The sequence below is a fragment of the Uranotaenia lowii genome, chromosome 2 (genome assembly GCF_029784155.1).
Source record: "Uranotaenia lowii strain MFRU-FL chromosome 2, ASM2978415v1, whole genome shotgun sequence".
Lineage (NCBI taxonomy): Eukaryota > Metazoa > Arthropoda > Insecta > Diptera > Culicidae > Uranotaenia > Uranotaenia lowii.
In genome coordinates this window covers 77,255,640-77,378,847 of record NC_073692.1, presented here as the reverse complement: position 1 = coordinate 77,378,847, position 123,208 = coordinate 77,255,640, and the positions used below count along the sequence as shown (strand labels likewise).

The 123,208-nt window shown below is 37.1% G+C and overlaps 2 protein-coding genes across 2 annotated transcripts; one reads left to right on the top strand and one right to left on the bottom strand.

Annotated features, from left to right (window-relative positions):
- Window positions 1–3,411: 3,411 nt before the first annotated feature.
- On the top strand, window positions 3,412–60,575 carry LOC129747798 (uncharacterized). Its single transcript, XM_055742145.1, has 4 exons — window positions 3,412–4,616; window positions 25,215–25,606; window positions 59,727–59,857; window positions 60,029–60,575. The coding sequence occupies exons 1-4, from the start codon at window positions 4,222–4,224 to the stop codon at window positions 60,296–60,298; spliced, it is 1,188 nt and encodes a 395-aa protein (XP_055598120.1). The 5' UTR covers window positions 3,412–4,221; the 3' UTR covers window positions 60,299–60,575.
- Window positions 60,576–111,978: 51,403 nt separating this feature from the next.
- LOC129741579 (uncharacterized) lies at window positions 111,979–117,267 on the bottom strand. The gene has a single exon (XM_055733316.1). It carries the CDS (start codon window positions 117,265–117,267, stop codon window positions 111,979–111,981), a length of 5,289 nt encoding a protein of 1,762 aa, XP_055589291.1.
- Between the last annotated feature and the right edge of the window lie 5,941 nt (window positions 117,268–123,208).

The window sequence follows — 123,208 nt, the reverse complement described above, 5'->3', positions numbered from 1 at the left end:
ACATATCTGTCAGATTGCGTAATAATAAATAGTAATAAAAGTGCAATTTCAAATTTGTTCTGGCATAATTACTCGTATATAAATCTTTCAACAGTGCAAGTTAAAGATTTCAGATGTTTTATTTTTGTTACTTTCGTGATTCTATTATAACAAAAAAAATTTCAAGAAGGTAGAGGAGATACGGGCATAACAAGCACTTGAGGCGAACAGGAACAACCCTCTTTTCACGAGGAATAGTTTTGTAGTTCCGATAGTATTATTTTTCAACGAAAAAAAAAATTGATCATTTTCAAAGAAATATTAAATGGTAAATGTAAAAAATTTCCTCGACCGGGAATCGAAATCGAGTTTTCTGATTACTTCCTCGACACCTCACCAATAGGCTAAATTGTCAGATTTAAACTAGTCAAGCTGTAGCTGTATAAATCAGCTGACTTCATATAGTTGAATTCGCTGCTAGATTTCGCAGTAGAAAATGCTCATCGTGCCCCGATCAATGGTGCTCTGTCTTCCCCGAGTTAACAAGTGAAAGTTAAAACGCGTTTTAAAATTGATTATAAGGAAAAATCAAAAATTTAATAATGGTGAAAATTGAGGAACAATGTGCCCATTATGTTGCAGTCATACATAAAGAGGCTATTCTCCGGTACTCAAAAATTATAACGTTTTAGTTACTTGAGAACCTATTTTTTAATATTTCTGTAAAGATCATGAGGAGATTTAATACTACAGGAACTGTTCCTCGTGAAAATTAATTTGAGAAAATACGCATTTCCTTAGAAAAGAACACGAAGAACACTCCTTATAAAATGACATTTTTTCATCAGTATCTTCAATATTAAAATAATTAGCTTATCTACTTTGCTAAATGCCATCACATACAACATTAAAGGTTCAGCTATTTTGAGTTATGTTGGGTAAAAATTTCTTCCGTGAGTTTGGAGGAATTTTATGCGAAAACTGCACAATATTCCCCTGCTGTTCTCGGAGAAAGTGGTTTCTTTTCTCGCCGATCAATTGGCAAACGATGTGTTAAACAGTTGATTCATGTTTTGAACTCAAGTATTCATAAACAAACATCTTATCTGACGTTGCTCCTAAAATGCAAGCCTGGTATGCGTCGTCGTCTAGTTCATAGCTGTTAATTGTGTTAATTGAAATAACTCACTCGAAGAAGGACCATTTCGCCAATTGACGGTACAGTTCATGTTTGCTCATTGCTCCAACAATCGATGACGGTGTGCCGTTTTAAGATATTTTTTGGGAAATTTTCTCTTACGTCTTTGAACAATGTTTTTACTAACATTTGGTTTACGGTTAATAAAAATTATGAAAAATCAACTAATAAATAAAATTAAATTGTACTCACCGAGGAATCGAATAAAGGCTATTGGAGCCACCTCACGCTTTGGAAAATGGAGTTATGGCTTAACTTTTTGAAAAATGTAGGGGAATTGAGGGTAAAAACAGCCATAACTCCATCTTCCGAAGCGTACGGTTTCTCAAATATCCTTCATTTGATTCCTCGGAATAAATCCCTTGAGATAGTCTTATTTGGTTTAAAATTTCAAAGTCCGAACATGTTTTTTTAAAATTAATTGATAAATGTAAGAGATTTGAGGGTGAAAACAGACATAGCCTTTATTCGATCCCTTAAAAAAATCACACAAGAGGGGTCATGTTTGGTTTCAAATTTTCAAGTCGGAACATGCTTTTTCTGAACAATTGATAAAGTATAGGGGAATTCAAGGTATAACAGCAATAACTCCATTTTGCGAAGCGTGTGGTGGCTCAAGCAGCTGTGATATTTCAGACAAAAATTACACTAGATAAGTCTCAATTGGTTTAAAATTTAAAAGTCTGGACATGTTTTTTTCTGAACTAATAGAAAAATATAGGGGAATTGAGGTTCAAACGGCCATAACATCATTTTACGAAGCGTGCGGTGGCTCAAAAAGCCTTCATTCGATTTTTTGGGAATAAAATCACACTATGTAGGCTCATTTTTCACAATTTTCTAGTCCAAAGTAGTTTTTGTAGTAGTATTGTTTACAAAATATAGGGGAATTAGGGGTTAAAATGCAAATATATCTCCGTTCGTTAGCTTGTGCGGCATCTTATACTATGTTGAATCGGTTTTCCGGACATTTTCACTATAGGAAAGTATATTTTCATAGATTTGGTTGGTGAAGGAGGGCAAATATTGAGTTTCTTCGCGGTTTATACAGTTTTTTTCGGCATTGTGCATTGGAAGTTATTTTGAATTAGTTATGTAAAGGTTAACAAAATACGCCTTCTGTAGCATGTTATGACCTGGGAGAGCTAAATTTGACCGAATTTCCACGAAAAGAGTTCAAACTTCAGAAAACAAAACTTTTATTTTCTACACAACCCACCCATTGACAACTCAGTATGGATTGATTACTCAGAAATAACGCTTAAAGTCGAAAGCGCTAAGATGCATAAAGTTTTATTCTTTGGATGGCGACTGTCACAATTTGTTCCGTGAGTATCAAAGCGGTCAGTTTATGGGTCTTCGCTCTAAAATGCCTTAAATACTTTAATCTTTGACAAATCAGTTTTTTGATTCGTGGATAAATGGGTACTTTATTTTAAAGTGTTTTTTTTTACATATAATTAATTCTCTTCATGAAGCGTTTGAAAACCATCAGTCAAAATTCAAACTAGTGTCATGCCCTCACTTAGCAGCTCACATTGCTTTTAGAATAACGGTAAAAGGTAATCAGATAAGTTAAATTCATCGCAAAACACAGCTGTTCTTCGAAGGTACAGTTCATGTGTCAAATTATTGAATGTTTTTACAGGTTTTCATAAACTTCTTTTCCAAATGGTAGAGAAACTATTCTGCAAGTCATATGACGTATGTAATTCGTCAAATTTCGCAACGACATTTTAACTTTTTTGAGTTCTTCAGCCAAGAAACATTAGCTCAAATGTGTTTTGAGAAGCAATTGAAACTCATTAGAACAGACATTTCTCGACTAACGTACTTGCAGAAGTCAGGAGCTAGAGATGAAAATTGACTAGTCACATCACGTGACTCACAGAATAAGGCACATTGCTGCGTAAATTTGTGCCCTGACTTCAAAAGCCCACAATTTGGGTAAGTTTATAATTAAACCTTTTTTTTTTGAATGAATTTTAATTGTTTTCTAATAAAAGTTTCACTATTCCCTCGTCGTTGTTCATCCCTCTAAAAGAAAAAAAAATCTCAAAGACCTAACTCGCACCTCTCCCCATCCCCAAGAAGTCGGTTCCGTGTATTTTTCCGCAATCCTTCAAGCCACTAGAAGGCCACGTAGCGACCCCGAATCGTGGCTACCGTCTGATCTGGAGCATTTAGGTGTGAGCAAACGAAAGCTCATGACTTCTTCTCCAGTTTTGAGCCGTTCTGTTTGCTTCCCGCGTCAACGTTCCATAATCTTTCGGCTAGCTAGCTCACTGGCTCTAGAAACGTGCGCCGATAGATCATTTCGCGTGGAATCGTTCTCGAGCCAAGGGGTTAAACCGCTGGATGGAGTGTCTTTTTTACCGGCCCACTAATCTAATCCATTTCAATCATTTGCGGACCGTGATAAAAGATAGACATTTATCAGATTATCCTTGGGGCGTTTTGTTTTTGTTGGCCCATTTTCGTGCGGTCCCGTGAAATCGGAGGGTGTTGAACGTGTTTTGTGTATTTTTTTTTCGGTTAGAGAAAATTTCGTTTGCGTTGTTGGTTTTCCCGGCCCAACTCGATGCTGAACGTTGTTTGCGTTCTTGACGGATTTTTTGGTCCTTGGTTTCAATCAAGTTAGGCGGTTCATCTTTGGTGCAATTTGTTGAACTGAACCGAGCACAGTTTTCGCCGAGCTGTGGGATTTTCGCATTGAACGTGATTTTCTGACGGGAAAAAGGATCGTGGATTCCGGTTGTGGCTACGACGTGGAATTCGAGTGAGGCAAGAAGCAAAATTGAATGTAAAAATGAAATTATGGTAGCACAGTTGCTGCTGTAGAATCAGAAAACTGTTTGGTACGAACTTTTTTGTTGCAAGAATTTCGATTGTTTTTTTCGGTGTAATCAGACATCGGCAAACTTGTTGCTGACTGTTTTCAAAGTTTAAAGAGTGAACTAAAGCTCGCTGAAGCTTTTTTGTTACCCAAGGACAAGACACTTCTGTTTGTGATTAGTTATCGAGCGTTCGACACGAAACAAAAAATGACAAGTTCCAGTAAAAGAAGTTCCAGCTCTGTGCCACTTCTGTCGGTTGCCCTGCTACTCATTATCCTTGTTCAGCTGGTATCGAGCCAGGCGCAGTCCTCGAGCCCTGAAGTCCGAGCCCGGAGCCACAAAGCCATGAGGATTAAAAATGAAGTGATAAGCAGCAACAGCACAGCCACCAGTAGTAGTGACCTCATTAAGGAGGGCGCTAAAGATACTACTATCCATTATTCGGATAATGATGGCGATACCAACTATGCGAGTAATGATGAACCGGCAACTGCAAATGACAACGATGGCCAAACGCCCCCGGAAATAACGAGCCCAAACTACTATGTGCACTTTGTGGCCACCACACCGAAGATAGAAAAGTCCAACGAAACGCTCAGCAGGTACGTGTTTCAAATTTGATACAGTTTTGACCGGAGGCCAAATTTTCATCCTATTATTAGTTTAATAGAACTTTTGCACATTTTTTTAACAATTGAATCCATCCTTTCAAAATAAAATTTATTCATTGAACAATACATTTGATGGTGTATTTATTCGTAAAAAAATTATATTCAAGTTTTAAATATATTCAAAATTTAAATACATTCAAATTTAAATATTTCTGAATATATGAAATGGGTATATGTACGTAGGTTTAACATAAGGTCACATGCATAATAGACTGGCCCATAACAAAAAAAATCCTTATATTTCACGCGGCACCCCTTAGATTGGTGCATTTAGGTGAAAAAATGACTTTCTGAAAGTTTCAGGTCATTTGGCAGAAGCACGAGCTGGCGCAAAGGACTTAAAATTTGTATGGAGATTTTCGGCAAAATGTATGAAAAATTGGCATACTTTCACTCTTTGTGTTCTAAAATATGTTTCCAGTATGCTAGAAAGCTCAGAATTTCAGGAATTGTAGACCAAACAATGACAAACAAGTTTGTAGAAAATTGTGACGCGATACGAGTTGACTGAGATGAGTTATCCGCAATTGAATGTGTGATATTTTTTTTCGCATTTCTTTGATATATCGTGAACGGTGTAACCGTTTGTTACAAAATTCTTGTTGTTTTTAAATTGGTACATTGTAAAGTTTGAGTGAATGTTCATTTGTTTTATTTCCTGTTAGGTTTAAATAAAATATTGTTAGACGTAGGTTAAGTTAGGAACAGAATTTGTTAACACACTAGACAACACAACATGAAGTGGGTTGAATGCAACCGGAAAATTCTCCCAATTGCAAATGGAAGGAGATTGCATGCAACTTCGTTGGCAGAAGAAAATGGTTGCAGCGTTAACGCCTTCATACTGGCGCGATTTTGCCAAGGCACAAAGGAGGTGATTTCAATTCAATTTGATCGCCAACGGTCATTAGTTAAACAGGCGTGAGTGTGATCAAACCGATATAGTGGAGCAAAGAAAGTGGTGAAAAAGTGTCACGGTGGCCATTTCGGACTACTTACAGGACACGAGCCTTATTCAGGACCCTTTTTTCCTTACCATCAAAACCCTTTCTCGCTACTCAAGCGGCAAGCCGTTTGACAAGCACCCGATCACACTCCTCGGCCTAGTGGGCCCAGTAGCCCACTACGTCTAACCCGTAAAAGATCTTCGAGATCCTCTGGTCTGCGGGCCATTAACGTAAAGGAGGATTTTCCCTCGGATCGGGGAAGACCCGATTCTAATTTCCAAGGAGGGCCCTTCTCGATTCTACCAATCAGGTCAGCCTGGGTAGGTCGATTGAGTCAAAGAAGGAAGCGCCTGTGATATCCCCCCCACTCCACGTTAGAGTCAGTACAGTCTCAGGAAAGACTGACTCTAGTAAGCCACCATTTTGTTCGGCGGTTGGACCCACGCGTCACCGCTGATCGCCAACATCGTAGCTACCACCCAGTTCAGCATCCAGCAAGCAGCAGCAGAGAACCAGCAGCGAGCGCTCGCCAGTCGACAACAGCAGCAGCAGCGAGATAAGTCAAAGTTGCATTCTCCCACCCATTACACTACACAAAAATACACACTTTTAATTGAAATAGACCGGTTTTATTTTCCTTCAGTAGACTTCATTTTCTTTCAATAAATAATTTATTCCGTTACAAAACAGTTTTATATATTTTGGTGAAACAAGACAAACGAGCCTTTGCTGTACCGTTGAACGCGTAGCCCCTCCAATTACCCTGTGGTTCGCCGACTCTGAGACTAAGTCAAAGAGTCTCGTGCCACTGAGTTAGCACAAGTAATTCCGATAGTTTCATAAACAGTTTCAACGGTGTATGGGCTAATAATCGCACTCACTTGATCGCATCGTCACACAATGCAGCAGCTCATAGTTTATCAAACCTTTCTTTGAACTTTTTGCAAAGATATTTGTTATAAAATAAGCTACAATTTTGCCGAGGACACAAACTTTCTATCTGATATTTTTATTGTGTGACAATGCGATCAAGTTAGTACTATACACCGTTCACGATATATCGATGAAATGTGAAAAAGATCACACATTCAATTGCGGATAACTCATTATAGTCAACTCGTATTGCGTCACAATCTTCTACAAACTTGTTTGTCATTGTTTGAACTACAATCCCTGAAATTCTGAGCTTTCTAGCATACTGGAAACGCATTTTAGAATACAAAGAGTGAAAGTATGTCGATTTTTCATACATTTTGCCGAAAATTTTCATACAAATTTTAAGTCCTTTGCGCCAGCTCGTGCTTCGGCCAAATAACCTGAAACTTTCAGAAAGTCATTTTTTCACCTAAAGGCACCAATATAGGGGGTGCCGCGTTGAAAAAAATGTTGTAAAAATCATCCCATACAAATTTGGGCCAGTCTAATGCATAATTTCAGCCAGATAGCACCCCAATGGATGAATGAATGGAATTCGAAGTATTTTGTTAGGGAAGCACGTGGAACTAACTCAACCAATTCATTTACTAATTTCTGTATTACTCGATTTCATTTGAATAATTTCTTTTTCAAAGGTAATAAGGAGATTAGGACATAACGAGCATCCGAAGCAAAGTAAGCACTCCTCCTTTTTTTTTTTAAGGAAATACGTATTTTATCAAATAAATTTTCATGAGGAACAGTTTTGAAGTTCCTGTCGAATAAATTCCTCAGCAAAAAAGAAATCTCCTTATCGTCTTTACAAAAGAGTATATACAAAATTTACTAGGTTCTAAAGTGATCTAAACATAATAATTTTTGAGCACTGGAAAATAAGCTCTTATGATCGTTAAATGATCATCATGATCTATAATGTACACATTGCGACATGATGTACACATTGTTTCTCAATCTTAAATTATCGATTTTTCACTATAATCAATTTTAAAACGTGTTTTACTTTAACTTATTGACTCGGGGCGAACAGAGCACTATTGATCGGGGCGCGATGAGCATTCTCTGCCGTAGAATCTAGCAGCGAATTCAACTCGATGAAGTGAACTGAAAATTATAAAACAACAGCTTGTCTAGTTTACATCTGACGATTTAGCCTATTGTTTACATGTTGGAAAGGCTATCAGAAGACTCGAATCCGATTTTTTTTCATTTATCATTAGTGAAATTTATGACGTTTCAAATTGGCTAAAGTTTAAATATCAAGGCGTCATAATAGTCAGAAGACTTGATTTCTGGATTGACTTGATTGATCAGCCATACCGCGTAACAGGAATATTTTACGAAGGTCAAACGTATATTCAACAATATTTACATTTTAAATGATAATTTAAAACTTTAATTCAAATTGCAAAAAACGGATATGAATCAAAATATTTAAAGTTCCAACTCTAACTTGAGTGTGTTTTATTCATAGAAGTCTCATCTTGTTCCTCCATTTAATTTCGCTCTATAACTTATATGAAACATAAGATAAATTAAAAAAATCACAAGTGATTTCTCAATTTCTTACGTTCATTTTTCACAATTGAAATTGATGTTTATGAGTTTTTCTTCCCGAGATCTGACTAGAATAATAAATGGATATGAAAATAATAACTAGAAAAAGGTTTTCAAGAAATTGTGAACCTTAAAATAAAAACTAAGGACTTTATTTGAAAAAATGCATAATTTTTGAACGAATATCTTAAAGTTGATGAAATTTTGATTGACCAAGTAATGTAATGTTTACATGAGCTAAGTTTATTTTGGAAATCTGTTGAGTTGTTTTTGAGATTGAGTCTTATGAATAAATTAATGGATCGAATTATTTGGCAGTGAAAAATCTTAGAAAGCCCCATTGAGAGACCCCAAAACAGCTGGAAATCTCCTACGCGACCAAAATTCATGAGAAAAATCGTTCTAGAAGTTTTAGTATGAATGATAAGTTCCATGAAGGTATGGAAAATGAGGGGTTTAAGAAAGCGCCGTCTGAACCTTTCATTTGAGAAGGTGGTAAAGCAGGTTAATCTTCTTGTCTGATTTGCCCAACAAACAAAAAAAAAAAAAAACAGACCGGAAATTGTCCACCGAGAAAATAAATAAAATACGGTGGTTAAATTGTTCACAAAATGGTAGACCCTGGTTAAAATTTTTAAAAATTTCGTGAAGGAAATCGATACGCACTTTCTGGCGGGCACCTAGTGGAGCTCCTGTCAGAAATTTTTCATTGAAAAGCCCCGCTTGAATGTTCTTGAGAAGAGCGAGAAAAAAAACTATACAGAAAATCTATATAAATTTGGCTGACGATCTGTAGAAGATGAAAATCGATAAGTGGTATATAAAGATTGTCACAATCAACGGTCAAATGTACCAAAAACTGCGTACAAAAGAACCCATTCACAGCTTTTTCAAAGTTAATACTCTCTTTTTGTTGATTCTAGAAAACTGAAAACTGTAATGGAGTGATAAAATGGTAAGAATGATGTTTTCTTCTAGAATGTGGAAAGCCTGTTAAACTTGTTATAACTTCGTTAAAATTAAAAAAATTGAGTCAACAAATTATCCTAGATTTTCAAAAAAACGGTAGCTCATAAAGTGCAATATAGATGGCGCATATCTTGCCCTAACATTTTAGTCAATAAACTTATTCATTAAACTATATTTCAAAAATTACTTAAAAGATCGCCAGAAAATATCATACCTTTAAACATATCGTTATAAGTAAGTATCACTCAAAATTTCATCAATTTTTATCTATTTGCTAGAATGTTATTCACAAATGACTGTGTTGCATTTTTTTTGTTACATTTGCATTCCTTAATCGGATAACGTAGTATATTTATAAATACATATTTTCCAATATTTTTCTTTAATTATTCTTTCAGTTACGACAGTTTAAGTCAGGGAAATAAAAAACAAGTTGGGCACGTTCAAAAATTTGACACGTGAACGTTCTGGTAAAATTCTTTAGATTAGTTCCATGTGCATCTCTACCGATTTCTATAAAATAGATTTTTAGTAAAGCCTTCTTTTCGCATAACATACAGTGGTTAGCGAAAAAAAGCAGCGCCACTATATTCTATTCAAAATGATTTTTAAACATGCAAATTTGAATCAATAGCAAAAATTTATAGCAGCGCAGAATGAAAACTCAAAAAGAGCCGAAAATGATAAAAAATTTTGATATCAACGTTGGAAAGAGTGCGAAAATGGTTGAAAATCTTTGCACTGGTATACGAGGTTTTTTTTTTATTATCTGACAATTTGCGCCGGGGGTCTTCAGATTTTTCCAAAATTGAAAATTTGGTTCGTTTTTCCGAATGAAAAACACATATATTTTTACAGATTTCTAACATTTTTATTTTTCGAGTTAGATGTATTTTTTGTAAAAAAAAATAAAACCTTACTTCAAAGCTTTATAACTTTGTTATTTTTCAGCGGAAATCTTAAAAAAGCATTGGAAATTTATCAGCTTTCAAAGTAAAACACTCTACAAAGCACGAAAAATTTGTGTTTTTACCTGCTTCGCTAAGAACTTTTGTTCCCGAGTTGTAAGAAGCGCGCGCTTCTTGCATATGTGGATGCAATTCTTCGACCATTTTTGCAGAATATTCGACGATCCAGACGTTTTAGACACCATTTGAAGCTGATGTACAATTTTTGGTCATTAGTAAAAATTTTATAAATATTTTATTTGATAAATGCAAATCGTTTAGATGTCCTATTCTATAATTTCCGTTGAAACATAACAGAGTTATAAAGCTTTGAAATACGGATTTTTATTTTTACAAAAAATCTAACCACATCTTGCTCGAATGATAAAAATGATAGAAATCTGAAAAAAACATGTGTTTTTGAGTCGTAAAAATGAATCAAATTTTCAATTTTGGGAAAAATCTGAAGACCCCCGGCGCAAACCCGTCAGATAATAATATATTTTACTGCCCTTCTATTATTTCGAACTCAGGTAAAAATATCATTTTCCTAAAACTGTTTACAAATGCAAATCCGTTCCAAAAACAATTCCAAAATATTCATAATTTTTTATTGCACACACCCATTTTCAATATTTTGCTAATCAAGCAAATTTACATGGGTAAACGTCTCATATTTTTAGGTTTTAAGGGGCGAAACTCGTTTTGTTTGTTTACAATTGTTTTCTTTAATCTAGTTCATCATTTTTTTTTATTAGAATAGAAGAGAAAATAAACTGGGTAATATGAAAATGAAAAGAATCATATTAGATAAATACATCAAATTGAAGTCCAGTTAACGCGTTAAAAGAATAATTCGATTCCAACGCTGGTGATTCTCGCCGTTATTCCTTAAACAATTTCCGATAGGAATGCTACATCAAGTGCTAGTTTTAACACCTCATATAAGGAAATTATGCAAGGATACAATTAGGACGATGTGCCACCTTGGTTAAGTTATTGAACGCCTTCACGCTGTTTTTCTTCGCTTCCTCTCGTACCGGAAATTAGAGGTGACGTGTAAAGTTCCATTTCCGATTTGGGGAAAGAGTGAATGAATCAATGCACGCACGTTCTTGCTCGTTGATTTATGGGATTTGCAAATGCAAATAAAAAAAAACACATCAAAGCTCTTTAGCAGTTTGATAATTTATCATCGAGAACTTCAACCTGTTTTCATTATCCTTAATTCTGTATTCGAAAAATAAGCATTAGCTTCTCTTGTATACAGTTCAACTAAATATTCTCGCGAATATTTGAATATAAATTTTTTTTTCCTTTTTTCTCAGGGATTTTTTTATATAAATTTTTTCATCTTCACCGTTTCCTCTTGACCAACTTCTCCTGAGATTTTTGTTATTTAAAACTCTTTTGTGCAAGGGTGCACTTGGCGTTATCAAATATTCATCTACCATCTGCCTACCGTTTATGAGATTATTTCATATGACATTTATCAAGAGTTCAATGGTCAAATAAGGTGACGACATCCATAATTGGTCACCTTCAATATTAATTTTCAACAGAGTTGTTTTTCAGTTAAAAATAATATAAGAAAAACACACAAAACTTCAAACAATTTTTTCAATCAGTAAGTTCACATGAAATTTATTCCAAATTGTGTATTTTCTACCCATAAAAGTGACACAATTCCTAGAGCAGCCAGACCATGTGAGAAATAAAAACTGTGGAATGCAAATGTTCGTTGTCTGTGTGCTATAAATATTTCAGTTACACTTTTTCACGTATCCTGCTGGGTGTGAGACTCAGATGGCATTTTGTGTTCACTTTTTATCACTGTTCGAATCCCGCGCAGTTGTTTCCGGTTCATGTCGACAGCAAATATGAAGTTATGAAAACTGAATGAGTGAGTAAAACATTCCGATAACCGAAATGGATGACATGGACCGAAATGGGTTGCATATCTAAAGGGGTAATGAGTGGAGCTTTTTCTTCTTATTTTGGAAGTTTTAACTTAAAGCTGACTAAGTTGGAATAGACATTATTGAAAACAGACCTTTTTTCCATCAATACCAAAACTTAAACATCGATTCTCGCAATCAAAACTTGATTTATGAAGCAGTTTCGATTCGACATTTCATGTTCTGATGATAAAGGAAAAAATAAATATCAATTTAAAATATGAATCGCAGTGCATTGAACCGGCTGAGCCCAAGCGTAGGAAAACGAATCAATTGAACATGTCATCGATAAATTGCGTACACTCAAGGCAATTGAGAAGAACATTTTCCGATAATGTCCTCCATTCCTGGCACACCGGGCCGAAACCCTCGGCTTATCGAAAGCTGTCCCTCGTCGCTGTCCGGAATTGTCATCCTTCCGTTCTGGTTTTGCTATATTAAACCGGAAGCAATCAGCCGTGCAGCTGCGATATTTTAATGCTTTTTTGCCCCATGTAATGTTTGCTTGGCTACCGGAAACCCCACACATGAATATATCGTTCTGTCACATAAAGCCCACCCAAAAAAAAGAGTGACCTCTGTGTGTGAAGTGCATGCAACACACACCCCGCGGCTTAGTATCTCGCAATGGATGTGAACCAGAAAACGAAAAACAAGGACGAAATATATAAACCAAACAAACGGAATGATCATTTTAAATTCGGTGTCGTTCAGGATTTTTAATTAATGAAGCTGCAGTTCCTTTTTGATATCACTGCACCTTCATCTCCGGGCAGCCAAAATCGAAAATATCGTTCGGTCGGCTTCATTCGATACAGTTGTAGCGGGCTTTCGACTTCCCACTCATTCATCGATAACTGTCTCGCAATGTCCTTATTAATATTGTGCACCTCCCACGTAGAAAAGTGGTGTTGGTTGATTTCAGCGAGACGGTTGAGGCAGAAGTCCGGATAATGTTTGATCTCAAGTCATTTGGAATAAATGATTGATCTGGATGTTTCCATCACTGAAATATATGTAGATTTGAGTGGATGACATGGGTTTGTTACAAATGGAAAATTTGGAACGAATTTTGCAGAGCCTTCAATTGATTCATTTCAGCAGCTCTCACTTGGAAGATTCAACTGGTAACCGGTTAAATCTTAAATTTTATAATTTTTTTTAAATTGGTTGAAGAGCAGAGACGGTCTGCCACGAATTCACTGAATATATTACAGACTCCTGTAGCAAAGTCGGTAATAAAATGTTGGCTTAGAAAGCTAGATATTGCGGGTTAAAATCCATCCAGTGCTGTCAGCAATTTTCAATATTTTTTAAATAAAAGGTTTTTTTTTCATTTTTTTAACTTTGCTGGCAATCTAACCTTTTCTGATGGATTCATTTCCAATAAAAGAAATATTACGTCACCTGACTCGCCTCCTTGGATCTAGTTCCTCATTTGGAAACCGGGATCAGGATTAAAGACTCAGGATCGGGAACTTGATAAAAGATCCAAAATCTGACATTTAATCAGGATCCAAGGTAAGCATGAGGTTCCGGGATCAGAGTCTTCATAAAACCAGGATTCGCGATAATGGTTCTGAATTAAGATTTAGGATCAGGATCAGAATCAATTGATCAGGCATCAGGATTCAAAATTCAGGAAAATAATCCAGGACCAAGATACAAGAACCAGATCTTGATCTGTGATTCTGGATCAGTAAATAGATCAGCAAGTAGAATAAAGAATGTGGGATCTGGACTCAAGGCCATGTATCAAAATCAGGATCAGAATCCAGAATCAGGATTCGTGAACATTCATAAGGAACAGAATCTCGACAGGATATTTTAGAGTCATGGTGTTAGCGAGGGCCTCAGAAGCTTGGGTTGTTCAAATCAGATTTTTATTTTCAATTCTTGTAAATCCAATTTATGTAAAACATTCAGATTTTAGTTTGAATCTTTGTTTTTCGAAGTATCTACCATATAAATAATGTTATTCAACAAACCAATAAAATATATGTATTTCCAGCCGAATTTACTGAACCTGAAAATTGAGTTATGTTTTCAACAATAAACTATCATTAATAATTTATTTCTTTTTTAAAATCCTCTAAATAATTTCAATAGAAATTTGGAATTTTCTACAAACACAGTTTTGATAATCGGTAAAAAAAATAAGTTGAAATGTTATTTTATAATAGTGGTTTTCACTTGTTTTGTTTTAAATTCTGATTCTGAATCTCAGTTAGTGTTCGGACTTCGAGCGGAGTAGTCGTTTTTTATTTTTACTGCAACGTTTCATCTAGCCTCGAGTAGCTTAGCTACTGATAAAGTGTGCTATTGTTCAACACATTAGTATATATCCAGTCGGGAAGTGCTGTGCCAATGGGATCCAAAATGGAGGATGCGCGAACTAACTCACTTAGAATCTATTTTGGACTTGGGAAATCGGAACCATCAGACTTTGAAATTTTTCAGTTTATGAAACTGAAAATGAATTTAGTGTGCGAGAAACTTTTAGCCATGTATAAAGAACCAAAAGAACACAGTGTTTATCTTAAATTTAAAACTAAAGAACTTTTAAAAGAAACGTTGTCACGGTTGCCGTCGTCGATGGAGTTCTTCTACAATGATAAAAGTTCTACTACAGTGACCTTTTCTGAAGCTTCTAGCATATTTAAGTACGTTAGAATTTTTAACTTGCCACCGGAAATATTGGATAAGGAGATATCGGATGTATTTTCTAAATTTGGTGTAATACAACGTATGGTCAGAGAAAAATACGGTAGCGAAACTGGTTTCCCGATATGGACAGGTGTGCGAGGCATCCACATGGAAGTTAAAAGTGAGATTCCTGCGACGGTCCACGTTCGGAATTTTCAAGCCCGAGTATTTTATGAGGGTCTTGTGAACAAGTGTTTTACTTGTGGCAGCACAGAACACATAAAAGCGAATTGTCCGAATCGTACTTCGGTGAACAAAAGGTTAACTCAACAAGCTCTAAGGTATAGCGACGTTGCAGCCGGACCAAGTCGATTGCCTACAGCCGAAGATAGTACTCTCGCGGTTGAAGCGAGTGTGCGTGATCGAAACGATGATAAGAAATCGGAAAAAAGTTCACCAGCTCAGGTTATTCGGGATGATGGAATCGGATTGAACAGTGGCAAAACACATAGCGAAGAGCAAGCGGCGGTTTCGACGGTTCAAAATGATCACGAGCACCACAGTAGTGATTCTGCGACAGAAGACATGGAGATTGCATCTACGGCGAAAATTCCCGAGCGGACGAAACGTGGTCGGATGGAAATAAGACCGAACAACAGAAATGGATCCGAAACTTTTACCGAATCAGATTCTGGAATGATCATAGTTAAATCATCACCGAATTTCTTGGAGGCACAAAGTGCACTTACCCGCGCCAGGTCAAAATCGAAGCAACAGAAAAAGTGCTAATAGCCTTTCTCTTATTGCTCATTTGATTAGAGCATTGTGAAGAAGATTAGCTTAGTAACACACTACTTGTTTCAAGGACCAGGTTTAAAAGTTTATATAGGGGCATACCTGAATATATGGGAGGAAATAACGGTTAAAAAACGATTCTTAAAATAGACTTAGTTTGTATATCCAGGAAAAGAACACAACTGTAGATTATAATAATTGTTGAAATAAGTAAATAATTATTGAAAAAAAAAAATCAAAATTTTGCATTTTGAATCTTATATAACTTTAAATTTCTCATTTGAAATCGATTTCTGAATCAAAATTCTAAACATAAGTTCCCAACAATTATGAACAGAACAGACAGAATGCTTAACCAGTAATCTCTTTTTTGAATATTTTATCTTTCATTTTGTATATGAATTATTTCTTCAATTATTTATTCGTAATACAACTAATGAATCTGAATGAAAATTCCGAATGATGAAACTCTGATATTTCAATACTGAATCTTCATTGAAGATGTATCGAATAGGGGTATTCGCAAACTGTCGAATACCAAATACTAACTTTTTCAACTATTCTGCAAAACGAATATACGGCCGAATACTCGGTCGAATATTCTATTGAGCTTTTGATGGAAAATTTATTCCACATTATTCCCCTCACGTTTTTGAGTCGATTATTTCCAACCAGATGATATTATCAGATGATGTATTACAATATTTTTTTCAAGTAAGGATTTTTCTGGTTTCCAAAATGTCAGCAAGAACTGACATGACAGGACATCAGATGACTTGCCGCTTCTAGGAAGTTTATCACCAAACAGATTGTGTTCCTATGAAATTTGGATCAAATGATGTCCAAAGATATCTTCAAAATAGTTGTTAAAACACAAGATCATCATTAACCTTAAGCATACCATACTGTTAACCACACATATAGACACGGTCAGACATCCAGGACGATTTTTGAAAAACAATTTAAAAAAGGGCAAAATTTATGCTCTCCAACGAATTGAAGAGCCGCAAATTCGACATCGTAGAGCTGCAGGAGGTATGCTGGAAGGGCTCCACGGTACGAACGTACCCAGATGGTCATGCCATCTACCAGAGCTGCGGCAACACACACGAGCTTGGAACAGCTTTTATAGTGATGGGAAAGATGCAAAGGCGCGTGATTGGGTGGTGGCCGATCAACTCACGAATGTGCCGGTTGAGAATCAAGGGCCGGTTCTTCAATATCAGCATCATCAACGTGCACAGCCCTCACCTCGGAAGTACCGGTGACCGCAAAGACGAATTTTACGCGCAGCTGGAGCGTGAATACGACCGTTGCCCAAAACATGATATCAAGATCGTCATCGGGGATTTCAATGCTCAAGTCGGCCAGGAGGAGGAATTCAAACCGACAATTGGAAGGTTCAGTGCGCACCAGCTGACCAACGAAAACGGCCTCAGACTTATTGATTTCGCCGCCTCCAAACGAATGGCCGTACGTAGTACCTTTTTTCAGCACCAGTACACCTGGAGATCACCGTACCAAACTCAATCACAGATCGACCACGTTTTGATCGACAGCCGGCACTTCTCGGACATCATCGACGTCAGATCCTGTCGGGGCGCCAACATCGAGTCGGACCATTATCTGGTGATGGTGAAGATGCGCCCAAAACTCTCCGTGAACAACACACGAAACCGGAGCCCGCCTCGGTTAAATATCGCGCGACTGAAGCAACCTGAGGTCGCGGCAGACTACGCGCAATCGGTCGAAGCAGCGCTGCCGGCAGAGGGCGAGCTTGACGAAGCCCCTCTCGAGGACTGTTGGGATACCATCAAGACAGCCATCAACAGTGCTGCGGAGAACGTCATCGGTTGTGTGGAGCGAACTTGACGGAACGACTGGTTCGACGAGGAGTGTAGGAGGGTGATGGACGAAGAGAATGCCGCGCGGGTGGCAGTAGTGCAAAGAGGCACCCGTCAAAATGTGGAAAATCACCGACAGCGGAAGAGGCAGCGAGTCCGAATTTTCCAGGAAAAAAAGCGCCGCTAGGAGGAGGAGGAGCTCGATGAGCTGGAGCAGCTGCATCGTTCCCAAGAAACACGAAAGTTCTATCAGAGACTCAACGCATCCCGCAAAGGCTTCGTGCCGCAAGCCGAAATGTGCCGGGATAAGGACGGGGGTATCCTGACGGACAACCGTGAGGTGATCAAAAGGTGGAAGCAGCATTTCGATGAACACCTGAACATCGCACATGCAGGAGATCAAGACGGTGGGGGAAGATACATCGCCGGCGTAGCCAACGACGCGACGTAGAGGAGCCACTCCCAACGATGAGTAAAGTTAAGGAAGCCATTCGCCAGCTGAACAGAAAAAAGTCGGCTGGGAAGGATGGCATCGCAGCTGAACTCTTAAAAATGGGCCCGGACAAGTTGGCCGATTGCCTACATCGGTTGATAGTCCGGATCTGGAACATAGAACAGCTACCGGAGTAGTGGAAGGAGGGGGTAATATGCCCCATATACAAGAAGGGCGATAAATTGGACTGTGAAAACTACCGAGCGATCACTGTCCTCAATGCCGCCTACAAAGTGTTGTCCCGAATCCTACTCCGCCGCCTAACGCCACAAGCAAACAGATTCGTGGGAAGTCATCAGGTCGGCTTCATGGAGGGACGGTCAACGACTGACCAGATATTCACATTACGGCAAATCCTCCAAAAATGCCGGGAACACCAAGTCCCTACGCACCATCTATTCATCGACTTCAAAGCTGCATACGACACGATCGACCGTAACGAGCTATGGAAAATTATGGATGAGAACGGCTTTTGCGGGAAGTTGATCAGACTTATCAAGGCGACGATGGATGGAACGCAGTTCTGTGTGCGGATTTCGGGTGAATTGTCGAGTTCATTCGAATCGCGCAGGGGGCTTCGACAAGGTGATGGTCGATCCTGCATGATGTTCAACGTGGCGCTAGAAGGTGCTATTCGACGAGCGGTGGGCGAAATGCGGGGCACGATTTTCAACAGATCCAGTCAACTTATCTGCTTTGCCGATGACATTGATATAGCCGGCAGATCATCTGCGGCGGTGGAGGAGATCTACCGCAAACTGGAACGCGAAGCAGGAAGGATTGGGTTGATGATTAATACGTCCAAGACGAAGTACATGCTGGCCTGCGGATCCGAGACCGACCGAACCCGCTTGTCCAGTAATAACAAGGTCACGATCGACGGCGACGAGCTGGAGATAGTCGAAGACTTTGTCTATCTCGGCTCACTGGTGACCGCAGACAATGACACCAGCCGTGAGTTCCGGAGGCGAATTATCAGCGGAAGTCGTGCCTACTATGGACTCCACAAGCAACTGCAGTCGAGAAGACTTAGCCCTCGCACGAACCTGTATATGACGCTCATTAGACCGGTTGTTCTCTACGGGCACGAAACATGGATATTGCTCGAGGAGGACCTGCGTACACTCGGAGTATTCGAGCGACGAGTGTTAAGAACCATCTTTGGCGGCGTACAGGAGAACGGAGTGTGGAGGCGAAGGATGAACCACGAGCTCGCGCGACTCTACGGCGAATCCAGTATCCAGAAAGTGGTTAAAGCTGGCCGGATACGCTGGGTGGGACATGTTGTGAGAATGCCGGACGACTGTCCTGCATTTGAAACGTGAATTTTCGATTAGGAAAAAAAACCATTTTTGTGTGAATTTAATCAAAATAGATAGATGATGATTGAATTTAATTTGATAAAAAAAAATAATTTAATTTCATTTCAAAAGTGCTAGGGATCAAAGTCAAAATGCAATAAATTTCTTTATTTTTTTCAAATTCATCCAGTTATAAAAATAAACGGCTACAAAACATCATGATTGATTGAAGTTTACAATAGGAGTTTTGATCATTTAAAATCAAACATGTTTAACTTGTCATGACTGACAAAGTACAGGTTAAGAAATGGGTGAATTGATAAACAATTAAAAACAAAACTGATTAAAATAAAAATAAGGAATTATAAGTTTTGTTGTGAATATTGAAAGCACAAAGCAGTAGCTAACGTTATACATGAAAAATAAGTTTAAAATTTGCTTCTCGTAACCTTTTTCTTAAATTTCACAGATTAATAAAAAAAATTATGATCTTTTCAATCGATCCAACAAAAGAATTAAAAAAAAAAGAAAATTTGTGAAACGTTTAAAAATTGTCCTGCTCGGCTGCAGTTTAAAATTTCTTGCTATTTATGAATATTTTGGCGCCGTCATCTGAAATATTGGCAAAGGCAAGAAATTTGAAAATCGGTAGAAGAATTGTGGACCTGGGATGAAATTTTGATGTTTTGGCCTTAGTTCTGAGTCTAGATTGTTACTCTTGATTCACTTTGGTCGTTCATCAAAATTTGAATGATAATTTAAAATTTTGAGTTTAAAGAAGAACATTTTGCTTTTTGAACCCTCATAGGAGGGGGGCTTAACCTCAAACCAACCTCCCCACCTCTCCGTACCTACGACCTCGGTGCTAGCTGGAACTCGAATTTCTACAAAACTATATTATTTTGCCTAAAATAATCAATTGTTTTATTATACAATTTTTAATGATGCACCTTGAATTCCACGATCGCTGGCATGGCTGACATCGCTGGTAATTGACTCAGGTCATCAATTTTGTGAAAATCCAATAGAATGATGCTTGGGATTAGCAGTACATTCTCAGTGTAGAAAACTGATGCTCCCACTTTTGCAAATGATCAATAATGGCGCCGGCCACGTCTTAGTAGCCAGTTGGGATAAAAGTAAAGAATGTTAGTATGGTATTCTTTTGATTCAACTAACAACCTCTTGTTCCTGCAAATTAAAAAAAAATTGAAATAGCCAGAAGCAGAGATAAACTAGTATAACCAGCTATGGAAACCGTCTGTACGTCTGCGAATTTATAGTCAAGAAGCCAAGGAAAAAGTTGTGTGAGTTAGAGAAAAATAAATCAGGATCCACTCCTCCTGTGCCCCTAAATATTTTCTTTAAAAAAAACTCCTATTTCTATAAGGCATTCTATAAACGTTCAATAAACATTTTTTGCGTAAAGTATTAAAGGAAAAATTTTACTATTTACATTTCTTGCCAGACAAACTAGTTTTTTCCTAACTGTGATCAGTGAGAATTAGCAAAAAAGCTTTTTGGCAATTGAAGAAGAAAATTTACTCAAACTAAAATTGAACTATCATGTAACACGCAGACTAAAATTTTCATGAAAACGAACTTAATTCTTTTATTCTACCTACTTTTACAGAAAAAAAACATATGACCGAATTTTAATAAATCAGTTAATTCGGTTGAATGAAATATATTATTCTTTAATCCTACTAAACTTCACCTTAAAACTCGGGCTTGATATTATAACTCATATTCTGATGCATTGAAATTCTAATCGGCTAATGTTAAAATTGAACTCGAAATTTGATTAGTTATTCGAATTTTAAGTGAATTTTTAATTTCAAATCTAAGTAAGAAACTTAAATAGATATCTTGATAAAGTTTGATTGCATAAACTGTTCTGTTATTAATTTTTTGGTTTTCCTCAATAATTCCAAAGCAGACTTTGAATCTTAATCTAGATGTTTGTATTGGAAATGGTCGCAATTTTTCTATTTAAGTTTTGTTTTTACAGGTATCTAGAAATTCGTTTTTATTCCGTATATGATTTCAAGATCAATAAAATTTATTAATTCATTATAAATCCATACTCTTTTATTTTTTTTGTTTAGTGAAGAAATTTGATTGAAAACTAAGCAAATTTAGATAACTAATTTTGATTACAGAGAAAAATAAACACTTAATAAAATTGATTTTTTTTTTATTTTTCTGTGGCAACAAAATATTAGCTTCCAATGCTGTAAAGTTTGGTGGAAACTTTCTTTCGCAGTTGGTTTCACATGATCAAGATCTTTGTCGAAATTTTGTTTTTTTTATTTCGATTGTAGTCGTTTTACCATCTTTATGGCATTCACGACTTTATCAACGTTGCAGTTGGCGGATCGCTATTGAAAAACTTATCCGGTACAACTGTGTTCGATGTTTACTCTTGGGCTCGAACTCGCGGACATCGGCTCAGGAGACAACAGACTTGTTCTATGTAGAATCTTTTTAAAGAAGATTTTTCCGAACGTTTTGAATTTATGAAAGTAAAATTTTTTAAAGGTTTATAATAATGGCCTTTTAAGATATTTTTTAAATTTTTGACTTGAATATTCTACCTATTCAATTCTTACCAACTAGACTGTGTGAGCATTTTTGACGAAATTTGATCTAAATGAAAGATACGAAACGGTAAAAAACATGTTACAAATTTTCCTAACTTCTGAAAAGCTCATAGCAGTTATTGTCTGAATAGCAATCATTGTCAGACCTTTTCATTTGATATACTTTCCAACGTAGATAGCTTAAAAAAATCAGAGTAAATGGAAACGAAATGTCGGGAAAGTAAACGCATAAGATAACTCCTGTAGATAAATGAACATTTCTCATATCCTGGGAATGACTTTTGAGCTCAATCCTCGAAATAATCCCCTTGGCCCCAGCAAACACTGCCATACATTTCGTTTCCGAAATAAATCAAAATCTCACATCCCGAAACCAACTGGTGCAGTGCCAATTCACACTCACTTCGACTAGCAACTGTTGGCATCTACCCATTTTTATTGAAAAACATTTTTAATATCGCTCCTCTAGCTAATAACCTAGGACTGGCCATTGTTCGACAGCACAAAAAAAAACTGACCTTCTTCATTTTTACTACTTTTACTAGTGCAAAACTTCTTCGTAAGTAATGACAGCAATATGTAGCTGTCTCTCCGTCAAAACGATTCCAAATCTTGGCTTTCAATAGCATCCTTCATCTTATTTTTATGATTTCCCATAAAAAATGCTCAAATCCGAATATATTTTTCTCAACTTTCAATAGCAGCTAACATTTGTCAGCTCGCCGATGTTCCTAGCTATCTAGCTAGACAAGACAAGTTTTCCTTCTTCTTAAGCTATTCGAGGCTTCCCACTTGGGATTTCTTATAGTTTTTCTTGAGAAGGAGACGTCCAGAGGTTTGGGTAGGTTTATGTATGCCCGTTCAGGATTTCCAACGGAGGAGCTGCCTCACTTTTTATAATAAATCTCTGCCGAGCTGTTTGCACAACGCAAAGCAGCCGACGGAAACGGGCAGCCGGAAGTTCCTGGAAGGAATGATATGCTGCTGCTGCTATTCACTCATATTTCCTTCCGTTTTTAATCACCAGCAACGAGTGCACTTTTCTGTCACTTACTGTTCTTTTGCTCGGTGTAGAGCTAATGCTTCAGTATATTCAACACCCACCATTTGAAGTTGCGCGCGAGGTAATCAAACATGGATGTTAGAGAAAAAAAAACTCTTTTCATTGCTGCTGCTGAGGATGAAGAACGCAATGATTAAAATGAGTTCTCGGAGATAGAAAACTACACTTTTTTTATACAACTTTAGCATTTCATGACGTCTGACTATCCTTTTAACGAAATTGAGCCACAAGAAATTGAAGCTAAAAATAAATCAACTAATCTAGCTGAGCTCAAAAGAGTAAGCTTAACATTGAGTTTAATATGAAGTCTTTTTTGACCGATTTAAAACAAATTTGACACTTTTAACGTGTTTGACATTTTAATCATTATTGACAACATTTTTGACATTTTTGACATTTTTGACATTTTTGACATTTTTGACATTTTTGACATTTTTGTCATTTTTGACATTTTTGACATTTTTGACATTTTTGACATTTTTGACATTTTTGACATTTTTGACATTTTTGACATTTTTGACATTTTTGACATTTTTGACATTTTTGACATTTTTGACATTTTTGACATTTTTGACATTTTTGACATTTTTGACATTTTTGACATTTTTGACATTTTTGACATTTTTGACATTTTTGACATTTTTGACATTTTTGACATTTTTGACATTTTTGACATTTTTGACATTTTTGACATTTTTGACATTTTTGACATTTTTGACATTTTTGACATTTTTGACATTTTTGTCATTTTTGACATTTTTGACATTTTTGTCATTTTTGACATTTTTGACATTTTTGACATTTTTGTCATTTTTGACATTTTTGACATTTTTGTCATTTTTGACATTTTTGACATTTTTGACATTTTTGACATTTTTGGCATTTTTGTAATTTTTGTCATTTTTGCCATTTTTGTCATTTTTGTCATTTTTGTCATTTTTGTCATTTTTGTCATTTTTGACATTTTTGTCATTTTTGTCATTTTTGACATTTTTGACATTTTTGACATTTTTGACATTTTTGACATTTTTGACATTTTTGACATTTTTGACATTTTTGACATTTTTGACATTTTTGACATTTTTGACATTTTTGACATTTTTGACATTTTTGACATTTTTGACATTTTTGACATTTTTGACATTTTTGACATTTTTGACATTTTTGACATTTTTGACATTTTTGACATTTTTGACATTTTTGACATTTTTGACATTTTTGACATTTTTGACATTTTTGACATTTTTGACATTTTTGACATTTTTGACATTTTTGACATTTTTGACATTTTTAACATTTTTGACATTTTTGACATTTTTGACATTTTTGACATTTTTGACATTTTTGACATTTTTGACATTTTTGACATTTTTGACATTTTTGACATTTTTGACATTTTTGACATTTTTGACATTTTTGACATTTTTGACATTTTTGACATTTTTGACATTTTTGACATTTTTGACATTTTTGACATTTTTGACATTTTTGACATTTTTGACATTTTTGACATTTTTGACATTTTTGACATTTTTGACATTTTTGACATTTTTGACATTTTTGACATTTTTGACATTTTTGACATTTTTTACATTTTTGACATTTTTGACGTTTTTGATATTTTTAACTTTTTCGACATTTTTGACATTTTTGAAATTTTTGACATTTTTGACATTTTTGACATTTTTGACATTTTTGACATTTTTGACATTTTTGACATTTTTGACATTTTTGACATTTTTGATATTTTTGACATTTTTGACATTTTTGACATTTTTGACATTTTTGGCATTTTTGACATTTTTGACATTTTTGACATTTTTGACATTTTTGACATTTTTGACATTTTTGACATTTTTGACATTTTTGACATTGTTGACCTTTTTGACATTTTTGACATTTTTGACATTTTTGACATTTTTGACATTTTTTGACATTTTTGACATTGTTGACATTTTTGACATTTTCGACATTTTTGACATTTTTGACATTTTTGACATTTTTGACATTTTTGACATTTTACATTTTGGACATTTTTGACAGTTTTGACATTTTTGACATTTTTGACATTTTTGACATTTTTGACATTTTTGACATTTTTGACATTTTTGACATTTTTGACATTTTTGACATTTTTGACATTTTTGACAGTTTTGTTATTTTTTTGATTTCGACAATCTTGACAATATAGACAATATTGACAATTTTGAAAATAATGACAATTTTGACAATTTTGACAATTTTGACAATTTTGACAATTTTGACAATTTTGACAATTTTGATAATTTTGACACTTGACAATTTAAACTTTTGTCAATATTCTTAAATTTCGGAGTGTATTTTTTTCACAATAGATGTCATACGAATCTTTTTTTGCTTTGGAACGCATGGTTCCAAACCATTCTAATGCAAGACGTGTTAAAATTTCCATTTCATCACCGTTTATTATGCCATCTTTCCCTCTCCGGAACAGATACGAGCAAGGTCTGGAAGACTACGAGGAAGCTGCCCAACGGGTCGAGCTGGAGGAGCAACAGAAACTGGAACAGCAAGAGCAACAGCTCCAGCAGCAGCAATCGTCGACTCAGTTCGGGAGTGTTGTGCAGCCATTCCTGCGGCTGTTTAACGTCCTGAGCGGTGCCCTATCGTCCAGTCGGGCTGTTCGAATGGTCGGGCCGGATCCGAGCTGGGCTCTGTCCGCATTCGGGCTAAACCGGAAACGGAAGGGAGACGATGGGAATTATGCCCTCAAAGATAAGAACGTTTTCCGACGAAGATCAACAGGCAACGGCGCAGATGATGATGATGATGACGATACGACGACCGATGCCAGTAGTGGAGACAACGACTCGGATAATCTTAACGGTAATGAATATTCTAAGGAAAGGTTGGGATTTGGGATTGGGATGTGGGAAAACGAGGCAGAGACGATGGCCCACTGGATCGCATACACTTTCGCACGTACTCCTGTTTAGCATATATTTCCGCAAGCATGACGGTTTTTTAAAGTTTCTCATTTTGATGAACGTGCTTTTCCGAATATGGGCAAAAGTTTCCTTTTGAATATAAAAACATCCACACATCGTATATCCCCTGCTGAATGATGAGAGCCGCATGCATAAATCATCCGGTATCATAATTTCCATGATGTGAGTAAAGTTCAAAACTAGATTGAAAAAGTGTGCAGTTTTTCAGAGAGTTTGGTAGCTACATGCATATATCAAAAGCAAGCGCGTGGGTAGAATGATCTGTTCATTAAGCTCTGGAATAAATAACTGAATATGTGAGTGAATTTCCAGCAAAAGTTTTTATCCAGAATGCAGAGATACACCCGTCCTTGTGTGAGTGTGTGTATGTGTTGTGGATCAAACTCAAATATTTGCTGTTCACAAAGGTTGAATCGTTAACCGTGAACTTTTGCAGTTAATTATTTTTGGAGTTTTCATTACTTGGTGAAGCTTCTATTAGCCGGACGAAATTTTTGGGAAATGATGTTATCGTGAATGGGAAAATTTTGTGCCCTGTCGTTGTAGTTTCGATAGTATCTACTCTTCTGGAGAGGGAAATTTCAATTTAATCTTATTAGATTCTCATAAGGCATTATAAGAAAAATTATTCATTGATTTCTGAGAATGATAATTCATCATAAATGTAGAAGTGATTGAGTAGCTTTTTTGTGTTCTGCGTTCTCAGAACGCAGAGTCTGCTATTTATTTTACTAATACAATGTTTTAATTCTATGTAAGGATATGGACCATCCTATGTAGTTGGACTTTCGTCCCGACTTTGCATGTTTAAAGATAATTGTTTTAAAGATTCCTACTGATAGCTTCTGGTAAATCTGATTATTTTTGTGGAAATATGCCATTTAGTTATTATCATCTCATTAACCAAGAATATGTGACTTTCATTGAGGCCTTCCAAAACACTGGTAATAATCAATATAAAGCTGTCGATTCTTGTGTGACCTACGCTTTTAATCCGAATATCTAATTTTCCTTTGTAAGAACTCTTCTTACTAGGCGGTGACTTATACCTTTTTCAAACTGAGTCCCTTCCACGCTTTTTTTTTGTGGTTCCTATTATGTCCTGTTAAATCAGGACACAGACCACAAATAAACCAGAATAGCTCATACATACATCAACATGTGTCAGACAGATTTATGCATAAATATCCGCTATCATAAAACACTGTATAAAATGTAAGCATAAGTTCGATATCTCAAACACCTTAATAATATGTTTTACACTTCACCAAAAAAATGTAAAATTTATGAGAATGTGCCACGTGCCTACATGACCAAAAACTCAAGTACGTCGCTGCTAGTTTTTATTGCCCTTGATAATGTTTAATTGTTGCTTGTAAGCTCCAGTTTTTTACAACTGTTATCCACTTGACATTCAATGTTTTTTCACACACTTGAGTTAAGATAGCATTCCATATTAGCAGCAGCTGGCGATTGTCGTCTTAACTGAATTTTTGTCATCAACTGGCGAAAACTGAAGCTCCAAATAGCAAATTAATTAGTTTATTTTAATTTCTAAGTTACCAAGATTCTTAACTGGCAACTTAGCTAGAAAATTTATCTGAACTGGTCTTAACAATTCAGTTAAGTTAATCGAAGTCCTTGGCTGGCAAACTTGTCATTCCTGCACCACAATCTTCAAATGAAAACTAACAAATTTTGAATTACCAATTTGTCTAAACTTGATGAAACAACTTAACTAGTAATTTTGAGTAATTGGACTTAAGACTTCCTGTTGACTGGACCAACCTCAACTGGCAAATTTTCCCTAATTTTTTTGTTATTCCTCTCTCTGCAAACGTCTCCCAATCTGGACCAAATCCTAAAATGGATCGAAGTCCTCAACTGGACCGAAGTCCTCAACTGGATCGAAGTCCTGAACTAAACCGAAGTCCTCAACAGGACTGAAACTCTTAACTAAACCGAAGTCCTCAACTGGACCGAAGTCCTCAACTGGACCGAAGTCCTCAACTGGACCGAAGTCCTCAACTGGACTGAAGTCTTCATCTGGACCGAAGTCCTCAACTGGAACGTAGTCCTCAATTGGACCGAAGTCCTCAACTGGACCGAAGTCCTCAACTGGATCAAAGTACTGAACTAGATCGAAGACCTCAACAAACTGGACCGAGTTCCTGAGCTGGACTGAAGTCCTCAACAGGACTGAAGTCCTCATCTGGATCGAAGTCCTCAACTGGAACATAGTTCTCAATTGGCCCGAAGTCCTCAACTGGACGGAAGTCCTCAACTGGATTGAAGTAATGAACTAGATCGAAGTCCTCATCTGGACCGAAACCCTAAACTGGACCGAAGTCCTCAACTGGAACGTAGTCCTCAATTGGAGCGAAGTCCTCAACTGGACCGAAGTCCTCAACTGGACCGAAACCCTTGACGGGACCGAAGTTCTCAACTGGAACGTAGTCCTCAATTGGAGCGAAGTCCTGAACTGAACCAAAGTCCTCAACTGAACCGAAACCCTTGACTGGACCAAAGTCCTCAATAGAACCGAAGTCCTCAACTGGACCGAAGTCATCAACAGGTCTGAAGCCCTTAACTGGATCGATATCCTCAACTGGACCGAAGTCCTCAACTGGAACGTAGTCCTCAATTGGAGCGAAGTCCTCAACTGGGCGGAAGTCCTCAACTGGATCGAAGTCCTGAACTGAACCGAAGTCCTCAACTGTACTGAAACTCTTAACTGGACCGAATTACTCAACTGGACTGAAGTCCTCATCTGGACCAAAGTCCTCAACTGGACCGAAGTCCTCAACTAGATCGAAGTCCTCAACTGGACAGAAATCCTCAACTGGGTCGAAGTCCTCAACTGGACCGAAGTCCTCAATTGGACCGAAATCCTCAATTGGATCGAAGTCCTGAACTGAACTGAAGTCCTCAACTGGACCGAAACCCTCAACTGGACCGAAGTCCTCAACTGGACCGAAGTCCTCAACTGGATCGAAGTCCTGAACTAAACCGAAGTCCTCAACAGGACTGAAACTCTTAACTAAACCGAAGTCCTCAACTGGACCGAAGTCCTCAACTGGACCGAAGTCCTCAACTGGATCGAAGTCCTGAACTGGACCGAAGTCCTCGACTGGACCAAAGTCCTCAACTGAACCGAAGTCCTCAACAGAACCGAAGTCCTCAACTCGACCGAAGTCATCAATTGGACCGAAGTCCTTAACTGGTCCGAAGTCCTCAACTGGACCGAAGTACTCAATTGCACCGAAGTCCTCAACTGGACCGAAGTCCTCAACTGGACCCAAGCCCCTCAACTGGACCGAAGTCCTCAACTGGATCAAAGTCCTCAACTGGACAGAAATCCTCAACTGGGTCGTAGTCCTCAACTGGACCGAAGTCCTCAATTGGACCGAAATCCTCAACAGAACCGAAATCCTCAACAGTACCGAAATCCTCATATGGACCGAAGTCCTCAATTGGACCGAAGTCCTTAATTGGTCCGAAGTCCTCAACTGGACCAAAACCCTCAACTGGATCGAAGTCCTCAACAGAACCGAAGTCCTCAACTGGACCGAAGTCCTCAATTGGAGCGAAGTCCTGAACTGAACCAAAGTCCTCAACTGAACCGAAACCCTTGACTGGACCAAAGTCCTCAATAGAACCGAAGTCCTCAACTGGACCGAAGTCATCAACAGGGTTTGGGTTTTTTTAATTAAATTTTTGTTCCTCTTTTCATAACAGTCTTTCCTTTTTAATATTTATTGTGTTGTTTTCTTAAATAATCCTAGTTTTAGTTGTGCATTTATTAAAAATAAATTTATAAGTCTCTTATTTCTTAATTTTAATAATTTCTAGCTTTAGTTGTGCGTTTCATCAAACGAGTTAGTTCCTTTTAGCTTTTAATCGTTGTATTATGGCGATGGCGAACATGGAATGTGATGACGAAGTTATCTGTATAGAGTGTAATAATACTGAAAATAATCTTGATAAAATACTTACTTGTGCATATTGTTTCAAGAGCGTTCATCTTCGGTGCAAAAATTTGATTGGCAGTGCAGCTCGCAAAATGAAAGCGCAGCAATACTTTTGCGATGCCAACTGTGCATGTATTTACGCCAAAATAATAAGTTTACGGAAAGATCATGAAACTATTATCGAAAATATCCATACTAAAATTGAAACGACCGTTTATAATGTTGTTTCACATGAATTGACCTCAATCAAAACAGATATGAGATCAGTTACTACTGCGATAGAGGCTTCGCAGGAATTTTTGTCCACGAAATTCGATGAAATTCAGACTGATTTCAAAGACATAAAACTCCGAAACGATGCTCTTGAAAAAGAAGTAACTGACCTCAAATCTAAGCATTCAAATCTTTCTAATCAGGTCCTTAAATTAGAAGTAAACCTCGACCGATTTAACCGGGAAGCTGTTTCTAAAAACCTCATGATCTTCGGAATGCCATACAAAAATGGAGAAAATACACAAGAACTTGTACGCAAAACATGTGGCACTTTTGGCTACGAGCTTAAAACTGAGTCCATTTTAAACGCTGTTAGGTTAATATCCTCGAACAAACCCAATGAAAAGTGTCCACCGATCAAAGTTTTATTAAAAGATACAGTCATAAAAGAAGAAATTTTTAGTAAAAAAAAAATTTTTGGGAAACTTGCCTCTTCTTCAATAGATCCTTTATTAGTAGTTGATGGTAAAGCGCTTAACGTCACAATAAGGGATGAATTGACGCCCTTATCTATGGAAATTCTAACTGAATTGCGCGAATATCAAGATTTAATTGGAGCCAAATACATCTGGCCCGGAAGAAATGGTGCCATTCTGGTCAAACAAACAGAAAATTCAAAACCTGATATAATTAAAACTAAACTCGAAATGAATCGTTATATGAGCATGCATGTCACTCAGCAAGGAAATAACACATCTACGATTCCAAATGAAAGTCCTTCACCCAAACGAAAAAGGAACAATGCTGATCCACGATCAAAATAAGATCTTAAATCTACAACTGTTTGAAACTTTTATATATTTTATTCAATGGATAGTTTAATTAATAGATACCACGAAAATGTAGAAGATTTTAATTTAAGTAGTTTTAATAATGATTCAAGATCCTTTAGAATTTTGCAATGGAATGTACGTAGTATGAATAATTTAGATAAATTTGATTGCATATTACAAACTATTGATCATTTTAATGTTTGTATCGATGTTATTGTTATTTGTGAAACTTGGCTTGGTAAAGATAACTGTTGTATTTACAACATTCCGGGATATACATCTATTTTCTCTTGCCGTGATCAACCATATGGAGGCCTAGCTATGTATATAAAAACAAATTTGAATTTTAAAACTACTGAAAATATAACTTTTGATGGCTTTCACCGAATAAGTGTCGAAATCTGTACAAGTGGTCAAGTAATTTGTGTTCATGGCGTATATAGACCCCCTGCATTTTCGTTTAACAAGTTTTGTGATCAAATTGAATCTCTTCTAACGTCTGTTGCTGATAATCACTCCTGCTTTATTGTAGGTGATTTAAACGTTCCTGTGAATCTGGTTAATTTGAATACCGTAGCAAAATATAGATCTATCTTAGAATCTTTTGGATACGCTTGTACAAACACATTTCCTACTAGGCCAACAACTCGGAATATTCTAGATCACGTAATATCGAAGCAAATTGACTTAGATCGATTGAAAAATGATACAATCTTTTCTGATGTTAGTGACCATCTACAAATACTCACGTCCTTCAATTTATTAGGTGATAAAAATGTAACAATTCTAAGAAAAGAGATAGTTGACTACGCTAAACTAAACAGCTTATTTGTGAATTATTTAAACAGTATTCAACTACCAGAAAGTGTTGATGAAGGCCTACAAGAAATCACATCAACTTAGAATCGCTTTGTGAAAGTTTCTACTCGTACACTTAATAAAAGGGTAAAACTTAAAGGTAATTGCTGTCCGTGGATGACATTTGACCTGTGGACACTCATCAAAATAAAAGATAATTATTTAAAACGATCAAAAAAGCATCCTAATGATAACAATTTGAAAGAGATGTTAATTCATTTAAATAAAAAAGTGAGTGCAAAAAAACAAGAATGTAAAAGGCTCTATTACGAGCGCTTATTAAATAATTCTCCGCATTCTAAGCTCTGGAAAAACATAAATACGCTCTTAGGTAAATCTAAAACGACTTCCTCAATCAACCTTTCAGATGAAAGAGGTGTTATAACCAATAGTACACAGATTTGTGAGAAATTTAACAAACATTTTTCCACAATTGGAAAGAACCTGGCTAAAGAGATTCCAATAGACACTGAAAATGATCATTTGTCTCATATCGCACAGGTAGAAAATACAATCTTCTTACGACCCGCTAATGTAAACGAGGTTCGATTAGTTATTTTTTCACTTAAAAATAAAAAGGGTCATGGACCAGATGGCTTCCCTGTTAATGTCCTAAAAAACAACCATGAAACATTCTCGTACATACTCACACAATATTTTAACCAAATATTAGAGTCAGGAGTTTTCCCGAACTGTCTAAAAATTGCGAAAGTTATCCCTGTTTTTAAGGCTGGCGATTCGCTTGACGTCAATAACTATCGTCCTATCTCGACCTTAAGCGTTTTTAGTAAAGTGTTCGAGAAGCTTCTTGTTAATAGGATTGTAGACTTTCTAAATCAGAACAATATACTCTATAAACTGCAATATGGATTTAGATCAGGCTCGAGCACTCAAATTGCCATCTCAGAATTAGTGGAATCTATCATATGTAAAATAGAGTCAAAAAATGTTGTTGGGGCATTGTTTTTGGATCTCAAAAAAGCTTTCGACACTCTAAATCATGACATATTATTGTCCAAATTGCATAAATACGGGATAAGAGGAACAGCAAATAATATCCTTCGTAGCTACCTAGAAGATCGCAAGCAGTTTGTGGCTATTGAAAATACAAGAAGCGAATTAAGAAATATTGATATCGGTGTACCACAAGGGAGTAATATCGGGCCATTACTTTTCCTCTTATATGTAAATGATTTATGTAACCTTCAACTTAAAGGCACAGCACGTTTATTTGCCGATGATACAGCAATTTTTTATTCAGAAACTTCACCTGATATTATAATTCAGCACATTGAAGACGACCTAAAACTGCTTTCAAAATATTTCAATTCAAACCTACTTTCACTTAATTATACAAAAACCAAATACATGTTGTTTCGTTCTTCACATAAAAAACTGCCTCGTACTAATGACCCAGCTATGAATGGTAATACGATTGAGAGAGTTAGTTGTTTCAAATACTTAGGAATTTACTTAGATGAAACTCTTTCATGGAATCGTCAAATTGAACACCTGGAAAAAAAAATTACTCCTCTTTGCGGTGTTCTTTGGAAACTGAGAAATTTTGTTCCCCAACATGTTCTCTTTAAATTTTATTTTGCGTTTATTCACTCTCATTTGAACTACCTTGTTATGATATGGGGAAGAGCTTCTTTGTCTCACTTACAGAAACTTCAAACGCTCCAGAATAGATGCTTGAAAAACATCTTAAAACTCCCTTTGTTATTCCCTACCTTTCAGCTATACTTATTAAGAACGCATAACGTTCTTCCAATATCTGAACTCTGTGATTTGCAAACTGTTATATATATCTATGATAATCTACACTCAACTGAAAATATTCAAAACCTCCATTTTACTACGGGGTTGCGAACTCATAACACTCGCCAGTCAGATTTCTTGCAACGAAGCCGATCCACAACATCATTAGGGCAAAAAAGAATTTCGTTTATTGGACCTACTAAATACAACACCTTACCAACTGATATTAAAAACATAACCAATCGTTCCATGTTCAAAACCAAAGTGATACAGCTTTTGAAAGAAAAATTGAACCATTAAAACAGTCGATCATCAACCAGTCTTTGTTTTGCTTACCTTTTGCATATTTGTAGCGTTAATTTCTAATATTATTATTCTTTAAAAAATTGTAGTTTGTATTTTTATCTTATTAAATTATTGAACATAACTTGATAAAATTAGTAAATATAATTAGTGTAATAGTAAATATAGTATAATGAATCTCTTCAAAGGAAATTATTTTCCATTGAGATTCATATTGTTGTCAATTTAGTTAAATAATACATTTCCTCGCACGACATTAAACAATTTTGTGTTCTCAGCATGATTAAAATTTGCTCGCGTTAACTTTTATTATTCATTGCTGCCAGACATGCTGAGAACAGTAGCGTCCATTACCAGGGGGCTCAATTGAGCCTTTTGGTGTGGGGGAGTGTGGTGGGCCGCTACAAAAAAAAAAAAAAAAAAACAGGTCTGAAGCCCTTAACTGGATCGATATCCTCAACTGGACCGAAGTCCTCAACTGGAACGTAGTCCTCAATTGGAGCGAAGTCCTCAACTGGGCGGAAGTCCTCAACTGGATCGAAGTCCTGAACTGAACCGAAGTCCTCAACTGTACTGAAACTCTTAACTGGACCGAAGTACTCAACTGGACTGAAGTCCTCATCTGGACCAAAGTCCTCAACTGGACCGAAGTCCTCAACTAGATCGAAGTCCTCAACTGGACAGAAATCCTCAACTGGGTCGAAGTCCTCAACTGGACCGAAGTCCTCAATTGGACCGAAATCCTCAATTGGATCGAAGTCCTGAACTGAACTGAAGTCCTCAACTGGACCGAAACCCTCAACTGGACCGAAGTCCTCAACTGGACCGAAGTCCTCAACTGGATCGAAGTCCTGAACTAAACCGAAGTCCTCAACAGGACTGAAACTCTTAACTAAACCGAAGTCCTCAACTGGACCGAAGTCCTCAACTGGACCGAAGTCCTCAACTGGATCGAAGTCCTGAACTGGACCGAAGTCCTCGACTGGACCAAAGTCCTCAACTGAACCGAAGTCCTCAACAGAACCGAAGTCCTCAACTCGACCGAAGTCATCAATTGGACCGAAGTCCTTAACTGGTCCGAAGTCCTCAACTGGACCGAAGTACTCAATTGCACCGAAGTCCTCAACTGGACCGAAGTCCTCAACTGGACCCAAGCCCCTCAACTGGACCGAAGTCCTCAACTGGATCAAAGTCCTCAACTGGACAGAAATCCTCAACTGGGTCGTAGTCCTCAACTGGACCGAAGTCCTCAATTGGACCGAAATCCTCAACAGAACCGAAATCCTCAACAGAACCGAAATCCTCATATGGACCGAAGTCCTCAATTGGACCGAAGTCCTTAATTGGTCCGAAGTCCTCAACTGGACCAAAACCCTCAACTGGATCGAAGTCCTCAACAGAACCGAAGTCCTCAACTGGACCGAAGTCCTCAATTGGACCGAAGTCCTTAACTGGTCCGAAGTCCTCAACTGGACCGAAGTACTCAATTGAACCGAAGTCCTCAACTGGATCGAAGTCCTCAACTGGGCTGAAGTCCTCAACAGGACTGAAACCCTAAACTGGACAAGAGTCCTCAAATGGGCAAAAGTCCTCAACTAGATCAAAGTCCTCAACTGGACCGAAGTCCTCAACTGGACCGAAGTCCTCAACTGATCCAAAACCCTCAACTGGACTAAAACCCCCAACTGGATCGAAGTCCTGAACTGGACCGAAGTCCTCAACTGGACCGAAGTCCTCAATTGGACCGAAGTTCTCAACAGAACCGAAGTCCTCAACTCTACCAAAGTCCTCAAGTGGACCGAAGTCCTGTAACTGGACCGAAGTCCTTAACTGGACCGTAGTCCTCAACTGGACCGAAGTACTCAATTGGACTGAAGTCCTCAACTGGACCGAAGTCCTCAACTGGACCGGAAGCCCCTCAATTGGACCGAAGTCCTCAACTGGATCGAAGTCCTCAGACTGAACCGAAGGTCCTCAACTGGACCGAAGTCCTCAATTGGACCGAATGTCCTTAACTGGTCCGAAGTCCTCAACTGGACCGGAGTCGTTAACTGGACGGAAAACCTCGACTGGCGTTTTTACCTTCACTTTTACTTGGTAACTAAACTGTTGTTTTCTTAATAATAGTTTACATAACTTCACATACTCTACATAACTTAAGAAAAAAGAAACTTTCATCCAAGCATTGCCATCGAGAAAATTAAGCTTCCTATCGGAGACAACTCACTTCATTTGTTGAGACATTTTTACTAACAAAAATAAAACCCAAACAAAATGTGTCAAATTCATAATGGATGCTTTCGGAACACACACAAAAACTCGTCATTACTATTTCAAACGCAGCAACCGGAGATTTCCTTTCAGTGTTAATATCATAAATTTAAATTTGATAAAAAAAAATGCTTCTGGCAGGATCACCATTGTGAAATTTCGGTTTCGCGTTCCGAAGGAAATCTGCGATCGCGACGTGTTACGTCATTTACTAACCTGTCCTGTAAGGAAGCTTCCACTGAATTCGACACGATTCAAACACCAAAGAGGACAAACGACGCCGAGGCTCATTCTCGTGTTATGACGTTCGTCTGCGACTGTATGTGTGACATTCAAATGGATTATTCTGCAGGGTTGCGTACTATTTTATAATTGGCTCATGGGTGTACTTTATGCATACAAGAAATATAACTTGAGCACGTAAATTTTGTATAACGCACCATAAATAAGTAGTTTCTCACAATTCGTATTGGAATTTTTTAAATATTAAGTTGCTTATGCTAATACTTATAATTGCAGGAAATCATAAGTTACAAGATATTATTAACCTTCCCATGCCGTTCGCAAAATATCCGTTTCGGGGAAATTTGAGTTGTAGTTTGATTTCGTTCTCCTGGCTGTAAATGTTAACCGATTTTGATGATATTATATTCATTGAGTAGGTAATTTATTTTTATTACTCAAAATTTAAAAATAAAGTCGATATGTATTACCAAGTTATCAGAAACTGGTTCAGAAAGTAAAAAGTCCGAAAAATCAATTTTATTTTTAAAATGCTCATAACTTTTGACAGCTGTTCTGTATTTAAGTGTTTCATTGATGTTTGAAATCGTCAAGAATCCATCTATCCGACAGTGTATAGATATGTTGGGGTCCAATGAAAGTTTTGACCGCTATCTCAGATCTTCCGGTAGAAAAAAATCTAACTTTAAAAAAACGATATCAAATTTTTGCTTTGCTTAGCTGTATTTCATTTCCCAATGAACCGATTTTCAAAACTCAAATTTTAATTTTTTGACGTTAATTTGATCATTATTTTCATAGAACATACTTGGTCTGTCAAAATTACAAGTTCTTCAGTATATTGGAATGATGTTAAAGAGATTTGAAATGTGCGCTTCGGGTCATATGGACCCGAACGGCATGGGAAGGTTAAGGAAGCAATCTTAACTCTTATGTATGTTTTTAAAAACATTTATGAGTTCAAATTGCTCCTGGATACGAAATCATGAATTATCATCTCTAAAAGTGAGCAAATTATTGAATTAAAAATGAAATAAATATATTTAAAAAATAAAACTGTTGACATAAACATGATTGAATAAATTTATAAAATTAGATTAACAAAATTATAATTAAAAAAAAATCATCAAATTTTTGTTTTTTCTTATATATAATTTTCCCATCGACTTGTAAGCTGAAAATGTAGGTACATTTTTTTTACGTTTTCGGCCTCCATAAGATGTTAAAACGACATTTCATACTACATCTGACGTTTCGGCATAATTTATTTGTCCTTTTTCAAGGAAACTAAGTTTGAAGGGTAGATGTATTCTACAACCTTGTTTTAACATCTTATTGAGTCTGAAAACGCGGAAAATATTTACATCATTTTTAATTTTTCTACAGTTCAGTTCTCAACACCAAACTAAAACTAAATAAAATCGAGTGTGAAAACTCAAACGAACACAATTAAAGATGAAAAAAATTCACAAGGAAACGGTGTTTTTAGTGCATTTGTTGAAAAAAACTGATTTCGAGAGAATTTTGGTTCGGAATAATCGTTTGTCAGTTCATTTGTTTAACTCATTATTAATATTCTAGTTTAATCTCAAACCCCTTAAAGTTCAGAACTAGCGTTCATAAAAATAAAGTTTAGCACCATTAGAAACAAATTCCATTCTGTTCAGGATCGCCCCTGCTGGCAGGATCGATAGCATCAGATATTTCTTCGATAAATGAAAACGCACTCATTCAAACAAACATTACAAATAGTGGACTGTATTTTTACCGACCATCGACTAATTACTAAATTTCAATACCGACACAAACTTGTCCCTTTTGGACTTCTGACTCAAACTATGGTCCCTTTTGGACCTCTGACTTGGCCGCTCGGGCCTCCGACTTGTTACCGTGATCCGTCTTCGCTGGTGGTTGGTTGGAAAAGAGGCCGAGCCTCGGGCTGACTTTGGCTGGACCCTTCGGAAAACCCTCTTCGTTGCCGAGGAAAAGCCGATGATTTTGGCGCGCATTACCGCCGTTAATGCGCGCAGCATCGCGATGTTGCTACTGGGTCATTTCGTCTAATGTTAGGGTGGTTCGTTCCAGAACACATTCAAAGAACTTTAAAATTTTCTTGGTTTAAATAAAATTCAACTTGAAATTTTTGGATTCAAACTTGTATCTCACGATTTTAAAAATTCAATAGAGTCCAAAAAATAAATTGAAAAATAGAGATACTAGTTTTAAAGTTTTTTGTGTACATTTTAGAAAAACAATTCTTCTGAAAATCACTTCCATCTTGCAATGTTTCAAATCCTGAAAACCATTGCCAGAAGGAAAATGCTTTTTCATCGGCAAACGATGCGTTCGGAAATTTATGCACATCTCGTGCTAACAATTCAATGAATATACCTCACAGAAAAGTGTCCTCGGCAACAGGAAAAAAAAATCCGTAAGGCAACACTCTCTGAAAAGGGCTCGGGCTTGGAGATGAATTGTGAACGCTCCGAAACCTGTCCCAGCCGGGAGGAAAAAATACCCTTGATGGAGTGCAACCTTTCGCCGGCTGCCCTCGTTTACCTCGTTTAGTCCCTAGTGAGAGCGAAATTCCGTAAAATAAAATGAAATAACTGGAACAGAGTAATTCCCGGCATGGAAAATTCAACCCCATCTCCGCCGGGAAAACTTTCCCATGCTGGGGGAAGGAAGGAAAACTGTGCATAACGAAATTTCCCGCAGATTTCTGGATGAAACGAAAACTGCGAAGCTCCGAGACGGATGACGAAAACGTAGACCAGCAGACCCGGTTTTTCTGCCGGAGCCCCTAAATGTATGCATACTTTGGAATTCATTTTCTAAATGTATAATTTAATTCGGAGAGCAGTAAATCCAATTTGAATTTGGTACGATGATACATTTACCTTTTCTCTAATATGAATAAACATTTCCGAATGGATGGTACCTTGGGTCTCGTTGGAGCAAAAGAAAAGGATGCGAAAGGATTTCTCCTTTTCATCCGTTGCTGATTTGTCACCGGTTGGGAGATTCCACTGTGACTTCGTATCCCTTAAACGGAACTAGGAATCAAAATCATTTTCCAAAATCAACCCCCTCAGCAATCCGAAGTGTGTTCCGAAATTTGGACGTTTGATATGACTTTTCGCAATAGTTATATTAACAAATTTCGTTTAGAATTCGAAACAGATGCATCGTTAGACGGCAGGACCACCCACTCGGATGGACTTAGTTTTCTTGTGGGAAAACTTGTTAAATCAGCAACTTGCTAGGGTATGTTGGCTCCAAGAGCGGTGGAAAATTTTCGAGAGCTTCGGTATTCGCTCGGACAACTTGCAGTTTCTTCGAAGTCTCCAAGAGGAAACAGTAAGGTGAAAAGTTAGAATCAATGGGAAGATGTTTGCACTTCGATGCAGATCAGATGCAAAAGTGGGTCGAACGAAATCGTTAGATCTGCTTTAGACTTTTCCGGCAGCTGTGCCGATATTCGAAGTGGAAAAGTAGTTATATCGGATAGCTAGCTGCGAATTGAAGATGATTGTAGAATGTTTGCTGATGGAATTCAGCTGCCTCTGAGAGTTCAGTTGCATTAGAAGATTATTATTGAATTAGTCCTTTGATAATCGAAGTTTTTGTGAAAACTGGTTCGTCACTGAGAAGCATTCAATGATGTAAACTCACCAGCGTTACTCTGGACTCCTTGCTGATGCACGCTCAGAGAAGAGATGTGCTTGAAATCAATTCCAGTTGATAATAACCACGACCGTGGTCATAATCTAGAGGTGTACAGTTTGACAAAATAAATTTAAGTTGCCATTTCACAATGGTTTAGTAGCTGAATTAGCTCGATTTGATTTACCTGTATATCTCACCAAAATTATTCGAAATTATTTGACTAGCCGAACCTTACAAGAAAGCTATCAAAATTCATGCTCTGAAAGGACACCCATTAGAGCTGGTGTCCCTCAGGGTAGTATACTTGGGCCAATTTTATACAATATTTTTACTTCTGATCTTCCTGATGTATCAGAAGAAGGAAAAGGTAGAAGTGCTAATGATACTTTGCTTTCAGCCAAAGGTCGGAATTTGCGGGTAGTACGCAGTAGGTTGCAACAAAATTTAAATTACTTTTTGAATTACTTGAAAATGTGGAAAATTTCTCCTAACGCTTCCAAAACACAGCTTATTTTATTTCCTCATAAGCCAAGAGCAAATTTTTTAAAACGTAATGAAAATCATTCCATAACTTTTAATGGGGTTTCATTAGAATGGTCTGATCACGTGAAGTACTTGGGACTCACACTTGATCGGCATCTTACTTTTGAAAATCACATTGAAGATATTCAATCTAAATGTAATAAATACACTAAATCTCTTTATTCTCTCATCAACAGGAAATTCCGACTGAACCAGAGAAATAAGATGCTTATCTACAAACAGGTGTTCCGACCAGCGATAATATATGCAGTTTCGATTTGGTGCTGCTGCGCGACGAGGAAATAGGCTATCCAGAGGATTCAGAACAAAGTTCTGAAAAAGATTTTGCGGCTTCCACCTTGGCACCAGGGTTCAACACGCAGGAGTGCGTCGAATGAGAAAGAGCAAATAAAACGCAGCTCTTTCGTTCTCGGTTCACGGGCACATTTGATTGCTCGAAATTCTCTCGAGAAATTTGCGACCAAAACGCAGATTGAAAATTTTTGAGCTGAGCGAATTTGCGCGCGCCTATTCGAGAGCTCGAGCGGTTCGAAAACTGCGTTTGCGTTTATCTAGCCGCGTGCGTGTAGGAACACCGAGCATCTACCGTGAGGACACGGCGGCTCACCGATCAGCGCGCGCGGCTCTCTTTAGCACACGGTGTGTGGGCCGTGTGTTTCGTGTTTGGGGGGCGATTAAGAAATTTGTACGAATAATTTAATTAATAGAATTGGTTAAACAGTTTGTAGCGCGCAACGGGATTGGTGGGAGGGTTATTACAATGAATGTTAGAAGTTTTAAAATATTTATAAGTTATAGTTACCAACACTAGTAACTATGAAATTTTTACCATGAACTAGTAAAGTTTCGCGGAAAAGACCAGATTAAAGAGCTTAACGCAAGGGTTGTTAAAATGAAACCGTTTAGATCGATCAGATTGATCGATGGTTGGAATATTAATTAGTTGTTGTGTCTTTGGGGAGATTAAACGCGAAATTAAAACAAATTAATGATGATTAACGGCACAAGTACCGCGAGAAGTTAGTTTAGCTTCGATTTCAACATGCAAACCCTCTAGTGGAAGGGTTTGACTTGTAGGTGACGAAAAATAGTGTCGCGAGTTCGCTAGTACAAGCTACTAGTGTTAGTACAGGTAGAAATGAGTTTAGCTCCGATTTCAACTTTCGACCCCTCTAGTGAAAGGGTTTGACTTGTAGGTGACGAAAACTAGTGTCGCGAGCTCGCTAGTACAAGCTACTAGTGTTAGTACAAGTAGAAATTAGTTTAGCTCCGATTTCAACTTGCGACCCCTCTAGTGAAAGGGTTTGACTTGTAGGTGACGAAAACTAGTATCGCAAGTTCGCTAGTACAAGCTTCTAGTGTTAGTATAGCTAGAAATTAGTTTAGCTCCGATTTCAAATTTCGACCGGTCAAGTGAAAGAGGTTGACTTGCAGGTGACGAAAAACAGTGTCGCGAGTTCGCTAGTACAAGCTACTAGTGTTAGTATAAGTAGAAATTAGTTTAGCTCCGATTTCAACTTGCGACCCCTCTAGTGAAAGGGTTTGACTTGTAGGTGACGAAAACTAGTGTCGCGAGCTCGCTAGTACAAGCTACTAGTGTTAGTACAAGTAGAAATTAGTTTAGCTCCGATTTCAACTTGCGACCCCTCTAGTGAAAGGGTTTGACTTGTAGGTGACGAAAACTAGTATCGCAAGTTCGCTAGTACAAGCTTCTAGTGTTAGTATAGCTAGAAATTAGTTTAGCTCCGATTTCAAATTTCGACCGGTCAAGTGAAAGAGGTTGACTTGCAGGTGACGAAAAACAGTGTCGCGAGTTCGCTAGTACAAGCTACTAGTGTTAGTACCGCGAGAAATAAGTTTAGCTCCGATTTCAACTTTCGACCGGTCGAATGAAAGGAATTGACTCATAGGTGACGAAAAATAGTGCCGTGAGTTCGCTAGTACAAGCTACTAGTATTAGTACAGGTAGAAATAAGTTTAGCTCCGATTTCAACTTTCAACCGGTCAAGTGAAAGGGTTTCACTTGTGGATGACGAAAAATAGTGTCGCGAGTTCGCTAGTACAAGCTACTAGTGTTAGTACAAGTAGAAATTAATTTAGCTCCGATTTCAACTTTCGACCAGTCAAATGAAAGGGATGGACTTCTAGGTGACGAAAAATAGTGTCGCAAATTCGCTAGTACAAGCTTCTAGTGTTAGTACCGCGAGAAATTAGTTTAGCTCCGATTTAAACATGCGACACCTCTAGTGAAAGGGTTTGACTTGTAGATGACGAAAAATAGTGTCGCGAGTTCGCTAGTACAAGCTACTAGTGTAAGTACAGCTAGAAATTAGTTTAGCTCCGATTTCAACTTTCGACCGGTCAAATGAAAGGGATTGACTCGTAGGTGACGAAAAATAGTGTCGCGAGTTCGCTAGTACAAGCTACTAGTGCAAGTCAACCTCTTTCACTTGACCGGTCGAAATTTGAAATCGGAGCTAAACTAATTTCTACTTGTACTATTACTAGTAGCTTTTACTAGCGAACTCGCGACACTGTTTGTTGTCACCTTCAAGTCAAACCCTTTCATTTGACTGGTCGAAAGTTGAAATCGGAGCTAAACTAATTTCTCGCGGTACTAACACTAGTAGCTTGTACTAGCGAACTCGCGACACTATTTTTCGTCATCCACAAGTCAAACCCTTTCACTTGACCGGTCGAAAGTTGAAATCGGAGCTAAAATAATTTCTACCTGTACTAATACTAGTAGCCTGTACTAGCGGAATCGCGACACTATTTTTCGTCACCTATGAGTCAATCCCTTTCATTTGACCGGTCGAAAGTTGAAATCGGAGCTAAACTAATTTCTAGCTGTACTAACACTACAAGCTTGTACTAGCGAACTTGCGATACTAGTTTTCGTCACCTACAAGTCAAACACTTTCACTTGACCGGTCGAAAATTGAAATAGAAGCTAAACTCATTTCTACCTGTACTAATGCTAGTAGTTGTACTAGCGAGCTCGCGACACTATTTTTCGTCATCTACTAGTCAAACCCTTTCACTTGACTGGTCGAAAGTTGAAATCGAAGCTAAACTAATTTCTCGCGGTACTAACACTAGTAGCTTGTACTAGCGAACTCGCGACACTATTTTTCGTCACCTACGAGTCAATCCCTTTCATTTGACCGGTCGAAAGTTGAAACCGGAGCTAAACTAATTTCTAGCTGTACTAACACTAGTAGCTTGTACTAGCGAACTCGCGACACTAGTTTTCGTCACCTACAAGTCAAACTCTTTCACTAGAGGGGTCGCAAGTTGAAATCGGAGCTAAACTAATTTCTACTTGTACTAACACTAGTAGCTTGTACTAGCGAGCTCGCGACACTATTTTTCGTCATCTACAAGTCAAACCCTTTCACTTGACCGGTCGAAAGTTGAAATCGGAGCTAAACTAATTTCTACTGGTATTTGTTCCGTTAATCATCATTAGTTTGTTTTAATCTCGCGTATGTACTATCTTCCTATAGAAAAGCCAACAAATTAAATTCGAATCATATTCTTATTTAATCGATCTGAATCCCATTGTCTAAATTTACTTTGCATTAAAAGTGGTCGCGACAGTCAAATTCATAACATTTCAATGTTACGATTGAAATTTCGTGACATTATAAATATCGATGTCGCCGTAGCATTTCCAAAAAAAGGATGTCATTCTTGGTATCGAAATTTTACTAGTTAATGGTAAAATTTTCATACTAGTGCTTGGAGCTATTAATAATATGTAACGTAAACCTCCTACATTGATTCTTTTAATCCTCCCGCCAAGTCCATTGCCCGCTACCATTTGTTCTAACTATTTTGCTGATGAAATTCAACACACAGATTTATCAATCGGGCCACGGCAAATACAAAACACAAGCCCCACACTAGAGCCCGTGCGCGCCGCCCGGTGACAAAAAGAGAGCCGCCTCAGACCGTTTGGGGGGCCGCCGCGAGCTGCATTGAGAGCCGCTGCGTGCTGTTCTGTTAACCAAAAGAGAGACCTCGCACGCCGCTCGGTTCGGACGCGCAGTGAGCTAGCCGTGCCTGTCTGACTCGGCCGCTCGCGCAGATTTCGGATAGCGCATCTCGTCGACGAGAACGAGTGGAAAAGATAGAGCGAGCGTGTTTTTGTTTAGAGCGAGAGTGCGTCAACGGCCAGAACGCAAACGATGAAGTGTTTTGCACGGGAGAATGGTTTGCGTGTGTTGCGCGTGGCTAAAAGAGTGCGTTTTGTTGAACCCTGCTTGGCACAACACCAAAGATCTCCATCGGATTGCGGGCATTGAATCGATCGAAGAGATGGCAAACACAATCATCTCCAACTTCAGAGGAAAATCGATGCAGTCTTCCATCGCAGAGATTTGTTCTCTTCATAATTAGTTTTATTTTAGGATAGTGTTTAGTTTTAAGTTAAAAAAAAAGTTGCCAAAGGTTCCAATATCTTGAAAAATAAACGCGTTTCTTGCGAAGCTCTGAATGAAAATTTGGTCTCCATTGTTTGAAACTAAAGATGAGTCCTAACACCTTATTTGGTGATATCAAACGTTTTTCACAATTTCAACTGTATTAAAAGTTGATGAAGTTAATGAAGGCGGATAAGATTTCGTTCTTACCAATTTTTTTAATTTCACATACAAAAAGAATCAAAACATAAATTTATTTTTATAAATTTCTTAATAACCCATATGAAGGTTGCCTGATGCTTTCAGAAAATAGCGAGACATTTCACGAAAATAAGAGGGACACGGCCGAAAAAAGCAGGACATTGAAGAAAATGTTTTAAAATGATGAAATGATGAAATCTTTCTCTTGGAGATCACTTCCAGTTTTTCTTGGGGACATGAATTATTTCATTATTTGGCAGATAGATAAATTTAAACTGCATGACATCCTCCGTAATAAGTGCACTGTTCGGCAATCTTATGTGATAATTTTTTATACAATACATACCATGAGACTGTCACCTGTGAAGATAAAGTTCTGTTGTACTTCGGGATCTTTTGGAAGACCATTATAAACTTGAGGATAAATACAGATTATGTGATGATTTCCAACTAAAACGAATCAGATCAGAACTGAAACTCTCATGATATGTATTGATTTTTTGCGAAAAGACGAATTCAAAAAGTCAACACAAAACTAGACAGTGTACTGATCCAATTAACGAAAGAGGTCATTGAGTCTAACTTTAACTTTCTGCTGAAGAATGACATAATTCATGCCCCCAAGAAATAATTTGAAGTGATCTCCAAGAGAAAGAATCATATTGAGAGGTGCCAGGTCATAATATAGTTTTGAATATCTTTGGAATATCTTTGCCAGATGAAGAGATTAAAAGAATTTTGGATCAGTCCGTGAACTGCAAACATGCGAAAGATACGAAGGAGCTTAAAGATTTACAAGTCAAATTGACTGAAACCAATCCAAATATTTGACACTATTATAATAACTAGGTTTTTTAATCAATAATTTCGATGTCTTCTTAATGAAACATGAATTGCGCTTATAGAAATTTTCACCCCAAATGAAAAATCAAATGAAAACGTATGAAAATCTATAGTTTGGGTATATTGGAGATGTTACAACGCATGAAGCACCAATTGCAGTTATTTTGGTGTTGTTTGAATTCAATTTTACATTTTTTCTGTCAAAATGTTTTTAAGAAAAGCGCAGGTAATGCAAGCATTACAGGGTAAAAAAAATATTACAAAACATTCTAACGGCTGAAATCATAAAAATTAATGTTTAGGTAGATCAAATTTTGAAATTAACAAATGCGTGATGCAAATCAGCCGTATTCCAGTATATGGAAAAGAGATTGAAAAGGTGAATCTTTCATTTGCATTTAGATGCATTATAGCCTGTATGGGAGAATGACGATACTTGATCCCTGGGGATACTTTATTCCTTCGCTATATCTCGAAACAGGAATGGCTTGCAAATATAAAACATTCTAGAAAAATGTGCAATTTTACTAGATTTTTTCGTAAGGTAAGGGCACCCTGAATGAAGGATTAAGTCTCCTGTAGCAAAGGATCAAGTCTCCTGTAACTAAAAAAATATCACAATTTTTTCGGTCCCACTAAAATGCTTCTAGTTCATGTATCTTTCTAATTTTCGGAGCATATAAACTTGGAATTATATGCTGTCAGAAAATGCTAAAGACAGAGGGCTTCTAAATTTTCCCAACCAGATAAGATGAAAATATGAAAAGGGAATCAAATATGGTAACTGAATTGTAAAACTACTTTATAAAATAAATTGAGTAATTTTCCGAAAAATATTTTTAAACCAACAGTGTTAGTTTAGGATATTAAAAGCAATATAAAGTTTTTGGGTGATACCATCAATCCAATCCTACTAAAGTTTTTTACGGCATCGAAAAATTTAAACAATTTACATCTGTTGCTCATTTTTTTTAAATTTCTATGAGAATCAAAATCTTTAAAAATCTTTCTCACGAAGGGAGAAACTATGTCATGATCAGTTTATTATCATTAAATGATAACTTATTACATTATATTAAAATAAAAATTTAATCAGTGCTGTGGATGCCTCGTTTGATGGTACGTATCAATATTTTTTGAAGTTTAACCCAGTTGTTGGAAATATAAGAATTCAATATAAATTAACGTCGTACATGTTACCGGATTAAAAATAACAACAGGCTGAGCATCTGATTATCTACGAGCATAAATTTCTTTACCCCTCCGTGCAGTCTGGTTTCACAATTTGCCAACCAAAAGCAAAAAAATCCCCAAAAATTCCGAAACCTTATCCAGCAGCTGCAAGGATAATTAGCAACGGTACACTCATTGTGGATCATTAACGAAATTCACCTGCCGTTACTCGGGGATTACTCCGAAATCCGGCAGTCGCAATTTTATATTTACCATCATTACAAACAGAGAAACAACTATGACAAGTTACACCGCAGCAGTTGGGGGTGGAAAAATCTACCATAATTGTGGCCCTCCCCCAGGTCTTGTCCGAAGGGAGCGACCATCAGGTTCCAGAAACCGGCATGATTTTGTGCTACACCGGTCGGTGTGCGGCGGACATTTATAAACTTCAGTATAATTCAATTAATTATTCCACAAAATGCCGGCCCCCACAGCTTTTATCAACACCACCCACTCACCGGCAGTGAAAAGAAGAAGATTGGTCAAAGGACGCGAACTGGAGAGGCTGTTCCGGATATTCCTACGGAAAGGAAGCCGGTTTTTGGTTTCGTTCTGAATGGACATCATCTTTTTTATCGTTGTCTGTTGTTGTTGAGCGGAGGTCAACTGGGGCTAAGTCAAGTAGTTCTCATATTAAAATGAGCATTTTTGTTATTTACGAATTGCTGGTTATGCGCAACATTCGTTTTGAGGATTTTCTTGGATTTACTCTGTTTGTTTTTATTTTTTTCTTTGAGAATGTTTGAATAAAAATTTAATATGATAGGATGTTAAATTTCGTAATGTTTAATGAAGCTTTTTATTATTTTTTTATTTCAAGAAACCTAAAGCTGACTGCAGTTTTTACCCAAAAGTTTTACCGCTACTGGGATTGGTTGCATATTTCTAAACTTTGGGAAAATTAATATCCAAACCGACCATGTTCATCTCTAGCTGTAGACTTACCTACCTAAGGGTCCATAGAGCTGTGATAAAAGATCTCCACTGCTGGCGACCGGAGCCAGCGTGTTCACCTGGTCCCAGTAAAGATTCTCGTCGACAGTTCGGATTTCGGCGGCTAGGCTTCGCCGCCACGAGTTTCTGGGTCTGCCTGTTCTTCGATGACCTTCTGGACTCCAATCTAGCGCCTCTCTGCAAATTTCGTTTTCATCTTTTCGCAGCGTGTGCCAAGCGCGGATGATATTCCGCAGGCAGCGGTTTACAAATACTTACAGTTTTCGCGTCGTCACCACCGCATATGTGCACCAAGTTTCGCACCCGTAAAGCAATACGGATTTGACGTTTGAGTTGAAAATTCGGATTTTCGTTCGTAAAGAGATTTGGCGTGACCGCCAGATGTTTCGGAGACTCGCAAACGCAAATCGGGCCTTTCTAATCCGGGTTCCGATGTCTTTCCTGGTACCACCATCAGGCGTTATCTGGCTACCAAAATACTGGAAACACTCCACTTCCTCAACTTGTTGCCCATCTACCAGGAAACTGGAGGGATTTACTGTGTTGATCTCCATCGACTTGGTCTTTCCGACATTGACTTTGAGACCTGCTGCCTTGGAACTTTCGGTGAGGTCGTCGAGTTTGCTCTGCGTGTCCGGTTGTTTTTGGGCGAGCAAAACAATATTGTCAGCCAGGTCAAGGTCGTTCAGTTGCTCCATTGTTGAAGGATTCCACAGCAATCCTTGGTTCGGTGCACAGTCAATCGATCCAGTCAGATTCTCATCCATTACAAATTGAAAAAGTAGCGGTGATAAAATACATCCTTGTCTCACTCCAGCAGTTACCGGGATTGGTTCGGACAAGACACCGTCGTGCAAGACCTTGCACGAAAATGCCTCGTATTGTGCTTCGATGAGATGGACTAGTTTCTCTGGTACTCCTCTTCGCCTTAGAGCCGCCCAGATGTTTTCATGGTTAAATCGGTCGAATGCTTTTTCGAAATCAACGAACACCAGCAGAAGAGAGTCCTGGAATTCGTTGATTTGTTCCAGTATGATTCGTAGCATTGTGATGTGGTCCACACATGATCGTCCGGATCGGAATCCAACTTATTGCCGTCGGAGTGTAGCGGCGAATTTCTCCTGGATCCTGTTCAGGATCAATTTGCAGAGTACTTTGAGGGTTGTACAGATGAACGTTATACCTCGCCAGTTACCGCACTCTGTCAGGTCGTCTTTCTTCGGGACCTTTACGAGAATACCCTGCAGCCAGTCGGCCGGGAATGTTGCAGTATCCCAGATGTCAGCGAAAAGACGGTGCAACATTTGTGCTGATAGGGCAGGGTCGGCTTTCAGCATTTCAGCAGGTATGCAATCGATCCCAGGTGCTTTGTTGGATTTCAGGTTTTTGATTGCCGCTTCTATTTCAGCCAGCGAAGGCGCTCCCGAGTGGACGCCATTTATGCGACTTACTGTCAGCGCCTCGAGCTGCGGATTCTGTTTGCCATCGCTATTCGTGACTCGGAAGAGTTGTTTGAAGTGCTTAGTCCATCGTTTGAGCTGATCTGTTCGATCGGTCAATAACTGACATGCTCGGTCTTTCAGCGGCATTCTTGCATTAGTCCTTGCACCACTGAGGCGGCGAGAAATGTCATAAAGTAATCGGATATCTCCATTGGCGGCGGCTCTTTCTCTCTTCGGCTAGGAAGTTTGTCCAGGCTCTCTTGTCTCGTCTACAAGCTTGTTAAACTGCCTTTTCCAAATCCGCATGCCTGCTCAATTCCGATTTTCGCCTTTCTCCGATCATCGACCATCCTCCAAGTTTCATCCGACATCCATTCACTTCTTCTTCCACAAACTTTACCGAGAGTACCATGGCTCGTCGTGATAAAGGCATTCTTGATTGCACACCACTGTTCTTCGACTGTTCCGTCTGTCGGCAATTCAGAGGCTCGGGATTCTAGCTGTTCAACGTATGCCCTTATCACCTCTGGATTCTCCAACCAGCGGACGTCGTATCGACACCCGACTTTCTCCTCGCGCCGTTGGACACGCGCAACTCTCAGTCGTATCTCGCCAAGGACGAGGTGATGGTTAGATGCAATGCGCTTCGTTTGTTGCGGACACCAAGAAGGCTCCTTCTCCATTTTCGGCTGATGCAGATGTGGTCAATTTGATTTTCTGTTCGGCCATCTCGGGATACCCAAGTGACCTTATGTGCTGGTCGATGGAGGAAGAGCGATCCACCGATCACCATCTTGTTGTTGTCACAAAATTCTACAAACAGCTCTCTGTTTTCGCTCATCTGTCCTATACCATGGCGTGGATTTGAATGTCACCCTTGGAATTTTCTTCAGTTCAGTTGACTGTAAAACTGCTCTTTCTCCTGCAAGTCGGCAACGTCAGTTGGCGCATAGCACTGGACCATTGTAAAGTTTCTAACCCGTGTTCTAAATCTGGCTACGATTATTCTTTCGTTTATCGGTTCCCATCTAATGAATGCCACGTAGGCCTGCGGACTTAACAGGAAACCAACTCCTCGTTCCCGAGTAGCATGTTCTCCTCGTATGCCAGAGTAAAGCAGGCCTTGCCCGGACTGTGTCTTGTGTACTCCAGTGCTAGGCCAACGGACTTCGCTCAGTCAAAGAATTTCAAGTTTGAGGCGGCTGGCTACTCTAAGAAATTAAGCCAGCTTGCCTGTTTGGGCAAGGGTTAAAACGTTCCAAGTCCCAATTCGTGTCCGTGTTTTCATACTAAAAGTTGTCGCCAAAGTTCCAGGTCGCTCATTTCTGTCAGATTCCGTAACAATTTCAAGTCGGGAGCAGTAGGTTGTTAGCCTAAAGTCGCTATCCCGCGATGGGGCTGCCATCTTGGACTTAGCTGGCGGGAGCCGCATTTAATAAATTCAGCCGCTCGCTGCGAGACAGACGCTGTTTGAGCCGCCCCTGACCTGGAGAACATACGCTCGGTTGTTGTTGCACGCTGCCCCTGACCTGGAGAACAGACGCGTGCGGCCACCTTCTCAGTCTGCATGCGAACAAAGCATCCACTGGGGTTGGGTACCCGATCTCCGCGTAGGTTACTCGCATCCCAGCCGGCACCGCGGGGAGGTAGAGATAGGAGTTGTGAATAAGAGGTGATATGACCACTATGGGGTCTCTTGTTGCACATTATCCACCATTTACCAGCGAAATGACCAGCCATCAATGACGCCTTAATTTATGTAACAGAAGAGATAAACTTCTTAGCTGGCTTGCAGTTTACATCATAAAACACCGTTTCAATATCATCTGAACCTCGGTTTGAAAGGTTTGATTAAAGATTCGTTGAATGTTCTTATCATTCAACTACAAATGCAAACATGATTTAGATTGTTTTTTGAAATTCAGAAAAATTCAGGACATTTCAAAGATCAGATTTCATAAATGGAGTATTTAGAGAGTTTTTGAAAAATAAGGACGGTCTCTCACAAATCAGACCACCGCTGGTTCGGAGAGTAGGATCTTCTCTCGTAAACATACCAAGTAAAACCTGTGTTAGCTCTTAGATATCTCCTCAACACAATATGCAATAGATTTTTCCAGTGAAAAGAATCCTCTTTATTAGCGGATGTGAATGCTCTCGCTCACTTCTATGTGATGACAATCTCACTCGTGATCATGGTTGCCACATGTACAGATTTATCAAGACAGGTACAGATTTTTGAGCTCATTTTTGGTACAGAATCTGTACGTACAGATGACAGATTATCAAAATTTGGTACAGATTTTTACACATTTTTGACTTTCAAAAAGTCTCTACATTTTTCTTTCTATCAATCTATTGAAAACACTATAGAAAATCACAAGTTAGCCTTTATTTTTCTGATGATAGAAGTTCTTACTGGGAAGTACACGATGGAACAGATAGATTTCCAAATTTGCTACAAATAATTAAATATCTGATTATAATCCCCCACTCGTCAGCAGTGGTTGAGCGCATTTTGTAGCAAGTAAATGCCAATAAAACCAAAGCTCGTAATCGTCTGAATGTTGACACATTGGACGCTATCCTTAGAACGAAAATTTATTTAAGATTAAATGGCGGATCGAAAAATATCGTATCAAATATGACGCTCAAAAATCGTTTTGATAAAACTGTGTATATACATTATGAACATAAGACGTGTTTGTTATGAAAAATATTTTTAAAGTCAGTTTTTAAAGAGAGAAAATAAAAATGATTAAATGAGTTTCACAAAATGTGTTTAGCTAAAAAATTGTACTATGTGCAAGTGCAATAAAGTATCTTTCTTTTTTTAGGATTAAAAATAAGGAAACAAAATCTTCACATATCAACACGTTCAATGCAGAACTTTGTTTTCTTCGGTACAAATTTTGGTACAGATTTTTGAGTTTTCGGTACAGATGAAAAAGATTTTTTCGATGAGTGGTACAGATTTAGATGTGCTGACACTGCTCGTGATTGCAGTGCAATTAATCTCTCTTCGCAAAGCTTGGGAAGTGTAATCGACAAAAAACTGCACTCTCTTTCACTGGACAAGCCGATCTGGGGAGCTTTGCCATCCATGCGTTCTCGAAGAGGGAAAGCAAAGAGGGAGAACTCCAATAGGGGGAAGTGTTCCTATATGTTCAACAACCTACCGACAAGCATAAAAAATAGTGTGAACATAAACACTTTTAAGAAAATGGCAATACAATACATCAAACAGACTGTTTAAAATTATGACGAATCCTGACAAGGATCATACGATGAAAGTGATGTAAATCTGACGAGGATTCAGATAAAGAATTGTACGGTGATGGACATACGCGGGAGTAAGACGAAAAAAGTCGTACAAAATAAGAAAATTCAAAGTAATATAAAATTATCCTAAGGATAAAATGTCCCTCCCACTTCTAAAGAAGCGTATGGGGTGAAGGCAGGACCCAAATGGGCCTACGAAGCCATCACAAAAAAAAAAAAAAATATGCGCATATTGGGTAATATGCGCATACAGCCATAAAAATTCAAACAAGATTTTTGTCAGTTTTGTTATAATATATTGAACTTTAATTATTGTGCATACAGATTCTGTGAACAAAAATTTTAGTGGTTTTTCTTTCTTATTCATCTGGAAATCGGAAATTCAACAAATCGAAGCTTTTGGCAAAGTTGTAAATGATGAGATATTGGAATAAGAGACAGGTTCTGAATGCCCATATCAAGGTAGGTTAAATGCCTATATCAAGAAAAATAGATTAGTCTTATAAATTTTTTACTTTCTATCATTTAAACATGAAATCTACGCTCAAATAACGATCTTTCAGCGAAAAAAGAAGAACTTCCTACTGATCCGATAAAAATACGACATGAACAAAATATTACCATGAAATATGGCCATATGACATACCTAACTATGTTTCATGCAAAAGAACTAGTGATGTAATAAATTTCACCAAAATTTCTACCTTGACGTATGCTTTACATCCGTTTCTACCATTTTCAATTAAATAATATCAAAATATTGCAAGTGGTAATGAAATATAGCTAAAAACATAAATATGCGCATTTAGCCCGCCAGTTTCGGAAATCGGCTATTTTGACTTCTTTTATTATAAAATTATTTTCACAAAAACTGTAAGAGATCTTAACAGAAAAATTTCACTAACGTATATAAAACAGATGTCCGCTCATGTGCATATAGTTTTCAGACTCCTATCTTTTAGAGTATAGGAGAAAATGAGTGCTTTCCTTAATATGCGCATATAGCCTTCCTCTCCCCTTTTTGAAACGTGTGGCGAAGCTTAGCGGTTAACTCAAGTAAGGGAGCGTCACACACTTTTTGATGTGACGGCCCCCCAGGAAATACACCCGTCACACGAATATGAGTCCCATGGCGACGAATGTGTTAATTTCCAGTTAAAAGGGCCGGTTTATTTCTTACACGTTTTTCCAAGTCTCGACACCAACTGTATTTATATTTGAATATTCAAAATGTAAGTAATGTCACAAAAAAACTTATGTTGTTTTTCCGATTAATAATCGCTCCACAGCTCTTCTGGTGTGCAACTTGATCTGTGAAGTTTGCACACCTCTTACTCTCGGTAAAAAAAAACAAAAATCAAGAAGAACTTTTTTTCCTCCCAAAAGTACCAGATAAAGGAGTTAATTTCATAGCAGAGTTTTTCCACGTATGGCTCCGAAAAATGTTGTTTGCACTAGTTGTGGTACCTAGTCGTCAGTTATGCATAACAACAGCAGCCAGCTTCCAAGGGATCGGAACGAGCATATCAAATTCAGAGAATGTGCACACACAAGTACTAACAATAGTACACACACACAAGTACACATCCAAGAATTCATGAACACATGCAAAATTCTCAATTCGGCGGGATAATCAGTATGACCAGATGCTACATCCAATTAGGGACCCCACATGCCGCATGGAGCCCGCACATGGAAAGCTGAGTTTCGGTATCAGGTCGGGTCGGAAACAAGATAATAAACTTACCATGAATCGAGAGTTTCGGCAAAACTCTCTAACAGCTGCAGCAGCAGCAGTGGTTGGATATTATAATCTGCCTAGTTCTGTACCGCAGCATAACTATGTATGTACGTGCATACATTGGTATACCTTGTGACTATGCTTGTTGGTATGCTTCTCACAGACGAAAATGGCGAGCAAGGGGTTGGAATAACTACCCCCTCTGCCTAGAAAAAGCGAATGCCATAACCCATGCCCCCAGTTCCTTCACTTTTGTCGGACTAACAAGATGAGAGAGCGGGGTCACAGGCTCACCACGGCACGGCACGACACAAAACGATGGAACAAATTAAACAAGTATAAAATCGAATTAACTTTATGAAATAAGTGACCGAAACTGTCAACTGCCTGTTGGCTATGGTGGCGTGCAGTTGTACGGTTTCCAAGTACAATCAGGACACTAATGGCTTTAGCAGATGGTAACGCCAAAGAGGAGCTTTTTGTTGCACGTTTGTAACAAGGAATGTGTTTTTTGGTTCGTTAGATGTTAGGAAGGCTTTCAAACTATTTTTTTATATCTAAATGATTGAATTGTAGGGAATTGTCTGCTGCTACAACTGCTGTAATTATTCCGATTATTGTAAATACATCATAAAAATCATTTCAAAGATTGTGTAGAGTTCAACCAAATTTTGGCTGAGTACTGTTGTTTATATCTAAGTCCTGAAATTCGAGAATGCACGATTTTTTGGGCCCCAAAAAACCTGTTATTTGACTGTCAAGGATCCGACTAAATGTCAAATGATAGATTAATGGTTGATTTCACACTAACACAACACTCATTCTGGTTTCTCATTCGTTGAAATTTGTTTGGCAAGTGTTTTAAAACGAAAAATTCACTGAGATGCTTTTTCAAGCTACTCGGGTAGAAATTGGGCTTGGGCCTGCTAAAAAGAATAAATATTGCTCTTTACTCTTACACAAATTTCCATAAGAATGACAGCTAATCGGAGTGAAATTGAAGTGAATGCTATTGCTCTTTCTATGTAACACATGAGAATTTGTATACCGGAATTGAGAATTGAAATTGTATACCGAGATATGATAGAATTTAAGCACACTAAAAAAACCACCCATCGATCGTGTGGGCGGGGGCATAATTTCCCAATACTTTGTTGTAATCAAGCATGCAGCATTTACACGTTCGTCGCCACGCTCATTTTGGTAGTTTTACTAGCCGGGCCCAAAGAAATTTTCAGAGAGAGAAAGCAAAGAGGGAGAACTCCCATATTTGAAACGTGTGACGAAGCTGAGCGGTAAACTCTAGTAAGAGAGCGTCACACGCTTTTTGATGTGACGGGGCCCCCCAGGAAATACACCCGTCACCTGAATATGGGTGCCGTGGCGACGAACGTGTTAAGCATTTCACTTGTGTTCTATGTGGTAGATGATGTGACTCGCCTTTATGTGAAACAAGTCATCAAGCTCATGTGCAATTTCAGGTGAATAAAAAAACTTTTAACCAATCGAGAATCGATCCCAAGATCTCCTAAGTTATTCTCCGTCACCTAAACAATAAGGCCAGCTGTGGCACTTCAAAGCAGTGAGCTTTATCGAGTTGAATAAGCTGCTTAGATGAAAATTACACATAAGTGTATGAAAGGGCGAGCTATCAATTCCAGGTATTAAATTTAATGTCAGGGATCGGCCAAAAGGGTCGTCCATGCAACACAAATACTGTTTACGCCATATTTACGTTGCTCATGCGCGGATCTACGGGGGGGGGGGGGGGTGATCACCCCCATCACCCTCATCACCCCCATCACCCCCCCCCCCCCCCCCCGTAGATCCGCGCATGAGCAACGTAAATATGGCGTAAACAGTATTTGTGTTGCATGGACGACCCTTTTGGCCGATCCCAGACATTAAATTTAATACCTGGAATTGATAGCTCGCCCTTTCATACACTTATGTGTAATTTTCATCTAACCAGCTTATTCAACTCGATAAAGCTCACTGCTTTGAAGTGCCACAGCTGGCCTTATTGTTTAGGCGGGGGGGGGGGGGGGGGGGGGTGATCACCCCCATCACCCCCCCCCCCAGGCGGAAAAATTAATCAATTTTCTAACTCAATTTAGATGAAATATAACTTTTTCATGTGTCAAAATACCTTAACATAGATATTACCATTTTAACGCGTGCATAAGAATTCAATAGCTGCTTAAAAATATGCTTGAATTGAGTGTAAACAGTATGCGCGAGTATAACTTCGTGTTGGCTTCGGGAAAAGGATAAAGCTTGCACCTCACTCTTGAGGAATTTCCTAAGCATGACAGCAGATTAGTTTTCTTTATTAACCGATATCCAGTGTTGATGGAGGCGCCAGTACCAGAAACGTCGGTTGATAGTGACTAATTCTGAATGATTTCTGAAAGAAGCCTAAATTCATTTCAAAGTTGATCATAAAGTGATTTATTATTTATGCATGTTTACCATACTTGATGGTTTTCTTAAAAAAAAAATATTGGGCCCACTGATGAAAATTTTTAATAATTGTTCTATTTTCGGCTAGAAATATTCGTAACATAAATTTGACCATTTCAGTAACACTTTCTATCTATGGGAAAACAACCTCAAAAGCAATCATGTCCTTGAACGGACATCAACGTTTTGTTAACTAAAATTTTGGAGGTTGTTTTTCTTTTTCTTATCCGTATACGTAGGCAAGTGTGCGTAAGAACTGTAAAAAACCTCTATAGTTGAAATTATTTCCAGATGTAGCAACCGAAAATCTGATCGATCGAACTTTGCATACATCTGGATCTGCTACCATTAGTCTCTGCTTCCAGGAACATGCAAGCCACCGAAGATTATAAGAGGAACCATAAAAGCATCGAAATCCAAATCTTTCAAGTTCTACTACTTAGCAAATCTGACCTCCAGAATGATCACACGTTCGCATCTGCTGTAGACCCATTAGTCTATGAAATAGATAAAGGTGCTGTTTTGAAGGCTCATCCTAAACCTTACTCAACTATAGATGATATCACAAAGCTTAATATTTTAACTAGACACTGGGTACCTGCACCACAATTTTCGTTTCCATACTCCGAGCATTTGAAAATTCAAAGTGCTGAAAAAGAAAAACGATACGCAAGTGCAATGCATTTGGAAACATTCAAAAGTTGGCTAGTTTTTTCCAAACTAAGCAAGGTTATTTTTGTAAAGTCTGTCCACTCTTTGTAGTCAACCTCGCTGGTGCAGTTAGTAAAACTGTTCAACTGTGAAATCTTGTTAGCCACAGCAAAAAACGTTTTAAGTATTCGATAAAATATAAAAAAAAAGACTCTACTCAGCAAACCTCTTTAAAAAAAATTAAATATAATGATTAGCAATCTATATTTTTGTCTAGATACTTCCTTATTTGTGTTTTAAATGTTTATTGGTTTTTGATTGTTTTTTGATTCACGTCTTTAAATTGATATTTTAATGGACTTTTAAGAGAAAAAATATGTAAATTTATTGAATAAATACATTGACGGGTTTTGATAGGTAATGAAGCAGCATACGGATTGAAATTGGAACTCAAAAGAGAAAATATTTCGATTGAATATAATTGTAACTTGTGAAAATGGATTTTTTTACCCAAATATTATAATAGTTTCAAAATTAATAAGACGTAGTTATAACTATAAATCCAGAGATGCTTATTTGAGTAAGTTGATATCATACCAACAGATTTATTTTTGACTGGAAATAAATGAAGTACGATTTTCAAAATTAAATTGCTGATGAATTTCTAATCTGATAAGAAAAACCAATGATCATTCCATATCCCCAACTAGATTCGTAAAGAACGTAAATTGAACATCATACCAGTGAAAAAATCATTTATCTGCGTTTTGCCTAAGACTAAACCAGCCACAAACAGATGTACAGAATTCTTTGAACAATTTCTTTTTAATTGTCTTTTTGAAAATCACCCCCCCCTAAGAGCAATCTCTAGATCCACGCCTGACGTTGCTAGACATAGCATGGAGTTGAAAATTGGTACACGGACGTTATTTAAGACGAGCAATCGATTTCCGGTATCCAATTTTGTGTAAGGGGTTGGCAAAAGGGGTTGTCCATATTAACTGTTCGCATTTTTTTATTTTTCATTGACGTTATTGTACATTGCAATGAAAATTCAAGCATGTGGGTTTCAAAAGACGGGCAGCCGATTTTAGGTGTCAAATTTTGTAAAAGTGAAAAAAGGGGTCGTCCAAATTGAATGATCACTGTTCTAGCTATAGTGACGTTATTAAACACCAGATTGACGAGAAAATAGGCACACGGGAGGTTTTAGAGACGAGAAATTGATTCCAACTATCAATTTTTGCGGCTGAGGTCGGCAAAAGGGGTCATTCATATTACCTGTTCATTGTTATTGCGATAATAATGTTATTATAAATTGGTTAAAATGAATGGAAAGAATCTATCAATACAACATCTCAAAGAATTAGATTAAAACTTGTTTGTTAAACCATCTCATCATGCTGAAACGCTTTGTTGGTTTAAATGGTACAGAAATTTTTAAATAATCTCATGACATCAAGAATTTTATTATTTGCCAAATTTGATTTCGTTGGAAAATTATTTGAGCTCTAATATATTTTATCATGAACATGTACTAAATGCATGTTTGTTAATCCTGAAGGTTGGCTCAATTTTGAGAACTTGTATTTGAACAGAAGCGACTGATCCCTGTAAAAATAAAATAATTGGCCACATTGCCGAAAAGATGGTTCAAAATCCTCAGCACTGTTCGCTGGCTCTATGTTCAAGCCAAAAAAAACACAAATAATTCAACAAAATAACAGTAAATTCGATTCTCGGTGAACAATACACGGTATGAAGAAGTTGAATTTGTAAAAACTCACTTTTTCCATGCTTGTTTTTATACAAAACGTTTTTATTTTGCTACAGCCTATGCCAAATTCAGACACCAAAATTTGAACAGTTGTTAATGAGTTCATACGGAACCCAAAACGGATTCTTAATTTTTGTTGAAATTTAAGCCTGTCTAATGTACATCTGTTTGTATTGGAACTACATTCATTCTGCATAAATCCAAGCACTGATTTTGCAGCGACTACAGCACATTTCAACCGCGTCGGTCCTCGAAAACTTGACTTTGAAATATAGCCGTTTCTAATCAAAGCCGAATGTATCCTTTCTACTTCTAGCCGAGCAGCATTCGACCGCCATGGTGCCAGCAGCTGTCGAGCAGGGCAGATATATCAAGGGTGACCCGTTGAATGGATATTACGATTTCGTAATCTCGGAAGGATCGTACAAATTTTGGGCCGTTTTCCAGGTAATATACGCGTTCTAATCTACGCCTCGGCCGGCTCGGTGGACCGGAAGCTGTCTCGCTGTTTCAACCGGTTCAGGGTTACCGGAAACCCAAACGAGAAAGCCAGCTGTTCGGGCCGGTTTCAGTTTTAAATCCAATAATTTTCCGGTGTCCCTTTTTCCGTATCCGCAGGTGGCAACAGCCCTTCTCATCATCTATTCCACCTTCGCTGCCATCTATTACTCGAAAGTGAGTCCCTTGACATCGGACTACGACTACATCGACTATCTGAATGGCGGCCGTTCCTTTGCCGGGGGACGAGCTATGGACCAAGCCAGGACTGCCAGCACATCGACTTCGACGACCAACGCCTGGGATGGGCTTCTGAACAAACCGTGGTTCAACTTTGCCGCCCAGAGTTTCGCTTTTGTGATGGATGCCATCGAAAAGGCGCCCAAATAGCTTGTGGATGGGGTTTCTGGAAACAACAACAGCTGCCACTTGAGGACTGGATCCTGATGCCATAAAATGTTGCCACTCTACTGTGCTACCCACAATTCTGGAAGCTGAATGACAAATTTTCATGAAACATTTGACCCAAAGGGGGTTGCTTGTAAGTTATTGGAAGAGAATTGGTATTCGAATGTTTCATTTTAATTTTTTTGTCCTACGTATTTGAATAAGAAATTGTGTTTCACCGAAGTAAAATGAGAAAATTTTCTGTCGAACCATGATGAAAAATATATTTTAAAAAGCAAAAATTATTGTCAAAGAAGCTATAATTTATTTTTATAAGTTTTATATTATACTTCGAAAGAAATCTCTTAAAATGTCTTCCTGCTACTATAGATACTCACAAAAATGTCTCATTTTCACTGTTTCATGTTATCTTTCAAATCGTTCCTTTTCTTTTTTAAGGCTAGATTTTATCTTATTTTGGTGTCTTATTTTGATGTAGTTGTCGTACAGGCTGTTAGCTAAATAAAACCTACCTGCCGAAATTGAATAAGTATGCCACTTAATCTTATAAACTTTTTGTGATCATTTTTGAAGGATTCTTTTTTCTCAACAAAAATTTTATTAGCTTTGTTTTTTTTTAATGAAACACGGACATTTTAACCCTATTTAAGGCCTTTACACGAGCCATAAGAGGTTTGACCATTTTCTAAGAAAAATTATCTTTTGTTTAAAATGGTGATACATTTTATCACCATTCTCATTCGAAAATCATCTTAAAGTACACCACAACGATAGCTTATAACCAAAATATTTTTTTTTAAATCGCAATATTTTAAGCGAAAACCATGCGTTTGCCATGCGCTTCATTTTACTTATTGTCGTTGTTTTTTGCGGTTTTCATCACATAGCCAATATGCAAAAGATAGAACGTGTAAAAGAAAAATGAAGGACGCAAGTTGTTCATTTTCCTGGATGCTTACAAGTTTTGGTCATGATGATGTTAGAAGAAGAAGAAGAAATCGAAGCTTAGTTGAGGATCTTAACTGACGGGCTAAGTCTACTGAGTACTGTATATACACTGCCGGCCATAAGTTTGGGATCATTTTTTCAGGAATTTGATTTCTAAAACCATTGTTTTACTCATTCGAAAAAAAAGATAAATTTAAAAAAATCAGAATCAAAGTTTCAAAACAATGTTATTTCCGATAAGATCATAATAAACTATCGAAAATGATGATCCTTATTCGGAACTTCAAATTTTAAGCCAATATTTTCGAAACATCAGAAAACGAATGCCAATTAACATTTCAAATAAAACCAGAATTTAAAACGTTGGAATTATGATGACTGAGCACATTTATAGAATTCAGAAAATGTAACATCAAGTTAGGAAAGAAACCAAATTCGTATTAAAAAAAAAATAAATTGACCATGATTTTTTTTTGAGCAAAATGATAAATTTGATCATTTTTAATCATGATCATTTTAAATGATCTACATTGCTCCTTCGTTTTCAATTGAAGAGTTGATTGAAATTTCCTTTGTAACATTTTAAATTTGAAATAATAATAAATCATGATTTATATTTTCAAAAAACATAGATGGTGATTAAATTTAATTTGATAGAAAGAAAAACATAATTGAATTTTATTTCAAAGTGCCAGGGATCAAAGTCAGATATAAACTCTTTTTTGATATTCAAATTCTTCCATTTTTGATATTCAAATTCTTCCCGTTGTCAAAATAAAAGGTTCCTCTTTTTTTTAAGTCGATTATATCCAACAAGATTTATCAGATCTTTTTTAAGTAGAGGTCTCTTTGATTTTCAAAATGTCACCATTAACTGAAAGGACGTCAGATGACTTGTCGTTTCTAGGACGTTTATCACAAAAGAGATTGAATTCCAGTGAAATCTCTGACAAAACATGTCAAAACAGGTGCTAAGCTATTTGAAATTGCTTTTTTCATATCGAATAAGATGAATGTCTAATCGAAGACAAATTCGTATGATTTTTTCTCTAAGTGTCCTGTCTGTTTTTCTGTGGTCTAATTTTTGCTAGATATCATTGCCAAAAATACCGATGATCTTTAACCTTAAGCTTGCAATACTTTCTACGACACGTATCCACACGGCCGGGTCTGATCGATTTTTCGAAAAACTTGTAAAAAAGGGAAAATCTCAACAGAAAATAGGTATTGTTCTCAAACATACATTAGAAGAAAGAAATAAAATTGCTTGAAATTTACTGTTTCATCGAATTACAACAGCAGTATTAAAATCGTATCTAACGAATAAATATACTCTAAAAAATCGTTTTGTAACAGAAAATTTAAAAACTTTCAAAGAGATATGTATTTTTTTTTAAATTTGATTTAGTAAAAAATCTGAATAAACTCGGGTAAAATCCAGAAAGTTCAAAAAAAATATGTGGCCTTCTCGGTCGGATTTAACTTCTCTCGAATTCTTTATTTGGTTTATGAGCAGTCCTGTATAAATATAAAAAAGTATACATTTATCTACAGTGAAAAATACACGAATACATCTAAAATGTTTAACTGAAACTATTAGTTTTTGGTGATTTTGAAGGTTTTTGACCATTACTCTTGGATATGTATTTAATAAATTATCCAACATCAGTTGGAAAATTTGACAAGTCTGTTTTTGTATAAATTTCAAAAAAAAAAAAAAATACCAAGCTCAACTATTCGGTGAGCCGAACATTCGGCCCAACAGTTATTTGGCGGTATTCGGCGCCAAATATTCGGCCGGCCGAATATTCGGTACATCTCTAATAAGAACATTATAAACTTAAAATACAACATATTCAATTCATGATCATTGAAAAAGTACAAAATAAATATTGAGAAAAAAAATACTAAGTTCTGCTTATTACAAATTAAAATTTACTGATTTCAAAGAAGTCTATGCGTTCAAAACACAAAAACTCAGAGTTGAAAAACAAAGGTAAACATACCAAAAATAAATTAAACTCAGTTATATCATTTGAAAATTAGAGAAAAAAATATATGTACAATTGAATTTGGTAAATTTATTTGAAAATAAAAATTAAAGTATTTTTTTACATGAAGATCAAATAATTGACATATGATGAAAATGCTTCTTATTAATTTGTACTCCATTATTTTTAATATTTAAACATTTTTTCCTAAAAAAATAAAACCTTGCGGTGATTAAACTTTTCATAAGTTAAAATTTAATTTGTAGGTTATAAAACAAAAATTTTCACATTTTCAAAGATTTTTTTCTGTGAAATCGTCTCACCATTTTTATAACTAATTTATAGAATTTTATCGATAGCTCAAGAGGCAGCATTTTGATGCCTTTATTATTATGATTGAAAAGGTATATTTTGGTATCCTGAACTCGAATCTTTGTTAGATTTTGTCTCTTCCCTCGCATTTGGTGATATTGAGTTAATAAGTCTAAATTAATCAGTTGTGAGTGAAATTTATCATTGATAGCTGATAAAATAACAAATATACATGAAAAAAGAGTTTGTTTTGGATTTGTTTATAATTTTCAATTAAAAAAAAAAAATATTTTTGTGATGCTTGTTTTGTTGAATAATCTAAACAAACTTGAATTCTACAGATTTTTTTTCAATTAGATAGGCAAGTATTTCTGAAATTATTTTAAAATAAAGTAATGTTGACTAGGTCTAGGTTTCGCCATTCAGGGATAGTTCTTGCAAAACGTAGAATTTTGATTACCGGGTAAAAAGGTAAAGTTAACTAGTAAACGCGGACACACAAGTTACAAAGTTTCATAAAAATTTATATATTAAATAGGTAAACGGTGGAAGCCTCTTAGTGAAATAGTTAAAATGTCTCGATCCAACAAACATCAATAAAAAATTTCTTATCATTGGTATGTTGCACAATAGTTTCAGCCAAACCTAAAATAACTTTAGATAAAATTTAATAAGCTGAAGTCACTGTTAAAAAGTGTACTAAAAAATCCATTATCGAGAATCACAAAGTGATATTATCTTCTACAGGTTTGTGCATAGTTCGTGAAGCTAAGTTGTTGATTGAGATTAGGAGATCACCATCAGTTCCCGAACTGTTTTTCTCAAAGGTTGCAGTCATACTCATATTTTGAAATGTTATAAAATAATTGTGAATAAAAGACCACGCTAAAATTGCATTTGGTGTGGCAAACACAAAATCATTGTGAGTACGCACAACATTGAATATGTTTACCCCAATCTAAATATAAAACTCGGAATTCCTTCTTGAGCTGTACGACTTCTACAAGACTTAGTTTTCGTAACTCATCGATCCGAAAAAATACACCCTATATACGGAAAAGAAAACAAAAAAGGGTAGAAAACATTAAAAAAAAATTATAAGCAGAAATTCAAGAATTCAAGCAATAGCAATACAAATCTCTACATTTTTCAATGCCGTAAAAACTTTACCCAGTATGACGGATTAAGCTAATTGATATGACCTACAAGTTTAATATAGCTTTCATTTTCCAATTCAAATGCTGTTGATGTAAAAATATTATTCGGACTGATACCAATTTTTTTTTTAATATTTTAACAATTCAGTCATCAAATTCAAATCATAGAATCATCTTTTAAATCTCGTTTCTATATGCTGTTATACGATTGTTTTGCATCACGCGCTTGTTAATTTCAAAATTTCCATCCATTTTTCCATTTCTTTTAAAGATTTCAGCTATAAGTTTTTAGTATTTTTTACCCCTAAATGTATGCAGCATCCTTATAATTTTTCTTTCAAATCATTTTTTTTACAAAAAAAGTAAAATGTTACTCGAACAAAACCAAAAATTACTGCATTTGGTGCTTTATGCGTAATGACATCACAAATATTTCAAAAGTTTTAAATTTTCAAACTTTTTTAATTGATTTTTCATTCAAAACAAAGTTTATTGCAACTTAACTCTTTTTCTCAGGACGGTGAAAATCGCTTGTTTTTGTAAATTAAAAATTTCTGAAATTATTTTTCTGATAACGTCAAATTGATGTCCCATCGACCTTAATACTTTTGATGTAAGAGCGGTATGATTATCTGTGGACATTAAGTGTTAAGGAGCCATTGAAGTTGAAAAATGTAGCATGATGCCCCAGTTGTCGGTATCTAAGATTAAATTTGGATAAAATCTTTTTGAAATTTCGTTAAAATGATCATTATTTGCAAAGATGAATAAATTTAACATGTTGAAAACTTTTAAACCTTTTTCTCATAGGTTGAAAGAGGTGTATGGAATTTTTAAATGATTTTTTTGGATATTTTCAAAAGTTATCTCGAAAACAAATTGATAGTAAAAATTGCTAACATGGAATCAGCGTTCACAAATATGTAAGTCAAAATTATCTCTCAAACTCTTTACACCTGTGAATTTCTTAGTCTTGTGTGAAATTTTAAAATATTATCTCCTGACTTTGTTCGCAAATAAACAAGTGAAAAACATTTTCGTGAATAGTCCGATCGATAAAGGAGGTCCTCTACATTTTTTTTTGAATTACCGAATTTTCATTTTGAAAGGTCTCGAAAACCAAGACACCGTAATTAGGGCGGTCCAGAAAGAGGTCTGTTTTCGACTTCAAACCTTGGTGACTAGTTTTTTGCCCTAGCAGAGCTAAATCATAATTTTGAGCTGAGGTCAACATTTAAGGGTCGTTTAAAAACGCCTAAGTTTCAGGGGTTTGGCCTTGATTTCTTCTAGAGCATTGGCAAAAATATTTGACCTAAACTATTGGAGATTGACTGAACTATATTGTTGATAAAAAATCCTTTAAAAGATTTTTAGAATTGTCAAGAATATGTACATAAGGGAGACAACGGATGTATGGAAAATTTCATGATCGAATTTTGAAAACTGATTACAAACATTTTGTGGATTGTTCCTTAAAACTGACCTGTACAAAATTTCAGTTCAATCAGGCTTGATTTAGAGATGCCTCAAAGTGCTCAAAGTTTCGTATTTTAACCCTCAAAGTTTACCAAAGGAGGAGATAGGAAAATTTTAATTTTAAGGCCAAACGTTTTAAAATGTCAAAAAACGTCGAAATCTGGTGTTGTCTGGAATTTTTTTTTTAAACATCGGCCTAAATTTTATTTCAATAGAATCATTTTTGAGGGATGACAAACGAAACTTGGAAATTTTTTTTTTTGCCTTATGACTTAGAAATGAATGAAACGTCGAGATCTGGTATTATCCTAAAAAAAAATGTTCGGTCAAACATAGACTTTCTGGGACTTTTTTTGGAATACCGGCCGCACGATGTTGACTATTAGGTTTGTTGTTGACAACTGTTGACAAAACTGTTGACAACGAATTCTATCTTCGGGAAATTTTTTTTTCGAGATAACACCAGATCTCCAGAATCAATGCATTTTTAAGTCATTTTGCATCAAAATTCAAAGTGATTTTCTATGGTAAAAGAACGAAAATTTGAGCGCTTTGAGGCACCCCTAAATAAAGTTCGATTGAGCTAAAACTTTGCACAGGTATTTTTCGGTTTTCAAAATTCGATATGACTCATTTTGCTGCCACCCTAATGTACAAGCAATTTATAAATATTGAGGTGGCCATCGAAAATTTGGACCGCTATCCCGGATCTTCGAGTAGATAAAAATCTTTTTCAAAAAATCAGTTTAACTTTGCTTCGCTGTATGTTATTTTTCATTCATCCGATATTTTATCTGAAATTGGTTTTTCGTTCATTTCATTATCATTATATTGAACATTCAGTCTAAAGAAATCTCAGTGTATTCATTTGACTCTACTACAAAATAATAACGATTTTTTTTATTAAACTTGCATTGGGTAAATTTTTGCGATTAAGAACAGCATACTAAACACATGACTGTATAACCCAGTTAAAGGTTTCTGGAAATGAAGTGCCATCCAGAGCAATTCCAAACAATAACAGTAATCAGATTGTTTTTCTCAGGTCCCTGACTGAAAACCTACACTCAAAGTAACGACTTCCCGAGATGCCACAGTTCAAATGGTCACCCATTTGGGCCTCAAAGCAGCACCGGCAGAATTCGATACCTTCCTTCTTCCGCACAAACCATGAAATGTCACAAGATTTATGAGACCAACTCCACCGCCCCTTGTATAATTGGCATTCATGGGAGATATGGAGCACTGCACTCGAGCCTGCAAAGAAAATAGGTGAATACGACAACTGAATTGTAGGTTTTTGCCAATGGGCTCGAGCAATGGCCAATCCAGGGAAAGAATTGCAGATTAGCATCTCTGATGGATAACTTAAGTGTGTCTAAAGCCGGAGAACACTCTGGGCTTTGGGGGTGGGAGTTTTTGTGCTGTTGTGTGGGATTGTTGGTGTTCTTTTGGGACTAACGAACGTGCACAATCTTCTTCTTGGTCACGACCCTAGGAATGGCGGCGACGATGCATCCATTCATCAGCAGCTTAAGACCCGTCAGTTTCAGAGCGAATCCGAAGAGAAAGAAAGGCCTTAGGTCTCTGAATGATGGTGGCGGTGCCATTCTAGGCTGCATGGCTGAAACCTAGTGGCCTGATCCCTTGTTTCAAATACCGGAGCTGAGCCCTCGGGGGAGCTGACCCATTTGATAGGGGCAATTATGTCAGACGTACCGCAGGTTCCGGCAGCGGGCGTGAGTTTAAAGGGCCCTCTTTTAACCTTTCCTATTGCAATATTATGCCAAACAAACGGTGGGCCGCGTGGCGGGAATCTCTCGGACTGACTGATGATCGCCGGAGGGACCGCTCTGTGCTGTTCGGTTATGTTACCGAATTAAATCAAATTAACATATTACAATGGGGGCTTGTCGTTGATGCTGATTATGAGCAACGATGCGGACCAGATTTGGGTATGGGACCGGAAAAGGTCCATCATTATGTGCAGAGGAAGAAATAAAACCACCGTAAACGGGGCTTGAATGCTAAGCAGCGGAATCAAAACATATTTGTACCGGATTTGCATAGCCGGGAGCTGCAGCGTGCAAATTTCCCAATCGAATATTTAATTTAATTTCGGGAACGGCAGTTTGACACATTTCAATTTATTATACACTAGCTGACCCGGTGTGCTTTGCAACACCTTTCAGAATCAAATGATATTTTCAGAAATCATTCAAATTTTTATTGTTTTTAGTATTATTTTAAATCAAATTATGACGAAATTAATAAGCAACCACTATAAAATGAGAGCTTCAGCTGGAATTTCAAATCATGATTTATAAATTTGTTTTAAAGATCTGATAATTTTCATCTGTTTCCTTAAGTTTCGCCCTAAAAAGAAGGGTCAAAAATTAATCGTTCGCAAATAATCTAACTTATAAAGTATGGTTGTTTTTGCTTGATATATTCTGGATTTATGCTAAAAAACTGATTAGAGAGCCCCCCCCTGTCCTTTCCTTCACCCCCCGCTGAATGGAGATTGTAATCTTTAATAAACATTTTTTTCGTTCCCAAAAATCCTCTTATATCAAATATAGTTCCATTGGTTGATAAGTATTTAAGCTTTACAACAAAAATTGTATGGAGCCCCTTTCTTTCTTTCCCTCTCTACACTGTAAAGCATAAGAGTCTATAACAATCGTAGAAACATATCTCGTAACCAAGTACCTTTCCATGCCATATTTGTTTCCATTTGTTGGCTTCGTAAGCATAAATTGAGAACATATGCTAACAAAATTGTATTGGGCTCACTGAAAGGAGGATGATGTGTCAAATAATTATAGAGTCATACCAAAATGATTTTCCATGTTAAGTATTGTCCATTTCTCGGATTTTGTAAAATAAAAGTTAAATGTTAGCTTCCCTCTTCCCTTCCTGTATTCCATGCCATGCCAAATTTGGTTTTATTTAAGTAGTAAATTTTTGAGTTATGTATAAACTGGAAAGGGAGTACCATCCCCTTTCCGTTCTCTTCTTTCAATAGAGGGGTGATAACTTAATATTCATAAAAGTATTTTTCGTACTCAAATACTTTTTGATGATTATGATGAAATTTGGTTTCATTTGCTCGATTAATTCTCGAGTTATGCAAAAAAAATGGAAACCCCCCCTTCTTCCTTTATATCTTACCGCTTAAAAGGTACGGCTTCAATTTATAATAGAAACATTTCTCGTATCCAAATACACTCACATGTCAAATACGGTTCAATTTGCTAGATCAGCTCTCCTGTTATACTGAAAATTGTAAGGGAGACATCGCCTCCCCCTTTTCATCCACCTCTTCGAAAGAGTGAGGGATACCAAATATTCATAGAAGCATTTCTCGTACCCAAATATCGTTCCATGCCAAATTTGGTTCCATTTGCTGTTGTAGTTCTTGAGTTATGCAGTGAAAATTGTATGAAACTCCCCTCCCTCTTTCCTTCCTGCCCGTTGTAAGAAGGACGGGGTCTCAAACAACCATTAGAACATGTCACGTTCCCAAATACCCGCCCATGCCAAGTTTGGTTCCATTTGCTTAATTACTTTCTTAGTTATGTTGAAAACTATAAAAGAGGCCCCTCCTCCCTTAATATCTCCCTACTGGAAAGAGGGAGGGGTCTCAAATAATCATAGAATTATTTTTCGTATCCAAATACCCTCCCATGCCAAATTTGGTTCCATTTGCTTTATTAGTTTCTGAACAATAGCAAAAATATGAAAGAGGCCCCTCCCCCTTTCAACTGGAAAGAGGGAGGGGTCTAAATTAATCATTGAAATATTTTTCGTATCCAAAAACCTTCCCATGCCAAATTTGGATCCATTATCTTGATTAGTTCTCGAGTTATATGAAAAATTGTAAGGTAGCCCCCCTCCCCCCTTCCTATCACGCCACTGAAAGGAGGGAGGGGTACCAAATATTCATAGAAATATTCCTCGTTCCCAAATACCACCCCATGCCAAATATGATACCATTTGCTTGATGGGTTCTCGAGTTATGCAAAAAATTGTCTTTTGTTTGGGAGGCCCCTCCCCCCCTTCATGAGAGATGGAGGGGTCTCAAACCACAATAGGAACCTTCCCCTGCCTCCAATACCCCCACCTGCCAAGTTTCACGCAAATCGGTTCAGTAGTTTCCGAGTCTATAGGGAACAGACAGACAGACAGACAGACAGACAGACAGACAGACAGACAGACAGACAGAAATTCATTTTTATATATATAGATAATTATAATCAAGTTAGATACATTTATTTCATGATAAATATAAAAAAATATTTTTAATTGATAGATTGATAGATTTTTATATATATATCTTAATTATTTCAAAAATCAAACCAGTAAAGTTTGAAGACAAATTCAGTTATTCTGTTTATTTTCATATGCATTTTAAAACTACCTTAAAATCCGGCAAGTGGCATCGTTGTTAAAACCTGTGAAATATTATGCGCTGTAGGCTCAAATTGATCCTTGGCCTAGAACAAGATCTGATGCCAAATTTCGGCCAGATCGGATCTCGGGAAGGGGTCGCTCAACGAGCCTGAAGTTTGTATGGGATTTTGAGATATTTTGTTCGGGAGAGTTTCTCATCAAAAGAATTGGTTCTCTTCGACCGATTCCTTTTGAAAACGATTTTTCATAAAGCCCAAATTATGACAAATATTTCATCCGAAGACTGAATTTCAATAGGAGTTTTGATACAAAATTTATTGGGCTTTAAAAATGGGCTAACATTTTTAAGAGTGGTATTCACCACTGTTAATGAGTCGGGGCATATTGACACCTTATTAATGGTGATGAAGCCTTATAACTTCTTTGTCTTAAGGGGGGGGTAGGGTCTAACACTTTCAAAAAATCGATTTTTTTATTTTTTTATTTTCTTATTGTTAAACATTTCAAGAATGTTGTGTCAAATTTTCAAGTCAATTGAAGCAAAACTGTAGAAGTTATAGGCCTTTATCTCCTCCTATCTTCTACTGCTAGAAAGCAAGTGCAGAAACTTCAAACGCGTTTTTCTCGAAAGCACATTTTTAAAGTCCGTGGACATCGTCATTTGAAAACTACTTATCCGATTCTTTTCAAATTTGGAACATATTTTCTACATATAAAATACCAGACCCCAACGTTTTTCTTTTTTGATTTTTTTACTTTGGGGAGATTTTAGAGGTGAAAAATGGCGGAATTTTAAGTGAAAAATCGTAGTTTTTACTTCAAACAGCCACAAAAATTTCATAAAAATATTTTAAAGTTAAATAAAAACGTTGGGGTCCAGAAAAACATCTATTAAAAATATTTTGCTCTGGTTTTTTGACTTCAGACGATTTTGTGCTGAGATACAGTGTCCACCGCAAATCCTGTTTTCTAAAAGGCATCCTCGAAAATGCTCCGTCACCGGCTCATTTTTCAATATTTTTCTACGAAAAAATTACTAAATGTTCTTTTAACAATGCTTTGTATAATGCAAAAAAATTGAATACATTTGTTTGAACGATAGCTCCAGAAAAAAATCGTGAAAATGGTGTTTTTTTATACCCGTTAGACCCTACCCCCCCCTTAAACCTAATCGAAATGCAGTCTTGTGATGAAATATTTGTCATAATTTGGGCTTTAAGAAAAACCGTATTTGAAAGAAATCGGCAGAAGGAAATCAAAGCTATTGATAAAAAAATTGGTTTAACATGTTTCTCCCGAACAAAATATCTAAAATCCCACACAAACCTCAGGTTCATTGAGCGACCCCTTCCCGTAATCCGATCTGGCCCAAATTTGGCATGAGATCCTGTTCTAGGCCTAGGATCAATTTTAGCATGCAGCGCATAACTTTTTCAAAAGTCGGGTCATTTGGGGCACTCTAGTCATCATGTTGCAGTGCGTATGTAATAGATCAAGATGATTTAACGATCATAAAGCTTATTTTCCGGTGCTAAATAATTATAAAATATTCGTCACTTGAAACTCTGTTGGTTGTTTTTATACTTCTGTTAAGATGATAAAGACATTTTTATGAGTTGAAAAATTAAAAGTATAGGAAGTACGAAACTAATCCTCATGAAAACTAATTAATGCATCGATCACCCAAAATCTGGACGCACTGTTTATTACACCATAGCTCTCCTAGAGGTCGGATCTGGAATGTTTTGACAGTACTTTGTCGGAAATGTTTCCTCTATCAGTGTTGAAAATTTCATTACGGTTCTTTTTGTTTCAAAAAAGTTACATGTGATGGAAGCCGCGAGACGAAAATTAATTTTGGACACCCGACGTAGCCAGGTTCAAAAATCGCGAAATCTGTAAAAATGGTCAAATCGACCGTGTGCAGCGTTCTCAAATGGTTCCGTGAGATGCATACTATCGATCGACAGGTTCATACCAAGCGTTATAGGGGACCTAAGGATCGGAAACTGCATTTGAAGGTGTTGAGAACGATCAAGGTAAACCCAGGGCAGTCGGACTATGACATCGCCAAGAAATTCAATGCCGACCGGTGCACCGCCAGAAGGATTCATCTGCGCGGAGGAATACGATCTTATCGGGTCAATAAGCAACCAAACCGGACATTGAAGAAGAATGTAGATGCCAAAGAACGGGCCCGGAAGTTATACAACAAGGTTCTAACGAAGTACGACGGTTGCATCCTTATGGATAACGAAACGTACGTGAAAGTGGATTTTGGGCGACTTCTGGCCAAAAATTTTACAAAGCCACTGGTCGGGGTGATGTCCCTGCCCAGTTCGTATTCGTTTTTGCCGATAAGTTTGCAAGAAAGTGTTTGATCTGGCAAGGTTTTTGCAGCTGCGGACGAAAATCCCGGTTTTTGGGAAAAACATGACCGAAATGTACAAGGAGGAGTGCCTGAAAGACTTTTTTTTCCATACATTTGATCTCACAAAGGACCAGTAAAGTTTTCGCCAGATTTGGCAAGCTGCCACTACAGCAAAGAGGTACTACAGTGCACAGTGGTGCAGAACATCAATCTAGCTGTACGAAATTAATAGCGCCCAGGGATGAAGAGATAGACATTTAATGTCTTCAGCAACATAGTTCAGTTTTACAAGGGGCATATTCTAGTATCAAAATTTTTGCCGAGGGGTCCACCGATAGCAAGATAAAAATGCTAACTTTTTTGTTCTTCAAATTAGGGATTTGATGTCTTCGACAAAGTTGTTTATCTGATCAAAATACATAAGTTTGTTGAATATGTCAAAGTCCTGTCACATGACCCTCAGGAGTTACAGTCAAAGTAAAAAAAACTTCTTGAAAAAACAGTTTTTTGAACCTGACACGTTGTAGATTGGATAAATTGGTTCGCAGTCTTTGAAACAAAGTTGTAACAAGCCACGATCTACATTTGTCTCATACATTATGATGGGTTTAGAAGTTGCTGAAGCTCTAAAGAAAGCATTTAGTGTCTTTTATTGGCAATTTTGGAAGGCTCGTCCATCAAAAAGTGCACATTTTCGCAACACCCCCTTTTTTGTGATTATTTTTGATGATCAGCGGAACCATTTCCATCTGAAGTTAGCGCGGAAATCAGTGGAACTAGTAGAGATTTGAATGATTGAAAATACACATTTTATGTAAAAATTACCGTTTTAACGTTTTTTCTATAAGTAAAATTATAGAAAAAAACGTTAAAAAATGTAATTGATTAATAAAATGTTGCAGTTTTCTTTTATATATTTTGTTTTAATAAAAGGCGTTCAAATTCGATTAAAACTTATGACTCAACGAAAAGACAAAAGCGAATTTCTTGTAAGATTGGTTATTTGGATACAGTTACTTGGAACTGGTTATAGCAGTTATATTTTAATGGCAAAATTCTATAATTCAAATACTAATTTAGTGCTCTACCAAATTTAACAGATAAGTTCCATTCATGTTTTGGAGTTTGAATGATTTGAAAAATAAAACAAAATATATAAAAGAAAACTGCAACACTTTATTAACACATTAAATGTTTTAACGTTTTTTCTATAAGTAAAATAGGTAATTTTTACATAAAATGTGTATTTTCAATCATTCAAATCTCTACTAGTTCCACCGATTTCCGCGCTAACTTCAGATGGAAATGGTTCCGCTTATCATCAAAAATAATCACAAAAAAAGGGGATGTTGCGAAAATGTGCACTTTTCGATGGATGAGCCTTCCAAAATTGCCAATAAAATACACTAAATGCTTTCTATAGAGCTTCAGCAACTTCTTAACCCATCATAATGTATGAGACAAATGTAGATCGTGGCTTGTTACAACTTTGTTTCAAAGACAGCGAACCAATTTATCCAATCTACAACGTGTCAGGTTCAAAAAACTGTTTTTTCAAGAGGTTTTTTTTACTTTGACTGTAACTCCTGAGGGTCATGTGACAGGACTTTGACATATTCAACAAACTTATGTATTTTGATCAGATAAACAACTTTGTCGAAGACATCAAATCCCTAATTTGAAGAACAAAAAAGTTAGCATTTTTATCTCGCTATCGGCGGACCCCTCGGCAAAAACTTTGATACTAGAATATGCCCCTTGTAAAACTGAACAATGTTGCTGAAGACATCAAATGTCTATCTCTTCATCCCTGGGCGCTATTAATTTCGTACAGCTAGATTGATGTTCTGCACCACTGTGCAGTGGTATCGGGAAAACGGGGTGGATTTTGTCGAAAAGAATATCAACCGACCCAACTACACTCAATCCAACTCTATCGAAAAAATTTTGGGCAATTGTCAAGCAGAAGATGAAGAAGAAGGACTCAGGATGCAGCAGAGATGAAGAGATTGTGGAACAAAATGGCCGCTGAGGTCAGCGAATAGGGTGTTCAAACTATGATGAGAGGTACTCGAAGAAAAGTTTTTGGAATGTCATCAAAACAACATCGGAAATTTGTTTTTCTTATTTTTCTTTTAAAGTGCAATAAACCCTACATTTTGAGTACAAAACATTTTTATTTCGTTTACATAGCTCCGAGATAGACCTTTTTAATGCGTCCAGATTTTGGGTGATCCATGCTTTAAATAAAAAACGTAATTTTGTAGATAAAAGGAGTGCTTACTATGCCCCGGGTGCTCGTTACGCCCTTGTATCCCCGAGCTGGAGATAGTCGAAGACTTTGTCTATCTCGGCTCATTGGTGACCGCAGTCAATAACACCAGCCGTGAGATCCGGAGGCGAATTATCAGCGGAAGTCGTACCTACTATGGACTCCACATGCAACTGCGGTCGAGAAGACTTAGCCCTCGCACGAAGTGTAACCTGTATATGACGCTCATTAGACCGGTTGTTCTGTACGGGCACGAGACATGGATATTGCTCGAGGAGGACCTGCGTACACTCGGAGTATTCGAGCGACGAGTGTTAAGAACCATCTTTGGCGGCGTACAGGAGAACGGAGTGTGGATGCGAAGGATGAACCACGAGCTCGCGCGACTCTACGGCGAACCCAGTATCCAGAAGGTGGTGAAAGCTGGCCGGATACGCTGGGCGGGACATGTTGCGAGAATGCCGGACGACTGTCCTGCAAAACAGGTGTTCGCTACGAATCCGGTAGGAACAAGACAAGCGGGGGCGCAACGAGCGAGGTGGTTAGACCAAGTGGAGCGTGATCTGGCGAACGTGGGGTGCCCGAGAAATTGGAGAACGGTTGCAATGAACCGAGTGAATTTTAGGAATTATGTTCGTCAAGTTATGTCGTAAGACGGAATACTATGTAAGGTACACCGGGGCAAGTGCAAACGTTCAACTTTTCTCTGTTACAAAAAAAGTAAAAAATATTCCTCCTTCTAGAAATTGTTGTTTAGACCCAAACAAACAATCTTACATAGATAAACTAAACTTTCTTTAAATTTTTCACTTAAAACACGGCACTGTTTGATCACACACAAATTCAAGTACGTACTAGACATAAACAGTGTGTTTTTGGATTGCATATTTTGGCTACAAAAAAGGGCATTCAAATCCGAATTTTCGTTAAAAGGTGAGTGTTTAAGACCGATATTCAAGTGAAATCAGAAAATGTATGATAAATTTTCAGTACACCCCGAAAGTTGTGAAAATAATATTCGCTTTTGTTAACCTACACTGTGGGGCAAGTGCAAACGACACTACCGGGGTAAGTGCAAACGCACCTTTAAGCCATGTAAAATCACCCATTTCAGAAAATTCATCACCAAAATGGTTCAGCATTATATTAAAATGGTCAGAAGGGGTATCCAAAGTGTTGTATCTGAAGCGGATGTTCAAAGTTCCGTAATGCATTAATAAATGAAGGTCTTTTGCTTAAAACAACAGTCACCAAAAATGAAGTTCCTAAAAGTCATCAATATTGCAAGAAAACAGCAAATATGTTAATAAAAATTGATAAAACGTACCGGAACATGTATTCAATTCATTTTAGGACCGATACACCTGACTCATCTGTGAATTATTTTGGAAAAAGTATTGCGTTTGCACTTGCCCTCATAAACGGGGAAAGTGCAAATTTTGAAATTTTTTCACAAAAGCACCGTTTCTTTTTACCAACATTTTTTGATTTTTCACTTTCAACGGGAATTTGTTGAGAACTATTTTAGTGATGCAACGAACGATTATTGATAATTTTTGAACATATACATATTTTTTTAGGACATGTGAAAGTTGAACTATGGTGAAAACCGTTTGCACTTGCCCCGGTGTACCTTAAATAAAATAATTGTATCCCCTAAATAAGAAATCCAGCAAGTGGCATCGTTTTGAAGGCAGGAGAGTGATGAAGGGAGATGAGTCAAACAATATGTTTTCTGATTTTTTTTCACATTCATTAGAGTATTTATAAGCGCAACTCGAGTGATTGACTCCACTTTTAACAATTCCACAAACTGTTGTACAATACCTACACTGCCCCTACTTTCATAACAGTCCCATATGCAAAAACAAGCAAACGAGAAAATCAGCTTTTTCTGTTTTGGAATACATTTTTAAGTTGTAATCATAACGTTCGGTATAAACGAAAATCGTTCGATGGCAGGTGTTCTAGGTTGTCATAATAAATCGTAAAACCTGAAATTTTCCAAATTGGAACATTGATAAGGTCGGAAGCACCATTTTTATTTGTTATGGGACTATTATGCGAGCATATTTGAGACCTTTTTCAAATCTACTCGCTTAACAGTCCCACACAGAATATGTTTTGCTCACCAAGCTACTTCCTAAGACATAAATTTGATCATTTTTGAACCTCAAAACGCAGTTATCAGAAAAACAAACATATTTTTAGAAAAATATCGCGTATTCCTAAATGTAAGTTCAATCTTTTTACGATTTTGATTGCATCTCATAGTTTTTCGCTGAGGAACGCATTCCTTCCTTCTTACTGGTATGCCTTCGGTAACTAGTGTGCCTTATTCGACATCAAGTGAATTGAATCTTTATTAAATGATTCAAAGCAATAAAGGGTGAAACGGTCAAAATTTGGTCAAGGGAAACGCGTGTAAATCGGTGAAATCCTTTATTTAAAAAATCAAATTAAATTTCTTTTTCAAGTTTAGTTAGTATAAAATTCAGGCAAAATATTCAGTAAGGCTTCTGCTTTTCCAAATCCGGATTGCCGGGCCTTACGCTTAACCCCTGCCATCAGATTTTGAATAGCCACCTTGTCCACCTTCTTCCGCCGCAGAAAGCCAGTTTGCCTTGACCTGCTACTCGTCCTGAGCACTTTTTTGGTCTTCTTTAGGTTCCGCTTGACAATAGCCCAGTATTTCTCAACTGGGCGGAGCTCTGGCGTGATGGGAGGGTTCTTGTCCTTGGGAACCACCTGCACCTTGTTGGCGGCGTAGCACTCCATGACCTTTTTACCGGCCAAAACAGTACGGAAACACGGTTCTTCAGGAAAGGTAGCAGACGTTTATTCAAACACTCTTTCACGTAATTATCTTGGTTGACAGTCCCGGAAGCTATGAAAATGCTGCTTTTCAAGCCACAGGTACAGATGGCTTGCCAAACCAGATACTTCTTCGCAAACTTTGACAGTTTCATGTGCTTGAAAATATCTGCTACCTTCCTTTTTTCGTATAAAACTCCTGTGCCGGAAGCTGCTTGTAGTCGACTTTGACGTAGGTTTCGTCGTCCATTACCACGCAATCAAACTTTGTCAGCATCGTCGTGTACAGCCTCCAGGATCGCGCTTTGGCAGTCGTATTTTGTTTATCATCGCGATTTGGAGTCACTACCTTCTTGTAAGTCGATAGTCCGGCTCGTTTTTTGGCTCGATGCACGGTTGTAGACGATACACCCAGCTTATTTGCGGCATCTCGGAGAGAGAGGTTAGGGTTTCGATTGAAACTACCGGCAACTATCTTTGGCGTCTCAGCGGCTTCCGGTTAACACTTCAATTACATTTGTAACGGTTTATTTGGCAACTTTTAGCAATTTTGCCAGCTTTGCGTGCGAGTAGCTCGGATTTTCGCGATGCGCGAGCAAAATTTTGATACGCTGCTCTTCTTCCTTGGACGGCATTTTGACAACTGAAGAGTGAATTCCAAAATCAAAATATGAGCAACATTCTACATACACATACCTTCAAAATGAGGGGTGTTCAGGTTTTTTAAATGCAAAATTGAAAAAAATGCGTCAAGTTGATATAGACCAAATTTTGACCGTATCACTCTTTATCTAGTTTAGTACAAATGTTTTGTACCGATAAAATTGCACAAGCTTGAAGTACGCTAGTCTAAAGTGCGATAGCCGCTAGTACGGAAATTGTAGGTAAATTTGCAAACGAACACAGATAAATATTAAAGACTAGCATGCAAACTTAACCTTATCTCAATCCACAGATTTGCCAACCACGTCATCTATTAATGATTTTGTTCGGGCGCAGAATTTTGGTATCGTAGCTAGAATAAAAATCTTAAACTATTTACCTAGTTGGAAAAACACATTTGCAGCTTGAAATTGATTACTGTCGCTGTCTAGACTCAGCGTGTTTTATTTCATCCGCCTCCGTAACAATTCTACTGAAAAATCCTGTTTTTTTTTTCTTCGCGGTGTCCTTATATTTTTTGACGAAATCACCTCAATTCCGAACGCCAACTTTGACAGTTATTTTTTTAAGAAAAACAGCCAAACAAAACAGCAAACAGCTCAGTCGCCATGGTAGCCACAAGCACGGATTTATCTTAAAAAGTAGGAACAGATTTTTTTATTATTTTTTGGTACCTACAGATTTTGTACGCATAAAAAACACATAACAAGCATTTGATTAAAATTAGTGCAGATTTTACCTTTTGAAATAATTAACCATAAAAAGCGTTTGAAATAGACAAACGAAACCATATCGATTAAACATTTCATTTAGAAAAAGACAGAATTCAGATTCATGTAAAATTCGTAAATTGTGACAAATAATTACAGAGTTGAAAGCCGCTTTCGGGGTCTGAAACACGTTTTGGTTAATTTAATTATATTGATAATTGATTTTAGAGAATTTTTGAGAAAAGAAATGGTATCAGCAGTCAAACAAAAATAAAAAAATCTATAGATTTTCCTAATACTTTCCGCCAATGAATTTTATTGTTGGTACATATTTCGGTGCAGATTTTTTGTTGGTCTAAATTAAAGTTGTTATTTGTTGTTATTTTTGGTACGCCCGTGTGGTGTGAGTCTATATATTTATTTTCTCCATTTACACTGAAGTATAAACCTGAAACACTAGGGCGCTCTTGGCTAGAATTCTCTTTCTCCCACTCAGATGCAAAAGATCTCACACTTGCCATCTGAGTCACTTACAGCTCGTGTAACCTCGGATAACGAGTGGAGTTGGGCATGTTAGGTACAGTCGACTGATGATATGGCTGAAGATTCAACGTATCTTATCAGTGCAGTTTGAGGGTAATACGCTATTGAAACATAGCATGAATAAATTTGATTGTTATGAATAGCCAAAAAAAATTTTAAAATTTTAACAAGATTTTTGTCAGTTATATCGACATTGTGCGTACAGATTCTATGAACAAAAATTTTAACGGTTTTTCTTTCTTATTCATCTTGAAATCGGAAATTCAACAAATTGAAGCTTTTGGCAAAGTTGTAAATGATAAGATATTGGAATAAAAGACAGGTTCTGAGTGCCCATATCAGACAGGTTAAATGCCTATATCAAGAGAAAGTAGATTAGTCTTATAAATGTTTTACTTTTTATCATTGAAACATTAAATCTACGCTCAAATCACGATCTTACAGCGAAAACAGAAGAACTTCATATTGATCCGATAAAAATACGATATGAACAAAATATTGTTATGAAATATGGCCATATGGCATACCTAACAATGTTTCATGCAAAAGAACTAGTGATGTATAAAATTTCACCAGAATTTCTGCCTTGACGTATGCTTAACATCCGTTTCTACCACTTTCAATTAAATAATATCAAAATATTGCAAGTGTAAATGAAATATAGCTATAAACATAAATATGCGAGAATCGGCTATTTTGACTACTTTCATTATAAAATTATTTTCACAAAAACTGTGAGAGATTTTGTCAGAAAAATTGCTCTAACGCATATAAAACAGATGTCCGCTCATGTACATATAGTTTTTAGGCTCCTATATATTGGAATATGAGAAAAAAATGAGTGCTTTCCATATGCGCATATTGTCCGCCTCCCCCTACTCTCGAAACTGAACCGAACTGAAAATAGTGTTGTTTTCCACCGGCTCTATGTTGTTTGGGAAGTGCTGACCAACCGTAACAGTAACATCAACCAAACAATAACGCAGGATTCTTCACGTTGTTTTGCCAGCTTTTTTCGGTATTTATTTTCAAAATTTTGACAATTTGTACCGTCTCGATTTCCTTCGGAAGTCGAAGCTGAAACAAGACGACAAAACTCTCAAAAACCAACAGCCACTGATTCTAATCAGGACTGAATCCCACTTCGTGCTAAAGGAAAGTTAAATTTTATTAGCAAAATTGCGTAGCTCAACTTAACAGCACTTAAGCGCCAATAACTAAAAAAGTTGATGTGCTGAAGTCTCTTAAAACCCGGACTTTCTTCCCAGGGGTGGGCTTCCAAAGAAGACTAACCAAAATGGTGTTGGCGAAATGAGGAAAGTTTGTGTAGGTTCACGAACTTAGTCGCCGCACAATATCCGTAGTTCTCCGCAACATAAAATGACCAAACACAATGCTTAAAAAGAGGTTCACAAAGGTAACTAAAATGCAAACTTACCGATAAAATCGTCCTTGCACCTGCACACAAGCTACCGCCAGAGAACTTCCCGGGCTGGGTTTGAATGCCAAAACGTATAAGCCGTTAACTCCCGAGATCGTCGTTGACTCGATTCACAACTTGCGCGGCACGTACTACAACGGCGAATTTACGGGGGAAAATACTTGAAGGCAGTAGGATAATAACCGCCTTACTCCGATTTACTCAAAATGCAGCTTATTTTACAAAAACCGACCGAACAATTCCAGGATCAAAATGCTAAGACCTCCAGGTTTTCTTTTTGGTCTCCAAGAAAACTCCATTTTAAATCCTCCCATAGAAAAGCCACCTTTGGTAGCTCGTGATGACTGTCAGAATAACGATAAGTTATTCCGTAGTCCTTATGGGTGGAATTTCCATTTTACCGAAATTTCACATTTCAGCACACAAAGATCCACTCCCAATAAGACTGACATGATACATGTTCAAATTATGCATTGGAGATACTACGGATATTACCACTTTGCCTATTACGGGCCGTTACAAATTCTTACTTCGTCACTCTAACACTGTAGCGTCTCGATTTCCTTCGGAAAGCGAAGCTGAAACAAGACGACAAAACTCTCAAAAACCAACAGCCACTGATTCTAATCAGGACTGAATCCCACTTCGTGCTAAAGGAAAGTTAAAATTTTATTAGCAAAATTGCGTAGCTCAACTTAACAGCACTTAAGCGCCAACAACTAAAAAAAGTTGATGTGCTGAAGTCTCTTAAAACCCGGACTTTCTTCCCAGGGGTGGGCTTCCAAAGAAAACTAACCAAAATGGTGTTGGCGAAATGAGGAAAGGTTGTGTAGGTTCACGAACTTAGTCGCCGCACAATATCCGTAGTTCTCCGCAGTATAAAATGACCAAACACAATGCTTAAAAAGAGGTTCACAAAGGTAACTAAAATGCAAACTTACCGATAAAATCGTCCTTGCACCTGCACACAAGCTACCGCCAGAGAACTTCCCGGCTGGGTTTGGATGCCAAAACGTATAGGCCGTTAACTCCCGAGATCGTCGTTGACTCGATTCACAACTTGCGCGGCACGTACTACTACGGCGAATTTACGGGGGAAAATACTTGAAGGCAGTAGGATAATAACCGCCTTACTCCGATTTACTCAAAATGCAGCTTATTTTACGAAAAACCGACCGAACAACTCCAGGATCAAAATGCTAAGACCTCCAGGTTTTCTTTTTAGTCTCCAAGAAAACTCCATTTTCAATCCTCCCATAGAAAAGCCACCTTTGGTAGCTCGTGATGACTGTCAGAATAACGATAAGTTATTCCGTAGTCCTTATGGGTGGAATTTCCATTTTACCGAAATTTCACATTTCAGCACACAAAGATCCACTCCCAATAAGACTGACATGATACATGTTCAAATTATGCATTGGAGATACTACGGATATTACCACTTTGCCTACTACGGGCCGTTACACTACCCCCTCATTCAAGATAAAAACCAGGTTTTTATAATGTATGCGCCTTGCCACTTTCTGGAAAAAAATCGTTGGAAAACCACACCTGGGACAGAAAACCAAGTACTAAGAAGCGCTATACAGTTCTACTAAAAAAACCCTTCCCTCGTGCAAGAAGCAACCCGCGGGTACCAAATCCGCAATTAAATCGGGTTGTGATTTCTAAGAGTGTTGTTTCATGCCCCGTTCCGAATAGCAATCGGCTGAAACAGAAGGCCCCCAAACCAATGATGCAACTCGGGGTCATATTTGATCATTGCCCGAAAGCTACAACTCTATTTCACTTTAGAAGCTACTGACCGTCAGCGTTAAAAAACTCAGGTCTCCAGCGAGGAGCATAATGGTTCAGTATCAAACTTTAAATTGCTTTAAAAAAAATAAAGTTTATTTGTATAATAAAACACTTACGTTTAAACCTCATTTATTAATTATATCTATAATCTAACCATCACCGTATATATGAAAAAAAAAATAATTCAATCTTATTTTTTTATTCAATTTTAATACTTAATACTTAAAGCTACACTGAAAATTAAAATAAATACAGGAATATAATAATTATCGAAAAATCAATCCCGCTTAATGTGTTCCGTGCTGTACACTCCGACTTTCTGGCTGTTTAGATCCTTGAGTTTGTATGAGCTGGAGCCTAATTTTTTAACGACCATACACTTTATAAAAGCTGGACCTAACTTTGCTGAGTACCCTTTTGCAGCGTCCGACAACGCAAAGTTTTTACGCCACACTGTTTCTCCTTCTGCGTACGTTACAGGTCTTGCCCGAAGATCATATCTAGTTTTATTAGTATTGTAAGCCTTGGCAATATTTACTTTGACGATTTCTCTAATTTCGTTTAATTTTTCCAAGGATTTGGTGGGATCCGTACAATCATTCGATTTGTTTAAAGAGTTTTCCGTCCTCATTTCATAACCAAAATTTAAATAAAACGGGGTGTACTTAGTAGATTCGTGAAGTGAGGTGTTAATGGCACAAATGATTTCCTGTAAATATTTATCCCATTCCCTCTGATCGGACTTAAGTAGACTTCTGATAGAAGTTCCTATGATTTGATTCGTCCGTTCTGTCGGATTTGACTGTGGGTGATAAAATGAGTTTTTCCAATGCTTTATGTTGTGCTGCGCTAGGAGGTTCAGGAAACACTGTGAAATAAACTGTTTTCCGTTATCTGTAATTGTGATCTCTGGGATTCCGAACTTAAACAAAATTTCTTCGCGGAAAAAAGATAATACATTCGCGGCCGTTGCTGCACGGTAGGGTTTAGCGATTACCCACTTGGTGAACCAATCCGTGGCTACGAGCAAGACGGAATTTCCGGATTTGGAGCGCGGAAAATGAGTAACGTAATCCATTGAAATAACTTGGAAGGGATAATCCGAGGGCTTCTGCGCACCCATTGGAGCGACTTCATTACGATTCGTTGGTTTCGAGGATTTACACGTATCGCACTTCCTAACGTATTGCTTAACGTCGCGAGACAACCCTGGCCAATAAAAATGTTGCCACAGTCTTTGAGCTGTTTTCCGGATACCAAGATGACAACCGTTGGTACTATCGTGGAACTGACTAAGAAGGGAAGATCTATTTGTAACTGGTACTACTATTTTCCATGCTAGGCTTGCATCTGGGGTCTTTAGAGGCTCGTAACGTTGTAACAAGTCGTCAACAATTCGGTATTGAGGAAATTCATTCGGAGAATTCCGAACCTTTTCAAAAAGTTCCTCATACCAGCTGTCCTTTCTGTCAAGATCAACCATTTCTACCACGCCTGCCTCATCTGGAGATTCTTCTGGAATACGTGATAGAGCATCGGGCACAATATTAAGCGAACCCTTTCGATACTGGATGTCAAAGTCGTATGCCGCCAGTCGAAGTGCCCAACGAGCTAATCTACCATAGGGATCTTTCAAATTTTTCAAACAGGTCAAAGCTTTGTGATCAGTGCAAACCGTGAAGCGAGAACCCTCAACATAATGCCTGAAATGTTCTATAGCCTTGACGACTGCTAGGCATTCTTTTTCGGAAGCGCTGTAGTTTTTCTGAGCCCCCGTAAGCTTCTTACTCATAAACGCTACTGCACGTTCATCATCACCATCTCCCTGACAAAGAACAGCACCTATTGCAAATCCACTAGCATCGCATTCGATGCGAAACGGTTTTTTGTAATCAGGAATAGATAAAACAGCTGACGAAATCAGGGAAGATTTAAGTAATGAAAAAGCATTCTCTGCTTCCGGAGTCCAAATGAATTTTTGAGATTTTTTTATAAGATTTGTTAAAGGTGTGCATATAGAAGCGTACTGGGGAATAAACCGACGATAATAGCCCGTCATTCCTAGAAACCGCCTGACTTCTGTGACAGAACGTGGGGTGGGATAGTTAACAACTGTGGACACCTTATCCGGATCCGTGTGAACCCCTTCTTTATCCAAAACATAACCAAGATATTTGACACTTGGCACACAAAATGACGACTTTCCTGGGTTCACTGTTATTCCGGAATTCTTGAGCCGATTACCAACTTCGACCAACATTTTAATGTGTTCTTCGAAGGTCTCCGTCGCAATCAAAATATCATCTAAAAATGTCCACACTTTCGGTTGCAAATCATGACCTAAGACTATTGATACCGCACGACTCATGCATGCCGGAGCGTTTGTTAACCCAAAGGCCATAACTTTAAACTGAAATAACCCTCTACCTGGAATGGTGAATGCAGTTTTACAACGATCAGATTCCTTTAAAGGTATCTGCCAAAAACTATCACTAAGATCAATTGTGCTCAAATACTTGGTTCCTTCTATTTTGCTAAAAATGTCTTCTATGTATGGTAAAGGGAACGCATCTTTTCTGGTGACTTCGTTGAGCTTACGTGAGTCCAGGCAAAGACGAACCTTCCCATTTTTCTTCGGCACGCAAACAACAGGATTATTCCAGGAACTAGCCGAAGCTTCCACCACTCCTAAACTGATCATTCGATCCAACTCTTGATGCATCAATTTCAGACGATGATTCGAAACTGGGTAATACCTTTGCTTAATAGGACTTGCATTGCCAGTATCTATTTCATGCTCAATTACAGACGTTCGACCCAATTTATCATCAAGAGTGAAAGGAAAAAGATTTATAGTCTGCTCCAAAATTTCTTGTTGTTCACTTGAAAGATTATTTGGCTTATTTTCATGGGAGACAGAATTTTCTAATGAAAGAGCATCGCAAAAACAGGGTTTAATGCCAAAAGCCTTCCAAAAGTCGATACCTAATATCAGTGGCTTTGCAATTGATGGTACCAAATGCACAGGAAGGACTCTCACGGAATTTTCAACTTGAAACGGAACATTTACATATGAATACGAATGATGTTTAGTGCCATCCGCTGTTGCCACTACTAAATTTGAAGGAAATTCTTGTAATTTAAGCTCCTTTAACCGCCAATCTTCGTGCGAACCAGCAATAGTCACGCTTGCCCCAGAATCTAGTAATCCATAAAACGCCTTTCCTAACACTTGAACTGAAAGATAAGGGCGTTCATCCCCATCCGAACGAAAAGATATAGTGCACACACCTGAATCCGGAACCTCATTCGAAATTACAGGACTCAATCTGCCAGATTCGTCACTGGATAAATCTGAATATGAATCAGTACTTAAACATTCTGAACCCGGGAGCTCGAATTTTGAAGCGTATTGGGAGAAACTGGTGGAAGGACCCTGGACAGCATCGATTGAAGAGGGGAGAGGAGATTCGGAAATATGGTTGAGAGGAATAAACCCACTTGCGAAATTACAGCAATCCTCAGCTACTGCAATTTCGCTTGATCGTTTCCCGCATCAGCACGATGCTGCTCTTTATTAGGACAGTTTCTCACAGTCGTATCTTTCTGCCCACATTTGTAGCAGATAAGACTATCTCGGGGAAAAGGACACTGCTGCAAGAAATGTTCATTGGAACCACAGTTCCAGCAGGAACGCAATTTGTTTGAAGACTGCTCAGTGCTGGTGGAAGTAGCTTTGTCAACTTTCGCCACAACAGGCCTCGAATGCCGCAAATAATCTAATTCACACGTGTCGACAGTATTTGCCGAAGTTTCGGGAGCGTGTTCATCAATAATATTTAAACCTCTGACCCGACTAGGCGTTGAGAGTGATGGTTCTAGTAGACAAGAAAATGGCATTCGTCGGACATATTTCCTCCTATCCATCAGAAACTTTGCGGATTCAATTTTTCTACATAGATCTACTAATTCTTTTACAGACCTGGGATCCTGCGTAACCACCTTCTCAAAATAAAATTGGTTCAAATTTTTCCGTAAATAAAAAAGCTGCTGTGTTTCACTAAAAGGAACGGAAATCCACCGAAACAATAGGGACATAGCTGAATTGTAAGACGCAAACGACTCATCTTCACCCTGTAACCTAGTATCGATTTCTTGAAGGAGTAGCTCGTCGTAGTGAGGCGGTAAATATTGCTCTCTAAACTTCTTTTGAAAGTCCCTCCACGAGTTAAAACCATAGTATTTTTCGCGATACCATCTCAATGCTGACCCTTGTAGCAGATGGAACACCGAAGACAGCATGTCCTGATCTGAAACCTTTTCTGCATTTTGAAGAATAGAAACCGAATCTAAAAAATCATTTGCGCTCAACCCTCCTTCCCCAGAAAAACAAAGTTTCCATTGATGTACAGGTTTGCCATTATACCTCGTTTGCGATTCCAGAGAATTGCTGCGCAATGAAAACTCATTGCAGCGGGAATGATTTCCCTCACGATTCAAAAAACTTTCAATATTATTTATAGAGTTACTCAGTTGTTCTAGTTTTTGTGTAAGAGAATTTAGTTCATGATTAGTAGCTTCATCATTAAGACGGGCTGGCTCTTCCCCTCTGTTGAACACGTCGTTTCTGTTACGAAGCGTAGCATCTTCGAAAGTTTCGCAAGCCTGCTTATCATAAGTAGTGGAATTGGCACAAAATCTAGTTTTGCGAACAGCACCTGTACTACGGACCGGAGTTCTCAGAACGGATTCGTAAGGTGGTAATTCTTCCCCTATGTCAACTTCTGTTGTCATGTCGTTATGAAGTTTCGACATAATTTGATGAACGCGTTTTTCCAAATCGCCTACCGTTTTGTTTAGTTTGCCGTCCGTTGATGTATTCGCGACACTATCATCTAAAGCACTCGCGCCGAATTCTTCCGGGAAATTTTGCTCTAAATCCTCCGCAAGGCAACGAATCTGTATTGCAATAGTTTCCCTATCACGCACTATAACGTCCTCTTCCGATGAAATTCGAGATGCACGTTGTTCCAGATGATATAGCTGAGAAATAATAGGCTTTACTTTTTCAAAATCTTTATGAACAAGTGCTTCGTCTAATGAAGGAATCAACTGTTCTAAGTAATTTTGCAAAATCCGTATTTCTTTTTCAAAATCCGTCGATAATTCAGCTTTAGGAGTTATAATGTCGCCTCTCTGTTCTTTCAAAATAGTTTGTTGCAAAATCTTAGTTCTGAGCCCATCGTTAAAAGATTTAGAAATTTTTCTAATTGAACACTCATAACAAAATTGCTCAGGAAACAAATCGGATACCACCATCGACATTATGTTTGTATTTGTGCAACAGCACCAAAAAACCGAAATATGTATAAAAACAATCGAATAAGTGTAATAAAAAGAAGAATTTTGTGAACTTACCAATGCAGAATTTTTAATCCAACGATTGAGCCAACAATCTAATTAATAATGATTAAGCAACAGATAACACACTGCCTATGAAACACTTTAATAACCACAAAAAAAACAATTAAATAAAAGAGCTCGACTCAACGTACCCTTGACCAATTTTGATCTTCTTCCATACACAAAAATTAGTATTCTTTTTCGTATCACTTTCCTTTTTATTGCACCACAGTTTCACAATTGTGTTGATGCAATCACCATGAACACTATAAAATATAATTGTGTACAAATATATTTATTTTAAAAACGATTACCGATGATCCAAAACGTATTTGTTTAAACGTAGTTGTAATACACTAGTCACCGGTATAATAACTACTAAATAAAAACCGATTTCAACAGCGCCGAAGGTGTCCTCACAGGAACGCGATTGCAGATGAACTGACTGACTATGTTGATAACCGATGAACAACCTCAATCTGGGGGCTCTCACTCTCGCCAGTAATCTGTCAAATAAACTTATGATCGAATTCGGGATTGGAATGAACAGCTCCAAATGCTCACATGAAGTCTCTCTACTAGAAAGCTATAAAAAAAAGAAAGATAACTCAACGTTCTGATACTGAGCAAGAGAATGAATGTTATCAAAAATTATCTTATGTTCGAAGCTCTAGCTTCACGCTGGTTGTTCATATAAGCTCACAACTTTAATGCTATAAATATTCAAATCTAAATTTCCTCTAAAACAAATCTAAAGTAAGCCTACTTGCTGGGCGCCAAATGTAGCGTCTCGATTTCCTTCGGAAAGCGAAGCTGAAACAAGACGACAAAACTCTCAAAAACCAACAGCCACTGATTCTAATCAGGACTGAATCCCACTTCGTGCTAAAGGAAAGTTAAAATTTTATTAGCAAAATTGCGTAGCTCAACTTAACAGCACTTAAGCGCCAACAACTAAAAAAAGTTGATGTGCTGAAGTCTCTTAAAACCCGGACTTTCTTCCCAGGGGTGGGCTTCCAAAGAAAACTAACCAAAATGGTGTTGGCGAAATGAGGAAAGGTTGTGTAGGTTCACGAACTTAGTCGCCGCACAATATCCGTAGTTCTCCGCAGTATAAAATGACCAAACACAATGCTTAAAAAGAGGTTCACAAAGGTAACTAAAATGCAAACTTACCGATAAAATCGTCCTTGCACCTGCACACAAGCTACCGCCAGAGAACTTCCCGGCTGGGTTTGGATGCCAAAACGTATAGGCCGTTAACTCCCGAGATCGTCGTTGACTCGATTCACAACTTGCGCGGCACGTACTACTACGGCGAATTTACGGGGGAAAATACTTGAAGGCAGTAGGATAATAACCGCCTTACTCCGATTTACTCAAAATGCAGCTTATTTTACGAAAAACCGACCGAACAACTCCAGGATCAAAATGCTAAGACCTCCAGGTTTTCTTTTTAGTCTCCAAGAAAACTCCATTTTCAATCCTCCCATAGAAAAGCCACCTTTGGTAGCTCGTGATGACTGTCAGAATAACGATAAGTTATTCCGTAGTCCTTATGGGTGGAATTTCCATTTTACCGAAATTTCACATTTCAGCACACAAAGATCCACTCCCAATAAGACTGACATGATACATGTTCAAATTATGCATTGGAGATACTACGGATATTACCACTTTGCCTACTACGGGCCGTTACAACACAGCTATTCAATGTGGGTGTCTTGAGTTAGAAAATTCCTTTCCAAACAAAATTTTTGCACGTGGACACATGAAAGCTTATGCAATGGATTATTTTTTCACGGTTGATGACTGCCTCCGGTTTAAAACTGAGGGTGATTAAAATCTCACGACAAAACTTTATTCATTGTCTACCCATCCAGTGCTTGCTAAATACATCTTAAGATCAAATCAAGAATGATATAATCATGAAGAAATGCCGTTCAACAATAAAATTGTTATGATTTGATTTTTTTTAACTCGGACTTTTTCCCCAGTGACATACATATGTATCTGCAACCAAACTTTATTCCATATCTTCCCTTCTAATAGTTTTATTGAAATAAAATTTAACGCTCAACAATTTAATCATCCATCGACCCATTGAGCGTACACGTGCGCTCCCTAACGGTTGCCAGTGTATTTATTTTCCTTTGCTTGGCATCCACCACTCATTTTCGAATAACCCCGTGGATTTTTTTCCTATTATGGTTAAGTTGTAATTAAAAGTGCTCAACAGTTTGACGATATTTTTTTTCGCGCTCGCTCGCTGCTCTCCTCCAAAATCGCTATGGAGATGCTTTGCCGGGGGAAAATTACGGAACCATTACCCGGGGCACAGACCGGTGTGGATTTTGGCCGCAAACGCCAAACAGATTGAAAATTGCTTCAGCACGTTAATTTCGTGCTTGGTTTGGTAATCGATTCAATTTCGGGAAGAGGCGCACCCGGTCTTAAAATTTGCGCGCCAGGAACAGTTTGTTTTTGGGTGGCTTTTTTGCGGCACGCCTGGAATCACTACTGGGATACACTACCGAACTGGCTCACGGCAACCGAAAGTGATTACAAAATTTCAGAAGTAATTGGTTTGCAGTCGCAATTGGATTATGAAGCCAAACTTCTTAATAAGCCGATCTGTGGAGTAATTTCTCTACGTGGGCCTAGGATAGAAAATTGTTCTTCAATTGTGTTATCCTGATCAAACTTAATCCCTGTTGTAATTAAATTTTCAATGTTATAACATACCGATAGAAACGATAGAAACACAATCACTACAGAAACTTGAAATTAGATTATGCTTACTTGTGATATGAAAGCAGAAACATTTCAAGATTATTTTTTTGAGAATACAATTTACTGGAAGATAAACAGACTGTTTTTGTTGTAAAAAAAACAAACAACAAAAACAGTGTATCTTCCTTTCTAAAAAAAAAAGATATGGAAGCAAATTTTTTTCTCATTATATCTTATTTCGTATTCTGGATATGGACACTACACTCCTAAAATAGTTCACATGCTATGAAATTGGATTTCAGTTCTTGGTATTGAGGATTGATGTTGGTTAATTGGAAATCTTCTCCAGTAATAAAACAAAATTTCTATCCTGATTTGATAGGCAACCGGTAACTGGTATCTAGATCCGAATAAAGCACTTAACAAGAATTTGTCTGAAACGCTGCTCAAATGAAACCTAGTTTTCTGTTGAAATATTTTTCGTCAAGCTTTTATTGAAATGAAATTTCGTTGAACCATTCAACACATCCAGCTCCGGAATCAAATGTCAGGTTCCATAACAAAATGTAGACCACACACTTCACTGGAACCGTTTTTACCGCATTCGATTTAAACGCTCTTCCGAAAATGATCCTGACCCATTTGTGCGGTGTGGGCGGATTGGAGTGACTCGACCGACAAGTGAAAATGTTCAAATCTTTGGCAGTGCCCTGTTCCCTATCACGATCAATTATCCAATTTTTGCCCTATTTTGGGATGCAGTACAGTGGGCGGGTGAAAATACGAAATGGAGCATCACTTTCAATCTGAGGATTATCACTGGTTTGGAATCATTGTTGCTTGACTTTTGAAACAAGCAAAGGAAAAAATGGATTGCAACGATGACTGTGGTTTGATCCATCTTGATTGAAATGGTGAATGGAGGTCAGTTTAACCAATTATGGTTCCCTTTTGCTGGGTACAAACCGTTAAAAAAAACTGATATTATAGTGTAAAATGTATTTTCTTCTTTAACAACCTTGTGCTTTTATTCAGAACTGAGGACATTGAGACAAGCCGATTTAAAATTCCTAATTTTATTATATTCATATGTTTTCTCATGTCAAAAAGTTTCAACGACATAAGCTTTTGGAGCCAGAGGGTCCATCCACAAATCAGGCTCTACTTCAATAATGAATTTCCTTGGAGATGGAATTATCGGTTTAAGATTCAATGCCAGACCGGCAATAACAAGCTTTTTAATAATTGGCATTGTCCTCCCAGCAAAGCCACATTGTATATGTCTGAAAGAAACCAAACTAAACATATCCCATATCCTGAGCTTACCAGAAAAAAGCGAGATATTTTAAAAAATATTAAAAACCTAATTTTTATGAATATGTTCCTCCAGCTAAATTAGTTCATAGAAAGAAATAAAACACGGATAATAGAAATTTTTTAGAAAAATTTAATGTTCAAGAAAACTTCCATCTTTGTATACTGCGAACTTTTTTGTTGAAAATAATGTAGTAAAAGGCAAGGTTGCCGCCCTAATCAAAGAAAAATCCCTAGTTTCCCAGAGTTTTGAGCAAATTTTCATCACAAAATCCGTGTCACAGTAAACAGAATTTTGGAAATATTCACAGATTTAAGAGATTTTTAATTTCTTTCACTTTTCATTTTTAATTTTTTTCTCGTTTTCTAAAATTTGATGTCAATTCAAATTTCGGATTTCTAAGTTTTGATTGAAAAAAATTGAAAAGTAAGGTTAATCGATTTTGCAGAAGTAAAATGGAAAAAGGGACACAATTTATCATAAATTTTCAATCAAACTTAAGGAAATACAGTCACAGAAAACCAAACCAACCAAAAATTTTGGGTAATATAAAAAAGGTCAAATTTTTTACCGCCTAAACACTTATTTTTCGGAAACCTTAATTCAGAGCTATTCTTAATCCGAGATTTGAAACAAAGTTTTTAATTTGCTACGCAGCCGTGTTTGATCATCAAACAAGTCTTACAAGTTTATTTAATTCAACTCGTCTTTGATTGATTGGAAATTTTTTTTTTCGATATCCTGTTTTATTTTATCTGGAATTTGACTTTTTCTTAAGTTTTTATGGGGTTATGCTAGGATTTTGGAAAAACATCTGCAGCCATCATGATTTCGAAGCAACTTAAAGAGTATTTTCTTCTTCTTTAAGTAAGAACATTTCTAGTTTTGAGAACCATAAATGTATGAAAGAGAATAAGGAAGAAAGACATAAGTTGAAAATGATCGAAGATAGATTTTATTATAAGCGTTTTCATCAAGCATGGGCAAACTATTTTGAAGTGAATGAATAGGAAAGGTTTTTCAGAAAAAAGCGGGACGGTGGGACATTTCCTAAAAAAGCGGGATATGTTCCGCTTTCGCGGGATGGATGGCAACCCTATCATATGTAAAAATTTCCGCAAAAGTCAGTTTTGAAAGTAGACATTTAGAATTAGTTCGTGTATTCGGAAATATAAGACTTTCTCGAAAAAAAAATCTCTGATGCAAGTGGTCCGGAGCCAGCATTTTCACTTGCTGCCAGCCAATTTTATCATCAATTTTGAACTTTTCAGATGCGCCACCACGAGCTTCTTCCTAGTTCACGCGTCCTTTCAGAAATCGACAGAGTATAAAACATAATTGGGAGTTAAGTCACCAAACCAGCGTTGCCAGATTGCAAACCGCTCTAATCCGTAGCTTTGACAAAAAACGAAAAATGTATTTATGTATTTTGGCAAAATGAAACTTGAAGACCTTTATTTTTAGGGACATATTTTATTGGGATTTCGTTTATCCGAAGAATCCCAATAATTTCTAAGATAATCCGTAGAAAATCCGAGGAAATGTTGAAAATTTGTAGGTTTCGAGCATTGATCCATAGATCCGTAGAAGTGCTTAAAACCCGTAGATCTAAGAAGAAATCCGTAGATCTGGCAACACTGCACCGAGCTTAGAGTGAAATCGTAAATTTCTGCGACACTCGTGGAACGACGAATATTCTCATTCGACTTGTCCTACTGAAATAGGCTGAACACGAAAACCAATGCGCGCGTGCAGCGATGCCACATATACCGATTTCCGGTATTCATACCGATTTTTGACGATTTTTTTTAATAAAGAATCGGTATAGGGTATATGTACCCGACTTTTTCCCTAAGGCATGGTTGACTAGTTTTCCCATAATTGTAACCTTCCTGTTCCTTCAAAAAAAAATAGTTGCTTACTAGCCTGATTTAATGCAGTAAAAATATGTCCTAGCTTTGAAGCTGTGGATAATTTGAGATAAATCCGATCAAATGACTGATTGAAATGCTCTTTATTGTAGCCCCCTTTCCAAATTGTGGCCCTTTCTGAGTCCCTTAAATTGGCCATTTCTAGAAAAAACTTGCCTCACTGATACAACAACATTCCCCAACATTTCGTTGATAATATCCTGGAAGGAAACACAACAATGTACTGTAATGTTTTCAAAAAGTTCAAAGCACGAATTTTCAATAAATATTTAGAATTGATTTTAATTAAGAATTTTAATCTTAAGTTAAACAGTCTAACTTGTTTATTTCAGTTTTTTGTTTGTTTGAAATTTCAATAAGGTATATGAATGATAATTTAAACGAAAAAGTTCCTGTGGATTTATTTTCAAATTTTTCTCGAATCGATACCCGAAAACAAATCCGAGCAAAATGTAATTTTCATTACCGAAATTCATAGGGAATGTGAAAAAAATTGTACTTCTTTCAAATTTTTCTTTGAAAAATCGGGCAAGTCCAGATTAATTCTGCAATCTGAAGTGCTTACTTTACAATCAATACAACAACATTTTCTCTTCGTTTATTGTGTCAAATAATTTTTTTGATTTCACAGCGGATCAAACAATGTATATCTTAAATCTTTTCCTACATTTCACGATACAATTTATCAGTTCACACTTTAACTTTGGTTGATCTTTGGAAAAGTTACTAACTATAATTTGCAGTCATAGATTTGAAATTTGATTTAAAACTTTCTCAAAACTTTCGATGTTTATTTTTTGACTTACTTTTTTTTCTATTTTTTGTTTACCCTCTATTCATGCTTATATTTTGAACTCTTGTTACAATGCAATAAATCCAAAGTTTTATTGAGTGATTATCTGACATAAACATTTCTATGCTTACATTTAAATCATGTATAAATTTTGCAACGAAAGTATAGTTTTCTATTTGTTTTTCATAACGGATTCATAGTCCATGTAGTAGAAGCTTAATATTCATTCTGTATTCATGTTTTCAATTTTATATTCATTAGAGTGTCCTACCCGGGATTTCCCGGTCGGGAATTCCCGGGAATTAGAAAAATTCGGGAATTCCCGAATCCCGGGAAACGCTTAAAAAATCCCGGGAATTCCCGAAGCCAGTAAAATGTTCAAAATAACTACAAATTTACACGATCTAAATTGGAATAATGAATCATATTGAGCAAGAAAATGAAAGTTCTACCACTGACCATACTGACTGGAAACTCGATTTCGTTGGTTGGATAATTTTTCCAACAGTACGCTATATCAATTCCAGAGTGCACATCGATCTATTTGAGAAATGCTATCCCAGTTAGAAAGTGCCATCCAAATTTCAAAAAAAGGCAATTCTACGATAAAATCGGGCTAAACAGGTTAATTTTTTCGTCGGTTTTGCAAGCCTACAAACAAACCTGAAATAACCTGAAAATGGTTGAATTTGTGTTCTATGTGTCATGTCATTGTGATCAGTGACCTTGATGGCTTAGTCTGAAATATTTTTTTCTAAATCTGATTAACACAAGGAATAAAAAAAAACATGTTTTCCCTATTGAAAACTTAGTGTAATAGTGAAAAACGCCAAAGAAACTATAAAACCAATAATGAAACGCTACCGAAAGAATCTAAATGTTCTATTCTGCAACACTCATCATTTAGAACCTCCGTTTTGGATACTGTTTACATTAGCAAAACCATCAGCAAAGAAATGACATATTGTTAAACAAATGGATAGTTATCTGAAAATTTACCATGTTCGATTAATAACAGTCTAGCTAACTAACTTCTACGGTTAGTGAGAAATCTTTCTCCATTATTTCAAATTTTTGCAGCTAGAATCACACCGGGTTTTAGGTTAAAGTACTTTGTTTTGGGTCTTTTGTTTGCGTATTGAATTTTTGACGCATTAAAAAAGTTTGAAATATTTTGCAATATTAGTTTCTTCTTAAAACTTAATAATACCATATTGATAAGAACTCATTACAGTAGAGGATTGGGATCTTCATGTTGAAATCTTCATTTTCAACTTTCCCGGGATCCCGGGAATTCCCGGGAAAAGGATCGTCAGATTTCCCGATTCCCGGGAACGCTAAAATGGCCGGGAAATGGACACTCTAATATTCAACAGCCGAAACAGTTCATTTTTTCCAGGCATATTTTTTTCTTTTTTTATCAACATATAAAAAAAAGTCAATGGTTAACAAAGTTGACAGTTTCCAGTGCCACTTCAGATTTTCACTGCATAGGCATTATTTCCTAAATCTTGATTGGAAATTATGATTTGGGTTGTGATTCTGAATTCTACCTTTATGTTATGTATCTCATTCTAAGTTTTAATTTAACGAATTCACAATCATCATGAAAGAAAAAAATAATTCTATTTTTGATGAAGCACAAGCCAAGGGTCCACAAAAAAAAATTGGAACTTTTTAATGTCTCTTTTAAAAACTCAACTTAATATTGGATTTAATAGATCTTATCAGAGTTTTATCTTCAATCAGTTGTTTAAATTTTAAACCTTTCCCAATGTTTACTTGTAATGTATTAATAATCGTTTATTTTAAGATACTTTTTTTAAAACAAAATTTTCTCATATATTTGCTGTTTTCAAATATGACTACAATCCTTTAAAAGAAAACAAAAAAAATCTAAATTTATCTGATTTGTGATAAAAAAATAATAAAAATTGACTAAAAATTGTCAAAAATTGACGAAAAACTACCTAAATGGTAATATCAACGGTTTATTTTGAGTAAAAGTTAAAAAAAAACCTTTCGATTTTGGCAACACAATCTGCTCGGGCGTGTTGCGAAAATCGAAAGGAGCCTGTACTTCTTTTATTGAAAAATTGAAAAAAAATGATAGTATAACTGTTATATGAAGACAATAAACTTGGCCCGAGGAAAACCGCTTTGAAAAAAAAAACTTTTTTCAGGCATCCCGAAGGATTAATCCGGCCCTGATAAAAACTATAAATACATGAGCAAACATTTGTTTTCAATTCTTAAGAGTTATTTTAAAGTTAAAATCTCCGTCCGAGAAAACTATTTCAAAAAAACGATTTCATCATAACTTTTGTCTAAATTGCCGAATCTCTAACCGTGCAGGCTAAACGCGCATTTGCACATATTTATGTTTCAAGCAAAATTTAATATTCTTTGGCAATATTTCAGTAAAATTATATTGAAAATGCTTCAAACTGATAACTTTTACACGTCAAACCTGTAATTTTATAAAAATCTTAGTATTTATCTACCCTGACTTTTGTTTTATACCAAAAATTATAATATTAGGGGAGATAAGGGCATAACGAGCACCCGGGGCATAATAAGCACTACTTTGTAGAACAAAAGTACGTATTTTCTTGAATAAATTTTCATGAGGATTTGTTTCGTACTTCCAATAGCATTAATTAGAAAAAAAACAGGAATCTCCTTATCATCTTTAAAGAGATATTTAAAAAAATCAGCTAGGTTCTCAAGTAACGAAAATATTATAATTTTTGAGCATCACGAAATAAGCTCTTATGATCATAAAATCACCTTGATCTATAATGTACGCACTAAAACATGATGTACACATAGTTTCTCAATTTTTACCATCATAAAATTTTTGATTTTTCACTTTTATCAATTTTAAAACACGTGTTTTAAAACACGTTTTAAAACACGATGAGCATTTTCTGCCGTAAAATCTAGCAGCGAATTTAAATTTATTTATAGAGCCACAACTTGCCTAGTTAACATTCGACGATTTAGCCTATTGGTAAGGTATTTCTGTTCGAGGTGATTTTTTCCATTTACAATAAATGATCAATCCGCCAAACAAAACACCAGAAACATAATGTATGATCGTGTGTGAATTGTTTGTATTCTACAAACAGACCTAGATTATTTTGTTATTGCTTTGTTTGATGAATCTATGACTTACCTGACTTCATCGAGTTAAATTCGCTGCTAGAACCCCCGGCAAAAACGCTCATCGTGCTCTTATTAATGGGGCTTATACTACCCCATGGGGGGTTCTCATTATGCCCCTACAGTGGCTGGTTTTCAGCTTTTGGCAAAAAATTTAACAAAATTTTTTAACGTTTTCAGCTAGTTTTTCAAGTTTCAGCACGTTAGGAAATAGGCTTTTCAAGTGTCTGAACACGAAACAATAATGTAACCTTCATATTATAGCTATTTTCTATGGTTAAATAAGCGTTTTCCTTAAGGTTGCCATTATGCCCTTATCTCCCCTACTTTATGAGCTATTGAAACCTTGTGTTGAAATTCTGTTCATTTTTTAATTTGATAATTTATAAAATTCTTCCATGCCTTATGTTCAAAGCGTATTAAGCTTAAAGTGCAATGATAAGATATGTTGTTCTACAAGCCGTTTTGCCAAACGGATGTTGGCGCGTTTAAAGATAGAGGCTTTAGCCTAGGATCTATCAACGCATAAATAAAATATGACGATTTTGTTAATTTTACTATACAAAAAGTTTTTCAAGCAAGTAAATGAACTTAAACAATGTCTGATTGGAAAAGTTTATTGGTGCGAAGATTAACATCTAAATATTCAAGCATTAGCTCTCTGTAATATATTGAATCAATGTGATGATGGGTAATATACTTTTTTTTTAATAGATTTCAAACTACATTAAAATAAATGAATTTTCTGGTAGATGATTAACCAGGTTGGCAAAATGAAAATCGTTAGATTTTTTTTTATTTAAAATCAATTAGATCCTATCAAATTTATTTGTATTTTAAATTTCGAAAACACCACATCCGTCATTTCTTTAGCTTTTCTTTATCCCTAATTGTAATAATTTTGAAAATTTTTGAACTTTTGTTCTACATCTAAGTTCAGTACTAGAAAGGAATAATCTCCGGTGAAACTGGCGCCAGAACAGCCATTCCACTTGTATTTCCATTTCACTTCATAGCCCGGGTTAATCCGGCTTGCCATTTTATTCACAGGACCGGACAACAACATCCGACGACCAGCAACCACACTCTAAAGCTAGAGCTAGAGACAGTTAAAAGCTCGCGCTTTTCGCACGCTTAATGAGGTCTACCTCTATAATCATCAACATTAGCACTATTCCATCGCTTGGTTGGTTGTCTCATAGTTAATGCTCTTGTTGTTGGGTCGTAGTCGTTCGTCGTTTCGTCGTTCATCGTTGTCGACACCGGTCATCGTTGCGGTCTTTGGGGCTGTCTTTTGGCGGTCTTTTCTGGATATTGTCCGGCCATATACCTAGTGGCTAGCCATTTGAGTTGGGAAGAGGTGGAGTTGCTAAAGCCCCACAACTACAACAAACACATCAACATTGACGGTTATGGCCTGGAATAGAATAACGCGAAACGGGAAATGGCCTTTGATGATACACCTCTGTTCCAAACTAGCGAGAGCGGTCGGTATGAAATTCCACAAAGGGTGATCATTAAAAGGGACACTGTTCACGCTGCCATTTCAGAAGAAAATTCATAGAATAATGAGCGCAGCGAACATCAAACACTACTATGGTTGATATTTGGTCTTTTGCCACTTAGCAGAATTGAACTGAACAGTTATACATATTTTGAGTGCAAGATCAGGATGTCTTTTTTCAGAATGATTTCAATACAAAAACTGAGAATTTCAAACTTTACAGATCGAGCCTGAATGTACTTAAATTCAGTGGCTTGTTCAAAAATGTCAATTCACTCATCACTAACAAATAAACTGATTTGCTTATATACAGTTTATATATTTGCTTATATAAAGTTTTAGTTGGCTTGTGGATGATACATTTCTCAAATTTTGAGTTCCGACAACTGAAGGCCGCTAAATCATCTAAGAGTGGATTAGTCCGTAGGGCAGGTCAAATAGATCATTGTTTCATCATCATTGCGGTTAAAATATCCAGGGCTTTAGAGAGAACATTCTCAAGGGGCCGGGGGTGTTGGTCCTTATTTTTGTCGACATCCCAGCTAACATGAAATAGTAATAGAAATGATAATCCAAATCGAATATTATAACATTTTCAATAACCATCGTAAACCAGTTGGTATTGAGTGATTTTCTGTCATTAATTTACGACAAGCTTTGCCCAAGAAAAGTTGAATCGAATAGTTGAGAATATGCTAATTCGACATTTACGATTTGAGGGAACTGATTTACGATAAATGCACGATCCTTCCTTCTTTCTTCCTTTGACCGGTTCGTGAACAGAAAATCTTACATATAGAGCTATAGCGCGAATCAAATCAACAGATGAGTTGGCATCGTGGTAAGATACCGGACAGCCAACTCGGAGGATTGGAGTTAAATTCTCGGTCGGGGAAATTTTTTTTTTCGTTTTACTCAAATTAATCAAATCGTATATTTTGCTTTTTGTTGGGAAATCGAATCGTTAAAATCTTGTCATTGTAGATATATCGCCTCCACTTTTGTAGCTATATGCTATTTTGGTAAGTTCAATACAATCTTTTCATCTGGTATATTTGTTTGAATAATTCTGGTGTTCCTGCGATATACCCTCTAAAATGTTTGCTGGGATAATTTTTTGAATTGGCACCAAAGTCGAGTGTTACACACTATTTTCTATTTTATGTGGAATTTCCTCTGATTTTTTTAAGTTTTGAATTATACGATTTCAACAGTGTTCGGCATCGCTAACTGAAAAATTAGTGCCGCTAAATAAATCGCTTACTCATTAAAAGTTAGCGATCGGTAACTAAAACCGCTAAATATGATGAAAAAGTTATCGCTTTAAGCTTAAAGCGCTAATCGCTTACCGTCATCTTTTTTTTTTGAAATTATTTTTCAAAAAAAAATCATGTTATTTAGATGTTCAGTACACATAGGTATTCAACGGAAATGAATGCAGTTCCTACCTAAAACTTACAAAAAAACAAGAACATACCTATGTAAATAATAGAGAAGTACCGAATATTCGTTCGGCCGAATATTCGGCGCCGAATACCGCCGAAAAACCGTTAAGCCGAATATTCGGCTCACCGAATAGTATTCGACCGAATAGGCCGAATATCTACTACAGACTTGTACACTTTTCAAATAATTTGGGATAATTTATAAATATCCAAACGTTATGATGTAAAAGCTACAAAGTCATCAAAAACTTATCGTTTTAGCAAAACATCTTAGGTGTACCCGCGTATCTTTCACTGTAGATCGTTCAGGAGGATACTGAACGGCATCGTTTTTTACTTTAATAATCGTTTATTCCATATTTCCTGGATATATTCAGTCTTGCCCATAATTCCAGAAAAGAATCCAGATAAGTCAAATCTGGCCGGGATGTCCAGATATTGTTTGAAACTTCCCGAGTTTAGCTTGGGTTTATTCAGATTATTTGCTAAATCAAATAAAAAAATTCAAGTTCCTCTTCATTTTTTTTAGATTTTGTGATCAATTATGATTTTTCAAAGATTTCAAAATATGCATAAATTTTGCCCTTTTTTAGTTTTTTTTTTTCAAAAATCGTCCTGAATGTCTTACCGTGTAGATACGTGTGGTTGAAAGTATTTTTTTTTATTAGTTGATCACCCAGGTGGTAAATCCTTTTTACGGATTGCATTCCAAGCCACGACGAGCGACCGAGTCCCCCCAGTATGCTACTCTGGGTCCATGGGTGCAATTGGACGACTCATGATACTAAGTACCCCTACGCCATAAAGTCCACCTGAGGCCTCTGGCCATATTCCCACCCGGACCTGCAACGAAGGCTATACCCGAGATGGGAGACCAAGTCCGCGCTTAAGCGCTCATCGGCAAACTCCAGTTCGAGTCAAACTCCATCATGCCTCTTGTTACGGTTCAAGACTAAGGACCTCTCCTCTAACGACTTGAGATCCGACTAGCTTGGTTCCCACGAAAATCGTGCGCTCCGCCTTTGTTCGAGACCACTGCAAGAGACCAATGACCTCTCCTCTAACGACTCGAGATCTTGGCTCCGCCTGGCTTGGCTCGAGGCCCTCTCCTCTTTGCCCGTCCGTGTGCCGATCGAGAGCAACTTATCCTGGACACGCGCCTGTCACAGCACACGTCCGGGGCTTTACGAAAAACTACTCGGATGATTCCCGGCGAAGAATTCATCCTACACCGACTCAGGTGACTCACCCGCCGACGACGTGAAGTCACCCTACCCGAGAGTATTTCGCGGCGTAAATACTCTTCCCCCTTCGAGTTCAACTGCGAAGAAGGTATAGTCTTATCCCCGCAGCTTCCCTCGTAGGGGGCGCGTTTTACTCAGATACTCCGCGGCGGTGGAGGTATCCTACACAACGATCGCGACGTACCTAAACAGCTCGGCATACGCAGAAGGTAGAGTCTTATCTTTGTATGCTTTACTGCTAGGATCGGACGCACACTACTCGAATGCCCCCCGCCGAAAGGGCATTCTACTCCGACCGTGGTTCGGTCTTCCTCCTCCCTTTTTGGCTGGCAACCCTAGGGTTTTTGCCCGCCGTGTGCCGAATCGAGAGCAGCTTATCCTAGACTCGCGCCTGTCACAGCACACGTACGGGTCTTAGACGCTTGCGACTCAGATGAATCCCGACGGTGATGTCATCCTACCCGACTCGAGTGGCTCATCCGACGGCGATGTGAGACCACTCTAGGGGAGGAGCGGGCTATATGCGCCTATTAAGCAGAACACTGATTTAATCAAATATCACATCGAATATGTGTACAAAAACTATATGCACGTGTGCAGGCATCTGTTTTCTATACATTGGAGTAATTTTTATGTAAAAATTTTCTTCTGTTTCCAAGAAAATGATTTTATTGTAAGTGTTGTCTAAAATGCCGAACCTCAAACCGTGCGGGCTAAATGCGCCTATTTTTGTTTTGAACAAAATTCCTGTTTCTTGGCCAATATTTCCGTATAATTTATTTGAAATTGCTAGAAAGTAATGATTTCCGTACGACAAAGCTGAAGTTTTATAAAAATCTATGTACATTATAATTTTATGGAATTAATCAAAAGTTATTGTTGCCATACTATGGAGGCAGTTCATCCATTAGAAAAACTTTATGAAATCTGTTTTTAGATCTTCAATTCTCTCTTAAGATGTTATTCAGAGCTTAGATTTGAAGGTTCAATGATAAAAATCATTTATTTGTTCTATTTAACCTGTTATTTTAGGATGGAGGCATTTTACAAACATGATGGGGGCATACAAAAACACTCTATTATTCCACTATATAATCATTATTAAACCTCCACAAAAGCTGAAATATGTTTAATTTCTAAAGTTCATTTGAGTAAGAAACAAAAACCATCCTGGTTTTTGTTTTAAGCTTCTTTATGTATAATTTTTAAAAGTCGAAATATTACATCAAAATGTATCAAAACCTTGTATGATTTTTTAAATTTTTTTGAGTTTGTAAATTCATAAAATTTTTCTTGCCTTATGTTCTAAGCGTATCACCATCAAAATGCATTGGTCAGATAAGCTGTCTAGTCAGCCATTTCATCAAACAGCCATAGGGTCATTTAACCCGATAGGCCCATTTAGGAAACCTTTCCCCTACCCGAAAGTACTCCGCGACGTGAATACTCTTCCCCCTACAAGTTCGACTGCGGAAAAGGTCATGTCTTATCCCCACAGCCTCCGTCGCAGAGGGCGCGTTCGACTGGTTGAAAGTATGGTATGTTTAAGGTGGTATGCTAATCTATCTTTCCAAAAACTATTTTGAAGATTTCTTGCTCAAATTCGACCTTCATCTAATTCAATATCAGAGAAGCAATTTCAAATAGCTTGGCACCTGTTTCGACATGTTTTATCCCAGATTTCACAGGAACGCAATGTCTTTGGTGATAAAAGCTTCAGAAGCAACTAGTCACATATTTCTTTTCAGTTATTGGTGACATCTAAAAAATCAGAAAGACACCTACTTAAAAAATATCTTTCAATATCATCTGATTATAATCTGATGATATCATCTGGTTGAAAATAATCGACTAAAACATGAGGGGCATCAATATGGAAAAATAGAAAGCATTGAAATAATCGCTTAAGTTTTTTTTTATTTAAAACTCATTAGAATATTCGACCGAATATTCAGCTGAATATTCGTTTGGGCGAATAGTTGAAAAGGTCAATATTCGGTATTCGTCCGTTCGCCGAATACCACTATTCAGTACAGCTCTAGTAAATAACATAATTTGAAAAACAACAAAAAAATATCAGCATGGATTTTGGTTAAATCTAAGATACTTTATTCAAATACTCTGTAAGCATAGTTCATTTTTTTGTTTTCAGCACGATGCAAAATCTTGAAACAGTGTTCACATTATTTAAATTTATCCATAAGCTAATAAAAGGTTGTAGTTGTTATGCAAAGATAAATATTGCATATCAACTTTTATTAAATTCTTCTCACTGTTGCGTTAGAAATACCTACTGCAAAGAATAAAAAGCACGTGGCGATGGCGTGAGATAACTTAAAATACTACAATCATCTGACTTTAGTACGTACTCCTCCACTGAGACCATTCGAAGTGACAAAGTTTGTCTGGAGCGTATACTGAAGTCAGAATGATACTCAATAGCCTTATAAATGACTGAGTATACTTCTATCCATGAATTAATACAAATATATGGGATTTAGCGGTCTTTAATTGTCGGAACTAATATATAGCGTAGCTTTTTGATACGCTGGCCTTATCAAAATTTAGAGGAAAAATTAAACCGCTTACAAAAAGTTAGCAAACTCAATAGCGATTAGCGCTTTTGTGCCAAACACTGGATTTCAATTTCCCAATACATATAACATGTGTAATCTGCATTAGAATAACCTTAAACAATAAAATAGAGGGATTCTAAAGGAAAACAATACATCAATTTTGCATGAACCATTTATTTTGTAAGCTATTCTAGCGATATCCAATTTTAAGTTAAATGCATACCAAGAACACACATAAAAAACAGTAGAGAGTTATTTAAAGCCATAAATAAAATCCATCGTAATAATTCGTCGAGTGTTGTCAAAAATGGGGCATTTTAGAAATCAAATCCTAAAGGGTTAATATTGTTCCTTAGCCTGCCAGGAGACCTTATGACAAATTCCAGATAAGATTTTGATATAGAAATATATGATCATTATTTCTAGCTAATCTATCACATTTATTCTTATGCACAATTTTCGATCATATTCCTCCAAGGTTGCCGAAAATAATTCTGTGTTTTGACAACAAAAAATCTCGAATACAGTGATTTGAACATAAAATTTTTTAAAGGTTTTCTGTGGCGCTATTTACCTGAAGTTCATTGGGAAAACATGTGAAGCATCAACAAAGTGGAATCTACTTAAAGTTTGAATAGAAAAAAATACAATTTTCATTACCTTCATGTTTTCATGAATTAGAGTAAGAAATAAAAAGTCGAAAGTGATATAATAATTTATAATTTTGGAAATCTGTACAAAATAAATAAAATCTGTAAAAATTTCAAAATTTCTGTGAACTGTGACACAGATTCCTTGACGGCCCAGACAACCATTTGGTGGGTATTTCGAATTTGCAACGCAAATATACGTGTAAACATATCGTATATAATGCAGCAAAACCAGTATATACGTATCATTTTTGAGGCCATATACATAGGCAAACATATTCTTGATTTGGATTGTATTAAATTACGATTTGCACAACTTGTCATGCGCATCATTTACGACTACCCTGACTCTTTTTGGAATGCACTATGACAATGTACATCATCATATAGATGATTGAGGTTGTAATATACGACATTTTTCGTAACAATATGGAAAGTTTGGCGACTTATTTGGTCGTCTTTTGCGACTTGAGTGCAGGGCTCTCATTTTTCGTCAGTTGAATAAAAATAAGATTATTATATTTTTTTTGTACTTTAAACCAATTGGTTTATTCTTCCCCAAAAATAATAAAAATAAGATTATTTCATATAAATTAGTTTTTTGCTGTCAAATTCAAGTTTATATTGTACAAATTTATTATTTGCCTGATTTTTCAACATTCATTAAGTTATTTTTAGTACCTGGACTTGATCCCCTGACGATACGATCTGTAGCTCATGATGGTTCCTCGACGCTATCTGGAATATATAAAATCAAGAGGATTTGCTTCAAAGACATTAAACCAAAAGCATATCGTATATTTCTATAACTAAAATCTTTTAAATCGCAGAACACGTCATCGATGATCTAAAAATAGATAAGCATTTTGAAGCCTCCTTAAATACGAGTCTAATCATCATGTTGTGTCGTATTATCATAAACGATTTTATTGAACTTATTTGCATTCTTTTACGATTGCCAGCAAATACGATTTACGAAAATCAGACATGCGAATAAATTTGCATAGGTATACGATTGCATGCACATTATTACGAATCAATGCAGTTATAAACGATTGTATAGCATTTATCTCCAAGTGGCAAGCAAAGTTGCGAGCTTATTTTCTTTCTGCTAAGATCTAACACCTGGTTAATATAAATCGTATTTCATGTTAAAAAAAAAATAATTTCGAATAATTTTATGCACAGCACGTCAAAATCTGTCAATCACGGCTGATCATCGACCCAGACAACCATTTGGTGGGTATTTCGAATTTGCAACACAAATATACGTGCAAATATACGTGTAAACATATCGTATATAATGCAGCAAAACCAGTATATACGTATTATTTTGGAGTCCATATAGGTACATTAGCACACAATTTCTTGATTTGGATTGTATTGTCGTAATAAAATTATGTATTATTATGTATTATGTATTATTATGTATTCAAATACGATAAAGAATATGCATGGACCGCACATTGTAGGTGTAGATCTACGAAAATGAGTTCAAATTACATTGTATACGATATAATCAGTAACATAAAATACGTCTTCTGGTTGTCTGGGGTATATCGGTCGTTTCACAGATTTTTTGCGGATTGTCGTACACAAAGGTTGAGTTCATATGTACATAAATACGAGTCTCTCTTCTTGTCGTAATAAAATCATGCAATGCATCTGAATACGATAAAGAATATGCATGGGCCGCACATTGTATGTGCAGATATACGAAAATGAGTCTTAATAACATTCTATACGATATAATCTGTAAAATAAAATACGACTTCTAGTTGTCTGGGGATTTTGCTTAAAATTCTTTGATAATACAGATATTTCTGTGATTTTGTCCACCTTGCTCCCCTCTCTCTACGATACAAATTCATTACATATATTCTATCCAAAATCCACAAACCATAACAAGTTGCTATACCCCATTCACTTCTAAGCATTACATTATATCTGAATAAATTTCTTAGGGTGGCCCAAAATTGCATTATTTCAGGGATTCAAACTTCTTCATTAGACCGCTGCAAAAGTTTACTTTTGGCTACTAGGGTGATTTGCCAATCGTTGCACAGCTAAGCACATGATTTTGGTTTTTATGCTGTATTTTAGTCATTTCAATCAAATTCACTCGATTTTTTTTGTCGATGCACTCATACAGGATTGGTCAACAAGATCCAAAAATTCAAGTGTTTGAAAAAAGTAACATAAAAATTTAAAAAATCATTTAAAACAGCTTGTCTGTGCCCAATAGTTGCACAGGAAAATTTCATGTCGTTCATAATGTTGTCCGATTTTTTCCAATGGTTGCACATTTTAAAAATCAGCCATCATGTGGTCGAAGAGGCTGATATTTGTTACGGAAGCTTATTATGAGAACTTCTAGTTCAAATGCAATCTTATTTGGAGACGGCCCTTTTCGAGGGAAGGGGGGGGGGGTCTTCCATATAAACCGTCAAATGCCCAATGGGAAAATTCGAACCGAAAATCTAAAAAAACACAAAGCCACCGGTTTGAGTGTCTGGAATAACATTTATCACACGTGAAGTTTTCTCAGAAATTCAAATTGAACCGAAGCCATTTCAATGGAGTGTTATTTGACCTAACCTGCCCAGTGTTGAACTTTTTTCTTTATATGTCCTACCAACATACAATTTTATGTCTTTAAAATCCCATAGAATGAACTGAAAGGTTTTTAATGCTTAATTTTTAAGTGTCTATTTACAGGTGAAAAGTTTAGAGAACGTGATCTGTTTTGCCGCCCTTTTACCCCTATGAAGAAGATGTGGTTTTGAAAAACAATTGTTTTAGGATTCATTTGGAAGTCGATCGATTTTAACGTAATGAATATTAATTTAAAACTTGAAAATGGACACAACCACGCCCAAAGTTTCAAATCGTTCGACTGATTTATGCTCATGATATACAATTTTGTATAAGTATTTATCTTTCCGAAAAGTTAATTGATTTAAGGGGGGAGGGGGGGGGGGGGGGGTAGGGTCTAACGGGTATAAAAAAACACCATTTTCACGATTTTTTTCTAGAGCTATCGTTCAAACAAATGTATTCAAATTTTTTGCATTATACAAAGCATTGTTAAAAGAACATTTAGTATTTTTTTCGTAGAAAAATATTGAAAAATGAGCCGGTGACGGAGCATTTTCGAGGATGCCTTAAAAAAAAACAGGATTTGCGGTGGACACTGTATCTCAGCACAGAATCATCTGAAGTCAAAAAATCTGAGCAAAATATTTTTAATAGATGTTTTTCTGGACCCCAACGTTTTTATTTAACTTAAAAAAAAATTTATGAAATTTTTGTGGCTGTTTGAAGTTAAAACTACGATTTTTCACGAAAAAATCCGCCATTTTTCAACTGTAAAATCTCCCCAAAGTAAAAAAAAACAAAAAAGAAAAACGATGGGGTCTGGTATTTTCTATGTAGAAAATGTGTTCCAAATTTGAAAAGAATCGGATAAGTAGTTTTCAAATGACGATGTCCACGGGCTTTAAAAATGTGCTCTCGAGAAAAACGCGTTTGAAGTTTCTGCTCTTGCTTTCTTGCAGTATTAGATAGGAGGAGATAAAGGTCTACAATTTCTATAGTTTTGCTTCAATTGACTTGAAAATTTGACACAACATTCTTGAAATGTTTTACAAAAAGAAAATAAAAAAATAAAAAAATCGATTTTTTGAAAGTGTTAGACCCTACCCCCCCCCCCCTTAAATATCTTTTTCATGTAAGTGGTTTTATTTGTAATTAACGTAACCTCTGTAGCATTTCATCAATCTTCAGGAAACAATCACATCACATAGAGCTTTCCGGTTGAAAAATTTTTTTGGATCAAATTAGTTTTCACAAAGCTATGACTGTTAATTTTTCTGGATGATAAGGTCGTAGTTTTCCTATTGTACAATATTCTGACAATATTATAAACAATATCGAGGGAATCGCTGTTGACATGGAATACAACTCTATAAGATTTGTCGTCTCGAAATTAGAGAAATAGATTTTTTCAGAACAAATTTTAGATTCTTTGCATAAAATGTTTAGTAAATAAATAAATAGATAAAAAAATCGAAATAAATCTGATAAAAAAGTAGTCTCGCAAAGCTCAAAGACTTTGACACTTTTCAGACAATGCAAGTTGCCCGACTTTCGTACATTCATAAGTTTTTTCAACGAGTTTAATAATTTCAAAACTTCAATTTTAGAATTCGAAGATGGAAAAGATAAACTTATGGAAATATAAAGTGTCTTTGAATTATTGAACTAATTATTAAAAATCAACATTAAGTGCAAAAAATGTGAAAATTCTAAGTGGAAAATAATTAATAAGAGCACAGAAATTACAAAAATTACTATTGCAGTCAATGAACGTGTTCAATTTTGTATGACAATTTGTATGGGAGGTTAACTTTTCGCATGTCCCAGAATTTCAAATAAATTTGAAAATTAAGTTTGTTTAAAAGCATTGATTTTGCCTATTCTTAAGATTAATTTTTTGCCAACATGAGAAGAAGCAAAGCATTTCATGAAAAAAGTTATAACCATTTCGAAATAAAAAATCGTAATCCATTGTAAATTTTAAGGATTTGCTTTCTGGAGCTTTCAATAATTACATGACATGTTTTTGCGAATGATTTAAATGAACACACTTATTGGCTATGCAAAGCAGTACAATGCGAGTCTTATTTTCATCCTACGATTAACCAGCTTTCAAATTAGCTGTCAAAACACTAAAATTCAAAAATATTTACCTATTTTCAATTTTTTGAATGACCACAAATATAATTTCTGGAGTACGAGTTAGGTTTAGTTTTTTTTCAAATGCTATGTATTGCAAGAACCAAGAAATATTTAAAAAATCCAAAATTATGTTTTTTAAACTTTCAGTACATCTCTGATGGTTTTTGAATGAAAATTTGGATTTTTCCGCACAAGCCTCCTTACTTATTCAAAACACGTTGTTATAATTCAGGACTTAGTCAATCGCTTCCAAAATTTTTAGTGCTATTTTTGGCTGTGAAAACAACCAAACAAAGTTATTGGAGGTATACAAATTTATAAATTTGAAATTTCCAAACAAATTTTGCAGCGGAGTTATGTACAACAATGGGACAGGAGGAGATTGAGCGGACCAATTGTTGCACGATCCGACATATTTTCTGGTTAAGTAAGGATCATAATTTTTTTTCAAAATCATGGTGTTGAAATTGCCCAACAAACGTTAAGTATAGAAAACTGATACGAAAAATGTTTTGTTCTGGCGTAAAACCTTATTTGCCGTAGAAGGAATGTTAAGGTTTTTGTTAACAAATAGCGCGAAAACCGCGCGAAAAAAACAAGAAAAATTGAAACTGTCGTAAGATAAACATTTAACAGCAGAAAATATCTCTGTTCTTACCGGGTTCGTCGACTGGATTCTTATTAAACAAATTCGTTCCGATGACCACTGCGAATTCAATCACGGCCAATATTGATGCATGCACTGAGGTCGTCGAGTAGTTCCCCTTTATGTGATATTCGATCACAACGATATTTGGTTATGCATGCAACCAACGACGGTGTTTAAACACAGGACCAAACTGTTTCACGGTATGTTTACTGATTACACTGGACCATAGTTAAACTTCACAAATTTTATTTAAACAGAACTTTTTACAAACAAAAATAGACCTTTATTAACACATTAAAAAATAATCAAGTTTTATTCTCTTAAGAACCGAAATGGACGCTAGTTCGGAGGGCACTGACCTGCCGGATTTATTTGAATAGGTTCATAGGTTGTTTTGTTGTTTTTTCTTATCTCTAGGTAGTAGCTATGAGCGAGAGAGTTTGTACCTATCTGCTTACTATAAAAAAGGGGTGTTCAAATCTACTATTTCAGTATAACAGATATGAGATGAGAGAAGATTAATCGCGAACATTACCGGCCTCCTTGAACTTGTTTCAATATAGAATTCCGGCTTAACTAACTTCGTACTTCTAACATTATAATTTAAGCTACATTAACATCTAATATTTTATCATTCGTATCAACTTCTTCAGACGGTAAGGGACACAGTCGATACACCGATCGTTTGTAAACTCCTGTAGCGGTTTTGATGGTTACCACTCTGACGACATTGTCCTGTCCTGGGTGCACTGCGATGATCCGGGCCAGGGGCCAGCAAAGTGGCGGAGTGTTGTCCTCTCGTAGCACGACGATGCTCCCGACACGAATAGAGCTCCGACGACACGATGCGCTGGACGTTTGAAGCTCGGTGAGGTACTCGCGACTCCATCGTTGCCAGTAGTGCTGGAACAGCTGTTGACGCTGCTGGTAGTGGGTTAGGCGGTTTGTGGGAACACTTCGAAAATCTTTGTCTGGCAGGTCGGTCATGGGGCATCCAATTAAAAAATGAGAGGGAGTAAGAGCGTCTACGTCTGACGGGTCATCGCTGAGGGGGGATAATGGTCGAGAGTTAAGGGCAGAGGTAATTTGCACCAGTAGGGTATGGAAGTCTTCGTGCGACAGTTGGTGCAAGCCGATTGATTTTTTTAATGACGTTTTTACATTGCGCACTGCGGCCTCCCATAGTCCACCGAAGTTGGGAGCTCTGGGAGGAATGAAACGCCATTCAATGCTCTGCTGCGAAAGTTCATTGGCGATGGCTTCGTGACTTTGGCGCTGATGGAGGATGTCATAAAGTTTCCTAAGCTCGTGCTTAGCTCCAACGAAGTTTTTGGCGTTATCTGAATGAATTTCGGCTGGCACACCATGATATCCAACGAATCTTCTTAGAGCGGAGATAAAGCTGCTGGTGGTGAGGTCTCCAACGAGCTCGAGGTGGAGTGCCTTCGTGGAGAAGCAGATGAAAACAGCAATAAAACATTTCGGGGGCGACGCTCGTCTGTGTGGTGGTTTCAAATAGAACGGGCCGCAATAATCAACACCGGTAATGTGAAATGGTCTACTAGGGCGGACTCTGGTGGAGGGTAGCTGACCCATTGGCTGCTGGTACGGTTTGGGATTCACACGAAAACAGAAGTGGCATTTCCGTAGGACTTGTTTTACTGCTCTTTTTCCGTGTATAGGCCAAAATTCCTGACGCAAGGCAGAAAGAGTCAACTTATGACTACCGTGAATCGTCTTCTGGTGAAAATAGTCAATGGCCATGTTGGTGAATGGATGTGAGGGGGGAATTACAGCTGGATGCTTGACATCGTACTGCTCAAGGGAGTTGCGTAAACGACCACCTACGCGAATGACTCCTTCTTGATCCAAAAATGGGTTCAATAACTTTAGCGGCGAGTTGCTGGACACCTGATGATTTTTGCGTAGTTGCTTCATCTCCTCAGCGTAAATCTCCGATTGAGCTAACCTGGTCAACGCAATTTTAGCTTTACGGAATTCTTCTGCCGTCAGCAAAAGGGTGCTCTCTTGTTGGTTACGGTGTTTGAAGTAGTGGACAAATCTTAAACAAAATGCAACAATTCTGATCGAAGTTGTGAACGATGAACTCAGCAAAAAGAGGCGATGGGGTTCTGGTGCTGTAGTAACAGAACAAACCGTTTTCCGCATTTCTAGATCCTCGTCACCGATTGTAATTTCTTCCGTTGCCGTTGGCCAAACATCTTCTGCTTCCTGTAACCATTTTGGACCCACTCTCCACAATTCGCTTTCGAGAAAATCTCCAACCGGAAGTCCGCGAGAAACCAAATCGGCAGGATTTTCCTTGCCGGCGATGTGATGCCATCGATGTCCGTAGGTTCGAGTTTGAATGGATGAAACACGATTCGCCACAAAAGTATTCCAAGTGTTGGGCTGCGCCTTCAACCAGTGAAGCACAACCGTCGAGTCTGACCAAAAGTGAGCCTCGACACTGTCGAGAGATAGCGCTTTAACAACTCGAGAATAAAGATTCGCAGCTTCCTTAGCAGCACACAGTTCTAGCCTCGGCAAGGTTAAGCGCTTTAGAGGAGCAACACGTGATTTAGCCGAAAGTATTTCTACGCGTACCGCACCATGTGCGTCGGTAGAACGTACGTAAATACATGCGCCGTATGCGCGTTCTGACGCATCAGAAAAACAGTGGAGTTGAACGTCTGTATATCCGGAAGTAAATGCAAATCTGCTGATTCTTAATTCAGAAAGTTTGGGTATCTGATCATAATAAATCTTCCATTTTTGGTCGATGGTCTGGGGGACAGGCTCGTCCCATTTCGTCTGCAGTAGAGCCAATTCTTGCATAATAATTTTAGCCGAAACAACTACTGGAGCAATAAGACCGAGAGGGTCAAATAGTTTTGCGATTGCCGAAAGAATATGCCTTCTAGTCCACGTAATGTGTTCAGAGGAAATATTGTGCAGAAAACGTAAATCATCAGCGTTAGGATCCCAAGTGATTCCTAATGTTTTTACTTCTTCTCCGGGACTGAAATCAAATGTGATCGTCAGATTGGTTCCTAGTTGGTCTTCGGGTAGATCAGCTAAAACTTCGGGTCGATTTGAACAGATTTTTCTAAGGGAAAATCCACCTTCTTTCATTGCTGCAACCAGTTCGTCTCGAAGTAGAATTGCCTCATCAATTGTAGTGGCTCCAGAGATACAATCATCCACGTAAAAATCGCTTACTAGAGCTTTCGAGGCTCTCGTGTAGCGGGATCCTACATCTGCGGCCAGCTGAGTTAGACATCTTGTTGCTAGGAATGACGATGGTGTTAACCCGTAGGTCACGGTTAGTAATTCGTAAACGTCGATGGGTTCAGTTTCTGAAAATCTCCAGAAGATTCGTTGCAGCGGAGTATCATCACTGTGAAGAATCACCTGCCTGTACATCTTCTCCACATCTCCTACTAGCGCGATTTCATGTTTCCGAAATCGGAGTAAGAGGCTGAGAAGATCCTCCTGAATAATTGGGCCCTTCATCAGGCAATCATTAAGTGAATATCCGCTATCCGTGCGCGCAGAGCCATCAAAAACTACACGCACCTTTGTTGTCGTGCTGGATTCCTTGACGACCGGGTGGTGGGGTAAGTAATAAACTTTCCGTTTATTATTTCCACTGCTTATAGTCGCCAATTCATCTTCCGGAACCTTGCGCATGTGTTTCAGCTCTAAATACTCCTTCATAAATTCATGATATTGTCGTTTCAATTCCAAATCATGTGCCAAACGCCTTTCTAATTTACGGAATCTTTCCAAAGCCGAAACTTCAGACCTTCCAAGCATACGTTCAAAATTCAAGTGTTTGGGCAATCGTACAATATATCTTCCGGATGGATCTCGAGAATGGTGTTTTACGAAATTTTCTTCGGTATTTATTTCCTCCAAAGTCCACACGGGTTTCTCATCGTTACTTTCCACTATCCAGAATCGTTCGAGCTGACGTTCTAAGCCATCGGAAGCCACAGCCACGTTGCAAGCGATTGGTGTTTCGGATGGAACCATTGCTTTTCCAGAGACCACCCACCCGAACACTGTATCCACCAAGAAAGGCAACCCAGGACCCAGAGAAACTCGCTTCAACTCATTCTGGTATAAAAGGTCATAAAAGTTCTCTGCGCCAACCAACAAATCGATTCGATGACTAACGTTAAACTCCGGATCTGCAAGATTGTATCTCTCTGGTATTTTCCAATGTTCAACTGGTACCGTACGTGAAGGTAAATTTGTAGTCACCCGCTGCAAAACCAAGAAATCCATGCCAATCGAAAAATCTTTTACCCGAGAACCAATCGTTGCTCTAACCGAATGTCGCGCCCTTGTTTCAGCTTGCCCAACTCCACAAATCGGAACATTTATCGCCCTTCGTTTCAATTTTAAAATTTGACATAACCTTTCACTAATAATGTTCGCTTGAGAGCCGTTATCCAATAGGGCTCTAACCATGTGCTTGGCTCCGTTGTAATCCTTCACCGTTAGCATAACCGTTGACAAAAATACACAAGAAGAGCCTGCTTTTACCCCAGCGCTGAATGAACCAACCTGTTCTTCCGCTTCAACTGGATTCTCCACGTTTGTCTGATCATTCTCAAGGGAGTGACTGGAACAAGGAGCCATTGCACTGTTCACCGTAGACCTTTCCTCGACATTTGCAAAACCAGGGTGAATGAAAGAGTGGTGCTTTTGATTGCAAGTTCTGCACCGAAACTTTGAATTACAATTCCGTGCCCAATGTCCACTTTTGAGGCAGCTACTACAGAGCCGCTTGGTGTTAATGAAATCCAGCTTCTCCTTCAACGACATTTTGATGAATCTTTCGCATTGCGACATGTAATGCGATTGTCCACAGCAAACGCAATTCAACTGTTGCTTAGCATCTTCCGCACCAACATGGACTCCAACTGGATTCCGCTTAAAATTCGACCGCTGCTGAACTGAAGAGAAATCAGAAGAGTTGGATGATACTGCTTCTAGCACACGTGTTCTTCTCTCTAGAAAATTAACCAAATCTTTAAACGACGGGTTCTCCAACGGGGCAGAATGATCCTCCCATAATTGAAGCGTACTCACATCCAACTTGTTGCACATCCAGAAAACTATCATCGCCCCCCAGTCGTCGACCTTTTCGCCTAGCTGCTGCAGAATTTTTAACCTCTGCTCAAATTCATCAACCAAACCGTGAATAGCTGAAGCTGTTGGTTTGTCGATTCGCGGATATTCCATCAACGCCTGTAGATGACGCTTCTTCAGCAACTTCTCGTTCGAGTACCTTTTCGAAATCGTTTCCCATGCAATCAGATAGTTCTCGTTAGTGACGGTCAGAGATTCAATAAGTTTTGCCGCCTCACCCTTCAACGCCGATTTAAGGTAGTGAAATTTTTGAACCTCACTCAATTCATCCGCCTCATGAATGAGTGACTCAAAAGTGGCCTTGAAAGTCAACCAGTTCCGGTAATCTCCATCAAAACTCGGAATTGAAATCTGTGGCAGTCGCACCCCACTATGCATTCCCAAAGTCGTGTTATTCCGTGCCAAAGTGTGATCCGCATTCGACACAAGTCGAGGTGGGACTGGAAGATTTGCCAGAAGCGCCGCCCGAAATTCAAAATATTGATTCTCAAACCTCTCCGATGTTTCAAAACTGTCCCTAGCCAGATCGTTATTTTTGTCCAGGATTTGTATTTCGATTTGAAGGGCCAAAAATTCATTCCACATAGCATCCAATTTTTCCAATCGAGATTGTATTTGCCCGCCATGATTCAATGGATCGAAATTTACCAGAAAATGCCCCAACCTCGTCAAAGACGCAAACAAATACTCCCTCTTCCGCAAAAGCTCGTTCAGTTTTTCCCCAGGCATGTTCCACAACCACTACCAGCCCAAGCGTATGATGAAACCAGGGATGAGCCGAAAAAGAGATCAAAAGAGACCAGGAAGTACCTCTCAAGCTGAAATATTTATTTGGACAGGCACTCACCTGAGGCCTGTTCACAATAGGCCTTGTATTTCAAATAATATGTATACTCCTTCCGGCCTCCGTAGTAGGACACGACCTGGTTTGTCGACCTTCGATCCAAGCTTCGTACGCAACCAAACCACATGCAACAGCGACTCGACCTACTTACTGGAGCATGCAGTCTCAGTATCGTTTTCGTTCTTGAGTTACTCACTCAAATCATTTGATCATTTGCACCGTTAATGCGTTCCTCCGATGGGCCACCAGTATACGCCTATACGCTCGCCGAATGTCGTTGAACCTTCGTTTGGTGTTGACTACGCACCAAGCCAAAGCACGCAATACGCCTCACCAACGTTGTTATTACCTCAGACAAATGAAAAGAGCACGAAAAAAAAATCTTTTGCAGCACCACCAGATGTTATAATTCGTTGGACAGGCACTCACCTGAGGCCTGTTACTACAAGGCCTTGTATTTTATTCCAAAATATCGATTTTTGTGACTTCCAATTCCAGCGCGTTAATTTGTAGCATGCAAAGAAATTGATGTGACTCGGGACCCCCAGAGATTTCACTAAATGCTCGGTTCCAATTCTTACTCCACCAATTCGATCAGTTATGTTCGGCTCCGTTCCATAAATCGAGATTCCAGCTTACTGTTCCCCAAATACTTCCAATGGTGATGCTTTTCGATGACGACTCAAATCACAGTTCGAGCAGATATGGTACGTTCAAGAAATAAAGAAAGAAAATCGAGGAGCACCAATAACACGGGTAAAAGCGATTGGAGAGCCACTCACCTGTGGCCTCTTTTTCAAAGGCCTTGTAATATTTTTCAATAGCTGAGACCACCTTCAATAATTCGAAGAAATCCGCTTCGTTTAAAAGTCCATCCAAATAGCAATACACCAACAAATAAGATCGAAGATTTTTCGACCAAATAGATTCAATAGTCGGCCTAAGTGCATTAAACCATGCATACAATGCGTCTAGAATCCACCTCCGATTGACACCGTTGCAGCCAGTAATTATTCAATATATGCTCGGACGTTGCTCAAGAAATTCGAGCAGTTATGTTGAGCACCAATAATTGCTTCAGATCGACGATAAGACTCGTAACATGAAAGATAAAAAGACACAAGAAGCACCACAGAGACAATTGTAACAAATTGGAAGGCCACTCACCTGTAGCCTGTGCTTTCAAGGCCTTGTGTCTTATTAAATCGTTTCATCCAAGTGTGCCAGCATCACAGATCCGAACCTTCAAACCGCTGTATCTTCGATCCAATCAGAGCATAAATTTGGAGCGAGCGCAAGATTTGCGAAAAGCTGCGTCCACAGTCCTCGTTCCTTTGGCTCAGCTGCAGCAAGCGATCGATCGCTATGTGTTTGGCAGTTGTTCAAGCAATTCGAGCAGTTATGTTGAGCGCAACGAGTTGCTCCAGAACGATGACGATGTCTCGTAGCATGAAAGTTAAAAAAGACACAAGAAGCACCACAGAGGGAAGATTAATAGATTGGAAAGCCACTCACCTGTGGCCTGTGCTTTTGAGGCCTTGTAAACTTTCTACGATGACTACGATGATCACTCAAAAAACTTCCAAACAAACGCTTCGGCTGGATATTTCAACTGCCAGCAAAATGAGGAAATCTGGCGCCAGATCTGAGCTTGCCTCAATTGTTTGAACAAACAATGGTCCGCCAAGCCAGCCGCGAATCCTGGTCACGGCACCAATGTTCTTACCGGGTTCGTCGACTGGATTCTTATTAAACAAATTCGTTCCGATGACCACTGCGAATTCAATCACGGCCAATATTGATGCATGCACTGAGGTCGTCGAGTAGTTCCCCTTTATGTGATATTCGATCACAACGATATTTGGTTATGCATGCAACCAACGACGGTGTTTAAACACAGGACCAAACTGTTTCACGGTATGTTTACTGATTACACTGGACCATAGTTAAACTTCACAAATTTTATTTAAACAGAACTTTTTACAAACAAAAATAGACCTTTATTAACACATTAAAAAATAATCAAGTTTTATTCTCTTAAGAACCGAAATGGACGCTAGTTCGGAGGGCACTGACCTGCCGGATTTATTTGAATAGGTTCATAGGTTGTTTTGTTGTTTTTTCTTATCTCTAGGTAGTAGCTATGAGCGAGAGAGTTTGTACCTATCTGCTTACTATAAAAAAGGGGTGTTCAAATCTACTATTTCAGTATAACAGATATGAGATGAGAGAAGATTAATCGCGAACAATCTCAAAAGCCTCATTTCATCAGGAAACATTCCGAATTACATGATCGAGTATTATTTCTGAGGAAAAGTTCAAAAACAGCTGAAATATTGACAATTTAAGTCATGCTGTGCAACAATGGGTTAGGGGACAACGATTGGCAAATCACCCTATATGTTTTTTTGGGGGCCTTCGAGGCACCAAGTATCAGTGTAAAATTGGAGAAGATTTGGATGACTCCTGTATATTTTTGAATGGAAATTGGTATCGGAAAAGATGTTGTTGCATAGAAATTTATCCAGATAATTTAAATAAGCTTGCAATGAAGTTGTCCTAAATTATTAGTTTTGCTTATTTTTAAGCTTCATTTTTTACTATCATGAAAAGAAGCTAAGTAATTTAGGAAAAAAGTTATAACCATTTAAAAAGAAAAAAAAAATCTGAATACGGTGAAAAGTGTTCAAAACTGGACGGTCTTTGCTTTCTAGGGCTTTCAATAATCTCATTGAAAAATTTTGCAACGGATATATAAAAAAAACATTGGCTATTAAAAGCAGTTCTTAGTAATTTTTTATATTCATTCTACAGAAAAATAGCGTTCATATTACTAGTCGAAAACGCTGAAATTAAACTTACATTTGGAAAAACTTTTTTTTCTTTTATAACATCGAATATATTTTCAAGGGTACATAATAGGTTTTTGGTTTTTTCTACATGAAATGTGCTGCAAGAATAAATGAATATTATTCATTAATCAAATTTTATTTTTCTGGACTTCCAGTACATTTCTGGTGGTTTTTGAATGAAAAAGTTTGTTTTCCTTTACAAATTTCCATAAAAAAATAAAACTCGTTGCGCTAATCCAGGACTCAATTGATTGCTTCCAAAATTTTTATTGCTATTTTCAGTAATAAATAAAACCAAAATAAGTCATGGGAGGTCTAAAGTTTTATAAATTTAGAGTTTCCAATCAAAGATGCAGCGGTTTATTCTACATACACACTGATTCGATTTTTGAAAATAATGTAATTTTTTGACATTTTTTTCTATAAAAAATTCTAAGATTATGATATATGTGTCTACTATAATTTGATATTCTCGTTATAATGTAAATTTTCAACAAAAAGAGCTACTCAGATAAAGAATTTCAATCAACAATGAGGAAAGTGAAAGAAATGGATTTTTTCAATTTAAATTTTTAGTTACTCTTGTAAGAACTTATTTTAAAGACTTTTTCGATTGAAAGAAACTGCTCGAATTTGAAAAATATATCAAAAATTGAGCTCCTTGACGACTTTTAAACGTGTTTGCTCGAAACTATCGTTTGGGCACTTACACCTCTCTGATCTTAAGGAATCCAATTGTGATGAAGTTTAAGACGACTAAGACCCAAACAAACTTCTGATAGCAAACTTTTTCATTTTTGCATCGATTCTTCAATCACTATAAATATGACAAATTTTAAGTGTTTTTATTGACTGGAGGTCGAGTAATCAATACTTGGATAACAGTTTGACACAAAGAAAATTCAAATTCGAAAGTCTTGTCATGGTTCTTACTAGTGATTCAAAAATTGTTAAAAAGCAGAAAAAAAATGATATTTTGATTTTATATGATGCATAGATTACTCTAAATTCTTTTAAAATACAATTCAATAAAATTCTTAACATTATTTTAAAAATTGTTACTTTTTCTCACAATAAAACTTAAATAAATTTGAAACAATCAGTTACAGTTATTCACTAAACTGATTGAATTTGGGGTCATTTCCGAGTTTCAAAAATCTTGAGGTCTTAAAAGGTGAGCTTAGTTTCAAAATGCATCCATGATATTATGCGGAACTTTAAAGTATCGTTTACATGAGTTAGTTTTAACTTTTAGGTTGATAAATATGAGAATAATATAGGCCCTAAGTACCAAAAGGGTAGTAAGAATAAAAATGGTCCATTTTCGGTTGATGGTTGCAAACGATTTTTCATATTTCAAAATATTTTTGATGATTATTTCAGAATTATAGAATTCCAAAGAAAATGTAAATTTCCAAAGAAAAAAATAAGCTTGATTTCTCGAAATAAGCAGTTAGGCACCCTTTGGTTCCAAGGGCCTGATTTAACATTTTATCCTGAAAAACGAACAAGATTTTTTTTAACTCTCCAGTTTGAAAAAAAAAATCTTTGAATAAATTTCTCAAGCAATGTTTTGTCTTTCAGCATTATTTTCCTTTATAGAAATTTTGAATTAACACCGGGGTTGAAAAAACCTATTGGTTTATCAGAACAAAACATGATAGATTTTATCATTCAAACCTATAAGTTAAAATTTACTCCTAGCGAAAGGATGAATAAATCATCTGGTTTGAAATTAAAAAAAGTACTTAATTTAAAAAGTTTTACTGATGTTTAACTTACTTTAAAATTCTCCAAAATACAATGAATGAATTTAAATCCTTTCAAGAACACGGGGTTTTGAAATTCAAAAATGACCCCAAATCGACTCAGTCTACTATACACTTTTTTCTGCAAAATTGCTCTTCATAACATTGAACCTCTTTTGAAATCATTATTAATTGAAAAACTTTATTCAAAACACAGTTTTATATTGATTGAAAGAAAAGTTCTTTTAAAAAAGTCATAATTTTGGAGAATTAAAATTTATCAGTCCAAAACAGTCTTAACAATATTTTTGTTTAATGCTTACAGTTTAGAGATAATTTCAAAATTTAACCCTCATCCGCATTAGAGTGTCATTTTGACACTATTTCAAGTTTGAATGCTTGTGACTTTTTTCAGAAGCTTAAAAAAACAAAAATTTCTTCGGAGACCCTAAATGAATTCAAAAGTTCTTTAATTTATTAATGGATGAACCCTGGAAGCCTGGACAAAAAAAACTCCCTTTTCCGACTTAGAGTGTCATGTTGACACTCCAAAAGTAAAATCCATTTAAGTCGTTTGAATTATCATGAACTTCATATAAAACTTATATAAATAAAAACCTTGTAATGTCAGTTAAATATGTTTAGAACATAATATATAGCTCAAGCTTCTAGTTTTCTCGTTATTCAGCATGAAAGAAAAAAAATCCGAAAAAAACATGCCTCAGGAAAACTGCTGTAGTTCATATATTACACGTCGAAAAAATATTTGTCTGATACATATGAAAGCTGAAGTTAATGTCTACATCATGGAACAAAGAAATATGTTTTGAATTATTTTTAATGAAATGGTCACAAAAAGTTAAAAAAAGTGGTTTGAAAAACCTACTTCATTATTTCGTCTGTCACCGTACCTACTCGGAGAGCAAACAAACACGTTTTGCTGGATGCGCTGCTTGTGGTTCTAGAAATTCAGGAATGATTTTATGTTTATAATTTTCATATTTTTGTGAAATCTCACAGCGTAAATTGTTGCATCTCACTAGAATGTAGATTAAATTCCCTTTTCAATGGATATAGTTTTGATTGCTTCAAACAGCGAGAAAGCACTGAAAATCCGGGAACAACCTGACGGTGGACCACAAAAACAGATAAAATTTCAATTAGTGAAAAATTCCAGTAAATTCAATTTTTGTTGCATCGAAAATCTAAAGACAGCAAAATGTTAG

Bases quoted from the DNA above. Each gene is read 5' to 3' on its own strand.
- LOC129747798 (XM_055742145.1), top strand. From the start codon at position 4,222: ATGACAAGTTCCAGTAAAAGAAGTTCCAGCTCTGTGCCACTTCTGTCG. The intron at 4,617-25,214 runs GTACGTGTTTCA...TCTCCGGAACAG, and splicing joins TCCAACGAAACGCTCAGCAG to ATACGAGCAAGGTCTGGAAG. The intron at 25,607-59,726 runs GTAATGAATATT...TTCTACTTCTAG, and splicing joins CGACTCGGATAATCTTAACG to CCGAGCAGCATTCGACCGCC.
- LOC129741579 (XM_055733316.1), bottom strand. From the start codon at position 117,267: ATGCCTGGGGAAAAACTGAACGAGCTTTTGCGGAAGAGGGAGTATTTG.